This window comes from Coptis chinensis, chromosome 5 (assembly GCF_015680905.1).
Source record: "Coptis chinensis isolate HL-2020 chromosome 5, ASM1568090v1, whole genome shotgun sequence".
NCBI lineage: Eukaryota > Viridiplantae > Streptophyta > Magnoliopsida > Ranunculales > Ranunculaceae > Coptis > Coptis chinensis.
In genome coordinates this window covers 48,620,435-48,764,613 of record NC_141460.1, presented here as the reverse complement: position 1 = coordinate 48,764,613, position 144,179 = coordinate 48,620,435, and the positions used below count along the sequence as shown (strand labels likewise).

Here is a 144,179-nt window from a genome sequence, read left to right as displayed (position 1 = left end):
CAATAGTTTTTGCACCTTTTCATGAATGGCATGCATCAACATTTGATTGTATATAGCAGTGAGTTTTCGAGACCAAGGTTAGAATAGTTAAGTTCCATATCCTGTGAGAATCTAGTCAAAAGCTTCATCTGAATGATTATTAAGTGATGACACAAGGATGTCCGGATAGAAAGATAACACATCCACTTGCTTGATCACCACGCCATATCCTAGGATAGAATTTAGGCCCTTTTTGGATCGATATAGCCAAATAAACGTTAAAAACCCAAAAAGATGGTTTTTCTCTAGTTACCCCTTTAAGCTTTCACCAATTTCTAAAAGCTTTTTTATTTCTTCATCATCAATCCCTGAATTATTACTACACACACAATAAAAAGTGTACCCAGCTGATGAGTTAAGAATTAGATGAAATGTAAAAAAGAGAAGAGAAGGCCTTGTACAAAAACAGAATAGTTAGAAGCTTCAAAAGAGATAAGAAAGAAAAAGAAAGAAAAGATTCAAAGATCAAAATCTCCAAAAAGTTCAAAATAAAAAAGAGACGATTTCAAAAGAAACAAAAGCAAAGTTAGAACTCCCAAAATTCAAAATCCTATGGAGTCACAAAACCAAAGGGCTAAATAATGAATCACAAATTCGGAAGCAAATAACAAAATGAGGTTCTTTTCTAGTTACAAATATCGTGAAGACCCAATTTCTCAACTTATCAGAGTTTGTTTTCCCTTCCCTTTATTTCTAAACCACTACCTTAGCCCCGTAATTCCTAATATAAGACTTCTAGCTCAACTAGGAATAGGATGGTGTGATAGTAAGTGGATATTGTGATCAATTGACCCCGATTTCTTTGGACGTCATTCGAGTATGTGAGGAATATAAGTGCCCTCTATACTTGAGAAAACAAAACTTGAGTGAATCTACCAGAGAGTTGTGATTACAACACACCCCTGTGAGAACCCAACTTAAAGACGCTATCCAAAAGTTTCGAAAACGACTCTGCTTTTGCATTTCACCGCTCATGTTTTGCATGTTTATCTTTAGATAATTAAAATACTGTATATATGTTATTCTGAGTTCAAATGAGCTTTTCTTTATTCCCTCGCTAATGAGATGTATAAACCTCTAAGAATAAATAAGGAAATAAGACCCTTTGTACTAGATAAAGGAAGTTTGTGAGTACCTTCTCTGGAAAACTCTCACGAGGCTTAAGCGCATCCACTAGGGAAGTGCTAGTGGTTTAAGGCCTTGTTGCATATGGTCAATGCAATCGCACTCCGCAAAACAAGACTAGTATAATAAATCACGCATTTGTTATCTTAGTTTTTTCTCTCTCATATTTTCCTTGAGGACAAGCAAAATGTTGTTTGGCGGTAGTTGATCAGTCCCCAAATGTGCATTTTATTACCTTTACAATGCTTCAAATATGCTCTTCTTATGCTTAATGAACAGACAACTAATAGCTTTTTCTACCATTTGTAGGATACATGCCATTTAGGACGCACATTCCTAATAAGTTCATTTTACCACAAAAAGGATGGCTATTTATGCTGCTTGGGAAGATTCTAGCTTAGGAGCAAAATTACCAAAAAGTCAAAGTCAAAAGTCAAGTCAACTGTCAAAGTCAAAGACTCAAGGACTCAAGGCTGAAAGCTACAGACTCAAGAACCTAAAGCCAAAATCAAAACTTCTATTATATGGGCTTAGGTCAAAAGCCCACAAGATTGTTTCTAGAAGGAATGGCATAATTGTAAATGGTGTCCTATATAAACCTAAGAGATGTAGAGAATTAATCATCCAATGTTTTAGGGTCCAAACCATTTGGTTTGTTAGGAGTAGTGTAACCTAGCTAAAATTACATTAAAGTCTTTTTATTTTCTTTTATTTACTTTATTTGCATTTTCCATTGTTGTCTTCAAGTTCTTCAATCAAAGTTTTAATCAGGTTCTCTTTCACTACAAATTCTTTCATTAAAGTCCTTATTTGCTTTCTTTACTTCATGTTCTTCAAAGTATAGTGACACTACACCATTAGAAAGTTTAGAGAGTTTAGTGAGAGTTCTTTCAATCCATCAAATCATTCCTTCAAACAAAAGGATCTAAGATGAACAACAAACCCAACTCCCACTTTCTCAACTTGTCACTACCCAAAACAGATTGGTTATAAAAAAAGGTATTAAACCTATCTAAGTGTTGCCAACTGCAATCTTCGATAAAAACGCTCTTATATCTGGGCTTTTGTTTTCGATTACTTATTTTCTTAAGTCCGAGGTCCACAAATCCAAAGTCCAAAGTCTAAAGTCCAAAGTCCAAAGTCCAACGTCCGTGATAGTCGTGCGTTTTAGTCAAGTTACCTTACTCACGTGGGTTTGGTAGGATAGGTCGAGTAAGGGGATCGCCCAAACCTTAGGGATCGGAAAAGGTTCACAACCGAATTACAACTTTTGGTGAGTAGGATTTTAGGTTTTTTTAGTTGGTTTTAATTAAATTAACGGTAATGCAAATAATGTAAATTACTACGGTGATTATATGTAGGTAAACAAAAATAGAGAAACAGGGAGAGAGTTAATCATACTCATGCAAGAATCATTTTTAACAGTTTATATTACCACATCACTACATCTCTAATTCGTCTCGTGTTCGGAGACGACGTCGAGTATTGATCCCTAGCGCATGCCCACATCTCTGAGCCGCATCACACTAGCATAAGGAGTTGACTAATATTTCATCTCGGGAATATCATTTCAGCTCCTGGCTCGATTCCACATCAGTTGGACAAATTGGAGAGCTGTCTGACACCAAAGAGTCGCGAGCGAGACATTTTGGGTCGCGCCCGAGACTGTTCTGGAGCATCAACACTCCAAATTTGTACAGTCTCAGTCATTTTGGGACCGGATGTCTAATCTATGCCTAATTCCTAAGTAGTGATTCTAGAATATTATCGAGTCAATCCGGATTCTCACACGAGCAGCATAACCCTCCCCACGGGGATTAGCTTATGGTCATTGAAGGAATAATAAAACTTGTTGTAGACATTAAGTAAATAAATGCAGGACAAGAATTAAACTAGAAAAGAAATGACTGTTATTAAGGGTAAAATGACTTACAGTATTTAAGCTACTGGAATGAAAATGACGGAATGTAAGTGCTGAATTAAAACTAACTATTGCTAAGCGGAAACTAGAGCATAAAATGCTGAAGGAAAATATATGAAGGCCACCCCCTCATATATATAGGCTGATATATGAAGGCTATCTGTGAATGATTTAATTGAGTTTTGGCCTTATGCTAATTGAAACATTCAAAACTTTGAGAATCAAAGTTTTGTTTTTATCCGTTTTAATTTTGTCTTTTACCTTATTAAGGTTTCGTCCTTTAGCTAATTTCAATTCAAACCACCTGGTTTGAATTGGTACTTGCCTTCTATATTGCGAGGTGGCACCAAATTAAAACCATCACTTGCTACCTGCCTATGCTGACTCGTCATGCCTTTTGGGCCCGCAGAGTGGGTCCACTTAGTATGTCCAGTGGTGGCGTCGATTTTGGCGTTTTTATAACTTTCTGTCTTTGCGTAGAGTTTGTCGCCCTGGTCGCTCTGGCAGTTCACTAGCCAACGTCAGCACCCCGATTTATCCGATTTCAGCTTCGGAAGTTTGCTGCTTCTTTATATGTGGACCCGTTCTGCACTGGTTCTGTTCTTTTGAAAACTTCGACTCTAGTCAGGCTCTGTTGGGCTTCACTAGGGTTGAGTGGGAAACTTCAAATATTTTAGTATTCCCGTACTTCGATGCATGTTTTATCATTATATTTATTTTAAATGCGGAAACCTGCAAAAGTACAAAAATATAATTATTACATGATTATTAAACACATAATCGACCAAAATGCTATGTCTCTCGGGGTTTAATATTACAGTTTTGGGTGCTTATCACACCACCCCCAAACAGCATTTTGCTTGTCCTCAAGCAAAGAAGAGACATCAAAATGATAAGTGGTCAAAAATGTGTTGTCCTAAGCTAAATCTCATTTCGCAGAGTGCGGTTGCATTGACCGTATGCAACAAGGCCTTGAACCACTAGGAATTCCCTAGTGGACGAGTTATAGCCTCGTGAGAGTTTTCCAGAGAAGATACTCACAAACTTCATTTATACTACAACGAATCATTAACAAAGGCTTGTTTCCTTAATTAATCTCAGGTATCTAGACATCTCACTAGCAGGGGAAAAAAGGATTTTATTCTTTCGAAATTCAAGTTAATATACATACATTAATCGAAACATCTACGTATGAGCATGCATGCAGTGATCTAATATTAAAATGTACGAGCAGGCCCGTTTCTAGATCCTTTGGATAGCGTCCTTAAGTAGGTTCTCACAGGTATGTGTCGAAACACAATTTCTCCCTTATTTTTTCACTCAAGCTTTGCTATCTCCAGTGTGTAGTGGTCACATGTTTCCTCACATACTCAATGACAGTAAGAGGAGCCGAGGTCGAGAAGTCACAACTACTACTTATTATCACACTATCCTATTCCTAATTGAGCTAGAGGTCTTTATTAGGTGTTATGGGGCTTAGGTGGTAGTGTAGAAAAAAAATGGAATGGAAAATTCAAAAATGATAAGTATGAGAGAATAAGGTCTTCGAGATATTTATACTAGAGAATCCTTATTTTCTTTCCTGCTTCTAACATGGGTTTCCATACTTGGATTTTTCAAGCTTTTGTATTCCCTTTTGATTTGATTTTTTGGGGGAATTCTAACCTTGATATTTCTTTTGATTTTTGGAAACATATTTCTATTTTTTTCTTTTTCTTTTCTTCTGAAATAGGTAACTGATTTTGATTTGTGACAAGGTTTTTCTCTTATTTTTCTGCACTTCATCCTATTTCTCATACTCATCATCTAGGTAGGCTTATTTATTTGTGGTTAATAGATGGGTAATGATTTTTTTGGTGAAGTAGAAAGGATTAATGAAAGGTTCAGTGGAGCGATTAGCGGTAATTTTTTTTTTTTTTTTACAGGTGTGAATTTTTAGCTATATCGATCCAAAGAAGGCCTAAATTCTCGCCTAGGATTTGGGTAGTGATCAAGTAAGTAGACGTGTGAACTTCTCTATTCGAAGAACTACTCCTCCGTCATCATTACTCATATATCACACATTTTGAGGCTTTTGGTTAGATTCTTACAGGATATGGAAACTAAGTTGTCTAACCGTGGGTCCCGAAAACTTCATCAGCGTGTACATTTAATGATAGTCGGTGCATGAATGCTCATAAAAGATGTAAAAACTATTGCATACGTATTAAATTAAGTTTCTAAGAACAAGTCATAATTCTGATGATAGGGTGAGATTTCTAAATATTTTTCATCATATAAGGGAAACGAGAATTTGTCACTAAATACGTTTATTTAGACATTAAGTAAACTATATACAACTATGCATGCCTATTTATTTTTTTTTATTTTTTTTTTTTGCAAAAGGTTCTCACCACCCCCAAACAATGACATTTGTGTCCTTAAAGTGTTAAGAGGAAGAAAGAGTATACGAGGGCTTTGAGCAAAATCTAGTGACATCTTCCACGTAAATTTATTGTAACACACTATATATTATACATCATAAAAGTAGAAGCACATTGTTAGAGTAGCACACTGTTAGGTTATTTATTTATTTCACATCAAAGCGTAAAACAAATATGTACATGCATCAACTCACATTGCCCCAACCTTGAACTGGGGGATAGTCCATCCTTGCCTCGTCCCTATAGAAATGCCATTCCCTTGCATCCCGCCAATCTATCATAGCTTTCCAGACTTCACTTCACTTCCTCTTTTTTGCATTATCTAGATGAGCTATCATTTTATCATCATCAGGGAAAGAACGAACTTTCTTTAGATACCTTGCAGGGCGTCGCCATGTCCTAAATCGCAAATAACGAATTATCTTGTTTGTTGGACACATAGAGTCGACCCCCACCCGATCTGAAGGTGGCCATAAACCGTGGAAGTATCGTCCTCATTATCCCCGCATCTTTAATCGGCGAGGGGTGATATAGTGCTACCAAAAAGACCGAGCCTTCTTAAGATTCTCAATTACTAGGTCTATAATGTCAAAGGCGGTATGTTGTTGGGCCAATGCATGGAATGTCTTACACGCTGACTTTGATGCAGTGGAAAAATGTCAATCCCCCATGATGTTCAGAAGAATAAATAACATGGCAGTTCCAACATTCATGGTCATACTGGCTAGTGGAATAGTGAAGTCTGGCCATCGGCCAGCTTCGGCACGTTCTCTGACGTGGGTGATAAGAGCCCAAAACTGTAGTTTTAACCCCTTAACAATCGTACTTTTAGACCAATTATGTGAATAATAAGTAAGAGTTAATATTGATTACGTGTTTTTATGCATTCCGGGCTTCAAAGTCCATTATGTGCGTAAAATGTGCCACTTTAGCGAGATAAAGGAGCAAAGGTCGGTTGCTAAGGAGTTCTGTGATTAAAGGCCAATTTTCAAGAAGACAAAGCCTTTGTAAAGCCCGGTCCAAAAGCTGAAAAGTCAAAGTCCACGCGGGCGTAAAAGGCACACAAAGTCGTGAGAACTTCCGAAGACCATATCTTTGGACTCAGACCTCGGAATTAGGCCTACCTTATGTCAAAACGACCGGCTCAAAAAGAGTTTTCCAATGGTTCAAGCCTTGGCCCAATCAGAGGAGCAGAAGTAGACAAAACATCTGTCGAAAGCAACTACAGCTGAAGAGCCCATTTTGGACTAAAGAAATTGGGTTTTGGGCCCGATTTTCCGGCCCAAAACATGGCTCCAAGCCCACGCATGATTTTTGGATCTGAAAGTATAAAAACAAAAGCTTGACTCTTTGTTACTGATAGTTAGGTTAGGAAGCTAATGTTAATGGAGTTTAGGGTTAGAAAAAGATAGATCTAGATTAGTTTTTAGATCTAGATCTAGTTTTTTTACATTCATTCAATTAGTTAGTTTAGAATCATATTTAGTTTTTAGAATAAAGTATTAGATTTTCATTTCAATTTAGATAATTGTTTAAATTCTTATTTAGATTTAGTTGTCTTAAATTCATAATTAGTTATTCACAATCTTAGTTCTAAATTAGTTTAATTTCAGTTTAATTTAATTATGTCTTATTATTATTATTGTTCTTGTGTTGAGAATGGTAGTATAGAAATTTCACATCAAATCATTACTCTCACCATTGTTCCTTTTGGGTTTGATTAGTTGAATTCGATTTAAGTCTAGAGAGTTAAGAGTGGACGAATCCTTACTCATTATATTGCATGATTATGTTTTGAGAGTAAGAAGAATTGATTTAAACGTAAGAACGGTAGGATTACGTATTAGTGTTGTTAACATTAATATTTAGGATTCTATTATTTTTACGGATATCAAATGGCGCCGCTGCCATCTTAATCTCATTCTAGACAAGAATTCAATTGCTTGAATCCAAGGGGCAATCCCCCATTCTCTACCCACCCACCCTTTTAATTTTTCATTCTTATTTCTTGAATTTTCGGAACTATTCACTGTTTCAGGCATAGGGGCTGCGGATTCACAGAGAAAAACACTGCGGTGAAGGTATTTCGAAAATTTCGAAAATTCTGAAAATTTTCATACATAATATTAAATGTGTTGTTGATTTACTGGAATATTTTCAGATTTTTCAAAGTTGGTTTACCTTGTGAAAAAAATACGATCTTTACAGTGCTGCATTTCAGTTTTCACACCGTATGTTCTTGAAAAACAGACGAGTAAGGTTACTTAGGGAGTTCTAAAAATTCTATAATTTTTACAGGAGTATCTATCCTAAGTCAGGAGTTTGTAGTAAAAATTTGACGATTTTTTTATTTGTTTTGACCACCTAAATAGTAGAGTGTTTCCAGTGTGTTTCTGCAGTGTTGCAAACACTTAATATCTGGAACACCAGCCGATAAGGAGAGGTTGTAGAACTCCAATTGCTCTAAAAATTTTACAGGAACAAGTAGTATCTGTCAGGAGTCTCCAGTAAATTTGGCTTTGTTTTGATGGGTTAACCATTCGGTTGTTTGTATTGTGTCCGAAAACTGTTTCACAAACTTTGCAGGGCAGTAGAGGGACTTTCATAGCTCCGACTGATCTGAAATTTTACAGTCTACTTGATAGATGTCTTAGCAAATTACTGTCAAAATTTCAAATTTTTGGGAGTACGATAAAAAGCCTAAAACTCGAAAACCCTGAGGCTCGACCCGCGCTAAAACACTGGACATCTGAAATTCTGGGCGCACTCAGCTTCATACCGAAGCGACCAGCTAAAACACCGACATTCGAAAACCTTGAGCGCGACCCGCGCCCTAAGCAAGTGCACCTGCGCTCAAAACACTGGAACTCGAATTTGCACTGAAGCGACTCGCTTCTTCAGTGAAGCGCACCTCAGCGCCACCGGTGATTTTGCCGATTTCCACAGTTTGATTCAAATTTTCAATTTTCAAGTTTTTCAGTGTTCTAACTTGTTATATACACTGAACACACGTGAACAAGACGCTATTCATAAGCGAAGCAAGGACGTAATCAAGTATTCCTTTCTTCCACACCTCGCATCTCCAGTTAGAGATTTCTACTAGTATATCAGAATTTTTTGGAGTGTTGCATGTTTAGTTAAGTTCGACTTAGTCTTGCATGAGATTAAGGTCTGGTCAAAGAAAAACAACTAACGTAATTACACGGCAACGTCGACAAACACGTCTATCTAGTATACCACCCATTACACCTCTAGCTACTATTCCACACACACCACCTGATATAATGGCTGAAGAAAGAGAGACTCCTCTCTCTGACTTCTACAAAGCCTTGAGCGATAGCCCCAAATCTTGCATCGTTCTAGCAGACCCAATGGGGGATTTTAGAATCCCCCCAAATATTTTTAATTTGTTACCCGTTTTTCATGGTTTAGACCATGGAAAACCTTATCAGCACATGCATAAGATTGAACAAGTCCTAACAACATTCCACCATCCCACGGTTGGTGCGGAACAAATTAAACTGAGGGTATTCCCTTTCACCTTAGCCGATAAGGCGGCGTCTTGGTTAAATTCCCAAACGCCAAACTCTGTGGACTCATGGGCTCAACTTGTTCAATTGTTCATGGAACAATTTTACCCACCACTAAAGATAAATGAAATGCTTCAAAAGATTCATTTCTTCTGCCAAAATCCTCATGAATCCTTTTCAGAGGCCTGGAATCATTTCACTGATCTTCTCATTGAATGCCCGCATCATAATCTTGCGAAAGACACGCTTGTTTCGTGCCTTCTTCAAGGGGCTTTTACATCGTCATAAGGAGGTTCTAGATATCATGGCTGGGGGTAGTTTTCTTAGTAAAGGAGCCTTGGAGGCTTATAAATTCTTAGAAGATCAATCTAAGAAGAACAACAATTGGGGAGGTAATGATTCCTCCCGCTCCTCTCCTTCTTCTCTTGAGGTTAAATATGATCCCGAGTTTAAAACTCTTATCGATGCCCTCACTAAAAAGGTAGATGACATCTCTGTTCAACAACAACCCACTCCAGTCATGAACATTAACTCTACTCGTTGTAATGTCTGTTATAGTCTTGAGCATTCTGACTTCTATTGTCCTCTTGTCTATGCACAAACACCACCACAACCATCACACTTCAACCAGTTAACTCAACATCAAGGACAAGAGAACTTAGGTGACCAGAATAGAGGTTTAGTACCCATAACCCAGAACTATCAACATCAAGACATGAACGCTCAACAAGCTTTAATTCTAATCTGACCAACCATCTACACAAAGTAGTAGTGACCTTGTTGGAGAAACAAAATCAAATTATGCAACAAAACTCCAACTTGATGAAAGATCAGCATGATCAAAACTCTAATATGATGAAACAAACGATGCAAATGATGCAATCTTTGTGCCAAAAGGTTATTGACATGTCTTCTAACCAAAATAATAACCAAACCGGCATGTTTCCAAGTCAAGTAGTGCCAAATCCTAAGTCAACAAACACCCCCTTTGAAATAAACAGTATTTACTGTAATGATAATATAAACCAAGGGGACCTACAGGCAGTTACTACCCTTCGTTCAGGGCGAGTAGTTGATAACCAAGTGACTATGCCTAAAGATTACCCGCAAACTAAAAATGATACCATACCAAATACTATAATAGAAACTGAAGACCCTACAACTGTAGAAGTACCAGTTAAACCACAACCAAAAGGGAAAACATTGCAAGACCCAATAATAGAAAGTGAAGACCCTACACCTGTAGAGGTTCCAATATGGACACCTAGATGGAAAACGGATAGAGATAAAGCAAAGACTAATAAAACTTTTATCCCTTCTGCTAAAAATAGCGATAAAGCACCATATCCCCAAAGACTAGTTGTGTTTAAAAAGGACGAGAATTTTGATGAGGTTAGGGAAGTGTTTAAAAATTTGACTATAAACCTACCTTTTCTAGAAGCTATAAAAAGTCTACCTGAACACGCTAAGTTTCTAAAAGAGTTGTGCACCAAGAAGAGGAAAACCAACATACCACACGAAGCATTCTTAATCAAACAATATCCCTCTTTATCCTAACATAACGGAATTGTTAAGTACAAGGACCACGGTTAGATCCCTATCAGATAATGCACCTTAGGTGATACCTTCATAACAACTGCTTTATTAGACCTAGGGCAGTGTTAACTTACTCCCTTTTTATTTATATAAACAACTAGGTCTAACAAAACTTCAACCAAACAAAATGACTTTGCAGTTTAAATTTATCGTTCTATTAAGTATCCCAAGGGTGTAGTTGAAAATATTCCCGTTAAAGTTCGTGGATTTTTACTATCCAAATGACTTTGTTATTCTTGACACGAAGTTGCTCATGATTCCATTCCCATCATCTTAGAAGGCCCTTTCTTGGCAACCGCCAATGCCCAAATCAATTGTCGGGATGGCTCAATGACTCTTTCTTTTGGAAATCTTTCTGTAGAAGTTAACATGTTTAGACAAAAACAGGGACAACTAGATTTGCATGTAGAAGGGGAAGTGAAGTCCATTGAGAGTTTTGTACCTCACATTAGCGCGGCTGACACTTTAGTCCCCACACTAGTAGATACCCCTCTTATGGAAGAAAACAAGGATCACAATTTCTACTCCCTAGACGTAGATAACATCAAGGAGGATTTCCTTCAACTCTTTTGCAATCCTTCTTTGCCGCCTCGCGAGTTCTCTCCTATTGACATCCATTCATCTCTTCACGCCATGACGGAAGAAGAATTTTTCGCCCTCTATCCCAGTGATTCTTCTTACCCACCTATTGAGGAATGTCTTACATATCTCAAGGCCTCTGATGATATAGACCTAAGAACACTAGTTGAACACCATTCACCCACCTCACATCCTCATGTCACTCATTCACCTTCCATCACGAATGTTCCTCGCCCTCTACCTTCTCAAAGAACCATTGAGTTTGTACTTGACCTTGGCGTTTCTCCTATGCTTCATAACTATCTAAAACCAACCGGTGAAGAAGTAACACCCAAGGACAAGTCACCCCGACACTTTTTCATTTTTTTCCATTTTTTCCTTCTCAAAATTATCCACATCCTACGTTATCTTCCACAACCATCAATTTTCTCATGCTCATTTACTTGGCATCCCTTCGTAGGAGGACAAAGAAGAAACTATATGCTCGATTAGGTTTTAGATCTATAAGGCTTTGCTCTCATTCCACTAAGCTACGCCATAGGAAATCTTGGTGCTTAATTCTGTTTGATGGTGCATTCCATGTTAATTATTTGTGGAAAGACCCACAACTTTTTCGATTGTTGATATATGGTAAACTGCATTTTAATACATATATATTAGTAAGTCTAGGAATCGACTTTAAAAGACCCAAGTTTTCGTGAATACCAACTTTTACGATTATAGGCCAAACAAAATTTTCAAACTTAAAAAGAGTTTTCCAATTTTGTTTGGGGGTGGCGATTTTGGTATTCATTTTAAATCATGTTGCCACCCTAAGCCCTGTCATGTTTACTTCAAGAGAGTTTGTGTTAGTTAGTGCGCACCCGGTTTAATTGTGCTTCATATTATCATATCATCTTTACAATATTTCATTCACAGTGCGCCCAATTTTTGCCACGCTTTTATGGTTAATTCTTTCCATATCTCTTTACACTTTGAGGACAAAACGTTCGATTGTTTGGGGGTGGGATAGAAACATTTGCAAAAATTAGACACTTTTAGGGTGTAAATTATGCACTTTTATTTATAAAATGTTAAAAATTATAAAAATTAGTTAGTTACATAATTTAATTGTGCTATTGAATTGTTTCATGAACCCCCTTCTACCAAATTGTTTGGGGGTGGTATAGAAACACGATGTAAATGTTAAGCACATATTAGGTTGTATATTATGTATTATTTGTCTTAAAAATAATAAAAATAAAAATAAAAATAAAAAGTTTATGCTATACACTTAGGAATATTGGTATTGTTTCTTTCTCTATGCTCTTAATAATCTAGAAGTCTCACGTAGCTTTTGCATTAGAATAGTTTTTAGAAACTTAGGTTAATATGTAGGTAATAATCTTTGCATCTATCTATAAATATATTACATGAGTATCTATGATTGTTTGACAGTAAGTTTCTGAAATCTAGGCTAGAGTACTTATTCTACAAATCCTGTGAGAATATAGCCTAAAGCCTTATATGAGTGAAACATTTGAGAAATGACACAAGGGAAAAGTATATTCCGAATAGAGAAATCACACGTCCACTTGCTTGACCACTATACCATGTCCTAAGAGAGAATTTAGGCCCTTTTTGGATCGATATAGCTAGAAATTCCGACCTAAGTATATTTTCCGCTAGTCACCCTTAATCGAGCCTTTCATTAGCCCTTTCATAAACCACAAATCCTTTACCCTGTTACAAAACAAAACAAAATAAAAAAATCAACCTACCCAATTTAGATAAGTCTAAGAATAGAATAAGGAAGAAAGAAAGAAGAGAAAAACCCTCGTAAAACAAAAGTTAGTTAATTACTTGAGAAAAATAAAGAAAAGAAGTTTCCATCCAAAGAAAAGAAAAATAAAAATAAAAATAAAATAAAAACTCCAAAAAAAAATAGAATAAAAGGAGTCAAAAGCCAAAGAAAAAGAAAAAAAAAATGGCTAAGGATGGAAACAAAGTGTAGAAGCAAAAGTAAATAACAAGGTTTTCTCTAGTTACATAATATGAAGACTCTATTATCTCAGACTTGTCCCTTTTGAATATCCATTTTCTTCCTTCTTAAACCATCTCCTAATCCCCGCAACACCTAATAAAGACCTCTAACTCAATTAGGAATAGGTTAGTGGGATAGTAAGTGGCAGATGTGTTTGATCAACTTCGGCTTCCTTGTGTGTCATTGAGATTGTAAGGTAAAGTATGCCCACTCGCATTAATTTGGAGTAGCAAAACTTGAGTGGAAAAATCGTGAGTGATTTTTGTCTTGACTTTTATGTGAGAACCTACTTAAGGACGCTATTCCAAAGTTTCAGAAACGGACCTGTTACTGCATTTCATAGCATTACTCATTGTATATATGTTTATTCGTAGATGATTGATTATTATGCATATATTAGCTTAGGTTTCAACATGATTATTCTGTATTCATTGCTAGTAAGATGTATAGATAATTGAGACATAAATAAGGAAACAATAGTTTTATTTCTTAGTCGTTGTAGTATAGATGAAGTTTGTGAGTACCTTCACTGGAAAACTCTCACGAGGCTATAACTCATCCACTAGAGAATTCCTAGTGGTTTAAGGCCTTGTTGCATATGGTCAATGCAATCGCACTCAGCGAAACGAGAGTAGATAGAACTCCATTTTTGGTCACTTATTCTAATTTCTCATCTTTGCTTGAGGACAAGCAAAATGCTGTTTGGGGGTGGTTTGATAAGAGCCCAAAACTATAGTTTTAACCCCTTAACAATCGTACTTTTAGACCAATTATGTGAATAATAAGTAAGAGTTAATATTGATTACGTGTTTTTATGCATTCCAGGCTTCAAAGTCCATTATGTGTAGAAATGTGCCACTTTAGCGAGATAAATGAGCAAAGGTCGGTTGCTAAGGAGTTCTATGATTAAAGGCCAATTTTCAAGAAGACAAAGCCTTTGTAAAGCCCGGTCAAAAGCTGAAAAGTTAAAGTCCACGCAGGCATAAACAGTGCACAAAGTCAGTAGAACTTCCGAAGACCATATCTTTGGACTCAGACCTCGGAATTGGGCCTACCTTATGTCAAAACGACCAGCTCGAAAAGAGCTTTCCAATGGTCCAAGCCTTGGACCAATCAGAGGATCAGAAGTAGATAAAACATCTGTCGAAGCCAACTATAACTGAAGAGCCCATTTTAGACTAAAGAAATTGGGTTTTGGGCCCGATTTTCCAGCCCAAAACATGGCTCCAAGCCCATGCACGATTTTTGGATCTGAAAATATAAAAACAAAAGCTTGACTCTTTGTTAATGACAGTTAGGTTAGGAAGCTAATGTTAATGGAGTTTAGGGTTAGAAAAAGATAGATCTAGATTAGTTTTTAGATCTAGATCTGGTTTTTTTACATTCATTCAATTAGTTAGTTTAGAATCATATTTAGTTTTTAGAATAAAGTATTAGTTTTTCATTTCAATTTAGATTATTGTTTAAATTCTTATTTAGATTTAGTTGTCTTAAATTCATAATTAGTTATTCACAATCTTAGTTCTAAATTAGTTTAATTTCAGTTTAATTTAATTATGTCTTATTGTTATTATTGTTCTTGTGTTGGGAATGGTAGTATAGAAATTTCACATCAAATCATTACTCTCACCATTGTTCCTTTTGGGTTTGATTAGTTGAATTCGATTTAAGTCTAGAGAGTTAAAAGTGGACGAATCCTTACTCATTATATTGCATGATTATGTTTTTAGAGTAAGAAGAATTGATTTAAACGTAAGAATGGTAGGATTACGTATTAGTGTTGTTAACATTAATATTTTGGATTCTATTATTTTTACGGATATCAGTGGGCAATGCCATCGCCATACCGGGCAGCAAAATCTTCCCTAGAATAGTCATTAAAGTCATTCTCTATCATGTATTGAATTGGGAGGTCTGGCTGAAGAGGAGGAAAATCTAGGGCCATAGCAACAGTTGGCTCGTAAAAAGAGTGTCTGGTGTTACCAATACGTAGTGTAAAATCATTCAAAGGGAAACCCTGGATAGCTGGTAGATCTTCCATGTGATCATAAAAATAAGTTGCCAAACTTGGGGAGTATGTCTGCTCCTGGTGTAGAATAAGAGAGTTCCAACCAACTTGAGTGATGTAGTCTCTGAAAAGATGTCCATATGCCGGGAGAATTCAAAGAACGAATGGAAAGATTGTTCGAATCATCTTTGGAGCTTCCATTGTAGAAGATTTGAAAAAAATGTGACCTGTTTAGACAAGGATAAACAAATATTAGAGTATGATGAGAATAATTAAGTAAAAACAAATTACCATTAAAAACTAAAAAGAAAATGACAAATAATATAAAATAGCTAAATTTAAATGGTTTCATTGGCCCAAGGGTAACGGCGAGGATCCTTTTGTGGGAGGGATCCATTTATAAAACTTTCTATGCCAATCAATCCGTTACAGCCCGCCGTTGCAACATTTCGCTCTCTGTCTGGTAAATCTCGGCGTGGTTCTCCATTATGAGAGTGTGATTTGCCAAGAACTGGTTGTGGATGTCCAAGAATTGTGCTTGTTCCTCCTCGTTTATTGTCCGCAGGTCCTGAAATTCAAGAAGACTGTTGATGATAATGTTCTGACGTTTGAATAATGTCATCAGTCCTTGTTGCATTAAATGAAGCCCTTCCATGGGATTAAATACATTGCATAATGCATTTTCAGTGAAGATGTTGTCAGCGGAACAATCTTTGTCAGTTTCTGCACCGACATGGTTCTTTGCACCGCCGGGGCTCTATAATCCGTTCCTATATACTGAGTGAATGGTAAGAATGTTAGCTGTTCGAAGAGGTGTATGAGGAGAAGTACTATAAAAACCCCAACATATCATGATAAGTGTCACAATGGTTGGTAAAGGAGCTGCCTTTTTCCTGGCACGTGCGATCGCGTTCCAGAGAAATTTAATAATGCAAAAATCATTGCAGTTACTCTGTAAGACCCAGAGTAGATAGAGTAGGGGTTTGGTTATTTCGGAAGTCTTAGACGTGCCGAGCACATTATGAGCTACCCATTGGATCACAGATAATTGGTTCTTTTGCAAAGATCGCTGATAAACAATACGGTTTTTCCGGTTGTATTCGCCGTGAAGGATAGTTGCAAACATCAAATGTCTGATATTGTCGAAAGGTGAATCCTGAAGGTGTACTCCTTGGTTTGTAATAGGAATTTGAAGTACCTCAGAGATGATTTCCATAGTCAATTCACGCTCGCATCCATTAGCACGGACAAAGAATTGCCCGTTTTGGAAATAACCGCTTTTATAGAACAACAAGACCAATTCTTTGGAATAAAATGCTTGCTTATGATGTAAAAGAGGGTGCCATCCTCGACGTGGTATTTCTATGTCAAAAAAGGGATGAAAAAGACCATTTTGGAAATTTTCCATAAAATTTTGCTCGGGCACGAAACTTCGAGTGAGGGCCATTAAAGATGGAGTGGTGAAGAAAAATATTTTTGGGAAAAGGGAAGTTAGATTTTTGAGGTGTCTATCCTTGTTATAAATAGGCACCAATCCGAAATTGTAAAAGATACGGATCGAGGTGTCATAGGGTAGTTAGACCACGTGTATCTTCTAAGATATGTGCAAAAGTGGATTTAGTGTGGATGAGAAGAATGGGGCATGTGACAAGGAGTGCCCCTTTTTTTTTTAATATAGCGTAAGAATAAGGACAAGGAAAATGTAGATATACTATCACAATAAGATGTAAGAACGTACAACGGTATGGAAACACAACATAATGATACGGGAATTGAAATACAAACCTAAATATTAGATAGAACTATATGCCACATTAACAACATTACTATAATGAAACAAACAAGCATGAAGACTTGATTAGCATATTCAATTTGCCGCTGCTCAAACTTTTCTAGTGCATCCATGAAGCTTGAAATTTGGAGCGGACTAAAAAGGATTTTTTAGAATAAGAAGTGTAGAGGGAAGAATATGAAATGAGTGAATGTGGAGGAAGTGTTAAACTTATTTATAGAAAGAACTTTGCCATTTTCTGACCGTTTTCTGACCGTTTAAGAAAACGTTTTCATGACCGTTTTTTGTGCTTTTTCATGACCGTTTTTTGTGCGTTTTCATGACCGTTTAATAAAACGTTAGATTACGGTAAATTTTGCTATTAAGTGTGACATCTAAAATATATATGTATATATAATTATATATATGTATATAAATTATTATTACTAATATTATTATATATGTTTCTACCTATATAATATAGTATTAGACATAACTAATATATCCAGGTAAAAAAAATTTAGGAAATAACCTACTATTAAGCTGGAAATGCAAACACGTAAATCAAATATCTGACATAAATATTATACAAGACTGGAAAAATAAACTAGCTAATCGATGATCCTCGGGGTCAGAGCGTAATCCTCGAGGGTCGCAGAAGAAGAACCGAGTCCCGCGACGCCGCGGCAATCTGAAGCCCCGTGGATGCTAACTGCCCTGGATACCACCAAGAGTATCCATCACCGAGCTCGAAACCGATCTTTGGCTCGCCATGAACATTCGCTAGAACTGGTTCCGCGCGAGTAAGCATATTGTCCCGAAATGCGTCATGGAAGCTCTCATTTCCTCTCTTTGGAATTCGCCCATCTTGTCATGTCATCATCGACTCGTGGCGAGTGGTCATATCTGTCCTTAACTCGCCCAAGGTACGTCTCATCGATACCTGGTAAGTGTATACCTGGTGAGTGTACATGTCTCTCAAACCACTGTTCACAACACGTAAGGCCTCTATGGGGTGGGTGATCTTACTCATGGCAGTCTCATCAAAGTAGGGTGGGTGAGAGGAGCCTACGCTAGCGTGCTCGGCAGCCCTAGGTGCTGTGGGTTCCCAAGGGTCCTGTATGCATTTCTTGAAGACAAGCATATTCTCATATTGTGGTATAGGGAGTAGCGGGGTGGAGGACAGAAAACCCAAGGTAATCATAACTTGTGTTACTAGAACAGCAAGAGGGGCAGATCTAAGAGTGGCATGTGTAATAATATCAAAAAGAAAGGTAACGATACAGAAGTTACCCTTTCGCTCCTGCAGGATCCAGAGAAGGTGGAGGAAGGTCTTGTTGATATCTAGAGGGCTTTGAGGTGCCGATGACGTTCAGTCCCAGCCATTGAGTCACAGCCAGCTGGTTCCGTCGCACCGAGCGCTGATACGTGCATTTCCCGTCTATGTTGTACTCTCCCTCGATTAGCGTGTCAAGCATTAGGTCGTAAGTCCGTGGGTACACGGACTGCTGCTGAGTCAGCACTTGGTCGACCAGAGGAATGCTCGTGATCTCGGATAGCAAAACAGGTGTGACTTCGTGGCGCACACCCTCGACGTTTACCCAAAAAAGGTCGCCATTATAGCTCCCATTATCGTAGAATTTCATCACCAAATCTTTGGAATAAAGCCCTCCATTAGCATATAACAAGTACTCCCATCCTCTAGAGTGAATTTCATTATCAAAGAATGGAGCAAACATCCCGTTTTCAAATAAATTTCCAACAATTTTCTCCACACAAATACGCCTGTTACCTGCCATTACTAGTCTTAGGGAGAGGCTGGATATGGATTAATGATGAGGGGAAGAAATGGGACTTGCTGACGGAAGGGAATTGTGGTCGGAGCTGTAACAGTCTCGCGCGAGACCTGTATTTAGTGTGGGCCAGTCTCGTGCGAGACTTAAACAAGAGGGGGCAAGATCCGGAATTTAGGGAAGAAGAAATGAGTGATGGTGACGCGTGTGGTCGGGTTATCTGGGTTTAAAGGGCTCGATATTTCGATATTTTGGTTGGGCCAAAAAATTTCCCAAGCCCAAATCAAGCCAAAAGCCCGATTTAAGCCTAAAAAAAATCTAAACGCTTACCCACGACTCGTTTGGACTCCGAATTGGATGAATGAGATATCAAAATGATCGGCACAAAAAATGCTATCCAATTGTATGAGTCATCCTCAAAGGTCATAAGAGTTTTTTAAAAGAAAGAGAGTGTTTTATTTATAAACAAAGGTTTTATTTATATACAAAGGAGATATACGTGAAAAATACTGAATGTCCAGAAGAGTCACCATCTTAAATCATAGACAACTATCATGTCAGCTCTGGAGCGAACCCAATCTAGCCAGACTGTGGCTTTACCTCTATGTATTATGGGGTTAGGGGCAGGACGATACCATCCTGGACCGTGCGCGCTACGGTCTAATAAAATTGCCCTTATTACATACGGCTATCCTCAAACCGCCCCAAGGGAACTCAAAGTAACCAATTCTAGGGTTGGTCTGGTGGAATCCATTGCCCGTTTGTGTTCCAATGCGACATCCGAGGTTGGACACGAATCTCACGTGTAAAACTTAATGCAAAGGGAAAAGGCAACAATATAAACATATCTACAAGGTGAGTCTTTTAACGTCGGATCCTCAAGACGAATCCCAACCTGTGGGAGGAACGGCGCGGCGACGAAGATTATCCTGCGCAGCTGGTGTCAGACAAAAGTATACCTTAAACTGGCTAGTATCAGATAGGAAGTCAGGGCCTAGGCAGAAGGGTGTTTGACAATGCATACACCAGCCCATCCTTCGTGCACGTCGTTTACGAGCAAAAGTGCTACGACCATTCCCTATTCGTGATGAGTGAGACTTACACCAAATGATTAGCTGAAGTTCGCGAGGTAGAGAGTATAAAAGGGAAGAGAAGGAAGGAGGTGAAATTTTAGGTACCCATCGTTTACCGAAAAGCCCGTTTGCTCGTGTTGCAGAAGACATTTATACTCAGTTCTGAAATAGAGTTTTTGTGGACTAAGGTTCCGGCGCTTGCAACCACATACTTCAAAGAACTATGGAGATCATAAGATAGAAGATGGCCCGGCTACCAAAATGGCGTACCCTTTATAGAAACAAGATTGAGTGCATGAAAACGAAAACATCTAGTTTGTGTAGACCGGATCCCCGAAGAAGAGTCTGTTCAACATCTGGTGAGCGTAATTCGTGGTAATGTTTTAGGCGTTGTCCATTGACTTGAAATTCGCTATTATCTTGTGGATTAAGCAAAGAGATTGCCCCATAATGTTTCACAGCTGACACAATGAAAAGACCAGACCATCGTGTTTTCAATTTACCAAGAAAAATGTGTAATCTGGAGTTGTACAGTAAAACTTTTTGGCCAATTTTAAAATCCTTAAGCAAAATGTGCTTGTCGTGCACTCTTTTCATGTTAGCTTTGTAGAATTTTGAGAGATCATAAGCATCACTCCGAATCTCCTCAAGCTCATTTCATTGCAGTTTTCGCTTCTCGCCTACCTCGATGATATTGTAATTGAGGCTTTTGATGGCCCAAAGGGCACGATGCTCAAGTTCAACTAGCAGATGACAAGGTTTTCCAAAAACAATGCGGTAAGGAGACATCCCTATAGGCGTCTTAAATGTTGTTCGATAGGCCCACAAGGCATCCGATAAGCAGAGAGACCAGTCCTTTCTCGATGGGTTGACAGTTTTCTCCATAATAGACTTTATCTCTCTGTTGGAGACTTCCACTTGGCCACTCGTTTGTAGGTGATATGGAGTAGCAACCTTGTGAGTAACTCCATATTTCTTCATTAAAAACCCAAAAATTTTATTACAAAAATGTGTACCCCCATCACTGATGATAGCTTTGGGGACACCAAAACGAGAGAAAATGTTTTCTTTAACAAATTTCACGACAGTCTTATGGTCATTGGAGCGACATGCGAGTGCCTCAATCTATTTGGACACATAATCTACAGCGACTAAAATGTATAGAAAACCTTGAGAAATAGGGAAAGGTCCCACAAAATCAATGCCCCAAACATCAAAAATTTCCACAATCAAGATAGGATTTAGGGGCATCATATTTCGTTTGGTAATTCGACCTAGGTGTTGACAACGAATGCAAGCTAAGCAATGTTCGTGTACATTGGGAAAAAGGATAGGCCAGTAAAAACCACATTGTAATACCTTGGCCGCAGTTTTCTTTCCACAAAAATGACCTCCGCAAGATTGTTCATGGCAAAAGGATAATACGTCGGTGTGCTCCCAAATGAGAATGCAAATGATGAATGAGTTGGTCAGAACAATACTTAAAGAGGTAGGGGTCATCCCAAAAATAATATTTTATAGTGGATAAGAACTTTTTATGGTCAGGACGTGACCAAGAGGAAGGAACTTCCTCAGTAACTAGGTAGTTAACAATATCTGTGTACCATGGAGATGAGAAAATAGAGTACAAACATTCGTCTGGGAAGGAATCACAGATGGCTTCAGAATCACTATCAATGTCACCAACCAGCCTTGATAAATGGTCGGCCACAACATTTTCAGTTCCTTTCTTGTCTTTGATTTCCAGGGTGAATTCTTACAAGAGAAGGATCCAGCGGAACAATCGTTGTTTTGCGTCCTTTTTCGCGAGTAAGTAACGAAGTGCGGCATGGTCAGTATATACGATAGTGGATGTTCCAACTAGGTAAGGGCGAAACTTATCCAAGGCATAGACAACAGCTAGGAACTCTTTCTCAATTGTTGTGTAATTACGTTGAGCGTTATTAAGAGTTTTACTATCGTAGTAAATGACAACGGGTTTGTCATCACGTCGTTGGCCTAGTTTGACGCCAATAGCAAAGTCGCTAGCGTCACACATTAGTTCAAATGGTTGAGACCAATCAGGGGGTTGAATAATAGGAGCGGTAGTCAAAGCGGTTTTTAGAGTATCAAAAGCTTGTTCGCAATTGAAATTGAAGTCGAATACTGCATCCTTAAACAGGAGATTGGTTAAAGGTCGAGCAACTTTAGAAAAATCCTGAATGAATCTCCTATAAAACCCAGCATGGCCTAAAAAGGCACGGATATCACGAATTGTATGTGGGAAAGGTAGCGAAGAAATTTTAACAATTTTAGCTTTATCAACCTCTATCCCGTCTTCCGAAACAATATGACCTAGAACAAGTCCTTTGGTAACCATGAAATAACACTTCTCCCAATTGAGTACCAGATTTTTCTCTTCGCAACGCGTTAATACTTTAGAAAGGTTGGATAGGCAGTCATCAAAGGAATTTCCGTAGATGGAAAAATCATCCATGAAGACTTCCATATAACGTTCCACCATATCACTGAAAATGTGAAGCATGCAGCGTTGGAAGGTGCCTGGGGCATTACAAAGACCAAAAGACATTCATCTATATGCAAAGGTTCCAAAGGGACATGTGAAAGTTGTCTTTTCTTGATTGGCGGGATCGATGACAATTTGGAAGTATCCGGAATAGCCATCAAGAAAATAGTAGTAAGCATGATCGGCTAAACGTTCTAGCATCTGGTTAATGAATGGGAGAGGGAAGTGATCTTTACGTGTTCTGGCATTAAGTTTGCGATAGTCAATGCAAATTCTCCATTTTAATGGAATGCGAGTGGAGATGCACTCACCATTTTCATTTTGTACAACTTGAATGCCGGACTTTTTGGGAACAACGTGGACAGGACTAACCCAATCACTATCAGAGATAGGGTATATGATACCCGCATCAAGTAAACGTAAAACTTCCTCTCTCACCACTTCCTTCATGGCGGGATTAAGGCGGCGTTGTGGTTCTCGCGATGTCTTTGTGCCGTCATCGAGATGTATGCGATGCGTGCATATGCTAGGATCTATTCCCTTGATATCATCTAAGGACCATCCAATAGCGGAGCAGTGTTCAGGAATGACATGAATCAAACGTGCCTCTTCGTCGGTAGTCAAGTGAGCATAAATTATTATAGAGTGACTACCATCGAGATCAAGATGCACGTACTTCAAATCAGATGGTAGAGGTTTTAAATCCGGAGTTGGAGGATTGGGGATCAAGGATTCGTGATGGATCATCTCTTCAATGGAACAGAGCGAATCCGGTTCTTCTAAATCAGTTTGCAACGCAGTAGTAGGATCAAATAGTGGTACCGACTCTAATAAAGCGTGGACATCCCTTAAGTACGAGTCATCGTCAAACTCAGGATTATCAAAAGAAAGAAATTGGTGTATCTCGTCTGGGGGAAAAGAGTTTGTGAAATAATCATATTCCAGTCTATCAACCAAACTAATCTCGCCCTCCATTATAGGATCGGGAAATTGTTTCATTAATTTGAATACGTTGAGTTCGATGAGAAAAGGTTCCCGAAAGACAATGTCATTGAACCGTCCGACAATTTATGAGAGCGTTAGCAGTTGCAAAGAAAAGGACGTCCCAAGATGATAGGAATGGAGTCACAAGCCACTTCAGTATCTAAAATGACAAAATCAACCGGGTAGTAAAAATCTTGGACCTTGACTATGACGTTCTCTACTATGCCCTTTGGGTACTTGATGGAGCGATCCGCGAGTTGCAGAGTCATATTGGTAGGTTTTAATTCATGAAGACCTAACTGCTTAAATAAGTAGTAGGGAAGTAGGTTAACACTGCACCTAGGTCTAAAAGTGCGGTAGCGGTATACTTGTCATGGCGTGCATGGTACGGTTAATTGACACGGGTCCTATACTTTACCACACCATTGGTAGTGGTAATCAAGGAAACCGCTTTCGATGAGGAACGCTTGTTGAGGAACATTCGTACGTCGTTTGGTGGTGCACATGTCCTTCAAAAACTTTGCATGCTTGGGTAAATGCTTAAGCGCATCTAGGAAAGGTAAGTTTATGGTCAAATTTTTGAAGGTTTCACGGATCTCATCGAAATGTTCGTCACGTTTGTTCATTACCAAACAGACAGGGAACGGAGCTTTTGGGCGGAATCGCGCATAAGGATCAGTGGCGTCTTTCTCTAGGGACGTGGGTGTAGAATTAGAAGGTACAACTTCGTCCGTTATAGGTTTCGAAATAGGAGTTAGAAGGACGTCAGCCGTGGTTTTTGTCGATTCCTCGTCTGGCATACGTATTTTATTGTTGATGGTTTGGCCAGAACGAAGAGTGGTAATGGCATTTACCTCACTCTAGCTTGGATTACTAGGTCCTGGTGCATTGTTGAGTTCAAAGGCAGTGTTTGTAGGCTTAGGGTTTGGAACCGCTTGGCGGGGAACACGCCTTTGACTTTTATCCCGAGCTAACAAACCAGAGAGACCATTGGATAGAAGTTAGGATTTGATTCTGTTGATTCATGTATGTCGAAAAGTTTCAATTTGTTTTATCGGTATGGATTATACCAATGAACAAAAGGAACTAGTTCACGCATTATTATTTACTGGGTTGATTTTGGTAGCCATATCCTTGATTAAGCGGGAACAAGGTTCGCGGTTGTTTTGGTACCCTATATTGTTGGGAAAATTACTTTGCCCTTTGTTGGAATTGTGGAGGATTTCCTTGATGATAGAAATTGTAGTTCATGGGTGGTGACAGAACATTGTTGACACGGGAGGAGCTTGTTGTTGGGCGGGGGGTGCCACGCTAAATTCGGATGTTGTCGCCAAGGTGCATTAGGGATGTTGAAAGCACAAGCCTCTTCTTATAGGTTGGGGAGGGCACTTTCGTATACCAAAGGACAATAAGAATCCAGCGTGCTTTCGGGACTTAAGCAAAGAGGACATGGGGAAGCGTTGGCGACCATGACTGTTTGGGTTTTGATCATTTACTTGTACCGAAGAGCATCGACCTTTTGTTTAGGGACTCGATTAGAGTTTTAATTCGGATCGGGTTTGACCTCGAACATAGATGTAACTTTGGTAGGAGTGTCTTTAGAAGATCTAGAAGAATCAGTGTTTCCCCAATGGGTGCTTCGTGAAGCCTGTTTCTCAAGAAACGTGTATGCTTCAGTAGCGCCCTTGTCCATGAAACAACCGCCATTCATGATATCTAAGGTTTCCTTTTGATGGTCAGAGAGGCCATTAAAGAATGAACGGACTAATACAGTGGTGTCGAGTTGATGATGGGGACATTTGAGAAGCAGATCAGTAAATCTGCTCCATGCTTCTGAAAAGGATTCTTGGGGGTGCTGGCGAAAGAATTGAATCTTTTGAAGCATTTCTGTAGTTTTCTTCTTAGTATAGAACTTTATCATCAATGCTTGTATGAGTTTGGCCCATGTGTCAATGGATTGCGGCGCTTCGCCTGTGAGCCAAACTGAAGCTTTATCAGCTAAGGTGAAGGGAAACAACCTAAGCAAGACTTGTTCGTTGGTAACGGTCGGATGGCGTAAAGTGGTGACTACTTGTTGCATCCGGCGAAGGTGATTGTCACGGTTTTTCATGGTCTAGACCATGGTAAACAGAGTAACAAACCCGAAATGTTTGGCGAATTCAAAAATCACCTACAATAGCATCGAAGTTTAATGCGAGGCGTGTCCTTCTTGTAAAGGGCAAGATAGAAATCGAAAGGGGTTTCTCGACTATGGGATTTTCCTGGGCCATAATTACGGGAGATGACGGCAACAGAGATGTTTGACGAGGTTGGTTTACGGAGGAGGAACTATGTCTAGGAGATAGCATAAGCAGTTGTTTATTGTATCTCTGACGCCAATATGTAAGTTCTAATTCCTTATGTTTACCAGACCGTAGTCTCATACAAATATAAATTTTAATTTAAGGCTCATAAGGAACGAATTATGACTGGAGATTTTAGAATTAAAGAAAGAGATAGGTGAAGCACGTCTTCCTGAGCTATTGCTAACTTGAGCAGGTAAGCTAGGATAACATGTGAATATTCTAGCAGCCAGGTCACCTGAGAGAATTGAGGGAGGTTGTTCGTGCTAGCATGTTCCTTAATTAGGCAACCTCAATTTTTTTCAAGTTTCCTAGGCACTGATGGAATAGGATGATGATTTATGATGGTGTATTATGCGGGGTGTTATTAAGATGATTAAGATGAAATTTTAATTATTAGGATTTTTTTTTTTTTTTACATAATTAATGTATTATGGATACGTGATTACGAAATATGCAATTAAAAACGATAGATGCCAAAATAGAAACTAACTAACATATACTAGTTTACGCAGAAAGTCTACACATGCAAATCTATATTATTTATACGTGCAACTATATGTAAGTTATATGTGAGCTAGGGGAATGTCGAGAACGAACTCATACAAATGAATACCGCGTACGTGAATTGATGTAACATACACATACAAAAATATTCTAAGTAGGTGGTTTGAAACTACACATACATCCAAATATATTCGAATCATATTGATCATGTTAACGTGAATATGTAATGACGAACCACATTTATATGCAAAGAGTTCTTATGCCACACACAAACATGCAAGGTAAAACAGGTTATAGTAACAACCAAATAATATCCTCCACAAAGTTTGAGGAGTTTAAGGATTTGAAACCTGGTGTCCCGCGATTCATCGTACACGATTGAACTAACTCCCGGGCTTGTGAACTTACTTGCTAAACTGGACAAGAGAGTCCAAAAGAGTACTGAAAAGGAAATTGGCCTGTACCTGAAAATCGGAGTGTTGATACTCCAAGTTAGTCTCTCGCGCTACTAATTTAGTCTCGTCCGAGACTCTTTTGTCAGTTCAGTACTTCAAGTTCCTACGGAATACTTAAACTGTGCTAATAAAAATAAACATAACTTGGTTCACAGATATTTGTTAGTAGAAAAAGTTAAGGCAAACAGTTACGTAACACGTTAGTATCGTAAAAGAAATGGAAATTTAAAAAAAATGAAGAGGTAGGGGAGGGGGTTTATGTTTGATGTATTCCAGTTATTATGTTAAGTCCAGAGTCCTACGGCGTGCAGCGGCGCCATTTGATAAAACGCTCTTTATACAGCGTTTATTGTTTTCAATTACTTATTTTCTTAAGTCCGAGGTCCACAGTCCAAAGTTCGAAGTCCAAAGTCCAAAGTCCAACGTCCGTATAGTCATACATTTTAGTCAAGTTACCTTACTCACGTGGGTTTGGTAGGATAGGTCGAGTAAGGGATCGTCCAAACCTTAGGGCTCGGAAAAGGTTCACAACTGGAATTACAACTTTTGGTGAGTAGGATTTTAGGTTTTTTTAGTTGGTTTTAATTAAATTAACGGTAATGCAAATAATGTAAATTACTACGGTGATTATATGTAGGTAAACAAAAATAGAGAAACAGGGAGAGAGTTAATCATACTCATGCAAGAATCATTTTTAACAGTTTATATTACCACATCACTACATCTCTAATTCGTCTCGTGTTGGGAGGAGATCGGCGTCCGAAGTATTGATCCCTAAGCGATGCCCACATCTCTCGAGCAGCATCACACTAGCATAAGGAGTTGACTAATATTTCATCTCTGGAATATCATTTCAGCTCCTGGCTCGATTCCACATCAGCTGGACAAATTGGAGAGATGTCTGACACCATAGAGTCGCACGCGAGACATTTTGGAATCGCTACGAGAGATCGCTGATGGAGCATCGGCACTCCAAATTTGTACAGTCTCGATCATTTTGGGACCGGATGTCTAATCTATCCCTAATTCCTAAGTAGTGATTCTAGAATATTAACGAAGTCAATCCCGTTCTCACGAAGCGGCATAACCCTCCCCGAGGGGATTAGCTCATGGTCATTGAAGGAATAATAAAACTTCTTTGTAGACATTAAGTAAATAAATGCGGGCCGGAATTAAACTAGAAAAGAAATGACTGTTATTAAGGGTAAAATGACTTACAGTATTTAAGCTGCTGGAATGGAAATGACGGAATGTAAGTGCTGAATTAAAACTAACTACTGCTAAGCGGAAACTAGAGCATAAAATGCTGAAGGAAAATATATGAAGGCCACCCCCTCATATATATAGGCTGATATATGAAGGCTACTCGTGAATGATTTAATTGAGTTTTGGCCTTATGCTAATTGAAACATTCAAAACTTTGAGAATCAAAGTTTTGTTTTTATCCGTTTTAATTTTGTCTTTTACCTTATTAAGGTTTCGTCCTTTAGCTAATTTCAATTCAAACCACCTGGTTTGAATTGGTACGTGTCTTCTATATTGCGAGGTGGCACCAAATTAAAACCATCACTTGCCACCTGCCTATGCTGACTGGTCATACCTTCTGGGCCCGCAGAGTGGGTCCACTTAGTATGTCTAGTGGTGGCGCCGATTTTGGCGTTTTTACAACTTTCTGTCTTTGCATAGAGTTTGTCGCCCTGGTCGCTCTGGCAGTTCACTAGCCAACGTCGGCACCCCGATTTATCCGATTTAAGCTTCGGAAGTTTGCTGCTTCTTTATACGTGGACCCATTCTGCACTGGTTCTGTTCTTTTGGAAACTTCGGCTCTAGTTAGGCTCTGTTGGGCTTCACTAGGGTTGAGTGGGAAACTTCAAATATTCCAGTATTCCCGTACTTCGATGCACGTTTTATCATTATATTTATTTTAAATGCAGAAACCTACAAAAGTACGAAAATATAATTATTACATGATTATTAAACACATAATCGACCAAAATGCTATGTCTCTCGGGGTTTAATATTACAGTTTTGGGTGCTCTTATCAAATGCCCAGGATGAAAGCTCATCCCACCTCTTCTTTGACTGTCAATTTTCGAAGCAAGTTTGGTCTTACATCTATCAACTAACAAAGCATTATTGGGCCTGTCAGGTATGGTTAACAACTATCATGATGAGTGGTATAGCCTAATGAGAATGTACAGAATAATGAAATTATTAGATCTTTAGTTTGTGCTACAGTACGTGCATTCAACTTGATATGAAAGGAACTGCCATATAAAAAGACGTAGGTGATGAATGGTTGCTAGTGAAGTATGTAAGTACATACGAAGGTTCTCAATGATATGATATGAAAATCTATTTAGAGAAATCCTTAGATATGGTCTAGGACAGTGCATATCTGAGACTGATGTTGCAAAGGCAATTATGGGCAGAATCAAGCAGAAAGAAGATCATTGGGTCAAATGGTTATATCCTTATAATGGTGTAACTATTTTGAATTCACATGGTTCTCTCAAGCATGCATGGTAAAGCTGGATATGGTGGACTGGTAAGAAATAGTGAAGGTGTGTTATTGCTTGCCTTCAATGGATGTTCAAAACATTTGTCTATGCTCTATCAAGAATTATTAGAAGCTCTCAAAGGACTTGAAGGAGCTCATATATAGGTCTTGTTCATTCATACTCTAGGAGAGCTGATAAGAGCCCAAAATTGTAGTTTTAACCCCTTAATAATCATACTGTTAGACCAATTATGTGAATAATAAGTAAGAGTTAATACTGATTACGTGTTTTTATGCATTTCAGGCTTCAAAGTCCATTATGTGCAGAACTGTGCCACTTTAGCGAGATAAAGGAGCAGCGGTCGTGGAACTTCCGAATGCCATATCTTTGGACTCAGACCTCGGAATTGGGCCTACCTTATGTCAAAACGACCGGCTCGGAAAGAGCTTTCCAATGGTCCAAGCGTTGACCCAATCAGAGGAGCAGAAGTGGACGAAAAGTCTGTTGAAGCGAACTACAGCTGAAGAGGCCTTTTTGGACCGAAAGAATTGGGTTTTGGGCCTGATTCTCTGGCCCAAAACATGGCTCCAAGCCCATGCACGATTTTTAGATCTGGATGTATAAAAACAAAAGCTTAGCTCTTTGTTAATGGTAGCTAGTTAGACCTAAATTAATATATAGAATTCTAGATCTAGTTTTATTAATTAAATTAAGTTTTAGTTCTATTTCAATTCTTGTTTTAGATTAAATCTTTGAATCATTGTTCTTGATTGATTAGATAAATAAAATAGTTAGTTGTCCATTTCAATTTTGTCATTTCCATTCTAGATCTAATTTAAATTCTTGTCCTTAATTCATTCCAGTCATTAAATTAGATTCATTATTGTTTAAGTAAGTAAACCTCAAATTCTAACATTATGTTTAGTTTAGATTCAATGGGAAATGTTAGTTTGATGAATCAAGGCTAAAACCTCCATTAGAGGGGTTGATGAAGCCTTGATGAAAACTTAGTGGTTAGTATAGAATTGGTTGTAGAATCTATTCCACTCTAGAAGGTCGTGTTTAAGCCATGAGAATGGGTGGGCGACCTCACATGCTAGTTAGTATCCGTAGAAATGCCATGAACCCTAGGGATTAGACTTCGAAATTCTTGCCGTGAAAACGTAAGAATCGAGATACGACAATCTATACTAGGTTGTTAAGTTGGATTCGAGGTGGATTCAATTCCCTCTAATTCTTTATCTAGATTCAAGAACATTAGTATTTCCATATAGTTCGTAGTGACATTCAACATATTGCTTTTCATATTGCATCGTGTATAATCACCCCTCGTAAAAACTCTCATTGACTTAAGACTGATTTCTTAGACTTAGAGAACAATCCGTGCTAGAGAACTAGGAGTGGAACGAACTTCCTACTCCACTTAGTGCAATTAGCGATCGAGAGTAGAATCTTTGATAATAGACTTCGTAAAAGTTTAGTTTTAGTTTACTTACGTTTTGAATTCATAGTTCATTTCAGTAGGTAAACTACTCATTTTATCATTATCAAATGGCTTTAAGACCCATCTTAGTTACACTTTAGCATTGTTTTCATAGTAGAAGTAGTCATTTTTTAAGTCCCATTAAACCCACCCACCCTTGTTTGTTTCATCTTGTGGTTCCCGTTCAAGTGACAAATTCAGCGAAAAATACCGCGCCAGCGCCAGAGGAAGAGCGACCAGCCACAGCTAAGTTCTTGGAATTTTGTTTACCCCCGGAAGCGCCAGCCATACCAAGCCGACCAGCTCAAACACTGGAACTTCGACTTCCCACGAGCGTGACCAGCCCATTTGGAGCGCGACCATAAAAAACAACTGTAAACTGAAAATTACTTTCGGGCCTGGCCCTGGCGGTCCGTAAAATTTCGGTTTCCACGGTTTTGATTCAAACTTTGATCTTTCATATTTTTCAGTGTTCTAATATCTTATATACCTGCGAACACGCGTACACAAGGCGCTATTCATAAAGCGAAGCAAGGGCGCTATCAGGTATTCCTTTCTTCCATACCTCGCATTTCCGGTTAGAGGTTTTCTACTAGTACATCAAAATTGTTTGGAGTGTTGCATGTTTAGTTAAGCTCAACTTAGTCTTGCATGAGATTAAGGTCCGGGTCGAACAAAACAACAAACGTAATTACACGGCAACAAACAAGTCTATCTAGTACACCACCCACGACACCTCTAACTACTATCACACACACCATACGACATAATGGTGAAGAAAGAGAGACTCCTCTCCGACTTTTACAAAGCCTTGGCGATAGCCTAAATCGTGCATCATTCTAGCGGACCCGATGGGGGATTTTGAATCCCCAAACATATTTAATTTGTTACCCGTTTTCATGGGTTAGACCATGAAAAACCTTATCGGCATCATCGTAGGATTGAACAAGTCCTTATTTACATTCCACCATCCTACGGTTGGTGCGAACAAATTAAACCGAGGGTATTCCCTTTCACCCTAGCCGATAAAGGCGGCTTGGTTAACTGCCCAAAGCCTAATTACGTGGACTCGTGGGCTAAACTTGTTCAAATTTGTTTATGGAACATTTTACCCTTTAAAGACGGATGAGATGCTTTCAAAGATTCATTTTTCCGATAGAATCCTCATGAATCATTTTAGAGGCATGGAATCGTTCACCGATCTCCTTATAGAGTGTCCACATCATAACTTAGCTAAAGACCGTTAGTTAGTGCCTTTTCAAAGGTCTTCTACACCACCATAAAGAAGTCCTTGACATAATGAATGGGGTAGTTTCCTAAGTAAAGGAGCCTCGGGAGGCTTACAAATTTTTAGAAGACCAAACTAAATGAATAATAATTGGGGGTAGTGATGATATCCCCGGCTCAATAGTTCTTCTTCAACGGTAAAGGCGCGGTATGTTTGAGAAGAAAACCGATCGAACTTAAAAATCTAATCGAATCTCTAACTAAAAAGTAGAGGCTATTTCTGCTCAACAAAGCCTATCCCGTCATGAATGTAAACTCCAACCCATGTAATTTCTGTTTGAGTCGAGCACCACGGCGATTATTGTCCTCTAGCTTATGAACAACAACCACGGAACAAGATAATGTTTACTCTATTAATAACTATCCTATTCCTAAGCCCTTGGAGACAACACCCCAACTTCAGTTGGAGAAATAATCAACAAGTAATACCTCCAGGGTACAATAATCAAAACGTTAGGCAAACAAACAATTTTAACCAAGCTCCACCTAGACAAGGACAAGGTCAAGGGAATTATAATAATTATAACAACCAAGCGCAACCACGACAAGGTCAAGCACAAGGTCAGAATAATTATAATAATTATAATACCAATAGAGGTATCGTTCCGGTTAATAATAATAACTATCACAACCCACTCATAAATAATCAACGAGAGATAGTTCCAGTCACACCACCCGTGACTACTACACCTACACAACCGGATCGTATCGATGCCTTTATACAAGTTACCCAACAACTTTTCCGGACAATGACTTCGATCAAACCAACAGATTTTACAATCCATAAATTAGGGGCATACAACGGTTAGCCCAAGCGAAAAGCCAACCAAAGGCGTGTTTCGGGACAAGCAATACCAAACCCTAAAACAAACAAACCCTTTTGAGGTAAACGGTAATTCTAGTGCGGAAACTACAATGCGTAGGTGACCTAAATGCCATCACCACTCTCCGCTCTGGAAGAGTGGTTGATAACAAAAGTAACTATGCCTATAGTTACCCCATCATACTCCCTACACGGATATCGAACTAGATACGAAATAGAAACTGAAGAACCTACCACCGTAGAGGTCCCAGTTAAACCACAACCTAAAAACGAGAAAGCCAAGGTTACACTTCAAATTCGAGCCATACACTAAATATAGAAGCGAAACCACCATTCCCTCAAAAATTAGCCATGCTAACCCGGGGATACAAACTTTGAGGAGATTAGGAACGTTTTCAAGAATCTAACGATAAACCTTCCTTTTCACCGAAGCTATTAAAAAGCTACCTAACCACGCTAAGTTTCTTAAAGAGTTGTGCACTACTAAGCGTAAGACCAACATACCTAAAGGCGCCTTTTTAGCTGAACGGTTCCCAACTTTATCCGAAAATAATGGAATTGTTAAGTACAAGGACCACCGGTAGATCCCTCTTGTAAAATGCACCTTAGGAGATTCCCACCGCGGCGACGCGCCTTTATTAGACACGGGGCGTGTTAACTTACTCCCGTATTACTTGTATAAACAAATAGGTCTACGAGGAAATGCAACCTACAAAAATAACGTTGCAATTAGCGGACATGTCAATTAAATATCCTAAAGGTGTAGTGGAAAAGTGCTTGTTAAGGTTCGAGGATTTCTACTATCCTGGCGATTTTGTTATCCTCGATCTGAAAGTAAGCTAATGACTCTGTACCATCATTTTAGGGCGCCCCTTCTTGGCAACCGCCAATGCGCTTATAAATTGTCGCGATGGAAAGATGTCCTTATCTTTTGGCCATCTCATCTGTCGAGGTAAATGTTTTAAAATGATGAAACAGATTACCGGATTCGTCGTGCGTAGATGGGGAGGTTAGCATGATCGAGAGTTTAGCTCAAGATTATTTTAACAACACGTTTCCTGAAAATAATATGTACAAATTCCTTTCTTTTGGACCTTCTGATTTTGTAAATGACTCCTACTTAGAGGAAGTCAACACCATCTGGAGTCCACACCAATTGTAGACCCGTCGGTTGCTCCATATCTCGATTACGAAGACTTGCTACCTAAGCAAGTCTTCATTCTATGAATAAGGACACTTATGAAACATCAATGGACATTCCGTCCGCACGGTCTTAAACCTCTTCCCCGGGTTAAAATATATTCAACTTGATCCGGATGGTAGTCACCCGATAATTATATCTTCTCTGTTAACTAAGGATGAAGAGACATGTTTAATAAGGGTGATTAGGGGAACATCGGTCTGCGATTGGTTGGTCCCTAGCGATATTAAGGAATTGACCCTAATGTTTGCACTCATCGTTATCCATTTGGAGGATAACGCGAAGACTTCTCGCGAACCTCGGCGTCGCTTGAACCCTTCCATGAAAGAGGTGGTTAGGGAAGAAGTCTTGCAATTACTCGATCGGGTATTATATACCCAATCTCCGATAGCGAATGGGTAAGTCCCATTCATGTAGTTCCTAAGAAATCGGGAGTTACCATGGTATGTAGCGGGAAGGGTGACTATGTTGTCACTCGAGGTCCTATGAAATGGAGAATCTGTATTGATTCTGAGGCGTTTAAATGCTATGACACGAAAGGATCACTTTCCGCACCATTTTATAGATCGGATGCTAGAATGTCTAGCTGGTCATGCCTTTTATTGTTTTACGGATGGCTACTCGGCTATTTTCAGATTATTATTGATATTGATGACCAAGAAAAGACAACCTTCACATGTCCCCGGAACATATGCCTATAAGCGAATGCCTTTTGGCCTTTGTAATGCCCACGGTACCTTCCAGCGATGTATGCTTCATATATTTAGTGACATGGTAGAGCGCTTTATGGAAGTATTCATGGATGATTTTTCTATCTATGGAGACTCCTTTACAGAATGTTTGTCTAACCTGTCTAAGGTCTTGACACGGTGTGAAGAAAAGAGCCTCGTTTTAAATTGGGAAAAGTGTCATTTCATGGTCAAAAAGGGCATAGTGCTAGGTCATATTGTATCTAGTGATGGCATCGAAGTAGATAAAGCCAAACTAGATAAGATAGCGACCCTACCTAAACCACGGACTGTCCGGTGAGATTAGAACCTTTCTAGGCCATCTTGCGGGGGTTTTATAGGCGTTTCATTAAAGATTTTTCGAAAATAGCTAGGCCTTTAACTAACCTGCTTTTGAAGGATGCAATCTTTGATTTTAATTTTAACTGTAAACAGGCTTTTGAAACCTTAAAAGCCGCCCTAACCACTGCACCTATTATACCCTCGATTGGTCTAAACCTTTTCGAACTCATGTGTGATGCTAGTGACTATCGCAGTTGGTCTTTGTCTTGGGACGAAAACTAGATAATAAGTCCACTTTTATTTATTATGCTAGTAAAACATTAAACGATGCTCAACGGAATTATTCAACTACTGAAAAAGAATTCTTAGCTGTCATTTATGCTTTAGATAAGTTTCGTCCTTATTTGGTTGGTTCTAAAACTTTAGTTTACACGGACCATGCAGCCCTTAGGTACCTTCTTGCAAAGAAGGATGCTAAAAGCAGATTAATCCGATGGATTCTTCTCACGCAAGAGTTCACATTAGAAATAAAGGACAAAAAGAGGGGTCAAAACGTGGTTGCCGACCACTTATCTAGACTTACAAATGGCGATAGTAGTGATTACGAGTCCATACAGGATTCTTTTCACGATGAGCATCGTATGCTATTTTTTCATCACCATGGTATCGCGGACATAAATGTAAACTATTTAGCGGCTGATGTTATGCCTTATAATTGGACAAAGAAATGAGCGTAAGAAGTTCTTGGCCGAGTCAAGATATACTCTTGGGATGAGCCTACCTTTTTAAGTATTGTGCGGATCAGATTATTAAATGATTTGCATTCCCGGTGGGAATATAATGAAGTTCTATCGTTACGCCATGACAAAGAGTGTGGTGGCCACTTTAAGCGGAATGAAAACAGCCGCTAAAGTTCTTCAATGGATTTTATTGGCCTACCCTTTTTAAGGATGCCCAAGTGCATTGCAAGGCGTGTATTAGATTTGCCAACAACTTGGGCGAATCCTGGCGTAATATGATGCCATTAAATCCAATCTTGATAGTAGAAATTTTTGATGTTTGGGGTATTGATTTCATGGGCCCTTTCCCTGTTTCCCACGGTTATATTTATATTCTAGTTGCCGTGGACTACGTGTCTAAATGGATAGAGGCCCTAGCTTGCCGTAGCAATGACCATAAGACCGTGGTATTTTTTTATTAAAGAATACATTTTCTGTAGGTTTGGCATTCCTAAAGCCATCATTAGTGATGGGGGAACACATTTTTGCAACAGAGTTGTTGCATCCCTAGTGAAAAAGTATGGAGTTACACACAAAGTAGCAACTCCTTATCATCCACAAACTAGCGGACAAGTAGAAGTTTCTAATAGGGAAATCAAAAGATTTTAGAAACAACGGTAAAACCACGATAGGAAAGACTGGTCGTCGTCTATCGGATGCCTTATGGGCATATAGAACTGCTTTCAAAACTCCTATGGGTATGTCTCCCTTTAGACTTGTATTTGGGAAACCATGTCATTTGCCCGATTGAATTAGAGCACCGTGCTCGTGGGCTATAAAAGCCTTAACTACAATATTGATGAAGCGGGTGTCAAGCGCAAGTTACAATTAAATGAGCTTGAAGAAATCCGTGGCGATTCTTACGATCTCGTGAAGGATTATAAAGCTAACATGAAACGTGTTCATGATAAGCATATCTTCGCAAAAGAGTTTGTGGTCGGACAAAAGGTTTTGCTTTACAACTCCGTCTACATATTTTTTCCGGGGAAACTAAAACCCGTTGGTGCGGTCCTTTTCTGGTTCTTGAAGTCACCCCTTACGGGGCAATTACCTTGGTAAATCCCAAGGACAACAGTACCTTTCAAGTTAGCGGTCAACGGTTAAAATATTTTTTCACGAACTTACGTCCCCTCGATATAGAGGAAGTCCTTTTACAGGACCACTATATATGAGGAATGACCCTTGTCATTGGTGTACTTCCTTTCACTTCCATTTAATGGTAAGTGCACCATTCAGGTAACGGGCCCTCCCTATGGAGTGTGTGGTACGTAAGCACGGATCCTAAGTCCACGATTCACATAATTCCGCGTTTTCCACTTTCGCATGTTTTCTCCGATTTTTTGAGTCATGTTCCTCTATGGAGTGAATTATGTATTTATTGTTTTTCGTGTTTCTTAACAAATAAAAATAAAATTAAAATTCTTAAAAATCATAGACATAGCAATCCAACAAGTCTTGGGAATCGACTTTAAACGACCAGCGTTGTAAACAAATTTTGTGTTTAAAAATTTGTTTGGGGGTGGCAAGCGATCGATCCTTGCATCGGATTGCTTTCGAAACTTCCTTTTCGTTGCTTAGGTCCATTAGTATAGTTCATTGGGTTTGGCGTCATCTAATTTAGTGTTCATTCGTTAAGCATAACTTCGTCACACACGCGCTTCGAGGCGTCCTTCCACCCTCTCATACGTCACCCATGGTTGGAATCGAGTGTTTTATGGATCATTGGATTGGAAATTCTTTCCTGGTCATTTCCATATCTCATTCGCAAAAATCGGACTGATAACGAAGCGGGAAATTTAGTTTGAAGTTGCGCTAAAAATCGACGGAAGTCGAAAAATCAAATTGGGCTTGGGCCGAACTCGCGCTCACCTACAGCGCGCCCGCGCCCCCCTTTCCAAAAATAAATCGCGACTTCATCTTCTCCAACCGCTTGACACACTTTTAAATTCAAACCCTAGCAACCCAAATAAAAAAATAAAAAATAAAAAAAAAATAGAATACATCAAAATAGAAAGACCACCCAACCCCATTGTGAAACACCAACACAACCTCCAACCGTTTCCACCAAGAAAACGCACACCAATCCAAGTTTTTCAAACCTGCCGTCGTACCTACCATAACCACCACCGTTGTGTTTAGTTAGTTTTCATCAAACTCGCATCCACCACCATCTACAAACCCCAAATCAGTCAAAACTTCAATGGCGCTTTCGACGTAGAATTCTGCGGGAAAAAGCAGCGTTTGCTCTCGACGGTTTAAGCCATTTTATATGCGCAAATGTTTAAGAGACATTGGAGCGGACTGTGGTATTCGACAGAGGGATTTCTATCACTATGATTTGGTAGAACAGTTTTATAAGAAACGAGAATCGGAGGAAATAGGATTTTCATTAGGATAGCGAGAAGCGGAGGGAAGTTACGAGGCGGTTGTTGGTGAGCTATTAGGAATCACGCAGTAACCAACCTAGATCGACCATTCGGGAACCCGGTATCTTTGCGGTTCTGTTTTGATGAAAGATCTGGTCATAGAGGGTGAATACAATCGATATCTCATTGCGTTAAGCGGGGCGACCACGAGAACCAATCAACTGGCTGTAGCTCAGTGGATTGGTAAGAACGTCCTCGGGAAAGACAAAGTCAGCGACATCGGACTTCAGTGTCTGCACGTTCTCTGGATTTTGCAAACGAATGAGTGTAATTTCTGCATCCTTGATTTAATTTTGAATGTGATTAGAGGAGTGGGAAAGAGCCTGGCGCCTCTTCCCGTATTGATCACTAAGGTTATGCTCTCATTTAGAGCCGTCGCTAAATCTGCTCCTATTAAGATCAAATTGCATTCTAATGCAAGTATTTATAAGGAATGCATCCAAAAGACTTGGCGTTGTCGTAGAGAATACAGGTTAAGAGTCGAATAATGAAGGCGAAGATATGACATGGTTGGTTGAGGATAATTTCGATAGTCATACTTCTAATTTAGAGCGAATGATAATCTTTTAAAAGCCCGGGTTGCGATGCGGTTATCGTATCTGTGAAGATATCCGACATAGACAAATTGTAATTGAAATAAGCAAAGCGAACTTTCGGGACGAGTTGAAATGCTCAAAAGGGGTCGAGGAAGATATCTTGTCTAACTTGGAGATTATCCACGGAATCACCAAGCCGGATTATCACGATACTCAAAGGCTGAGATGGAAGCCGGCGGCTTGTTCGGGATAGAGATTCTCGGACGTATGCCACTTTCGTGGATGAGTCCGTCTCGGTGAGTCGAGAGGCATGGCGTCGTCGCCCGCCCAGGCCGGATGGCTCAAAACCATTCTTCGCCCACGAGAACCGATCTCCATCTCGGGGACCATCTTCTTCACTGCGCTAGGTGTTCACCATCGGTTGTGTCTGTTATTTCATTGTTTTATTGTTTTGTTAGTGGAATTTTATTTCAGTAGTTAGATTTAAATATTAAGTTGTTTGTTTTAGATTGCTTGGATTTCATATTATTTTAATATAATTTATTTTGATCATCTTTCGTAAGGTTGTCTTGGAGTAAAAGTTGAAAATAGTGGTAGCATGATATGTAGGAGAGTTTAGATACCAGGGTTGTTAGGAAATCAAAACTATGGTTAGTTTCGGTTTTGGGTTTGGCGGTTTTCTATTTCGAAATTGCCTTAAAACAATTTGGCAACTTGCCGATTCGTTTTGGAAACCGAACCTATTTAAAACTTCCATCATTACTACTCCACAACCCACAATCATCTCTCACCTTTCACTCCAACCTTTTCCTCTTGTTTTTCTTGTAAACTTCGATTTCTTACAAACTCTTACCTACTAACAACTGTCCAATCTAAAAATCTTAAAGAGCGCCCGCGAAGACTTCACTTGCCTTACAACAATCCAATCTAAAATCTTAAGAGGCGCCCAGCGCTTAAGGCGCGACCACCAAACAAACTGGAAATCGAAAAATCCTCGCGAAGGCGCCAGCAAAGCGAGCGACCAGCCAAAAACACTATAATTCCAAAACCTCTGGCGCGACTTCGCGCTATCTGGCAACAGCGCCAGCTCCCTCCTCCCGTAAGCACAGGAAATTCAAATTTTTCTGAGGTTTCTTCCAGTTTTCGCTTTGTTCTACTGAGTAGTTTTAAGATGACACCTCTATAGTGATTCCTGAATAGTCATTTGAAGACTTGATGGGAACCGATACCTATGGAGCATCGTTCATGGCGGATCGTCGCGATTAGGATGGCGGCATCTTACGGTGAAAGTGATGGCGACTCTTTTTCACCTAAAGCTAACTGAATTCTTCTATAATAATATTACTTTCTTTTGTACCCAAGAAGGAGAACAAAAATTTTCCCTTGCTTTTGATGGTACGACTATGGAATTCAGATAAGCACTTGATAGCTTTGGTTTGGGATTGCCATTACGACCACTATACACCGTGGGGATATATGACAGATAACTTCATACCTATATGAATATGCCTATTTCCATGAGTATTATGGGGGAGGGTGTTTTATATCATGGACCAAGACCAATATAACATCGCCCGAGTAGCCTATCGCTGAATGTAGGCACAACCATGTTGTTCATCATGATGAACATTCTAGAGAACGGTTTATTATACGCCAATAATATCGGTGGTGGCGTTTTCCTTGCTTTTAGGTGAGGGACATCGTCGGTATGACATTCCCCGAGTTTTAGTTGCTACTCGCGAGCGAGGCCATTCCTTGAGGCATAAGTACCTTCTTATGCCTGTCTTGGTTTGCCGCCTTATCTTGCGGCTTGCCTACCGTATTCTGTACCGCGATTACCGCAGTTGGGAAAGGGTCGAAATCATGAGACCCACCAATCGTAATGGTAAGATCATTCGAGCCATGACTTGGCGGGATGGCAGGTCAACCACATTTGGTTGCCCCTTACACCCCATCGGACCAAATAACACTAGAAAGGTTAGCACTAGTTGATGATACCGGCCGAAAAAGCGTGGCAAGTTGTTATGGCATGGCAAGATCTTGAAAAAGAACCTCATATAGAAGAGGAGGATGGCGAGTAAATCTTTGGGGTGCGGGTAAGTTTTTAGTTAAGTTAGTGTAATGCGCTTATGTCCCAAAGCAATTTTATTCGTTAACCCCATAATGGGTGGAACTCTTATAGAGTTGCGTCGATATTTTATTACTATATTTGTATGTTTTAACTTTGTTTTGCAGATGTTCCTGAATTTCACGCGCTTCAATGGTATTTTTCCTACCCTCTTTATTTAAATGCTTTGAGGACAAAGCATGCTTCTTGTTTGGGGGGCATAGAAACACGTGTAATTAAGACATCTGTTAGGATATAGATATGTATAATATGCACTTGTTTTCTAGTTAAAATTTCAAAAATTCAAAAATATAAATAAAAAAAAAAAAAAAAAAAGTATGCTATACACTTAGGAATATTGGTATTGTTTTCTTTCTCCATGCTCTTAACAATCTAGAAGTCTCACGTAGCTTTTGCATCAGAATAATAGTTAGAAACTTAAGTTAATATGTAGGTAATAATCTTTGCATCTATCTATAAATATATTACATGAGTATCTATGATTGTTTGGCAATAAAGTTTACGAAATCTAGGCTAGAGTACTTATTCTACAAATCCTGTGAGAATATAGCCTAAAGCCTTATATGAGTGAAACATTTGAGAAATGACACAAGGAGAAGTAAAAATCCGGATAGAGAAATCACACGCGTCCACTTGCTTGATCACTAAACCATATCCTAAGCGAGAATTTAGGCCCTCTTTGGATCGATATAGCCGCCAAATTCAAACCTATGAATTATTTTCCGCTAGTAAGCCCCTCTAAGCCTTTCATTAGCCCTTCCATAAACCACAATTCCTTTACCCTGTTACAAAAACAAAACAAAATAAAAAATAATAATAATAATAATAATAATGATAAATCAACCTACCCAATTTAGAATAAGTCCGAGAATAGAATGATGAAGAAAGAAGAAGAAAAACCATGTAAACAAAAAAATTAGTTAGTTGCTTCCGAAATAAAGAAAGAAGTTTCCATCCAAAGAAAAAGAAAAAAAATAGAAATAAATCAAAAATCCAAAAATAGAATAAAAAAGGTCAAAAGCCAAAAGAAAAAAAAAAAAAATATGGCTAAGGATGGAAACAAAGTGTAGAAGCAAAAGTAAATAACAAGGTTTCTCTAGTTACATAATATGAAGACTCTATTATCTCAGACTTGTCCTTTTTGAATATCCACTTCCTTCCTTCTTAAACCATCTCCTAATCCCCAATGACACCTAATAAAGACCTCTAGCTCAATTAGGAATAGGTTAATGTGATAGTAAGTGGCGGATGTGTTTGATCGACTCCGCTTCCTTGTTGTCATTGAGATTGTAAGGTAAAGTGTGCCCACCGCATTGGAGTAGCTTAAAACTTGAGTGGAAAAATCAGAGTGGTTTTTTGTCTTGACATTTATGTGAGGACCTACTTAAGGACGCTTAATCCGAAGTTTTAAACGGACTCTGCTATTACATTTCATAGTATTACTCATTGTTATATGTTTATTTTAGATGATTGATTATTATGCATATATTAGCTTAGGGTTCTGACCGGGGTTATTCTTATGTATTTGCTAGTGAGATGTATAGATAGTTGAGACATGAATGAGAAAACAATAGTTTTATTTCTTAGTCGTTGTAGTATAGATTGAAGTTTGTGAGTACCTTCATCGGAAAACTCTCAACGAGGCTATAACTCGGTCCACTAGGGAATTCCTAGTGGTTTAAGGCCTTGTTGCATATGGTCAATGCAATGCACTCAAATAAACGAGAGTAGTTAGAACTCCATCTTTGGTCACTTATTCTAATTTCTCATCTTTGCTTGAGGACAAGCAAAATCTTTGTTTGGGGTGGTTTGATAAGAGCCAAAACTGTAGTTTTAACCCCTTAATAATCATCTTTGTTAGACCAATTATGTGAATAATAAGTAAGAGTTAATACTGATTACGTGTTTTATGCATTTCAGGCTTCAAAGTCCATTATGTGCGTAACTGTGCCACTTTTAGCGAGATAAAGGAGCAAATCAGTGAACTTCGAATGCCATATCTTTGGACTCGGACCTCCGAATTGGGCCTACCTTATGTCAAAACGACCGGCTCGGAAAGAGCTTTCCAATGGTCCGAGCCTTGACACAATCAGAGGAGCAGAATTGGACGAAAAGTCTGTTGAAGCGAACTGCAGCTGAAGAGGCCTTTTGGACCGAAAAGAATTGGGTTTTGGGCCTGATTCTCTGGCCCAAAACATGGCTCCAAGCCCATGCACGATTTTTAGATCTGGATGTATAAAAACAAAAGCTTAGCTCTTTGTTAATGGTAGCTAGTTAGACCTAAATTAATATATAGAATTCTAGATCTAGTTTTATTAATTAAATTAAGTTTTAGTTCTATTTCAATTCTTGTTTTAGATTAAATCTTTGAATCATTGTTCTTGATTGATTAGATAAATAAAATAGTTAGTTGTCCATTTCGAATTTTGTCATTTCCATTCTAGATCTAATTTAAATTCTTGTCCTTAATTCATTCCAGTCATTAAATTAGATTCATTATTGTTTAAGTAAGTAAACCTCAAATTCTAACATTATGTTTAGTTTAGATTCAATGGGAAATGTTAGTTTGATGAATCAAGGCTAAAACCTCCATTAGAGGGGTTGATGAAGCCTTGATGGGGGTTGATGAAGCCTTGATGAAAACTTAGTGGTTAGTATAGAATTGGTTGTAGAATCTATTCCACTCTAGAAGGTCGTGTTTTAAGCCATGAGAATGGGTGGGCGACCTCACATGCTAGTTAGTATCCGGTAGAAATGCCATGAACCCTAGGGATTAGACTCGAAATTCTTGCCGCGGAAAACGTAAGAATCGAGATACGACAATCTATACTAGGTTGTTAAGTTGGATTCGAGGTGGATTCAATTCCCTCTAATTCTTTATCTAGATTCAAGAACATTAGTATTTCCATATAGTTCGTTAGTGACATTCAACATATTGCTTTTCATATTGCATCGTAGTATAATCACCCCTCGTAAAACTCTCATTGACTTAAGACTGATTTCTTAGACTTAGAGAACAATCCGTGCTAGAGAACTAGGAGTGGAACGAACTTCCTACTCCACTTAGTGCAATTCGCATCGAGAGTAGAATCTTTGATAATAGACTCGTAAAAGTTTAGTTTTAGTTTACTTACGTTTTGAATTCATAGTTCATTTCGTAGGTAAACTACTCATTTTATCATTATCAAGAGCTGTAAGCGTCTTGAACTTCAAGGAGGACCCCCTTTGGATTGAACCTCGCGTATCACCTCCAAAATTGAAGAAGTTACTTTTGAGTATGTGTTTAGGGAAGGGAACCAAGCTGCTGATAAACCTTTCAAAGCCTTGTAATACAAATGTAGACAGCTTCATGTATTTTACTTCACCACTTGATAAAAAATTATTGCATACGTACTTTTTATCAAAGATGACTTGGAAAGAAAGATCTATTTGAGATTATGAAAAAATAAAGGCCTTTAGCTTTAGGTCCTCATAATAATATGGTTATTTGTGTTGGATCCAAAGTTTTTCATTTATTAGCTTTAGGTCCCCCCTACCATTAGTTGACAGCATTGACTGTCATTGACCAAGTTTGACCATCTATTGTGGTGTGTCTGGTGTCGTGCACTTTCAAAATGCCTTAACTACCCCTAACATTTTGCACGTGCCCACACCATAAAACTAAAAATCCAAATTTCAATTTACCCAACACGTGTCGTAATCGTGGCTCCTAATCCAACAACTGTTGTTAAAACAAAGGGATTCAAAAAGAAATATAATACAAAATATTTGCATATAGTCCTTCCATATACACTTTTTTTTTTTGCTTAAGATCCTTTTACGGCCATTAATGGACATACTATGAAATCTTAAGAAACAAGAACACCTTTGGTAGTGCAACAACGATAAGAGCTTGACTTCCACCCATATTGATGCTCAAAATGAAGAAATCTAACAAAACTTATATGTATAAATGGAGAAATCGAGTACATTCTTATAGAAGTATCATATGACCGTTGGGGATGGAGTGCTCAACAACTATTTTACAGCAGTAGTTGGATTGAGGAGCCACGATTACGACACGTGTTGGGTAAATTGCAATTTGGATGTTAAGTTTTTGGTGTGGGCACGTGCAAAGTGTGTGGAGGATAGTTAAGACATTTTGAAAGTGCACGATGACACCAGACACACCACAACAGACAATCAAACCTGGTCAATGACAATCAACGCGGTCAACTAACGGTAAGGGGGACCTAAAGCTAATAAATGAAAAACTTTAGATCCAATGCAAATACCCCTATTATTGGGAGGACCTAAAGCTAAATAAACTAAAAATAAAGATTGGGGTCACTTTATCCCATAGCTTTTTCAAAAAAAAAAAAAAAAAAACCAAGATATGATATGGCTAAGTTACTTAAGATAACTATGAGAAAATATAATAGAGAATGTGTATACTGATACATAGTCACAGTCACGTGCATTTTAATGCAAAAAAAAAAGTATCCCATGAAATTCTTAAAATAGAGTTTGAATTAATATAGAAAAAATTATTGACATGTATACTGAACTATAGTAGATTTTACATTATGGGTATTGTATATTTCAAATATTGTTAATATGGGTACTCGTTATGTACGCTGTTAAATATTTATACGTATTTGATGATTTGGCAAATGGAGTCAACTAATTTCAAATTTTGACCATTGTACAATTATGAAGCAAACAAATTTTGGACCGTTGCAAAATTAGTTGACTCTGTTTGTCAAAGCATCAAATACGTATAAATACTTAACATCGTACATAACGAGTACCCATATTAGCAATATTGAAATATATGGTACCCTATTTTGCAAAAAAAACATAGTACCCATAATGTAAAATCCACTATAGTTCAATACCCATGTCAATAATTTTTTCATTAATATAAGAGCTCAGATTCATGGTAGGAAAAAGAAAATATCAAATTGGAAGAACAAGACTCTGACACATACAAGAAGACTCCAATTGATCCAATCAGTTCTTTCTTCTCTTCATCTCTATTGGGCTAGAACCTTCATCCTACCCAATAGAACTTTGAAGGAAATAACAAAGATTTGCAATAGATTTCTCTGGTCAGGTCCAGACATGAACGCCAAAATGCATCATGCAAGCCACTCTACTCTTAGACTTAGGAAAGATCATGGTGGATTGGGCATTATGGATCCGAAGACATGGAATAAGGCTACCTACTGTGGCCTGGTATTCAAAATTGCAAGCTATGAAGATTTATTATGGGTTAAATAGTCAGTTGAACACCATGTCAGAAGCCAACACTTTTGGACTACTTTTGGACTATGAAAATTCCAGTTGATGTTTCGTGGGTTTGGAGAAATGTCTTAAAACACATAGAAGCAACACAAAAGTTTCTAAGGCACCAGATAGCAAAGGGAGAGCAGACCTATGTTTGGCATGATCCTTGGTGCCATGACTTTCCGTTAATACAATGGGCAGAAGCAGTACAACTCCTACATGTACCTAATAATGCCCTTGTGAGTGATCTCATTCCTGATGGGAGATGGAATCAGATTATTAACAGGTTACTCGACAGTGAGCTAAAGAAGAAAATTGAGGGTACTGAGCTAAACCCTCTACTTCCACAAGACCAGGTCATTTGGACTCCAACAATATTAGGTAGATTTATTGTCCAATTAGCTTTGCTCTTAAGCATATCCGAAATAAAATGTAGTGGTATAGGTTGATATGGGGCAAGATAGTGCTTCCAAAACATTTGTTTATAGGGTGGCAGCTCTTTGCAAATTGCTTACCTACCCAGGATAGATTGGTCAAGAGGAAGGTTTTAACTAAATCAACTTGTTGGTTTTGCAACTCTTCAAGAGAGCACTCAAAACATTTTTTTTTATTGTCACTTTACAAAAGGAGTTTGAGCTAAAGTGAAAAGGTGGATGGGCTTGAACAACCAGGTTCAAGCATCAACATCAGAATGGTACAACCTTTTGAGGCTATGTCGTTCCTCTTCTATGGAATCTGAAATTATAAAGGCAATAGTTTGTGCTACTATATATGCCATATGGATAGAAAGGAACTAACTCGAGGAGATTCCAGCAGAAACAACACACCGAGGACCAAGTTTATAACAAAGTTAAGGAGATGAAGCTCTACTTGCAAACTGTGCTGAAGGAAGTTCCTAAGTCGGTGGCAGCGAGAGTGCTGATTGACAAGATTGGTATTTAAGTTTCCTTTATGCACAAGGATCTCAACTGGTGCTCTTGGCTCAGGCCTAAACCAAGTGAGCTTATGGTTAACACTGATGGCTCTGTCACTGATGAATCGAATGGTTTTGGAGGGTGTATTAGGGATGAAACAGGGGTAGTTAAGTTGGCCATCACAAGAAGCTAACTAACATATGAGCTCTTAGCCATTGAAGTAGGTATGTAGGGTGCACTAAGCATTGCAGCTAAGAAGGTAACCATTGTGTCTGACTCTATATGTGTTGTTCGGGCTATCACAGACAAGGAGGAGCCCCCTTGGTACTGCCTCAATATTGTTGCTGCCACAAACTCTTTGAAAACTCAGTTTGAACTGGTTAAGTTCAAACATGTGTATAGGGAAACCAACCGGGTAGCTGACTACTTGTCAAAACTATGTAATGCACTACATGACTCTAGTTTGTTTTTCCTTCCTCCAATTGATGGTGCCCTTGCTAAGCTTGTAAGGAGGATGCACAAGTAAAAATGTTTCTAAGATTATAATTAATATAGGTTGGGGTCTGCCTAACCCCTAGCTTCTTCAAATATATATATATATATATATATATATATATAAAATTTCCATGCACTCAAACAAAATGTGGAACAGCTCACAACACCACAAAATAAATGAAAAATGCTTACAGTGATTTTCACATTGAATAGTGTATATATATAAACCATAACGAATGATGTGAAGCATCCTTGTGACATCATAATGCATAGGTAGAGCTTCCAATTAGGATCCGCAACAGTGTTGACTTTGGCTACGAAGAATATGAACTTTACAAGGAGACCATCCACAATATTGTACATATCAAAAACCCTACAAATTTGTGTTAATGTAGAAATTAAACATTCTTACAAATCAAGTATTCTTCTACATTTGTAAAAACAATTGTGTTTGCATCCAAGTCATTACCATATATATTGGTAATTAAACAAGCGAAAAAGATGCCTTAAAGCAAAACGAAAAAATGAGTAGAAATGGTGCATAAATGAACATGCAAGGTGCCAATCGTGTAAAGTTAGAAGCCGAGAGTTACTGACATTTAGGGGTGGCAACGGGTCAGGTTTTGGCTGGTTACGTGTCAGGGGAGTGAACCCAAACCCGATCCAATTACTTATCATGTCGAGTTTATCAAAGCCAAATCCACTTGTTTACATGACGGGGTACAACATATCAATTTCTGATCGGATTCAACATATAACCCTCACAAAAAAATTCTAGTACAATATTTCACAATTATCTTGCACAAAAATAGATAAGTCTAAAAAAACATTTAATGAATCTCGAAAACCATCCATAACTTGATATATAACAATGAAAATTGAATAACATTATTGTTTCCCAAACCTGAAGGTATATACTTTTGAGCTCTCATTTATCTTGTGCCTATAACTTTTTATTTTAATATTATTATATTTTAATGATAATAATAATAATAATAATAAATAATAAATAATAATAATAATAATAATAATAATAATAATAATAATAATACAAACTCTAAGACAATATAATGCCAGAATAACAAACGAATTAATGAAAAAAAAAATTGGAATTAAGATCTAAATAATTAATAATACAACTAAACAAGTTACATGGGTAGCCGGGTTGATGACATGACCTGCCTAACCCAGCAATTAACTGGGTTATAATTGTGGGTTAGTCGGGTTAATTTCTTGAACCTACACTAGTTATAATTAATTAACTTGAGAAATTATACCCCTTTCGGGGAAAAATAGAGAGAGCTAATTATAATAACCCATTTATAGAACGGGTCTGAATTCAGTTATGGCCAACCAAAACCCGTTATTGTCGTCATGTTGGATTCGTGTCAAGTTAGCGAGTCGTGTCCAAAACTGTCACCCTTATTGACATTGGCCTAGATCTTACTACCTTTTGGCTTAGAAATTGATTAGCTCCTAAATGTGCGTTTTATTACCCGTATATTGCTGCATTGCAATCTCTCTTACGCTTAATGAAAGGACAACTCATAGCTTTTACTACCTTTTTCAGGTTAAGAAGTATTTCAGACCACTTATCATAAAAGCTACATCTTAGCACCAAAAGGAGCCTTAATCACGCTTATTATGAAAACCAATAGTTGCTATGGAAAAGTAGTGAAAAAGTCAAAGTCAACCGGTCAAAGTCAACAGTCAAAGGACTCAAATCAGAAGACCAAAGATGAAGGCCCTTATTTCAAATTATGAAGACTTATCCCTAAACTTACCTTGGTCAAGAAGGCACCAAAAAGCAAAAGCAAAAGCAAAAGTGAAAGGGGTGAGGTTTCTAGTTTATAATGGAGAAGGCAAATCTATAAATGGCAAAAGTAGAGGTATATAAACAAAAAGCAAGGGATAGAGAACTCATCCATTGTCTTAGGATCCAAACCATTTAGTTTGTTTATTTTCTTGTCTTGTTTTTAATCTTGTTTTTAATTTCTTGTTGTTTTATTTTATTTCAATCAACTTGTTATTTTTTCCTTTTCTTTATTTCAATCAAACTTATTACTTATTCTTTGTTTTAATCATCAATCTTGTTTGTGACTTTCATTTCAATGTTTTAATCAATTTTCCTTTCATGTTTTCCAGTCATTTTAATCAAACAATCAAGCCTTCAAGTTCATTAGTTTAAAACCATTCTAATACTATAAGAGTCTACATTTCTTCTTCATATCTCTCTCACTCAATCTCTAAACAATTTAGGATGAACCTCAACTCTTAATCTAAATCTTTTGAAGTATACTCACTATAATATTAAAGCTTCAAATGGCGCCACCATCATGGATTGAGAGAGTGAGAGTAATTGGTTGAGAATCTAAGAAGGTTGCAGAACAACGAAACTGGAAAGGTGCTGAAGACAAACATAAAAAACCGTTGGCCATTCACCGGTGATCGGCAAGCGACCATGCGCGCGTGGCGAAGGCGACCGCCCGACCACCTCAATAGAAGTGTGTGCGATTTTTTTGAAGTCCAGCTCATTTGTGAAGAGCAGTTGTACTCCGAGCCCAGATTTTGTAATAGAGTTGGAGAAAACATTGGAACTTGTTAGCAATAGTTAGTGATAAAAAGAAAAATAGAAAAAAAAAACAAAAACAAAAACAAAAACAAAGCAAAAACTTGGTTTTTTATTGATTTCTTATGATGAACAAAAGTTAAACTTGGTTTAAGTTTAATACTTACCATGGGATTAGAGTTTTAATTGCCTTGGGAAGTTCAAGTGTGTGAGGCAAGTTGTGGATCATAGCTCACACACTTTGAATCAACTTGGTAATCAACACTCTAAGTCTAATTGACTCTAGGTAATCTAGGAGATTAATCTAAAACTAGTTAATTAGATTAGTATAGTCTTAGTTTAGTTTTAAGTTTGACCCCTTGAACGCAAAGTTGTATAAATTTTCAAAAACTGTAACTTAAAATAGGGTAAAGCTCAAAAGGTTGGGCCTGATTCTCAGATCAAGCGCTAATTGACGTCGTCTTCTCCTCAAGCAGCATGTAAGCACAGCTTGAGAGGTAAATTCTAGACCTCCTCGAAGCCCAAGTAAGAGGATACTTGTGTGTTCAAGCATGCTTACGTGATTGTCTGAAATTTATTTTCCGCACTGCAATTTACATTCGCGCATAAGGCTGAACCCGAGCAATAACAACCATTGGGAAGTCATTACCCAATGTAGGTAAATTAGACGTTGCTTGATTCTTGAATGCCCTAGACCAAAAAATTTAATTAAAATCAATTAACTAGATCCCAAGTAGTCACGCTCCTCCAAAAAAGGACAAAAATATAGCCACGAGGATTTAGAGTAATCAGTTACCAGATTCCGGTAGACCAACTACCTTCCTCACTTTCCTCCCCCAGATTCATCGTGAGTGAGATTCTTGGTAGCACACCACTTGGTGAAGTGACTGCCTACTCTTCTGAGATGTGTAGTAGAGCCATCCTAGTTTCGTGCCCAACTGTTCCTCTGAACAGGGCATAGTAAAATATAGACCAAAAGCAAAGTTTTCAAAACTCCATACTTGTAAAAACGAATTTCAATTGTTTGAGCATACATTGCACCGTTTGCGGATGTTAGGATAGTTTTGGGGTCTTGCTAAAAGTGTATGATACTGCGTTCAAGCACTTCTAGTATTAACAAGAATAAAACTTACTCACGTAAGAGAGTTCGTCGACCTAGACAATCTCCTGTTTGTAGTCCTCAATCTCTTAAGATGGCGGACGAAGTAGTGCAAGCTAAAATGCCTCTCTCTAACTTCTACACACCGTTGCAAAATGGACCTCCATCTTGTATACAACTGACACCACTTACGAGCGATTTAAGGATTCCACCGAACGTGTTCAATCTTCTACCCATCTTCCACGAGTTGGAACATGAGTTACCGTACGAGCATCTACACCAAATACATGAAATATGTAATACCTTTCATCATCTGGGCGTCACTGATGATCAGGTTAAGCTACGAGTGTTTCCTTTCACTCTAGCTGGTAAGAGTCACGTTTGGCTTCTCTCACAGAGGGCCGACTCTTTTGATACATGGGAAAAGGTTATGTTCTCCTTCATGAAGAAGTACTTTCCGCCGAAGAAAACAAAAGAAATAAGAAGCAAGATACAGTTCTTCAGACAGAGTCCGAGTAAGACATTTTCCAAAGCATGGGATAGATTCTCTGACCTACTCCATTCATGTCCTCACCATAAACTAGAAAAATCTACTCTTGTCCAATGTTTCTTCAAAGGCTTTCTCCCATAACACAAAGTAACCCTCGACATCATGAGTAATGGTAATTTCTTGGATAGAGGTGCAACTAAAGCTTTAACCTTTCTTGGAAACCAAACTAAAAAGAGTACTCATTGGGGTGACATAAACAATTCTAGAACAGCCCAACCCAATACATATATTTTTAAGGTGAAATCAGATCTAGAAATCAAAACCCTAATAGAAACCCTCATAAGAAAGCTAGATGCCCTCACAACCAAACAAAAAGACCAAACCCCTTATCCTGTCATGAACGTAAATACCTTACCATGCAATTTCTGTCTAAACTTAAATCATATAGATGCCACCTATTCCTTGATCACAAACCTATTATTACTTCAGCCATAAGAAGTATGTGATTTCAATGTACCAAATACACCATGGAGACAATATCCAAACTTCGCATGGACCAACATTCCACAAAACCAAACACCACCAGGTTTCAACAAACCAACAAATACCTTCAGACAAGGACAAGGACAAGGTACCTATAACAATCAGAACAGAGCATTGGTTCCATCCTAGTTTAACCAGTATCAAAACCAACCTGTCAACAACCAAAGAGACCTAGTTCCCATTACACTATCAACTAGTGTCCAAACAGATAATCCCACCGAAATAATGATATCTGTCATGCAACAGCAAACCCAAATCCTAGCATCCATGCAACAATCTCTGAACTTGTTAGCCCAAGATAAAACCAAGAAAGGTGTGTTCCCAGGTCAATCTATCCCTAATCCCAAACCAACAAACATAGCCTTTGAAGCAACAAGTCACGTGAACGAATCTGGAGTACTAAAAACTCTTTCTTAAAGATCCCATCTACGAGGATTGACTCCTCTTGTTCCGATGTATTCCTTTCCCATTCCATTCCATCTTTTGCTTTAAAAGGGGATACATCAATAAGATAACCAGACCTCTCCACTTTGAGGGTGTGGTTATAAGTGTCGGAGCCTTAGTCCACAGTATATCTCGCATATTCTTTGTAAAATACTTTTTACTCGTTGTTGGAGTAAGTGTGAACCTGTGGAGCGAGTATACAATTTTTCTTTTCTTTCTTTTACACTTCTTTTTCAAAAATATTTGATTTCTTTGTGCTATTAATGATAGATTCTCGATACATCAATAGTTAAGTGATTTTTCAAAACGGGCAATGGATTTTACACATACCAACCCCTAGAATTACACAATCTAGGGGCGGTTTGAGATCAGCTTTGCTTACTAAGGGTCGCCTATATCACCGAGCTATTCACCCGGATCAGGACATTCCATATCTTGCGCAGTAAATCCCCGAACTTGCATAGCTGAAGCTCTGTCTATCTAAATTAGGTTCGCCACAGAGCCGACATGGAAGTTACCTAAGAACATCTGTTATAATTTGTTTTAAAGTAGCAACATGTAGAATCATTGCATTTGAGTACAAGTTTCTTAAAATATCTCTCCATAGTTTTCAAAACCAGAAGATATAAAAAATAAAAGTTATACGTTCGGAGTAACCAAAATGATACCGGATTAACGTATAATTTTATCTTCTTGGCAAATCCTCTATATGGATAGAGATATATTTTGAATGAGAAAACAAACCCAAAAAAAAAACTAGGCGTCTCCAAATGAGAATTAAACAAATATAGCAACCCAAAGTGATACTATTCTCTGTTTAATTCTATCTTTTTGCCTCCACATCTCTATTTTGTCTCGAGAATATGATGTTAAAAGACTCCAAAATTTTCAAAATTTTAAATATTTCCTTTCTTAAAAATCTTTCCCCTCTCGTTTAAATCTTTTCCCTTTCTAAATCTCTCTCGTTTATGAAAAACTTTTCAAAAATGTCTTCTGTAGCAAACAAAAACCCTCCACTTAGTAAGACTAGATGGATCAGTTTTAATGATCGTGTGCAAGCACTTCCTAGAGAAATGCAGCTTAAGATATGGACACATATATCGAAAATCATTCCTGGTTTAGGTAAGAGTTCATACGCATATAAGAGACGAGCTAAGAAAGAAGGCTAGTGCTTGAATTGTCAATCACCAACTTGCCCCGGTCTTCAACCTCATAATAATTCTGTTTACAAGGTCTACATGTGTTATCCCCCAGTGCATTACGCTCGGTCTAAAAGAGTAATCCAGCCGTCTAGTTAGGATTGACTCAAGTTTTCAAAAACTTCCAAGTCTTGGGGATCTGACTTTAAACGACCCATCTTTTTAAAATTTCTGTCAAATTTATTCAAAACCCAAAAAAATTAATTAAAATTTTCATTCTGTTATCTGTACATATTTTCCCTACAGTTCCTGTACAGTTCTTTCCATCATCTGTTTCTTATCTACCGTTAGATATGAGTGTATATTATACCATTATGTTGCATTTTTTATGCTGATCATTTTGGTACCTCATTGGTCAAGACCGGATGAGTAACGAAGCATGGATTGGCTCTTAAAGTTGGAAAGGCACTAAGGACAAGATCGGAATATCCTGATTCATTTGGGCTTGGGCCAAAAATTTCAAACTCTTAAAAGAGGCACGTGTGAGGCACGTGCCATCAACCCTTTTAGCCTACGCAATCACCCCTTCCCTTCTTCTCCATCCCAAAAATTCCCAACCCTAGCCGCCCCACTTAGCTCGCACTCGCCCCCTCTTAGCTCACGACCGCCCGTACACCTCAACACACCACCACTCCAAAATTTTACAACCTTCCCCATTTTCAACCCCTATTCCAACTCAAAACCCCAATTTTTAAAATCCCTACTCTAAATTGCTCGAATTCTTAAAATCGTGCAGGAGCAAAATTTTCAAGACCTCTTCTATTCCGATCTATTTGAAGTCACTTCAGGGCTGAGATCAGAAGAAGAGGATGGGAACCCATGGTTTTGTTGGAAGATGCAGTTTATTCTCCCTCTCTTACTCTTTCATTTTATAATTGCATGATTAGAGGAGAGGATGACCGCATTACGGTTGTTAAGGATGGCCGCTCGCTGGAGTTCACCAAAGAGGTGGTAAGTGGTGTTCTTAGGATTCCTCTGAAAGCCTATGTTCAAACGAAATAGTCCCCATATGGTAAGACCATCAATGTGATGATGGTAGAGACGCTTCTCGAGGGGTTAAAACCCCAAGTCTCACTACGCTTATCAAAGTTCGCTACAAAGGAACCAACTAGTAGTATCTCAGTGGATAGCCTACAACCTGCTAGACTTGGCCAAACCTTCGAATATAGGTAAGGCGATGCTTCATCTTTTATGGATTCTTCAAGAGCAGAAGAACAACTTCTGCATTGTCTCCTTTATCTTTGAGCAACTCTATAAACCGAAGAAGACGTCTGCCCCTCTACCAGTGCTGGTCACCAAGATCATGCAGCACTGGGGGTTCCAAGCCAGAGACGCCCTAGTCGAGGTCAAGGATGCTACCACAGGTACTATCTATTCCCACTGCATCCAGAAGTCATGGCTTCCACCTGAAGCCAGAGCCGCTGAACAAGCACACCCAACGGAGAAGGTGGATTACCTCGTTGAAGATGTCACTCGATAATTCACTCAGCCTATGGATGGAATTCACTTCGTCCATGGAGGCCAGAGGATTCTGCACTCATATCTCGACCAGCTCAAGGAAACTCAGGGTAACATCATAACGGAACAACGGAATATCAGAGCGGAACAACATACCCTTAGAAAGGAGCATCTGACCTTCAAGCAGGAGCAGCAACGTTTTCAGCACAGTGTCACTAGAACACTGCAGAGCATCAGAGACGCGCTCCCGCGTAGTGATAAACATGCCAGGCCTCGACGTCAACAAAGAGAATGATCTTCTAGATGTCGAGACGAGTAACGCATGGATTCTGACTAGGATTCCTAGTGTCTGTATAGTTGGATCTATTTATTTTTCTATGTATGACGTAGTATAAGTTTAATTTTATGCTTAATATTATCTACTTATTTTATTTTGTTTTCTTGTGGAAATTGGTTTATGAGTAGAAGGTAAAACAGATACATCATGCCAAAATTTTCCATTTTTTCATGCATGCTTTCAAAAAATACAAAAACCCAAAAAGATTTTATAGTAGAATAAATATCCTTAGTATAATAAACCATATACTTCTCGTTCTATATCAAACAACCCATGCCCCAAACTTATTTGGGGGTGGTGTATTTTCATCATGAAGAACAAATTACATGTGTATCGCCGTTTTTGCTCATGTTTTATGGTAATCTCTTCATTATATCTTCATACTTTGAGGACAAGCATAGTTCTATCATAAAGTTGGTATAGTAACATTTTGCAAAAACTAGGTATTTTCTATATAGTATATATAATAGTATATTTCTTCTTTTCTAAAAAATTTCGAAAAAAGTACAAAAATATTTTTCCGTTTAATATTAAAAAGTCTTGTTTCCTTTTTCTATGATGAATAAAAAGTTTAGAAGTCTCATTATAGCAATAGAGTAAGGACTTGTTCTTCGTACTTAGACTAATATACGTACAGTAGTTTCTACATCTTTTCATAAATGGCATGCATCAGCATTTGTTTGTATATAGCAGTGAGTTTTCGAAGCCAAAGTTAGAATAATTTAGTTCCATATCCTATGATAATCTAGCCAAAATCCTCATTTGAATGATTATTGAGTGATGACACAAAGGATGTCCAAATAGAAAGACCACACGTCCACTTGCTTGATCACCACGCCATATCCTATGAGGGAATTTAGACCCTTTTTGGATCGATATAGCCAAATAAACGTTAAAAATCCAAAAAAATAGTTTTCCTCTAGTCACCCCTTTTTGAGCCTTCACCTTTTCTAAAAGCCTTTTTTTTCCTCACCAATAATTCCTAACCCATCATAACACACAATTAAAAGCTTACCCAGCTGATGAGTTGAAAACCGGATGGTTATCAGAAAAAGACAAGAGAAGACCTTGTACAAAAACAAAACAGTTATTTGCTTCAAAAAGAAAAAGAAAAGAAAGACCCATCCAAAACCAAAACTCCAAAAATCCAAAGGAGTAAAAAATCGAATCTCCCAAAACTTCAAAATCAAAAAGAGACGATATCAGAAACAAAAAGAATCAAAAGCAAAGTTAGAACTAACTCCCAAAAGTCAAAATCATATGGAGTCACAAAGCCAAAGGGCTAAAAGAATGTATCACAATTCGAAAGAAAAAAAACAAAATGAGGTTCTTCTATGGTTACAAGTATCTTGTAGACACAGTTTCTCATCTTACCAGATTTTGTTTTTCCCTTCCTTTTTCTTTCTAAACTATCACCCTAGCTCCGTAACTCTTAATAAAAGACATCTAGCTCGATTAGGAATAGGTTGTTGTGATAGTAAGTGGCAAGTGTGATCAATCAACCCTTTCTTTGGACATCATTTGAGTACGAGGAATATAAGTCCCTCGCTGCACTTGAGAGAATGAACCTTGAGTGAAGATATCAGAGAGTTGTGATTGTAGCACACCCCTGTGAGAACCCATCTTAAGGAAGCTCTCCAAAAGCCTCAGAAACAACTCTACTTTTGCATTTCATTGCTCATGTTTTTGTACAATTATCTTTAGATGTTTAAATTACCAAACATATGTTATTCTGAGTTCAAAGGAGCTTGTCCTTATTCACCGCTAATGAGATGTATGAACTACTAAGAATAAATAAGGAAAAAAGACCATTTGTGCTAAATAGAAGAAGTTTGTGAGTACCTTCACTGGAAAACTCTCACAAGGTTTAAAGCTCATCGACTAGGGAATTCCTAGTGGTTTAAGGCCTTGTTGCATATGGTCAATGCAATCGCACTCTGCGAAATGAGATTAGTAGAACGTATAATAAATCACTCATTTGTGATCTTAGTTTTTTCTCTCATCCTTGCTTGTGGACAAGCAAGATGCTATTTGGGGGTAGTGATCAGCTCCCAAATGTGCATTTTATTACCTATATATTGCTACATTACAGTCATTCTTACGCTTAATGAAAATATAACTCATAGCTTTTACTGCCTTTTTCAGGTTCAGGAGTATTTCAGACCACTTATCATAAGTCTTAACACCAGAAGGAGCCTTAATCACGCTTATTATGAAGACTAGTAGCTACTGTGGAAAAATGCTGAAAAAGTCATAGTCAACCGGTCAAAGTCAACAGTTAAAGGATTCAAATCAGAATACCAAAGATGGAGGCCCTTATTTCAAATTATGAAGACTTATCCCTAAACCTACCTTGGTCAAGAAGGCACCAAAAAGCAAAAGTGAAAGGGGTGAGGTGTCTAGTTTATAATGGAGAACGGCAAATCTATAAATGGCAAAAGTAGGGGTATATAAACAAAAAGAAATGGAAAGAGAACTCATCCATTGTCTTAGGATCCAAACCATTTGGTTTGTTTATTTTCTTGTCTTGTTTTTCAATTCATGTTTTAAATTTCTTGTTATTTTATTTTATTTCAATCAACTTGTTATTTTCTTTTCTTTATTTCAATCAAACTTGTTACTTGTTCTTTGTTTTAATCTTCAATCTTGTTTGTTACTTTCATTTCAATGTTTTAATCAATCTTCTTTTCATGTTTTCAAGTCATTTTAATCAAACAATCAAGCTTTCAAGTTCATTAGATTAGAACCATTCTAATACTATAAGAGTCTACCTTTCTTCTTCATATCTCCCTCACTCAAACTCTAAACAATTTAGGATGAACCTCAACTCTTAATCTAACTCTTGAAGTATACTCACTACAATATTAAAGCTTCAGCAATGAGATGAAAGGCATCTAGTTTTCAACTTCTAAAAAATGGTAATGGTGATTAGGTGGATATTTGGAGGGATAATTAGTTTTGCCAAAAGTCCTTTCAATATATGTTGGACTTAATTGATATGATGAAGTCATTCAACACTTCACCTCCAAAGTGTGCAGTTTGATACAAGTAAATGAGTGGAGAATTCTTATAGGTGTTACAGGTTTTGTGGGATAGTCATGACATTAATAGTAGGAAAAAAAATTGCTCAATCTTCAATACAATATGTGGAACTTTAAATCAGGTGTTTCTAGGTGGCCATATCGGAGTAAGTCGCTCGATAGTTTTTTTCATATACATATATATACTTCATTTTGCAAGGAGAACTAAAAAGAAACATTTACACATGCAGTATTTGCAGTTTTGTAGAGTCACTCAACAAATTTTGGTATGTGCAACTTTGAATCAAATCATGCCACATATCGTCAAGTCTGCATCATCTTAACTACTATAGTTTGTGCACTAGAGGGGTATTTGGAGTTACCAAAAGTGTGTCCCCACCATAAATATTCATTTGAGCTTATCTTTCATGCTAAACTAAATTAAGACCATGTCTTAAATTCTCGTATTTATAATAGTGACCACATTCTGAAAGTTGATTTAGTTTTTGTTAAATATGTTGGATTTTATTGAATACCTAAAGATGTCCCACATGATGGACACATGTCATGTATAGTTGATGGTTTACAAAACATGGGCTTATATGATAAAGTATCTAAATCCATATGAATATTTTGGCAATTAGAAGTTGTTTCCAATTATATTATAATTTTTATGGGAAATTAGAATCATTATCTAATTAAGGAAACTATTCTCTCCCCCCTTTCTCTATATATATGCATACCTCATAGTTGTGGATTATGTCATGTCAAGAAGACACATTAGGGTTAGGAAAAAGGCTTAGGGTGAGAAACAAATTCTCCTTTTCCATTCTACATGTTTCATTCATTAAAGCTATGGATTAAGGTATGTTTATTTACGTTTAATCATTGATTTATGATTATTATGATATTGGTGAGTTCATGCGATTCAAGATCCTTGATTTAAATTTAAGAATATGTTTACACGTGGTCTTAGTCGCCTTGTTGTGAATCGTATGTTTCTCTCATTAAAAACATGATCTTTGGAAAAATATTGTCGGATTATTAGGGCGTAATAACGTGGTCTTGTATCTATTTTTTACATTAAAGTGGGTGTACAACATACTCGTTCCTGTTTATTATTTGGGTCTAATTGCTTATATTATGCGATTGCTTTAACTGTCAGATCTATTAGTCCAAAGAGTGAGGTTTAATATTCTCGTGTATGCTATGCCATTGTTGGATTTTTTTTTTTTTTTAACATTACTGTATTGCTTACAATGGTGGTCTATAAGATATATGAAACATATATTATTGTTTAAATTGTTTCTTGCAATGAGTTTGGATTAGCATGGTAATCATTGAGTTTCGATTGTCGTAATGTGAAAATTTTTAATGCTTTGAAAACCGTGAAACTATGTTTTCCGTATTATAAATTTAATCCTTTTATGTTGCTAATATTGTGTCGGTTCAATCTGCATAAAGTGATCATAAGGTTTGATCACCGATCGGCATATTATGATTTCAATGTTGTTTAATGAGGGATTAATTTGGATTGCTCGATCACGATCGATCTATTATTACGAACGTACTGACTTTGTCGTCGTTTATATTCTAGTAGACATGAGATAGAAACTATAAAATGGAATTACGGTTTCAATCACATATATATGGTATTTGGCATTTTTAAAGAATTGATTTGTGTAGAGACCATAAAGTTTTGGTCTTTAATGAAGGCTTTTGACTACAGTTAATAAAATGAGGTTTTAAATCCCACAAGGTCTGTTCGTCGAAGAAGATGATAATGTCGTCTGACATCATAATTTCCTTTTGGGCCTAAAAGAATCTAAGTCTAAAGCCCATATAATGCAAAACTTGATTATGCACCCATATGGTCATTTGTGGCCCATAATGAACTTTCTAGCCCATCAATAGCTCTCGGGTGTGGATCTGACCCCTAATGATCGGGTCAAGTCTAACCCATAATGACTGGGTCAAATCTGAAGCATAATGGACAAGACAGATTTTGATTGCACCATTGGCTTTTTTTTTTTTAATTTGTTTTTAGGCCATCAACCTTAATTTAGACGGTTTTTGACGTATGAATAGCCATTACGAAACCATTTTCAAGCCCTACGTATTGAACAGCCTTGAAAGTGGTTTTGAAAATTTAAGAATTCTGATATTAAAGTTGAACGTATATATAATCTTAATGGTTTGCGAAGTTGGGTTTTGACTTATGAACTTGGGTTCATTATTTGTTCTATTACGTTCAACGCATGCAATATGATAGAATGAATATTTCTTTGGTTTATTAATATTATTGATGTCTATTAATTTCCACTATAAAGATTATTGCATAGTGAACTTTTTGATCTTGTACATTATGAAAGTACACACGTTATTCCGGCTGCATGTTTAGTTCTCACTATGATTATGTTAATCAATGTCATTTAACGATTTGGTACTCACAAATTTAAGTTGTATTGGTAGCTGCCACAGTGGCCCAATATTAAAATATTGTGAATACTTCATCGTATCATTGTTAGTGACATTGTATAATGTTATTTATGATGATGATTAAGGAACCATTTGGGATTATAATGAAGTTAAAATAATTGATCTGATATAAAGCTGATCATTTGCTAGTCACCACAGTGACCCAACATTGAGAAGTTGTAAATATCATAAATGTTACAGTTCTAATTAATTTAGGGTGATAATGTGTACTAAAGAGTTAGATATGGAATTGACTGCCTATAGGTAACAGGCCTATCTAAGTTTGACATATTTAATGACTTAGCCTTAAATGTAAGTGAACTTTGTGTATGCTGTGATACACGCCCACATGTGGTTTCACAATTATAATATACATTCATCATCATAATATTATGGAGTGAACACCTTGTGTGTTGTAGTACTCACCCACAGGTGGTATTGCAATGACACTATTATTTTCATCTTTAGATTTTAATATAAATTATAGTTATTTGTGTTAATAATCAAAGATTTTAATATAGTGAGCGTTATTTTGTTTATTAAAGTCTCGATTCATATACCATAAAGTTTTACTTGTCGAAACCTAAGGTGTCGAATATTCATATTACGTATAAGTTGGTGTTCACCACAGTAATTCCAACTTTGTCCATGAATATTGACTTAAAACATTCACTTTATGTATAGTTTGGTATTCACCACAGTGAACCAACTATATTTTTGAATGTTATAATAGTGACAATAATTGTTGTTTGTTTATTTGATTGTTGTGAGTTACCCACAGGTAGACCTAACATGTAAGGGGTTTTTTTTTTTTTTTTTTTTTTGAAACAACTAGCAGTTAAGGAGACCCCAACCTTTATTAATTCAAATACGCAAGTACAACTTACCTTCTTTATCCCCTTTGATCACCTCACTAAGTTTTTATCCATAGGGGAGATGAAGTACATACATTGATTACAACAAGCATTTCTATGAGTGCTACAGTAAGGTTGAATAAACATTAAGGGGTAATTTGCATTCTTTGGTTAAATAAGTATAGGATATCCACAGATACCATACTTGTTTGATTATCGAATAGAGACTTTATTATTATGCATCTTAAAGTTAGAGTTGAACGTAGCTAAAGGACTGTCATGTCTTCTTAGTTGTGGCATGAATAATGTATAAATCTTCAGAGAAAAAGTTTATAGAAAGATTAGCATATGATGTGATTCATTTGAATCTAAATTTGTTAATCTCATATGTGTGTGGAATGTATTATAGAAAACAAGCCAACACACAAGAAATGAAAGCCACAATGAGTATCGACATTTATATACTTTTTGCCACTTTGTATTTCGTTGTGAGATACTTCTCACATGAAGATGACAATTCACATTAAGATTATGTTCCTACCTTACATAATGAATATTTACCAGTGTGAGTCGTTAAGATTTACATTATTGAGATTGTAATCAACTAAATAGACTGGTGAAGATTGTCAAATCAAATTGAAGTGGTGAAAATTAAGATGAAGGTCAATGTCCTAGACTAAGAATTGTTGAAGTTTTAGAAAAGCATTGTATTTGTGATAAATACACAATACTTAGAACACCACAGTATAATGATATTGCTAAAAGGCGTAATCGTACTTTATAGGACATGGTTAGGATTAGGTTAAGTTAGTCTAATTACCCTAGTTGTTGTGAATATTTAAATATATAAAGACGTATTGTTGTGTATAAATTGAACTCACTTTCCAGTAAGATAGTTCTAAAGACTCTTTTGAGTAGTTATGGAATCAAAGGAAACCTAGTTCAAGTTACCTGCCAATTTTGGGGATACCAACAGAGTTTGAGCTTATAAATTATTCACATAAAAGGATATTGGATTTTAGAAAAGTTATTGGTAACATTATTAAGGTTATCTTGAAAAATCCAAAGAGTATATAGATTTGACTTATCTAACCATAGTACGAGAACAGTAGAAACCGGTAACGTTAGATCCTTATTCAATGGTGAAATTAGTGGGAGTGACATATCATGATACGTGTCAATTAAATAAAAACAATGACATAATCATGAAATGTGGAAAGTAAAGAAGCTTTAACGTAAGTCTAGATACTTGTAGCTTCTACAATAATTGTTGTTTCTCATGATATTGATTTATTCAATATGAATGAACAATTGTTGTAAGATCAAACACTCCATAATGGGATTCTCATCAATGAAGCGTTCGTAGAAAAACCACAAGGAATGGTATTTGGAAAATCTTCCATAACACAAAGATCTATAATTTCGAATGACATTGTGGCATATCTACAAGAATTCGATTATGATCTAGGGTCTGTGAAGACTTGGTTTCATTTCTATGAGCCAAGATAGGTATTGATTCTACTAATTATATTGACACCATAAAAGAAAGTTCAAATCAATGGAACATAATAGAGTTAAGGATATTGTCACATTGCCTAAAGGATACAAGAAAGTCAGCTATATATGTGTCTTACAGACAGAGTGTGACTATAAAGACAATAATAAAAGACATGGCCAGACTTGTTCCAAAGATTCCACCGTCAAAGGTGTTAGCAATATAATGTGATACATTATCTTGTGTCCTAGTAAATGTCACTTAGAGTCATTATGGCTTTTGTGACTCATTATGATTTGGAGCTTCACTAAATGTCAAAATCGCTTTTCTGCATGTAATTTCATAATGAAATGAACACATAGTTTGCAAACTTAAGAGTCATATTATGGACTTAAACAAGCTTTCCAATTATGATATTTTAAGTTAAACAATATCATTAGTCTCTTCAGCTTTAAGGGAAGCACTGTTGATTAGTGTGTATACCTGAAGGTCACGTGGGAGAATATTTTTTATCATATATGTTATGACGTTTTGTTAGCTAGTAGTGATCTTGGTTTAATTGCATAAATATATATAATTTTTCTCTTGAAGAACTTTGAAATGAAAGATATTGACGGAGCAACATATGTGATTGAAATTGAAATTTTTGGAGATCAATGGCAATAACTGTTAGCGTTGTTTCATGAAACACATCTTAATAAAGTTCTAGATATATTATCTATATTAAGTTTTTCAGCTACTGATGCATCTTAAAGTAATATTGTTTATTAGCTCACATTTATTATGATGAATCACTTGATCGTGATTGAATGTTCAAACTCAGATTATGTTGATTCCCTTTTATAATAAATTTGAGTTTTGTTACTATATTTATGAATGGGCAAGTTTGTGGAATAATGTGAAGCAAATTACCTTGCTACTTCCACTAATAAAGCTGAGTTTGTGGTTTGCTTTGAGGCCACAATTTACGATGTATAATGTGCATATTATCTTAGAATTTGGAGTTGTTAATAACTTTATTTCCAAATTGCTGAGAACTTAAGTTGCACCTATTTCTCCAAGAATGATACACCATTATTGAGGTGATAAACTAGTGAACTTGGAGAGAACTTATGGAATGCAAAAACAATAAATGTCTATGGATCATATAATAGCGCCAACTTATGAACTACCGTGTCCTTAACCATTTGGTTACTATCAAAGACGATTATGGATTATGTCGACAATACAAGTCTTTGAAACAACCAATGATGTTATGGTTATACGGATGCATTCATGATTTATGCTTCTTCTATTAGACACCTTAAGAGCTCAATTTTGTGTTTTTGCCAACTCTATTTCATTAGTGGGAGTTTGTGCATCTTATGAATGAAACGGATTACTGCTGGACATTTTAGGCAATTATACATTAACCTAAACTTCTTAATTATGTGTTATATTAAACAAGTTACTATTAACATAGTACATGGAAAGGATGGTGTCATACACATGCATAATGACACATGACCACTATGATTCACATTAGTAGATTGTTTGATAATGACATTATGATAGCCAAATTAATGGGAAAATTGGATTGGATATATTTTCTAAAAATCGCGTGCGCATGTCAGTTATTTTAAGTTAAACACATGATGAGTCTGTTTACAAAACTATTATAAAGTATATAATTTCGATAACACTTGTCATATGGGCCAAGGGATTTTATTGAATCCCTAAAGATGTCCCACATGATGGACACATGTCATGTATAATTTATGGTTTATAAAATATGGGCTTATATGATGAAGTATCCAAATCCATATGAATATTTTGGCAATTAGAAGTTGTTTCCAATTATAGTCTAATTTTTATGGGAAATTATAATTATTGTATGAATATTTTGGCAATTAGAAGTTGTTTCCAATTATAGTCTAATTTTTATGGGAAATTAGAATCATTGTTCAATTAAGAAAACTGTCCTAAAGAAATATGTTAGATTTTATTGAATACCTAAAGATGTCCCACATAATGGACACATGTCATGTATAGTTGATGGTTTACAAAACAAAACATAGTTGATATTTATGGGCTAAATAAAAAGTCTAAATCCATATGAATATTTTGGCAATTAGAAGTTGTTTCCAATTATAGTCTAATTTTTATGGGAAATTAGACTCATTATCTAATTAAGGAAACTACTCTCTCTCTCTCTCTCTCTCTCTCTCTCTCTCTCTCTATGCGTACCTCATAGTTGTGTATTATGTCATGTCAAGAAAACACATTAGGGTTAGGGAAAAGGCTTAGGGTGAGAAACAAGTTCTCATTTTCCGTTCTACACGTTTCATTCAATAAATCTATGGATTAAGGTATGTTTATTTACGTTTAATCTTTGATTTATTATTATTATGATATTGGTGAGTTCACGCGATTCAAGATCTTTGGTTTGAGTTTATGAATAGATTTATAAAATAATCTCAAAATTAAATATCAAAATACCTGTTCCTCCTGCATCAATTAATGACATCTTTTGGCGAATGGATGCACTAAAAACTGCACATTAAACAACAACACCAAATGGTAATGATTGTGCTACAAGGAAAAGATGTACATAATGTTTTTATACTAGATAATTAACTTTCCGATATCGAAAGGCGGACTCAAGGGAGAAGGGGGTTTAACTTTAACCTGGGCTCTAGATTTCTAAATTTAATTATTGAGATAGCACGCGTATCCCACAAAGTGTTTGTCGTTTGTTTGTTTGTTTGTTTGTTTGTTTGTTGTTGTTTTTTTTATTAATAAGTATCGCAGTAAGTCACTAAATGAAGGCAATGATGAAGCCAGAGCCAGAGTTAGTGAGCTGATTTCTTATGGATGGTAAGTGGAATGATACTATCCCATCTTTCCCAAAGTGTGATTTGAAGACAAACTTATTGGATACTGACATATATAATCTCGTGGAAAAGGATCAAGTAATGTGATCATTAATTTGGAATATTTCAATCCAAGATCTGCTTATAGCTATAAAGAAGATCAAGAACGTAACAAGCTCAGATGGTTAAAGCTTGTTTGGGGGTGTGTACATATTTCTGCAAAGTGAAGTAGACGTGGGTCAACATTTCTGTAATAATCAAACAATGTGTAAGTATGGGTAAGAAGTACCACAACATACTTTGAGCGCACTTCCAGATAAAATCACTTCCTAAGGAATCGAAATGAAACTACAAGAGGAGTTGCTAGATCTTTGGAAGTGACTAGTATTGCAGGACTAGAACTTCACTTCCTAGTCAAGAATTTCAAGTTCATAACTCCATTTCCTTGATGGGAGGTCTAAGTTCGGAACTCCACTTCCCACTATCTAGTGGGAAGTCCAAGCATGCAGTCAGGAGCTTCACTCCCTAGCAAGTCGGGAGCTTCACTTCCTAGCCATTTGGGAAGTCCAATTGGAACTCTACTTCATAGTTTGTCAAGAACTCCATAGCTATTCAGGAAGTCTAACTCCGAAAGACTACATCCTATTAGTAAGGAACTTCAAGTTCGGAAGTCCACTTCCTAGCCAGGAAATGCAATTCCAGAAGATCATTTCCTAGTTTGAAATTGTAACTCCGGATCTGATTTAAAGAATATTTTCTTGATATTTAAGTCAACGTAGGGGTGTTTACACAAAAGGAAACATATTGACTTGGGGAACATGTTTCTAGAAAGGCTTAGATAAGATTTAGGAAAAGATGGTTTCCTAGTTAAACATTTATTATGTAGCTTATCACAAGTAATTTTGGAAAACATAATCTATTCTTATAAATAGAATCCTTGGACTACATTTTGAGTTTGATTCATCTCAACAAATATGGAGGCAACCATTAAAGAACGTGTTTCAACTCATTCATAATCTTCTTCTTCTCCTATTGTTCCAGTATTTCTCTTTGCTCTTAAATCAACAACAACTTTTTTGTGTATGTAAATTAAGGAAAATCATCACACATTAGGCAAACTTGTGATCCCATAGCACTATTTCTGCACATGACAACACTTTTATGGTAGCCTTTCCACTTTGGACAAATTATTGAACAAAAGGATCATAAATCATTCTAAATGTAGCTTGTGTGGTGCTGCTAAAGAGAACTTCGGCCGAGCATTTGTTCTTTGATTTCCACTATACAAAGGGAGTGTGGTCAGGTGTCAAAACAAAGCTAGCAGCGGGATTTGGAGTTGCAGACTCATACTTAGAGTGGCAGGACATCTTACAAAGTTGCAGGAAAAGCTCCATGGAAGCTGAGATTAGAAGAGCATATATCCGTGCAACTATAAGTGCTATATAGATATTGGATAGAGAGAAATATTAGAATCGTTAAGAAGTATACATGTCTTTAGTTGGTGCTGGTAAAATTCCTAAAATATATGGAGCTCTATGTGCAAAGGATTTGCCTTACACAACTCAAGTTAGAGTCTTGCTTCACAATCTTGATGTTAAGGCCATCTTCTTCTAGCTCCAAAGATCCCACCCATTGTAAATGACATAGCCGTGACACTAACTTCATAAAGTCAAACACAGATGGGCTCTTCCCGGCCTTCTCAGAGTTATGGTAATGTTGCAAGGATGGAGATGATAAGTGTTGTTTGCCTACATTAGTTTTAGCTCTAAGAGGTCCATCCTCTACTAGGAACTGTTGGCGATAGATGATGGGCTTGATGGGTGCTTGAAGCATGGCTTTTCCAAAGTATTGGTGTGTTATGATTCTATGATTGTTGTTGAAATAGTAAATGGACTAGTTGATACCCATTAGTACTATCAGAACGTAACATTATCAATCGAGGAGAAGAGAGAAAATTTGAATAATAGTGAAGCATATTGCTACAATCCCCTACAAGGAGACATACACAACTGCAGATTACATAGGCAAACTTGAAAAGTGTAACTAACTCGGTCGAGTCACTTTTGTATTTTGTACTCTGTCTAGATGAGCACCTGTCTAAGTTCATTGAGGAGGATGCAAATGGTACTCTCAATCAATGTTCTAAAAAACACTGGCGATAGGAGAACGTCTAGTGCATAAACCTGTGGGTTTTTTTTTTCCCTAATAAATATAGGGTTTTCATAAAGGCACCACTAATTTTACCGAGGGTTGCCCACACCTAAAACAAAACCAATCGGAACCTAAGACCAAATAGGCACTACTAGAAAATTGAATACGCACTGCTTAAGATTTTTATTTTTTATAAAAAAAATTGTTTAATTTTGATTAGTTTGGTTTTATCTTACATTCCATTCCATTGAATCAATGTGCGCTTTCAATGCTGACAAAAATCAAAATTTTAATCATCTTTCATAAAATTGAATGAACGGACATATTCAAATGCGCGATTGAATAATTTCATTAAAAGTTTTGCTTTGATTTCAATTGTAATAATGTGGGAAAAAATTATAGATTTGATTCGTAAATTATATGAGACTTATTTGTTTTAATGTTGGGTTTCCTCCAAATTTTGATAAATTTTATAATTCAATAATTTTTTTTTTGAAAAATAAAATAAATAATCAATGAGTATCTTCAATTAGTGGTCAATTTTATAAATCTTTCTTGTTTGATTTTAAATACTGTAAAATTTTGTAAAAGAAAATAAACTATTTTAAAAGATTATTATTCTTTACAATCCTAATTCTAGGACCCGTCCCGTTTGTTTTGTGGTTAGTGTGTAGTGCAGTCGTACACAACTACACACCCACCCTACAAGAAATGAAGAAATCAAACATTTACCGTTATCCAAAAATAAATATAAACCAAAGTATTTAATACAAAAAAGGCATAATAGTTTAAGAAGATGACAAATAATTTGTTCAAGTTGAATACCGAGACCGAAGAGTGACTTCATATAAAAGCACATTCTCTTTCTTATAGTGGAATATAATATACATTGGGTTTTGATCTTTTAGATATTCAAATCTAAAGCCTTCAGGAGCTTTTTATTTTATTTTTGACATTTAATCATTAAAAAAAATGAGGTAGACTACCGCCTAGAGGCTTAGTCCGACTAGCCCGCCTAGACCCACCTAATCGGTCTACCGCTTTTTGAAACGATTTAGGCCTAGGCGAATCGGTTGTGCACCACCTAGCGCCTAGGCAGCTTTTTGGAGCACTGCACTCCATGTAAGAATTTATTTCTTCAATGCAGTAGGGGCCTGCCTAACCCAAAATCATGCATCTTTCAAAAAAATAAAGAAAAAAAATCACTAAATGCAGCATAATAGTGTGAATGACTGAGTGTACTTACAGTGTGCTATGACATACATCAGTACAGATGCACAGTCTGAAAGGATGTGTTTTAAAATAAAGTTGCACAAGACGTTTAAACGACTGCAATTTTCTTTTGGTAAGCAAAAGCTGATTGGGTAATTAACTTAAAAACAAGGACTAAAAATCAATTCCTTCCACTCTGTTAAATGGAGCAAGTGAATAGTGTTTAGCCAAATTTTGTGTCAATTTAGTTTCATAGAATGTTGTTACAGAGAAATGTGAAATAGAAGGGCTTGAAGCAGTACCTGTATCACAGTTTGTAGTTGAATTCCATCCATCACATAAACACAAATCTCGAACAGCCAAAGCGTCATATCCACACGAGCCACCGGTAGCCTCACACGCTCGACAAAACGAGTAATCACCCGGAACCGAATATGTAACCCGTATTCCATAAGACCATTCGTGAGGGCCCGATACCCGCAATGGTGCAAGACTGTAAGCACTGCTATAACCTTCACACTCAAGCTTAGAAAGGTTGATAGACCGTATGACATCGTAAGAAACTGAACAGCACTCAGGTGGGCTTAATCCATACACTTTGCTCGAGCGAGTAGGGCCTGGACCCCATGCAGGGCAGCTATAGTAGTCCTCACACCCCATCCCTGATACGTTACGACATGGCAAGTGTTTCTCAGGGAAGCCTTGGAAGAGTGGAGATCGAGCTGTGCATCCAATAAGCATGAAGATGTTGTCAGGTGCTGGATTGAGGTAAGGAGCTCTCCAAAACTCCACGACGAAACCATTTCCTTTACCTCCACGAATAATTGAGTTGCATGTTGACATGTCTGGGTCTTGGATGGTAAGCGCTTTATATGCATAGTCAATTTCAAGAACACGATATGACCCTGAACTAATATGGAGCATAAGCACATTGTTAATGCAAAATAAAAGATCCCGAAAACCATGATGACCACATCCAGATCTGGTAGTGAATGGAAAATCGACGGTCAAATTTCCACAATATGACCTGCATTTGTTAACATTGCCATTGCCGGAAACTGATCCCACTAAGCTCAAGAATGAAACGAACACAGCGATACAAGGAAGTAAAGTCATGGTTAAGCGGAGCTGTAGTGGAGATGGCTGAAACTGGCAGTGTTGTGGTTTAAGAAAGGATTATCATATCTTGGACAAGAAAAGGGGACTGAGGAATAGATATTCCTTACTTACATAGTTAGGGAATTATTGCTTTTGGACTTTATTCACATGTAAATTTGTAATGCTGAGGTTCACATTTGACGCTATATTCGCTTTATAAATTTGAATGGTCGTGGGCTTCCAAAAAACTATTTTATATGCTCGGTTGCTTTACTTTCAAGCAACCTTAAAGTTAAAGACAGATTTGTCGCCTAATCTAAACAAAATGGATCATTTCTACTTTTTGTATATTGCACATAATCAATTGGCTACTCACATATTGACATATTTATGTGCCACTAGTTTGGGACCTTTGTTTCCCAGAACGTTTTAGCTTACAGTCACTGTAAGTAATCTTCATCCATGGTACATATGAAGCGGAATAATGTCAGAAATGTGTTCAGTGCTCGAAATCTGAATGACCACAAATATTTCTAGCTTATTTAGCCACTGCTCACTGAGAGACTTATGCTAAACGGGAAAATGCTGCCTGGATGCATGATGGTTGGAGGTAGGGGTGCACTTCTTTCTGAAAATCCGGTTTTTCCGAATTCCGATATAATATTTTTCCGAATTTAGCAATGATATTTGTGTTCTGAAATCCGATTTTTCCGAAAAATAATTGGATTGGAATTGGATACTTTCAAAATCCGATCAGATTCGATTTCTGATTAATTTCAGAATTTTTAACATATAGCCGTCTATTTCATATAGTTATTAAATTAAAACTACACATAATTTACAAACCAAACTAAAACCCTATAGAAATATAACATTGTCTCTCTCACAACTTTAATAAATCAATATTGTCATTCTAATACATATCTCTCTTTCTCCCAATTGAATTAATGCATTAACATGAAGAAAAAACTTGTTGAATGAATGTGTTAAAAGGTCTAAGTTGTTTACTGAATTAATACAATTCAAAATAATTACTAAATAAATGTATTAATTGGATAAAAAATTGTTATCTTAAAAGAAAATCTGATTATATAATTCAAATTTCTGATTTATTTTCGAATTTTGCCAATTTCAAAATTTCCAAAAAAAAACCAATTTTCTGAACTTTCCATATTCGGAAAAGAAATTGCCATCCGAAAAATAATTAGATCGGATTTCGAAAAGGATATTGCCATCCCAAAAAAAATGAAATTTTTTCCCCCTTTATCCGATCCAAAATCACCCCTAGTTGGAGGGGAAAAGAAAACTTGTATTCATTTTTTAAGTTTCCACGATAGTGGAATGCATAGTACAAAATATGGATATGGCAAAATATCGATCCCTGATTTATGAATATATATCATGGATATATCCCTCTCTTTGGAGATATTTGGCATTGTTTCATATGCAAATATATCTAAAATATCTAAAATATCATAGATATTGTAGATATTTCTTGATATATCATGATATATAATTTATATTTATTTCAAATATAATGGTAAATATTAAATAAAATTGTTACATACACAAAATATCACTAAATATCCACAAATATCACAATATATCCTAAAATATCAATAATATCATCAAAATATCACTGATATTTACAATTGTAAATATCTCTAAACATATCGCAATATTTATTTATCCTTTGCTGAAATCTCAATATATATCACGATATTTTGTACTATGGTGGGATGAACCGCAAAACAGACCATTTCCATTCACCTCTATGGTCATTCTGTATTCTCAACCTAGAAGAACTGGATACACTTTTAGTCTTTTACAATGATAAATAAAATATGAGACGTGAAGAGTCCTATTTGAAACCTACAAAGGAATAAGCAGCATTCACTGCACATGCAAGCCAATGATTGGTGGCGTTTATGTTATTTGGATGCTTAGATTAATATAACAATCTCACTCGTCGTTCACCATAGATATTCTAGAACGATCAGAGTTTTGCACCAATGCCAATCACAATCACTTCAGACTCCAGCAGAACGAGCTCTCTGGTCTAAAGGATTGTGTTCACAAATGGACTGAGCCATATGTGGTAATAGCTTTGGCTTGTATATGTTGATTCAAAAGGGAAACCCAAAAATTGGGACTTCAAACAGGCGAACATGTATGTAACACATCCTTTGACATACCAACTCTGTATTTGGTACAATCCTCACCCCCTAGGGTAGAATACCAGGGGCAATGAATATATGCTTGTTTCATCAGGTAATCATATTTCTCATATCTGAAATACAAGCTTGTACAATAATTCAGCCAAAAATATATTTTCCTTCTTTTTTTTTTCATTTTAAAACCTCTTTTTACCTTTTCTGTGTCGTTATGGAGCCTCTTCTTGTAGGTTAGGATAGCTGGTGCTTGATTGCAATAAGGAGCCCAAATTAACACAGTTCATGCAACACTTTGACCATGAATGGCATTGGGCGAGTGATGCGCATTTACTTCAAAAGTTGATAAGAATGAGGGGAACATTGTGACAAAAAGTACCCTTTAATCTTTACGAGTAGATAATAGAATCCATAGCACGGAAAATGCATCAAAGCTACCATCAAGTACCTGCAAAATCCATGAGACGAAAATGATGAATTTTATTATTGGTTTCCCTTGGTGGTAGCCTGGAAACTAAAGAATTTTGTAATAAATGTACATGAATAACATGTACAGTAAACAAAGTTTGGGACACCAACACAAGAACCCGAACACAGTAACACACCCACGCATGCACAAGAACAGTGAGGAGATATGAACTATGAGAACAGTTAGGAAAGTGGTTACAGACATTGACAACTGCAAATATCTATCCATAAATAAACATATGCATGGGTTGACGACGCAACAGAATCACCAGAGTATCTACTTTCTAGGGTTCCACAGTTTACCTGTCGAAGGTGCTGCAAACATGGTCCGACAAACTTCACATTAACAGTACTCATTGACAAAATTTACTAGAACAGTGTAAGTAATCACTGAGTTCAGTCAAAGTGATTTTGTTAAGAGAAAAGATCTGATGCTTGTGCGCTAGCAGTAAATTTGAAGGAAATCTTTTGCATAATTTTGTTAAAATGCATTATGTAGAGTATCAAGAAGTCCTAAAAATGTTTATATAAACATAATATTTGAATGCATTTGGGATGTGGCATTCAAATGTTCTGTTGACCTGAACATGGATGTTAAATTGCTTTTGGTTACATGTTGGGATCTTAGGGTGAACTTTGGAGCCTCTTAAGCATTCAAATACTATCCCAATCATTCGAAGAAAGAGAGAAGTTCCTATTTCCTGACATCTATCATCGCCAAGAACTTGATTCTCTAGGATCCGGAATCGATGTAATAGGCATCCTTAGTAGAACTTTTAGTTATTTATTTTTTATTAGCCATGTTGGCCTATAAAATAAAGCCCGGCTAGAGTGGTTTTACAGTTTTTAGTTTCTTAGGGTTAAGGAAGTAGTATTATTATATCTAAGTTTTGTAGCCTCCTTTGTCATTTAGAGAAAGAATGTTATATAGAGTTGAAACCCTAGTTATTGATATGCTTCTATATTATTCCGCTGTGTATTCGCCTGTGCAGTTAAATCGCTACTCGGTCGCTACTCGCTTGAAGAGCGAATAGCGAGTAGGTGTAATCGGTTAGGGATTAATCGGGATTAATCGGACGATTTTTCATAACACTATATTTCTTTACAAATAATTATTAAATATATTTAACTTTGAAATACCAACATAATGAAGCCAATTAAGAACCCAATCAATCAATAAACAATTAAAACACTCAATCAACTAAAATAAATATGATTAAAGTGTAGAACTTTACATAATCGAGGGTTGGTCGAATCGGTGAAATGTCGAGTTCAATGTTTAACATTGAAATAGTTGAAATAGTGAACACAATTACTCGGCTAATTGGGCCTTCAGCCTAATTGTGATTTTGAGGATTAAATTGTTAAATTGTTAGTCGGGTCGGCTAAGCAGCGAGTACTCAACGATTTAATAGCCCAGGTATTCGCATCATATTTCTCATAGATATCTCTTTTATAGCGCAATACAACATTTTTCCGTTTTTTCCACTTTAGTCTGGATGATGAACAAAAAAAAAATGCAGGCTTTCAGGCACTCTACAAATAAAAGATACAGAACCCAAATGTATCCTCAGTATTAGTTAAATGACCAATACAGAATTTAAATCATTTCCACAGTTGGACAGCCAAATAGAAACATCTAATAGTTTTGCATCATTACAAGCTGCTCTTCTGTGTGGTGTGGTGGGTTTGTAAGTGTATGTGTATTTTAGGAGGGGGGGGGGGGGGTTGTGTTAGACAGTCTCCTAGTTTGTATGTTCATAATAAAAGTAAAACATATGATGCATATAGATTTGTTTAGCACAAATTGTGAGGATATGAAGGCCTTTTAGACGTACCATACTGGAGCAAACGGGGATGACAAATCAAGAATTGGGTAAGGCCACCTACAATAAAAAATGACTGTCATTACAAACAAGACAGAGTGGCATGTCCCAAAATGCAGAAAGCAGAAGGAAGTAGAGATATACCAAATCGAAACACAAGCATGGACGACCCATTGGAAAATAACAAAAGCAGCTGTCCATAAGGTAAAGTAGGCAATCCGAAACCATGGAAAACGCTGAAAAGAAAGATTGTTTAAACATAACCTCATGATACTGGCACAACAGCAAGCTGTGCAAATAAAAAGAGTGATGAATCTTACCAAGGAATTTAAAGCTGTATCTCCCAGGAGAAAAACAGCATTAATTGAATGTGTAACAATCTTCAACTGCCACAAAAGACACGAATACAATGAACAACGTCTTCAGCAAACTGTTGAACCTTTTATAATAAAACACCTCAAAGATGAAGGAATACACATCACTAGAATATATTTGTTAAATTGCTCAACCTATTGGCATCTAGGAGAACACACGACAGATCTGCATTCTGCACAACCACAGTCCACAGGGCACAGACTACCATGAACTGCAACATGAATACTCACTAGATCGTGTTCCTCAGAGGGGATGGGTATTTCATGACTATTGTTCATTTCCAATTTATTCTGTCCATTTATTATGAATACTGCTTATCAGCAATCAAAGATTGCATATACAAATATGTCTTAGTTAATTCTGGAATCCTACCAAAAACCAAGGCCGCAGAAAATCATGGGTCAAATAAGAAGCTCTAGTCGAAACCAAACATGCTTGCGTAGAGTTCTGTACAAGATAAGTCATGTATAGGCTGGCAAGCATCTTGATATGAATCAACAAGGGTATTAGGTGCACCAAACACGGCCTAAATAATGCTACTTTTAATATTTACTAGCGTCATTGAAAATCTTTATCATCATTTGGATGACAACACAAGTTATACAACGTAGGAGCAGTTGTGCTAATTCTACAGGACACACCACGTTGATAATTGTGCATCAGTAGTGAAATTTTTTTTAAGCTCCAAAAAAATATCCTTCATTTATGTACCAAGACTGCCATGAAGTCAGGCCAAACTACAACCTTAATATACTATGTAAGACCAGATAAAATCATACAAGATCATGAATGCACTTAATACTTTACTGAGGCTAGGCTTGCATATCAATCCCCAGTTACCCATAACCTGGAAAATTAGGGAATGCATGACATTGAGTTCTCGAGCTAGAATAATTTATAGTAAGTAGAAACCTCATTCTTCCCCCTTCAACAATGGTAATTTTCAAGTGTCTTGTTATAAATGAGAACCACGTGAAATCAAAATTATAATTGGTGTGTATTCCATAAATGAATTTGACCAAGTTAACAGCCATCTTGGCTAATCGAGGTTAGAGCAAATTGCATACCATTAAATGCATTTTGTGATGCACAATGAATACAAATCTCAAAGTTGATATAGTTGTCTAGTTATTTTGAATGTGAATGCACAATCACTGGCGTGCAGTTAGCTTTAACCTACATAGGCAAAATTGGTTGTGATGCCTAGCACTACCCTATTATATACATTGACCTTACATCAGAAGTTTGAGAAAAGAGAAGAAAAACAAAAAACCAGTTCAGTCTTAATTTTAAGAGAGTGAAACTTACAACAGTCAGACTGTGGTCACTGGCAGTAAGGAACGGGTATATGATGAACCAGAACACGCAATCAGTGAGTATCACAGCTCCTGCATTCATCTGCTCAGGGACCAAAAACTTTATAAGAAAACTTTTGAGAAATATAGTAAATAAACTACATATAGTATAACAACCACTCTGAAAGCATTTTCTTCGGTTAAAAGAGTAAAGGAGTGATTAGATTAATATCTCATCCAGTATATACTGTGAAATAGAATATTTATCAGCTTCATAGTTGTATAAGAAAAAATTTTTCGGGGTAAAAAGTGGTGTGGACATTGTAAGTATCGTCTAGCACAAGCCCAAGATAGGAGTCCCCATTGTTTTTTTTTTTCTTAATTTTGTTTATTTAGTTAGCTGTATTAACACAAGGCACATTTTAATTGGTTTTCCTTGCTAGCAAGGTAAAACCCTACTTACTAATAAGACCTTAGTAATCATATATTTATGGAGAGTTGATGTCATTGAAAAGAATAGAAATAAAGGATAAACTTTTAGTCCAAGTCAACTGAGGCTGACTGTTATCTTTTTGGTCACGACAGATAAAAACACTTCAATGCTCTTTCCTATGTATAATTACATAAAAACCCGTGACTTTGATAAAGACCAACTTAAAATTCAAACCCACTTTCTTATGAAATCACATCCCGAATCAATTGTTTATCCGCATCATTGGGTATTGGAGCATGAATCGTTCCTTGGGAAAGTAGAAGAAAAAATCGGCTTTTTTTAGAATTAGTTAATCACAAAGCAACTCGAGGACGTCATCCCTCAACGGATTGCATGGATCGTGTAGAAAAACAATTGGAGAACAACACGCAAATGGTAAAAAACCTTACGAGTAACAATTCCAACCAAAAACAGAGGTGCAACTAGGGCTGTCAATGGATTGGTTTGGGTCGGGCTCTGGAAAATCCGAAACCGATAAGATAAGATAATTGGGTACCCAAAACCGAACCGAACCGAACTGATAAATATTATATTTTATCCGAAGCTAAACCGAACCGAACCGATAAGATATATTGCAAACCGAACCCAAACCGAAAACTATAAAATCAATTAAATCTTAAATCAAATTGATTAATTTTAGCCACACAATTGATAAAACCTATAATTACTAAAATGCCATCCTATCGGTTTACATCGGTTCAGTGGAGGGAAAACCCGAAACCAAACCAATATCTTATCGGTTCGGTTCAGTAGAGGACAAATCAAATTACCAAAACCCAAACCGTTTTTTATCAATTTGGTTCAAGTCGGTTATTGGGTTATCAAAACCCATTGATAGCCCTAGGCGCAACCACTGGTTCCACCTCCATCACAAAATAATGGACCAGTTTTGGGTGTTGATGATGCTTCACAGGTTAAATATAGGGCCACCACTGTGCTAATACTCTAGTTCCACTTAAACATGTGATATATTTTGTTCTCAAGAGTTGAGACCATCTTATCACCACTAGTTTTAAATAAGGCTTAATCATTGCTTGAGCCTACTACGACCCATAATTTGGACAGGGAGAACCTCTCTTCGTATCCCTTCTATCAAATGTAACCAGAACAAGAATTAAGACTTTTCTTATCTCTAGTTGTTTCTCACTCCTCTTTCTTTCTATTATTTCCCTTCTACTGTTAGGGTTACCTCATAGAATAATCCGCACCAGCATGTGTTTGTATCATGTCAGTGTGTCGTCGTATTTCTTTCCATATGATAGTCTCAGTGTTACGTATTTTTCAAGAAATCGTAAGCATGACCCATTAAATCAGAGGATCTGCCCTGATATACACTAACTAACTTGTTGTGCGTCCTTTTACAGCCAAAAACGATTACCCCCAACATCCTTTAAATAAAATACCTTTACACATTTTTATTTATTTATTCTTTTTTATTGGCTAAAATACCTTTACACATGCAAGTTACTTAGAGAAAGAGATGGAAAAAAAGTCAAATGGGAGGAAGATTTCCTACAATAAGAGCACAAGAAAACACAAATCGAATTATTTGGTAAAGCTGCATAAACTTTTTGTGTTGTTCTTTTCTTTCATTTTTCTATTTTATTCTGTTTCTAGGGATTGGGTATTGTCAAGAATTGGGTTAAACGCACAAACCAATTGAGAAACACACCGTATTCTCCTTACACAGTACTAATTATCAGACATATTTACCTGGAAAAGAACTTGAAAGATAAAATCCCAGTTGCCTGCGTTTGGGTGAACAGGATATTGTTGGATATTTCGCATGCATATGTTTTTGTCTATGTCACATGTGTTTCCATTCCCCTCATATGTAGGAGCCACATAAGACCCTTGCTCCGCATCAAAGGATAAATGATTACCACCCACTTTGTTGTTACATTGGAAGCATCCATAAATGGAAAGCAGGGAACCAAGCTACAGATGGAAGTAACGATATCAGCACCTAAAAAATGCAAATTTGGCACAAAACCACGAATCAAATTGCATCTAAGATATGCTTCCCAGTACAGAAAGCAAAACCCAGCAATGATTTCTTCAAGGAGATCAAAACCAAATGTTTCTTTACGAAGATTATAAAATCATACCCCAAAATAAATGGTAACCAACGCAAAAGTCCACCTGTGCAACACCGAAAGAACCACAATAACAAGGTTAATACATAAGATAAGACATAAGACAGTTCAAAACAGAAAATCTAGGAAACGCCTAATAGAGTAGTATTTATATCAGATGACCTTCATGAAAACACATGGTTGATGATCTGGAAGGCATCCAACAAGAGAAATAGTAAGTTTTACAGAAACCTTTTAGGGTCATTGCCATAGTCATTTCAAAATACATACTTCCAATATTTTGGAGGATCCAGGCAAATGCTTTCCATAAATACCAAAATTATTAAAGCCTTGTGGGTTAAAAGTTATGCATTTTCAAACTTAGAGAGAAAGAGAGAAAACCAATCTATATGTTCAGACTCTCGCTTGGCACATGTGCATATGGCATTTTTCATTTAGCACTTACCTTGACAAATATTGTGTATAAACATATCAACATACCCATGTCATTACAGGACGAGTGAGCAAACCGCACAACTTCATGATGGGTGATCTCTATAGATAACCAAGAAATAGATCTCAGTTCTTCATGGTGACTGGGACTAATTCAACTTTCAATGCTTGCTCTCAGGTAGTTTTTCCTTCCGAATCCGGTTGCCTTCTAAACTTTCTATTTTATTCTATACTAGTATTTGTTTTGTTCTATAGATCTCGACAGTTTTCAGAAGTGCTGGGTTTATATAAATTTCTTGAGGTCTACGAAATTTTAAGATTCAGAATAGATAAAAAGCAGAAACTTATTCTATCTGCTACATGTACATTATCTTTCTCCAACACAGATGAATGTGCTTTTCGGTGTTTGTTTTTCTTATGCCTTGGTATTTTGCAAGTTAAGCCAATGACTAAGAGCTTGCCTCTAATGTAGGGTCACTCTTCATCTACACATTATTCAAGCAAATCGTGCATAGACTATGCAAAGATATATATCCTTTCCATTTAATATCAGCCGTAGAGTATCTGTCCACAAAATTTTATTTTTCCCTCCCAGATGTCATATTCTCATGTTCTATTATCCACATAATATATTACGTGCACACACACCCACACCCACATGTTGATAAAGTTTAGTTTTGATATAGTTATTGTCACAACTTATACTTCATACAATATACAGCCTAAAGGCTGGTAATGATTATGAAGCAAACCCCTTGAAACACCCACTCCAAGCCTAATTCCCTTTCTCATTAAAGACATTACAGCAGCAAGATTGAAGTTTTGACCTTATTTACTATTTAGTTGTAGTGTTATGCTAATCTGTTGCAAAAATATTACAATAATATGCTGAATAGAATGCATTCAAACACCTATTTCTGTTTAACAACTGTCTCAATTTCTATATGTTGACGTTCTAACAATCTACCATCATATTGGCATTTACAAACCCAAATTATAAGCAGACTTTATCATTAGTGTGCCTAAGCACCAGCAAGCAGAACACTCGCACTGCAGCTGTGAAGTCACCTTTGACTTACATAGAACGCACTACTAATTTTCGTAAACGATGTAAAATGAACCAGATGAAATGGATGACTTACTGAGTACAGAAATAAAATATGCCTAATGCATATTGATGTACTTCTAATTACAATAATAGTAGCCTGTTATATTAGTAGAGTTTCCTATTTGTTTTAGATCTAGATTATTTAATAAGGTTTCTATTTTGGTTTCTAATTAGAATTAGGAACAAGGTTTATTATATAAAGCTAAGTTACATTGACACGGATATGTGTCCGAAAGCTAAGTCTCTGACACGGACAAAAATTCAGGCATATCACGGACACGTAGATCGGTTATTTTCAAAACTAGTTTTGAGCACGCGCGACTCGTGATACATTCGTTTGTTTTACTCATTTTTTTCCCAAAAATTTAAGACTTTTTGCCCCTAAAATATACCAATTATTAGCTTGATATCTAAATATTTATGTTGTAATTTAAGATGGCAAATAACATAATAGTCTAAAGGGATTATCTTGATTGAGACAACTCAATTAATACATTTGCCCACGCCAATCATCTGTCAGCCTTCATATTTACTTTTTAGCCCTTGCAATCTATTTAATATTACAATAATATTTAACGGTCTCTATTGTAATTTTAGATGAAAACTGGGACAAAACTGTCCAAATAATATAAATGAAATTGTCTCTTTGTGCGATTATTTTCAAATAGATATGGTGTGTCCATGTAACGTAAATACATATAAAGGCATCTAGGCCTTCATTGTTAGATGATTTTTATTGGATATTAATTCTAAGAGAATTGTTTTTGTTTGAAGGTTTAAAATCCTAATTTTAAGTGCTTATTTCATTAAACTTAATTGATGTTCAACCATTGTTGTATACTCCGCCAACAAGTTATACCAATGCCAAAGCCATCAAGAATGAAATCAGCCATGATCAACAACGGGAGCATTACAAATGTAAAGAATTGTAAATCTAGTAACCTAGAAGGATGAATTCCTTTCAGACATGGCATCCGTGCTTCCCATTGGCACAAAAAGACCATCTTGTTTTCTCTTGGCTAATGGTATCTTCAGTTTTCACTCGCTAAATTGTTTTCTCTTGGGATGATATCATCCAAGATGTTTAACCACTGTTGTATTTTTGCTTTTCCTTGTTGTTGTATTTTGTTTTTCGGTTCTTAGGATATCTCATCCTATATTGTAATTATCGCTTTTATATAGTTTATATATATATTGATCGTTTACCTCTTCAAAAAAATAATAATAATAAAAAAAAAATTATATATGTGGCTGTGATGGTAACTATTGGACATGGTTTCTATAGAACCGGTTATGGCTCCATGGCTAATTACCCTTTATGTTTGGTTATGTTAGCCTTCAGTCCAGAAGGACGGTGGGTTGGCTGCTTTGTCTTGATAGAGATGGCTCTTATGCGATGTGGAGGCCATGGAACTGCTCAGGTGGCTACGACATGCCATGTTCCATTTTTTAAGACCTAGTTGCTTGGATTTTAAGAGCAATAACTGCTATTTATGAAGAGGTTTTAATAAAAACAAAATGTGTTATATATATCACGAATACAAGAAGACACAAGATTCATTAGTAATTTACTTATCAATGCTTGACAATGTCATATAATTATATGTTATGGGCATAAATTATACTCCATTACAGTATAAATCCTATGGGCAGTAATGATTAGGAACCACACCCTTGAACCACCCACTCCACTCTGTCCCTTTCTTCAAATGACATTACAGACACAAGGTTATAATCTTGAGTCTATTTAAGTACACAGTTGCAATGGTACACTCAATTCTTGTAAGAATACGGTTGTGAATAGTGTATGGTACCACCTATTCACTATAACTTATGGACAACTGTATCAATGTCTACACGTTGGCTTTCTACAATCACTGTGACATATACAAACCCCAAGTCGTAAGCAGACTTATTACTTGGGAGAAAAAAACATACAAAAGTCATGATTGAGTAAAATGAGAAAATATGATTTCACTAGATGCACCATGAGTGTGGTATGCCTAAGCACACACAAGCAGGAACTCGCCTTTGACTTACAGAGCAAGCAGTAGTAACTCTCCTAACAATAAAGATAAACCAAAATTAAATAGCTGACTTACTGAGTGTAATAGAAAAATACTCCAAAGCCATCAAGAACAACATCAGTAACGATCAATGACAGGAGCATAAGAAACGCAAAGACTCGATAAGCCAGTAACCAAGCAGGATGAATTCCTTTCACACATGGCATCCAAGCTTCTTCAGCACATAAAGACCATCTTGTCGTCTCCTGTTGTCTAGGGGAAGCATCTTCGGGTTTTGAACGTTCATATCTCCATATAAGAAAAGATGCTAGAATCGTACACGATAAAACCCAAATAAAACATAACAAAAATCTCCAGTTTAACCAATAATCCAAGGTAGTCGTATCTGTATCAGCCATATTGACCATATTATGCCAAGATAGCCTTTTAGATCCTGTCCCAAATTCACTGAATTACTACTTGTTTCATAATGCAGTAAAAAAAAGATTCAGTTTAAAGTTTAGCAGAGAGATACACTTACAGGGAAAAAGAGCTGGAGAGAGTGTGGAAGGGCGGTAAACGTGTCGACACGGAAGAAAAAGAGAGAGAGAAAATGGGTTGTTGAAATTGATCTGTTCTCTTTTTTTCTTCTTTATTTTTTATGTGTATTTATGTTTGCTGTCCAGATGGATCGATGAATCTAACTGAATAAGTGGTCTCAAATAAACTTCTTATATATATCCACGTCACCACTTTCAGCAGTCTCTGTTCAAGATTCCGAACTTTCTATAGTGATCTATGCAGTGACTCGTGATAGAAGGGGAACAGACAAAACGAGATTCATGCAATAATTCCAGCTTTCATATGTGGCCATGTGGGACTTATTTTACGTGAGAAAAGTCCAACGCACCATCGAAAGCATGTGCTACTTCAATTGGCCTATTGGAGTATAGGACTGACTGCTAGGCTGCTAGCTAGCTCTAGTAAAACCGACGATGTTACCAGACATTTGGAGTTCAACCACACCAGCATTACCGAATTAGTGATTAGTGATTAGTGATTAGTGAAAAGGCCAACTTAAAAAATCGGACCGAGTTAACAAACATACCAAAATCTACAATCAACGTCGGACTCACTTTTGGGCCCACATAGATTCTCATATTTAGCCTTTACTGATTATAAATTTGGCTATGTAGTCTCTTAAATTAAAAACCATTTAACCGATTTAAATTCCCATTTAACCCATTTAAACCATTTAAATTAAAAAATATTCAAAATTAAAGTGATATCACCCATTTAACCTATAAGAATTGAAATTCCCATTGTACCCCTACATGACACCTCACTTCCATGCATTAAATGCATGGGAGAGATTCCCTAGTTTTGACTTCGGATTAATCAACCTAGTATTTGAAAATTCAACCTAGTATCTGGTTTGTTATTCTCAATTACTGTTTGCACACATCCCAAGGGCAACTTATCTTTTTCCTTAAAAGTTTACAAAGTTTTCCTCCAACTAGATCTTTTGGATTCGAAACTTGTTCACAAGGTGTGCTTTAAATTCTAATTCTATTATTCTTTATTCTTTTCTTTTTGTGATTCATAGCCTCATTAATGAGGTAGGGTCATTAATGTGACTCATTAATCTCAAATTATAACTACTTGTCCTCCACTTTACTCATTCTCTCTCTAGCATTATAAGCTTGTGTTAGTCATTCATGGCACAAACTGTGTTAGTCATTCATGGCACGAACTTATACTTAGAAGACACTTTAGTGGTTCCTCTTCAGAGTAACCTACTACTTATTTAATTTTTTGGGTGTTTTAGAAGTAAAGATCCAAACTTTAACTCAAGTTTTCACATTGGAGTTGTTTTAACTTTAAAAATTTACATCAGCTCTATATAACCCTCCGAAGACACTGATGCTCTAGTTCTATACAGATGATGCTCTAGGGCTCAACATTTCTCCTAATGTTGTGCTTGTCATGAGTATTGCACTTAATCAGCAATGGTAGTGAACTGATACTGTGGATTTTCTAAATATCTATTTTAGTTCTGATGTTCTAACAAACAGTAGCATCTGCTTCTGGGGATTGAGATTAGGTAGGAAGGCACATTCAGTTTGGATACAACCATCTCAATGTATACCTAAGTAGATGTTTATGTCCATGCCATTCCACACATCTCCATTGATTTTTGCAGTTCTACTCGGATCTACTATTGGGACTCGTCTCTATATAACAGTTAGACACCACTATACTAGACTTCGAGAAACATTATCTCTGTGTTGAACAATAAGATAAATCATGTTTGATTGGCTTTAGCAGTGACTATAATAGGAGCAGATGAGAAAGGGTTTTTCATATGTAAGTTTGGGGGTAAAGTCAGAACTCTTGAAAGTGGGATTGGAACTTACATAGGTGGATCAACAAAGCTTAGGTGTTGTTGTATGAAGTCAAGTGTTGGAGAATTCATTGGTTTTCTGGAAAAAGTAACGAAGATAAAGCCACTACGATTTAGCTACCTACTCTCTAGACACGTTTGCACAATTGATGAGGAGGAAGATTACAAGGAGATGATGGATGCACACATAATGAAAACTTGTGGAGAAGGTAGTGTCTTGATTTTCAGAAAGGAAAATGAAGATTTGATGGAGGAGGATGTCCCACTATCATGCTCATCACTTGTTTACGATAATAAGTTAAAAGAAGGTAAGCTTGCAATTTCATTGCGCCTTATTAAATGGATAATTTCCAAACTAATATGTCAATTGAGTAAATCACTTTGCAGATATTCTCGAACTATCTGAACTATCTCAAGTGTCAAACACTGATTTAGGTGAATCATCCCACTTCCCCGTTACGAAAGAAGTTAATGGTAAGTGGGCTTTGGTTGTTATTGGCACTGAAGTATATCTTAATGAGCTCCCAGGCCTTCTCTTAAACGGATTATCCGTTAACGGACATGGTGTATTTGACAGCTTATTTAGTGTCAGTAACAGCTTATATAGTGTTTTAAACAACTTTTTCATTTACACTTATTATATAGTCGTGAGCAAGACACTAAATAATCTGTTCACGACCTTAAATAGCTGCGTCAAGACACTATGTAACAAGTCCGTAAACGGATAATCCGTTTAAGAGAATTAACAAGTCTGTCAAGACACTAAATAGTTTGGGGTATACTATTGACACGTTTAGGAAACTAACTTGTGCAATGCCTAAGTTGTTGTGTAGTTAGCTTTATGGGAGATGATAGGCTTCAAACTCAGTTTAGAGAAGCGCCCCGTGTACCAGATACATATGGGGGTAAGTGCGTTACTGTGACTATAAAAAAGTATGTAAAACAGCAATAAACTCGTTGATTGTGATGCTCCTAGATGTTACTGAAGTTTCTAGAGCCCAAACCTTCCTTGCAGAAGTCACCCAGTACGTGGCTGACAATTGTACTGGAGTAGACGTTGAACCTTCTCCGCACGTGGACGAAACCTACAAATCTAAACTTCCCAGAAGGTGTCATACAACGATGTCGAGAAGTTATGGCTATGGTGGTAAGTGCGTTATTCTGGTTTCTGGCAGTTTTTTTAACCTGTAGAAGAGGAGACTAGAGAGGCACTTTAAAGAATGGCAGGACAGTTGTTTCGACCAAGTATGATCAAAACACTAAATAGTGACGAAAGAGATGAATAACATAGCAAAGTAGCGAGAAAAGTGATGGTGATTGAGTGAATGATGAGACTGTATATTTCGGTTGCCTACGTATCCAAATTATCGATGGGATCAAATCTCAAGAAAGTAGTTCTTTATGAAAAATAGGTTTGTATTTATATGTATAGAATAGAGACTTATTGTAGCTCAAGTATTCTTGTAATTGAATATAACTCTCAACTGATAATTATCTCTTTGATAAGAAACGAATTTGGAGGTAAATTAATGTACGTTAGTGGCAAGCCATGTGGCTAAGGTTCAACCTTAGACACATGAGTTAATGAGCTTGTACATTGATCCATGGTATTGTAAAGTGGGCTTTAGCCCTGTCGATTAAACGAATAAAAATGGAGACCCCTACTAATGGGCGTTTGCCACGTAGGTATGGGTCGAAACACAGCCCCCTCTTTGGCATGCGAACAAAGTTCATATGGCAAAGAAGAGAAAAAAAAGTCAATAAAAAAATGGAAAAAGAAAAGAGTGAGCGGAATGTATAACCAAGTATGAATCTGAATATGGAGATCTAATTGAAGTAGAGCCAATGAATTGGAATTGAATCAGCAAACCGAATTAGCCTTCAATATTACAAGTTTATATTCAGGAATTCTGCTTTAGTTATATCTGAAGGACAAAAACAAAGAAATTCAAACAAGTACCTGAACTTCGTTTCCTTTATTCATTCATCTATGTCAGCCACATGATTTTTCAGTTTGTGTACTTTTTTCAATTCTTTAGTTTAATACTTAAATTGGTATCTCTAGCCAATTTTTCGAGCCGATGTTATTGCGAGATTTATTTTCACTAGATAAACTTGATGAACAACCCTCTTTTGTTAGCATGACCTTAGAAAATTTCGATTGTTTTACTACCAGATCTAATACCTTGTTACACAGACGTCAAAAACGGTACTAACCTTTTCTTCATCTTCTCGCACTCGTTTCCCTCCTCGTAACGCAAACTGGTTCGAACACTGTATTATCGTTCCTCGCGGATCATGATTTGTCGTGTCTTCGCGATCTTTACCGTTCTATGCCCATCTCTTAAATTTTATCCTTGGCATATCTCTATACTTAGTTTCTTTTATGTACTATCAAATTGTTGCTTTCTACTATTTTACTCTTGTTTGGCTATAAGTACAAGTTGTAAAAGTTGTCTTGTGAACAAAGGGTCTGAATTCACATCAGTTTTAATTTTGTTATACACTCATATTCGAAGTGTTAGTCAATTAGTATTTGTATTTGGCATAGTTTTGTTTGAGCACGAAATCGAATCTTTGACGTAGTCAACCTAGGGGTGATAATTCGGCCCTCAACCCGGCCCTAAAAAATGCTTGCAAAAGACTTCAAAAGCTGGCCCTCATAGATTTGAGGGGCGGGCCGGCCCGGCCCTCATGCATATTAGGGGCGGACTAGGGCTTAGGTTCTGGAACATGAGCCCGACCCTCATTAGGCCCTCACCAGCCCTCACTTGGCCCTCATAATTTTTGTTGTTGTTTTACATTGCATATATGTTTTCTAATTTAATTATCTAGGTTATATCAACTTTTTTTTTGCTACAATTAGTATTCAATAAGGAGTAGATTAGAACATAACATATACATTTTTTATAATTAAATGAAAGAGAGATATATACGTTATATAAAGACAAAGTTAACATGCAATTCTAACGTAGTAACATAGTTCAATATTGGAAATGTAAGGCTCTCATCTCTTCCACCATCTCTATATATCATTTTCTAAATATATGAAAATAAGTGTTATATCCTTAATTGAAATTGATATACGTAGTCAAAAGTATAATAAAAAAAAAAAATTAAAACTACTAAAAAAAATTAAGTAAATTAGTAGTGTATAATTTGATTGGGCCCGGCCCGACCCTCATTTGGCCCTCAAAATTGAGGATCGAGGGGCGGGTAAGGACTTGCCTATTTATGTCCTGACCCTACTCGACCCGGCCCTCAACACATATTAGGGGTAGGCTGACCCGGTCCTCAGTCACGAGGGCTTTTATGGTTTGAGGACCGGGCTAGCCCGACCCGGCCCTTTTAACACCCCTAAGTCAGCTTACATCTCGTTCCTGTTTTGTCATCATGCAAACACATTATATCCAGCTCATCATGCGAACCCATTAAACCCGGCTCGGGCAGTTCTATGTTCAACCTATCAAACCCGGATATTTGCTCACCAACTAGTGGATCTGCCACTACAACCAAACAACTTTCTTGAATAGATTTTTTTTTTTTTTGCATACTTCTATTAATGCTAAGGTCGGCAAATCCTGATTAAAAATTGGTTTTCTTTATCAATTTTTTGTGTCACCTATTTTAATTCTCGCTTCACCCTCTATCAATTAATTACATTGCATCATCATATAAATTAGTTTATAATTATTTAATACACAATATTTCATGCATTTTTTTCGACATTCCATTTTCATATCGTTTGCATTCACACGACACTTGGTCATACATTCCGCTCACTCTTTTTTCTTTTCCATTTTTTCATTGATTTTTTTTTTCTTTACCATATGAACTTTGTTCACATGCCAAAGAGGGGGCGATGTTTCTACCCCACTTACGTGGCAAACGTCCATTAGTAAGGGTCTCTATTTTTATTCGTTTAATTGACAGGGCTAAATCCCACTTTGCAATACCATGGATCAATGTACAGGCCCATTAGCTTATGTGTCTAAGGCTGAACCTTAGCCACATGGCTTGCCACTAACGTACATTAATTTACCTCCAAATTCGTTTCTTATCAAAGAGATAATTATCAGTTGAGAGTTATATTCAATTATAAGAATACTTAAGCTACAAGAAGTCTATATTCTATACATATAATACAAAACTATTTTTTATAAAGAACTACATTCTTGAGACTTGATCCCATCGATAATTTGGGTACGTAGGCAACTGAAAGGTACAGTCTCATCATTCACTCAATCACCATCACTTTTCTCACTACTTTGCTATGTTATTCATCTCTTTCGTCACTATTTAGTGTTTTGATCATATTTGGTCGAAACATAATTGGCGTCAAAACCCAAATGTAGAGACCTCTCAATTATGTCGTCATTCAGCTTCAAGATGACATAACCAAGACCGGATCCAGACTTATTATGCGAACCTTTGGTGTAAATCCAACCATCAGTTGATATAGCCAATAAGTAATGACAATCATTGCCCTCGGTAGGTAATGACAATTAGGTATCGATGTTTACCTCATCGAGTAATACGTTCGACATAGAAATATCATCAATAAGAAAATGAACCATTAGCGAAACCAAAGTTTGTCTCTGTTTAACTGTATAAGTGTCAGAAACAATGTTGTAAGCGCTAAGGTAACTTTTCCATTCTGCGACTTGATTCGTAGACATTACGAAAAAACTTGCGCAACAGATATTGAGTATAAACTTCGACTATTCCTTCCTAGAAATAAGCTTAAGACGTCTAGCAGCATGAAACAAGGCCAATGTAATTTTCTCAATGCAAGAATGTCTCGATTCAGCTGATATAAGAGTCTTGCTAATAAAGAATAGGAAACGACTATCGGCACTATGAAATGACAATGGATAAATATGAATTGGATATGTTTCGTTGAGATTCGTGAAAAGTAACCATTGTGAATTCTGTATGTATCGTCTTGAACTTGAGGGTAACCATTGTGAACAGCGAGAATCTAATCACCACCACGTAAACGATCACACATGTAACTATGTTGTTAGCGTGTGTTACGTTGTGGTGTGACAGATACAACACCATTTTCGATAACTCATGGATGACCATATGTTGTGAACAACAGGAATCTCATCCTCACCACGTAAACGATCCCATATGCTATGATGTCATTGGCGTATATTATATTGTAGTGCGATAGATTTCACATCATCTTCAAGAGGAATGGTTCGTTTTAGATGACGCTTGTAGTAATTATTTTGTTTCCGTACACACTTGAACTATCGAAGAAGTGCTTCACGAGACATTGGACTGACATTATCCGCATCAAATGATGGAGAATCGTCAGAGGCAATAACTTCTCGCTGAATAATTTGGTGTATCAGTGGAACGGTAGTAGGGCCACGTGCAACCTGTTGTTGAAAAGGAGTAGGAAGGATTAGTCCATTATTGCCAACTTGACCTTGAACATCATGTATGTGATGATCGACAGTAATTGTATCGAGAACTTAAGCTCTTCTAGTATTCGTCATAATTTTTGTAGAATGTGATAAAGGGGTGTTGAATAAGAACCGCAGACGGCGCCAATTATATTTTGACCAAATATGATTAAAACACTAATAGTGACGAAAGAGATGAATAACGTAGTAAAGTAGTAAGAAAAGTGATGGTGATTGAGTAAATGATGAGACTGTACCTTTCGGTTGCCTACGTACTCAAATTATCGATGGGATCAAGTCTCAAGAACATAGTTCTTTATGAAAAATAGTTTTGTATTTATATGTATAGAATAGAGACTTCTTGTAGCTCAAGTATTCTTGTAATTGAATATAACTCTCAATTGATAATTATCTCTTTGATAAGAAACGAATCTGGAGGTAAATTAATGTATGTTAGTGGCAAGCCATATGGCTAAGGTTCAGCTTTAGACACATGAGTTAATGGGCATGTACATTGATCCATGGTATTGCAAAGTGGGCTTTAGCCCTGTCGATTAAACGAATAAAAATGGAGACCCCTACTAATGGACGTTTGCCACATAGGTGGGGTCGAAACAACAATATCTTAGGTTTCCTGAATCAGTATACATGTTATGTCAGAAGTACAATATAAGCGTTACAAGACACTATGTAAGAGTTATTAAACACTAGTTTACAGTACACTATTGACACGTTTAGGAACTAACTTGTGCAATGAATAAATTATTGTGCAGTTAGCATTGTTGGAGATGAGAAGCTTCAAACTCAGTTTGGAGAAGCATCCTGTGTAGCAGATACTTATAGGGGTAAGTGAGTTATTGAGGATTGCGGCATTGTTTTGACTGTAAAAGAGGTGTGTAAAACGACACTAAACTCGCTGATTGTGATGTTTCCAGATGGTATTGAAGTTTCAAGAGTCCCCAAAACGTTCCTTGCAGAGTCTACCCAGTACGGGCCTGACAATTGTACTGGAGTAGATGTTGAACCTTCTCAGCACGTGCCTGAAATAAACTTATTTGAACTTCCCAAACGATGTCATACAACGACCTTCACACCTGACCAAGTCCCGAGTAGTCTAAGGCTAATTATCCCTGATATCCCAACAAATAGAGTTACTATAACTAGTTTCTGTAGCTAGTGTGCTCCCTTAGAACTGCATAGTGAGTCTGAAGAGGAAAGTCATGTGTCGGGAGGTCTAGGAGAAAGGAGAACGACTCGTGTCAACTTTACTTCCCTTTTGGAGGAAGTGGTGAGTTGTAGGGATAGAGATCTGGGTGGAAGTACATCGAATTGGAATGATACAAATTGGGATGATATTATTGACACGTCTAGTATGCGTGAAGACACTACTCCTTTGTTTTGGGGTGATAGTCCAAGTGATGACCCAATTGATGAGTCTGGTGGGGCTGACCTTGAAAATTATGTTCAAATGACAGATGGAGATGGAAGTGGAGTTACTGGTGGCGCGGCGGGTGCACAAAATAGTAGTCATGGTGCTGTGAGATGTTTGTACAATTACGGTGGAATATTGTACCAACACGACCTCAGAACTCTACACACCAGTCCTAGAATGTGCCCATTCGTTCCAATATTTGGTCCACTATCAAGACAAAATTATAATAGTGGAGGTAATACTTACAATGACATATCTGACAGATCAGGTGGTGTTTTACCAGCATCCGGAAGTGGTGGTGGTGGTGACAGGGAAGACAACAGGGGACATAGTCAGCAAGGCTCCCTCTTAAATGAAAGAAGAGAGAACTCCCAACGGTACAAAAAGCTTGCCGTCGAGGACGGGCGTGTTGGTGATGATGGTCCAAGTGATGATGAGTTTAGAGATATTGATGATGAGTTTAGTGATAGTGATGACCTAATTGATGAGTCAGGTGATTTTGCCCTTAATAATAGGTCTGTTGATAATAATGTTCAAATGGCAGGTGGTTTTGACCTTAATAATAGGTCTATTGATAATAATGTTCAAATGGCAGGTGGAGATGGCAGCGGAGTACCTAGTGACGCGACGGGTGCAGAAAATAGTGGTCATCGGGCAGCGAGATGTTCAACAAATTACGGTACAATATTATACGAACACGACCTCGGAACTCCGCATACCGGTCCTGGAATGTGCCCGTTTCTTCCAGTATTTCCTCTACTCCGTGGGCAGCATTATAATGTCGACTGTAATACTGAAAATCACTCCCTTGATGCACCAACTGGTGTTACACCAACATCCGAAAGTGCAGCTGCTAAGAGGGTAGGATCCCAATTCACGCAAGACAACGGGAGAAATATTGAACGACTTTCCCTCTTAAAAGAAAGAAGAGAGAAATCCCAATGCTACAAAAAGTCTGTGGTAGAGGATGGGCTTCTTGAAGATGCGATTCTAATAGAATTGGAGGCTCCCAAAATAAATACACTCACTATGGGGATGGTGTTTACTGAAAGGTGGTTGTTTACATTTCACATGAAGACTTACGCCATTAAAAACAACTTTGAACTAGCAAAAATAAGGACGGACTATGAAAGGGTACAATATGGATGCAAGGGGTCTGAATTGAGGAGTTAGGGTCCAATTGTCCGTTTCACGTGTATTGCAGCATTGATGGTTCGTATATGTGGATTGTGAAAACTGTTTACAACGTTCACACATGTGGCTGCCGAACAGCTGGAGAGTTTAACCGTGTGGTGTCAAGTGGTTATATCGCCTTATGCTACAAACAAATTTTGCGGGATGACAAAACCTTGAAGGCAAGTCATCTGTTGGCGATGGTGAAAGAGTGGACTTCAGTAGATATCAAGTACAAAACTGTGTGGTGGGGAAGGGAAAAGGCTCTAGAAGAGGTCCATTAATTTATATATACAACTATATATGTCCAACATGCCTTCTCTTAAATGGATTATCCGTTAATGGACATGGTGTCTTTGACAGCTTCTATAATGTCTTCACTACTAAAAAAAAAGGTTTTTATCTCGGTTCTAAAATTAGCCTTATTTCGGTTCTGCTGATAAGAGAGATAATATGTCCTGTAAATGAGATAATATGTCCTGTAATTTAGGTGCTAACTCTGAGTATAAATCTGTTATCTCGCTTCTTACTTAACCGAGATAAAATATATGGATTTTACCACTGGTGGATAAGAACTGATATAATAGGAAATTTCATTTATCTCACCATTGTGGAACGGATATAATAGGAAATTTCATTTATCTCACCATTGTGGAACGGATATAATAGGAAATTTCATTTATCTCACCATTCTAAAACTGATATAATAGGAAATTTAATTTATCTCACATTGAACTGATATAATTGATATTAAACCAAATATCTCGGCACTAAAATGATATAATAGATATTATATCAAATATCTCGGCACTAAAATGATATAATAGCTATTATACCAAATATCTCGGAATAAATTAAAGAAAACAGAAATCCCAAAAAAAAATAGAAGTCCAAAAAAAATTGAACTCCCGCTCTACAGTACTCTCTATCTCGATCAGGAATATCATTCACGAACTCACAATAATGGCAACTACCATTCTAATCCCAAGTATCTCTCTCTCTGCTATCTCTTCGTTTATTTTTAATCCCAACTATCTCGCTAAAGATCTCGCTCGATCTCCACTATATATCTCTTCGTGTATTTTTAATCCAGCTATCTCGCTCTCCACTATCCGTGTATTTTTCCCTCTTCACCTTCGCACCAACGACTCAGAAACAATTCAAGTTCCACTACCCATTTCAACTCCACAAACATTTTAACAACTCTTCCGGTTTTCGTGTACTAAAATTATCTTAGATTAAGCTAGGAGATTATATAGTGTTCAAAACTAGTCGATTTTTGAAAATTCATGTATAAATAAGTTAGTGCCTAACCTTTATAAACCGATTTGCAGTTTTTCCATCAGCTATTCATTCCTTGTTAAAACAAATTGGATCCGAGGAGGTTCCGGGTCCGATCCCGCCTCAACTTGATTTGCTTTTGTTAAAAAAAGAAGAAGAAGATGGCGCTAAATTCCCTCACCACTTCATCCATCCTCTAATTCCCAACTCGGGGAAGCCTTAGTAATAGGACAAATCGAGGCGTATTCAATTGTAGACCATTTATTTGCGAGAAAAGCAACCAGGTTTGTTATGCGTGCAAATGCTAAGGAAATTGCTTTTGGTTAGGCTTCAAGGACAGCTCTTCAGTTGGAATTGATAAGCTTGCTGATGCCGTTGGTGTTACCCTTGGTCCTAGAGGTATATCATTTATATCCGATTGTTCCTTTTGTGATAGATATATGCTTAAGAGGTATATAATGAGAACAGGGACCTTATAGAAAATGTTTTAGTTTGGTTTACCTATGTCCACTCAGTTCTATCTGGATATACAACTTCTTTTAGTAATACCATTCATTGGTCTCAAAATTCTTGTTTCTCGCTATCTTTCTTGTATATTTTGAAGGAAGGAATGTTGTGTTGGATGAATATGGTAGCCCAAAAGTGGTGAATGATTCGGTAACAATTGCTCGTGCAATTGAACTTGCAGATCCTATGGAAAATGCTTTGGTGCAAAATTCATAAGGGAGGTAGGATATTCTTTCTTTAGATGCTCGTTTGTTGGCATCATGATTTGTTATGTCTAAATCACCCTCTCGATTTTCTAGTTGTCTTGTTAAAATCTTCTCTCCTATATTTCCCCTTTTCCCAAAAACGCATACACATAATTATTTTGTTTCAAAGATCGCTTAGTGGTTGTTATTAGTGCATATATTTTGGCCCTTCTCCTTTCTTTTGATTTTTTTTTTTTGAGTTTTATGCAGGAGGCATTGATGTGTGTAATCAAATTTGTAGAGAAATTATATAGTGTTTCTGCTTTGGGCAAATGATTTCATCAAAGATACCACCCTTCGTTTTTATGAACGTAAAACCATCTTACGTTGATTATGCTCTCCTCTTAACTGAAACTTGAAATCATTAGCCATCATTAATATTCTATCCGAAAGTAGAAATGGCTCTTTTCACATTTAAAAGTTGAAGAAAATGCTTGTTTTGCGCTGCTTGGTTTAAGAGTCGAAAGTGTTTTTGCAGATATAGGATTAAGAGAAAAAACATATAGGTCCGTTTCGAGATTTTACTATGAATAGTAACTGAAATTATAATTCCGGACTTTTTTCTTTGTTTTTGTTGAGGAATTGAGATTAAAACTAATATTTAATGAGTTTTACAATTTGGAATTATTGAAAAGTTCCACGTAATTCCAATTTTATGAACTTACTTTGATGGAGTTAGAATTTCTGTGGGAGAGAGAGACTCACTGTAACATTTGTATTTTCCATCTTACGGGTTGTCACCGTCACCCTCTATTTAGGGTGAGCACTTGTCATCATAACGATTCACATTTTTTCCAGTATACTTGTTGGGCATCTCGGATATATACCAACTTTTGCTCCTGCAGTCCCCCTGCTACTTCGTGTGTTGCCCTTTTTTAACTTTTCTACTCATTATAGTTTATGATCATGAAAGCAAAGAATGATGATCACCGAACACTATATATTTTCTGAACTAATGTTCGTGTTTCTCACTATAGTAGGATGAGCCGATGAGGCATAAGCGATTATGAGCATAATAATGATTTGACCGCTTGGTGTTTGGCTTGTCTGTGATGATCGAACTTTAAAATTTAGTTATTGTGTTCAACATGTATGCTATATGTATTATTGGTAGTTTTTTTTTAGCATTGTATGTAACACAACTACTCCTTCGACAAAAGGTTGCAAGTAAAACAAATGACTCACCGGTGATGGGACAATGACAACATCCGTTCTTGCGAGAAATCATTAAATTAGGGTTGTTGAGTGTTACATCTGGTGCAAATCCCGTCTCGATTAAGAAAGGAATTGATAAGATTATACAGGGTCTAGTGGCAGAGCTAGAGAAGAAAGCAAGGTCCATCGAGGTCGCGGATGACGTAAAAGTCTGCCGCCACTATCTCTTTGAAATGATGAGGATATTGGTATCATGATTGCCGATGCTATTGATAAGGTTAGGGCTGATGGTGTTTTGTCTATTGAGTCTTCATCATCCTTTGAGACAACAGTTGATGTCGAAGAAGGAATGGAGATTGACAGAGGGTATATCTCCCCACAATTTGTGACAAATCCAGAGAAGTTGATTGCTGAGTTTGAAAATGCAAAGGTTTTGGTGACAGATCAAAAGATTTCATCGATAAAAGATATAATTCCTTTGTTGGAGAAGACAACCCAATTGCGATCTCCACTACTTATTATTGCTGAAGATGTCACCGGGAGGCTTTGGCTACCCTTGTTGTGAACAAGCTTCGAGGTATCATCAATGTAGCTGCAATAAAAGCACCAGGTTTTGGTGAGAGGCGAAAGGCTCTTCTTCAAGATATTGCCATTATAACAGGAGCTGAGTTCCAAGCCAGTGATTTGGGCTTGATGATAGAAAATACTGAAGTTGAGCAACTTGGAATTGCGAGAAAGGTGACCATCGCCAGGATTCAACCACAATAATTGCAGATGATGCGTCAAAAGATGAGATCCACGCTAGAATAGCTCGGATAAAAAGGAGTTGTCCGAGACGATTCTCGTGGTATGATTCTCGAAAGCCGGCCAAGAGAATTGCCAAGTTGTCAAAGTGGAGTTGTAGTTATAAAGGTGGGTGCTGCTACTGGAACCGAGCTTGATGATCGTGAAGTCGGATTGAGGATGCAAAGAATTCAACTTTTGCCGCCATAGTGGAAGGGATCGTTCACGGTGGTGGTGCTGCATTGGTTCACCTATCAATGTTTGTTCCTCGTAATTAAGGAAAAATTTGATGATGCCGATGAACGGCTAGGTGCGCACATTGTGCAAAAGGCACTTGTAGCTCCCGCATCTTTAATAGCCCACAATGCCGCGTTGAAGGAGAGGTAGTTGTTGAAAAATAAAAGCGAGGAGAATGGGAGATTGGATATAATGCAATGACGGATAAGTCACGAACTTAATTCAGTCGGGGTAATTGACCCAAAGAAAGGTGACAAGGTGTGCTTTGCGCATGCGGCTTCTGTGGCGAGGGATGGTTCTCGACTACACAAGCCATTGTGGTTGAGAAGCCCAAGCTAAAGGCATCTGCAGCAGCAGACCCACAAGGGCTTACAATATGATTCGTGTTTCTTGAAGTGAAGTTACCACCGAGATTCTTATGTGTTTTCGCCAAAGAGGTACCGGTGGTCGCCATCGGGAAAACTGCAGTTGAGATGACTTGCACCTGCACTTACAGATCATATTACATTGTAGCAAGAGAACTTCATACGAAAATTATGGCCTGGGTCATCAAATTTTGTCCACCAAATTAAAATGATCTTTGTTGTTCAAAGATTTTGTAAAAAAAAATATTTAATGACAAAAGATATGCAGCTTTGAGAACACTTGGAGAAAAAAAGCAAGCGTTTAATGAGGTAAGCCTTCACAATGATGGTTCTTCATTTTCTTTTTCTTCTACGCTTCTCTTTGTTTCTCATCATCAGTGATATCGTAATTACTTGTACTTTTTGTATTTTAGTACTTGGGTCAAAGGAAAAAACAGGAAGCCGAGGAAAGACGCATTAAACAAAAAGAGTCTCGAGAAGAATTCACGAAAATGCTAGAAGTAAGACGGATAGTACTCCCAAATCTATTATTTTCAACAATAAGATGGGAAACTAATTGATACTTTTGCTTGATAGGAATCCAAAGAACTAACATCGTCTACAAGATGGAGGTTTGTCTTCTCTCTTAAGTAGCACTGATTTTTCGTGTTGATAGTAAAGTTTGCTATAAAATTGAAACCTTTCAACGTATTTCATGTCAAGTATTAAGATTTTGAGACGGTATAAGCAGAGTACTATTTAAATGTAATGTCACTTCTAACGCTCTATATGAATTGTTTCATTATTATATAGCAAAGCAATATCCATATTTGAGGATGACGAGCGATTCAAGGCTATTGAACATCCTAGAGATCACGAGGATCTTTTTGAAAACTATTTGTCGGAACTTGAGAAAAAGGCAAGTTTTACTTGTTATCAAATTTCTCTATGTTTGAATGATGTGATTTCTCCTCATGTGGTCTTTAATTCAGTATATTCCACCTATCTAAGTTTTACTTTACAAGACATCTTCCACCGTTCCAGTCTATTGAAGGTCATATGTTGTGTTAAGTTGCATGTTTTCAAATTTTCGCAACCCATCTTATATTGTGTTCTAGTCTTTACCTTACTTTCTTTATTTACTCAAGTCATTTGGTATTCCTTGCTAATTTTGAGTCACAAGACATGCTGTTCATCCACTTCAGCTGGGACAATCTTGTTCTAAGAAGGTTGAGAAACAAGTGTGCTCACTTTTATTCTCATTTATAACCGAACAAGAAGCACAAAGCGGGCCTTGTCCGTCGAGTCCAATCATCGGACAAGAGCAAGTTTAAGCTATTGTATTTTGAACCGGAGGATAACGGTGGATTAAGCCCGGCATTGCAGAGGAGAGCGCAAAAATAGGAAAATGTACCTCACCGGGATGTATTTTCTTGGTTTTCCCTGCTTTTACCGGTTGGATCAAGCAAATCAATTCGGTGGCAGCAACAAAGATCCCGATCATCTTTCCTTAAAAATTGGACGGATTTCAGCCATGTGAAATATCCGAGCTAAAAGCAGGCACCCATGTATTTTTGTTTATGGTCGGTTACGCTTTGATTGATCTTTTGGGAAATGCTACTTTTGGATTGAAATTAAAGTATTCTTAGCCTTTCGGCCGTTTTCTTAATCTTTTGGAATGGTATATGAAATCTCGGTCCTTATTATCATGCAGGTGACAACTTCTTTAAAAGTGCAAGCTACGTAATAGAAGTTCTTTGTCTTTGACCTTTTCGAGGAAAGGATAAACTTCGGTCGTGGAAGCTCGAATCTTGACTAAAAGGGTGGAACTATCCAAGTTTGAAACCGGTATAGAGAGGTTAAATTTTTTCACGTGAGGCACTCCTTTCTATCTTGTATAGATAAGTTCATTCTCACATTTGTTCTCGATAGCGGTGTTGGCACAATTCACGAGATGACCGGTAGATATGCACAGAAATGCAAATGCCGTGAGTTTACCTTCACTCTTCGCCTTGGATTTCTTAGTCTTATGAATTGTTCCACATCATTGACTATTGAACCGAGAGCAACTACATTTTTCTTGATCGCCACGTATTTACTTACTTATATAGATTGATGAACTCCTCAAAACAAAGAAACACAATCCATGCCTCCTACTCAACCGCTCCTCCTCCTCAAACGAAGTTCGAGTAGTAGCAAAAGCAGTGATTCCTTCAAAGAATCCAAGAAGGAAGAACGCCAAACCGCATTGCACCGGGTTAACTTCAAACGACGGTGCTTCTGACGAGTTCTTTAACGAAGCATCAGCAGTTGAGCTGAATTTACCCTTCTTACGACCGCGGACATGGGCTTCTCTCTTCGAAGAGACTCATGGCTCTGATGCTAAGCCTAGTACTAGTTGGGAGGAAGCAGGGGCTTCATATGTTGTTTCTAGTTGGGACGAAGAGGAAGCTAGGGCCTTGTTGGATGAACAACCCATATATGGAGGACGAACATTCTCCTATAGCACCTTCGGTATCTGGGTAAGTATAAAAATCTCTGAATTGATTATAGATTGTGCGATTAAGCAATGTGAGGACCCTGCATCTATCCTACCAGAGCTTCATTAGGGTGAGATAGTTTCCAATGACACACATAGTAATGATGTCCTTGAGCAATCAAATAATTCTGTAAAGGTAGGGCCTCCACTAAAGATGCACTTCAAGTTGAGTCCTCGGTTGCCAAAGCGTTCGCTCCAGCGTGAGAGATATTCTTTGGATTCTCAAATTTTTTTAGTAGGAAATTCAGCAGAACCATCCAGAAGAAGGAAATTCAGCAGAACCATTTGTCTCAGTTCTTAACTATATAGAGAAAGGTTAAAAATGTCTTATTATAGTTCAAGAATAGTAGTTGATACAATATTTGAGTTTCTATAAATAAATGACTGATCACTAGTACTCTTTGAAAGTTAAGATCATGTTCGACATTGTTCTTTCTTATCTTAATGAAATAAGTTTTTCAAATAATTTACTTATGTTGGGTTGCTTTTGTTAATTGGTGTTGGTGTTGTTTATGAATATGAAAGGGAATTGTTAATTGGTGTTGATGTTTATGAATAAGAAAGGGAATGTGGTGGTTTGGGATAGGTTTTTATTTTCTGGTTAATTGTCATGAGCAATACCAGCAAAAAATGATAAAAAATGACAAAGGGTGAGATAAAAGGTTGTCCAACAATCTCTTTTTCCAAATGAATTTATCACGGTTATTTTTTGATATTATCTCGGTTTTCATAAAAAAACATCTCAGTTTTCTTCTATACTAATTGGTTTCAATCAACAATTTATCTCGGTTTTATTCTATATTATATCGATTTTATTTAGAAAACCCAGATAATATATTTAAATAAGATGTCAGACTTCTAAGATAATTTTGTAGCTTATTATCTCGGTTTTATAGAACTCTATTACCTCAGTGGATTTTACCTCGGTTGTTTTTTCCTAGAAAACCGAAGTAAAAACTCTAATATCTCACCTTTTAGCTGAGCTTATAAACCATTTTTTTAGTAGTGCTTGCAAAGCTTATGTATTATCTTGAACAACTTTTTCATTTACGCTTATTACATGGTCGTGGGCAAGACATTTAATAAGCTGTTAAAGATACTAAATCGCTACCTCAAGACACTGTATAACATGTCTATAAACGGATAATCCATTTAAGAGAATTCATGTCCAGCTTAGGCCGACATGATATTACATGACCGTAAACGATAGTCGGTTTAAGAGAAAGCTTGCATTTTCCATACTTTTGTACAAAGACTGCACTGACGATTAATATTTGAACTAATATAGAACCCACCCCTACAATCATGCTCTTAAACGGACGTCCATTTACGGACATATTATATAGTGTCTTGTTCAGCTTATATAATGTTTTCACAGCTTATATAGTGTCATATATAAGTACAAATTAAAAACTTAATAAGCGTAAATTAAAAAAGTTTGTCAAGACACTATATAAGCTTCTCACGACACTGTATAAGCTCTTCAAGACATATGTCTGTAAATGGACTAGTCCGTTGAAGACCTAGGCTGCCTAATAGATCCTCGTTAGTAGTGTAATTGAAATTGACATGTTATGACATAGTCTAAGTTTACACGTGTCTGTAGATTCAAGGAAGTTTCGGGCAGGCATACCAGCTACTGAGCCGTTACAATCAACAACTGAGGAAGGTCGATCCCTTCAATTTTACTGAGTTGAGAAGAGTGCAAAATAGTGACCGCTTCAAGTGGTATTTTTGGAGCTATGGGATTACAGTTAGAAGTTTCCGTAACACATGCAGGCTGATAGGGTTATATACTAAAAGCATTACTTTTGTAATAACTCTAATTCTTTATATTTTGAATGAGAATCATATGGGCAAATGTTATGCATATTATATATGTTATTAGTTATATGCATGTGTCTAATACTTTATATTGTAGATGATATGGTGTGTGGTGACACACAGAAGATCATATCATTAGTACCTTATAAAGTATAAGTAAACGTTCACAACCTAGATTGATTTGGACAAACCATTGGTACGGTTGTAGTATAATCTGGTATTAGTTACACTAGTACACTTTGTATGTATTTAATAGGACCAAGTGAGGTTGTTTCTCATTATACTGACTATATAAGAGAACAAACGCCTTTGTTATTATGGATGCTTGTCCTCCTAATCCGGATATAATAATGGGTACTTACGTGCATTGTACATTGCTTTAAATCATCAATGAGTGAGATTTATTTGTGAATTAACAAACTCGATAGATTGGGTAATGACATTGTATGTAGGGTGTGCTGTTGATTATAGAAGGAATCCGTGTCCCGCAAGAAGTCGGGTTGATGATGTCCCTTTGAGGAGCTCATAAGGATTGTCATGTAAACCTTGCAGGTGAATTTGATCCGACATGACAATGAGGTTGAGTGGTACTACTCAAGGACATAAGAAGTTGATTAATGTAGTTGTCAGTAACTTGACTTAATCAACGGGCATTCGATATCTTAAACACGGGGAGATCAACGAGCATATAATATGGAGCCCATAAACGCTGACACGTAATTTGGAATTAGGGCGGTAGTACAACAATGTCCTTGAGTTGAATAAGTTATTTGTTGACAGACTTGGGCTGTGTGTTCTGGGCAAACATAGGAAGCCCAAGCCCGTCAGGAGGCCCAACCCTAATTTCTCCTCATGGTCCTTGTTGTAGCCTATAAAAAGAAACCTCTTTCTCTGGCCGTTTTTTCTCAGACATCACTCAAGCAAAAATAGATCCAAATTTCAGTTATAAGGTTGAGAGAGAGAAAGAGGCCAAGTGAGAAAGAAGAGGTTGGAAGATCGTTGCCCACACAACGTCCACTCTGTGCATAGGAATACAACAGAAGATCAAGAGGTTGCTAATTCTGGATTCTCAGAGTTATCACAGCTGATCTACAGGTATGTTTTCCAATCAAAATCGTGAACCCCATTAATTCCGCTGCACATGGTTTTCACGGTTTGTAGAAATTTACATTATGAAATAATGGTTCCTACAGGCCACACATAGAAATTGATGGAACACATTTGAAGGGTAGATCAAGCGGATGTCTTCTTTCAGCCATTGTCGTTGACGATGACAATCATGTTTTCCCAGTTGCATTTGATATCGTTAGTGGTGAGGACAACGAAAACTATGATTGGTTTCTGCGTTGCCATGGAGACCAACTAGTAAGGTACGAGACGCCCTTGGTTATCATATCTGATAGTCATCCTAGTTTGATTATCAAAGTGGCCAAGGTGTTTCCACGGCGAAACATGTTTTCTACATGAACCATATATGTAAGAACCTACACAATCCATCAGTCAGACTTATGGTGAAGATTAAGACCGCAGCTAAGACTACTAAAGAATGGTATTTCCGTTATGTTATGAGAGATATAGAGAAAATGAGCTCAGCAGCCCACGCTTTGCTTACTGGTGTTCCTTTTCATCAATGGGCATGCCACACATCGGTAGTTAAGAGATACGACATTGCTTACACCAACCATGTTGAGTGTTGGAACAACATGATTAAGGACGACGGGTCTCTTCCGGTTGCTACTTTGGTGGAAACAATCAGGAAGAACATTGGTGACCACTACTTCAAGTACATAAATATGGCGAATGAGTGGGCTTACAGGGTTGAGATGTTAACACCTTGTGCTATTGGGATGCTTAGAACCAACATCGACAAGTCGATGAAATTTACGGAGTCACGGGCTGGGAAATGGGAATATATAGTCAAGACTGACCGTTTACAAGCATACCGTGTAAATCTAGCAACTAGGTAATGCTCGTGTGGGTATTTCCAACACATGGGAATCTCATGTGCGTATGCCTGTAAGGCAATCAGTGTCACCCAGCAAGCTAGTCATATGACATATGTTGATCCGTATTATTTTACTGCTAACTGGCAACAGACGTACTGTGAGGTGTGGGTTGGAATTCCTAGTAATGAGCAGTGGGCCATTGATGAAATGGATGAGCATGTTATGCCCCCAGAAGTGAGGCACAGACCGGGCAGGCCACCAACCGAGAGAATACCGAGAAGACCAGAGCATAAGGGACCAAAGCAGAGAAGAAGTTGCACTTTGTGCAACATGGAAGGGCACAACAGGCATACATGCAAACATTTTGTTGATGATAAAGGAATTGAGCACCGTCTTGTGAACCCCAAAGCTGTCGACAAATGACGCTAACTCTGAGTGGTTGTAATGTGATATTCTCGCCACTGAGGAGGGATATTTAATTTATTTTGTAATTTTGGTTATTATATCGGGTTTCTCTTAAATGGACATGTTTGTTGGGCATCTTAGATAGTGTCCTGAACAGGCTATATACTTTCACATGAATCATGAATGATGAATCTCGAGTTGTTGCTTCAAGATAACAACAACGTTTTGTACAATGTTGAAGGGAAAAGTACCCTCCATGCCAAAAACCATTAAGGGAATTACAGAGTCATAGGAATACTCAGGTAGAGGTCCTATTACATAATTCAGCAAAAAATAAACTTAGAGTTTACAGAGTTAACAAAAGCAGATTTAAACAAAACATAGCTATTAAGAATTGAATCTTTAAACTGCAATCCAGCTCCATCTCCTGTTACCATATTCATTAGATACTTGCTATCTCCTAAAACAAGAACTTGGTGTAGCTTGAGAAACTTTCAGACACCTCCTCAGAAGAGCCATCAGATCCATCACAGCTGTTCCCAGCATCACTTGCAGTTTCTTCAGATTCAGTGCTAGGATTCCCATAGGAGAAGACACTTGGGTTACTAGTTGAGTAGGCTTCAGTAGACTCTCCATCCTGTAGACTTCCACCACCACTTCCACTTGTATTAGATCTGGAGCCATATCCACTACTCAAATCACTATCAGCCTCTACTATTCGACCCTTTTTGTTTGCCTTTGATTCATTTGCATCTTGCTATGAGACCCTCATCCCCTTCCCATTTCTCACCTCCTCTCTCTCTTCATAGCCTTTAATTTTCATCCTCTCTCTCTGCACCACAGTGTTAATCTTTGATTCCTCCTTTTTTATCCAATCCCTCTTCCTAGCGCCTCTGTCTTAGTAACTTTTTTCGCCTGTTTCTTTGGACTTGACAGCAAAGATTTCTTCCACTTCACCATTTTTTTTTTTTTCTCGCTTGATACTTTCTCTCAGTTCCTGCAACTCTGTTTGGTTTATAATCATATCTCTTGAGTACCTGACTCTTCACTTCCGATTTTCTCTTCTTCCCAAAAAATCTCCATTTTTCTTTCATAAAGTTTAGGGTGTAGATAGCGCATGTTGCATGGGAAATTAAAAAAGAAAATCTCAGAAGTGGACCGTTGGATGATAAAGGGATACACATTGAGTGAAGTGGCAAACGTGGGCTTCAATGTCGTATGGGCTCAGGTTGGATTTTTGATGTTGATTTTTGAGGCGTGCTAAAGAAGGTTGGGGCTGAAAGTCGAGACAAAGTTCATGTACAGTGTTGCGAAGTGTAGTTATAATGACATCCTTTATGTAAGTCGATGAACGGTAGACATTAAGACCTTGAGATTGGATGGCTCAGATGAGCCCCTTGGAAATGTTGCTTTTAAGATACTGTAACCCCAAAATTATTGACTCTAGCCGTTCTCAATGTCAAGTTGAATTCACTGTCGTCTCCTTCCCCAAATTCCACTATAAGAAATAGGGTTTTTAGCGACGAAAAAAAATGTTGCTAAAAGTTGGAAAAACGTCGCTAAAGTTTTTTAGCGACGTTTTTTTGAGCGTCCCATAACCGTAGCTAAAGATATAGTCGGCAAATGTTTTTGGCGACGATTTTTGGCTGTCGCTTAATATCATCGAATTAGCCATGATTTTGGTCGTCGCTAATGTTTTATATTCATTGCCAAATTATTTTTGTGTTTTTAATTACAAAGCGTCGCAAATTCCATATATCTTGCGATGATAGCACAATTATCGCCATTTATATCTCATTAGCAACGTTTCTCGCGTCGCTAAAGGTCCAAAATATTTGAAATCTCAGTTGTTATTGCGACATTTAAATCGTTGCCAAAACCTTTTTTGCCACAGAATGTGCAGTATTTGTAACGTTTGATTTCATAGCCTAAGCCCCAAACTAAAGGGAAAATAGCACATTTTACTATGATTTAAAACATCGGCATTGCAATAGGGACAAAAAGTCACCTAATCTTTTCAAATTATATTTGCTTGTACATTAAATATGGCGATGATAAAAATGTGAAGTTGTGCCATTGTTTTTTTTTTTTTTTTTTTTTTTTTTTTTTTTTTTTTCGAATATACACCTGGTCCTTGTTTTTCTAGTTCACATATAACAATTTAACCTAAAAGAAACTTAACGATATCAATAATTATCGGAAAATATATAAGAAAGAGTAAGACAATTCACTTTATGATAATAAAAAGAGTAACATCATTCTCTACAAAATTTCTGAAGAACTCGTGTTACATATTGAAACTATCCAAAATAAAAATACATAATAATAATTTCTCATGACTAAAACCGTCTCAACGAAAATCTAACACGGGACACAAAATTGCACTTAGATTTACATACGACCTCTCGCAACTTCTCTTCTGACGTAAGTTTATCTGCATAAAAAATATACTATTCGTTAGACATCCAAAAGGGTTTTCTCTTTTTTTTTAAAGGAAAAACTAACAAAAGAAAAAGGTAACAACATTATCCCATAAAAATAAAAGTGTAACAGCTGACATTTTCATTAAGTTTAAGAAGTATAAAAAAAGATAGAGTACATCCATTTAAAGAACTAAGTTTAACTAATTGAAAAATCTAAAGAAAGTAACCCAAACCAAAACATTTATTTATTATACCATGAGCACCCCCGTCATCACTAGGAGTATCAAATAGATTGTGTATGACGAGGTCAAGTGGTCAACCCTCAAAGCATGTAGGTATCATGGCAGAGTATTGCCTTTGAGGCAATGCAGATACCAGCGAGGAAGTGTAGCTCAAGGCAAATTACCATAAGAATAGATGGACATGCAGCAAGAATAATACAAGACAAGAAAATCAAAATCCAGACTTACAAGCACACTCAAGTTTAATCACATTACTTACCATTTAGCACTTCTTCTCCTTCATTGAATCAAAGTTTTGAAAACAATATAAGTTATGTGCTTTGTGTGCATGAACACACCTAAAGGTTAGTACCTCCATGTTTTGCTCCATTATTAGATCCTCCTTAGCCCGAGACTGCCACAAACCCACAATATTAAGTAAGATAAAATTCAAAATATAGTGCGGGAATCTTAGAAAAATTATGAAAGTATGTAGAAAACTCAAAACAAGAATACCTCCTAGACCGCTTCACTCTCAATTTTGATTGTTCAACGCTTCTCTCTTTTCCTTTCCAAACGACTTCGCATATGGCCTATTTGCTTTCTTATATAGCCACATAACAAAAATATACTACCATACACTCTCGATTCACTATTACCATAGTCTCATGGTAGCAACATTTCTAGCAACCCAAACACCCATAACCTCTACAAGAATCAAGCAAACTAAAATAAAGTTCTTAAAGACGCGTCATGTCCTCTCACATTCAATTGGGTGGTTCCCGACTCCTAATTGGACAAATTAAGAAACAATGTTATAGTCCAAACAAAATAAGTAGTCAGGTAGGTAACAAAATGAAGGGTAGGAGAGGTCTAGATTGAGTGAAAGTTTGTAAGGCATATTTAACATCATTTTCATAACAATACCACCTTAAACTTTATAAAAACGTAGTGTTTCTACTAGAAATCTAGATTAACTCCTAAAAAAAAAATTAATACAAGTGGCAAGAGTCACCTAGAGTATGCTTAGCATCCAGGAAGAAGAAATGTTAAGAGAAGAAGTTATGAAACGAAATCTATAATGAACTATAGCAAGTCATGTCAATGCAACCAAATCTTATAAAGGGTTGAGAGTACTTGTACAATATATATATGCTTAATTTACAAAATGTTCCAAACTCAACGGCATCTAATTAACTAAATCAGGTCACAACAAAGAATTTGCATGGAAACATCAACCAAGAAAAGGCAATCAACAGCATAACACTCATTTTATTTTCTCCTAGAAACTATCATCTTCAATAAGAAGATATTTACCAGCTGAAAGGACACCAATAAATAAACCAATTGACGGAGTGACAATCTTCATACACTATGCCTTGGTTCCTTATACAACACCCAACTAATTTATAAATCTACAACCCTCAAAAAATTAAATGGAAAATGGGGTTCTTACAAGGACCTAAAATGATAACCTTCAATTGCCCCACATTCCTGCCACAATTGATGAAATCACTAAGTTAATTAGCAAAAGCTGTCATTCTTTGTGAAATATTGCAGAAAATAAACCCTTAAAATTCAAAGAAAGAGTGAACATATACAAGTTAAGAAAACCTCATGTGTCGAAATGAACATCTGAATTGAATGAAAATATACAAGCACTTCAAGTGCCGTCCCTGTTCTGAATTGTATAATTGGTTCCCTTCCTGTTTGATGTTATAGCAATGCCATACAATTGCTCCCAAAGTAAGATTCATTAACAACTAACATTCAGTAAGTATATATGAATCTAATAAGTGAGTGTATAGAAAATGATAAACTGAACGAATTGTTGATATGACTTACCTAGATTGGGTGGAAATATGCTGTCATATACCTAGATTGGGTGGAAATATGCAGATTTAAACAAAACACAGCTATTAAGAATTGAATCTTTAAACTGCAATCCAGCTCCATCTCCTGTTACCATATTCATTAGATACTTGCTATCTCCTAAAACAAGAACTTGGTGTAGCTTGAGAAACTTTCAGACACCTCCTCAGAAGAGCCATCAGATCCATCACAATTTGCTCCCAAAGATCACTTGCGGTTTCTTGATTCGATTCAAGCTAGGATTCCCATAGGAGAAGACACTTGGGTTACTAGTTGAGTAGGCTTCAGAGACTCTCCATCCCGTAGACTTCCACCACCACTTCCACTTGTATTAGATCCGGAGCCATATCCACTACTCAAATCACTATCACCTCTATTATTATTACCCTTTTTGTTTGCCTTTGATTCATTTGCATCTTGCTATGAGACCCTCATCCCCTTCCCATTTCTCACCTCCTCTCTCTCTTCATAGCCTTTAATTTTCATCCTCTCTCTCTGCACCACAGTGTTAATCTTTGATTCCTCCTTTTTTATCCAATCCCTCTTCCTAGCGCCTCTGTCTTAGTAACTTTTTTCGCCTGTTTCTTTGGACTTGACAGCAAAGATTTCTTCCACTTCACCATTTTTTTTTTTTTTTATCTCGCTTGATACTTTCTCTCAGTTCCTGCAACTCTGTTTGGTTTATAATCATATCTCTTGAGTACCTGACTCTTCACTTCCGATTTTCTCTTCTTCCCAAAAAATCTCCATTTTTCTTTCATAAAGTTTAGGGTGTAGATAGCGCATGTTGCATGGGAAATTAAAAAAGAAAATCTCAGAAGTGGACCGTTGGATGATAAAGGGATACACATTGAGTGAAGTGGCAAACGTGGGCTTCAATGTCGTATGGGCTCAGGTTGGATTTTTGATGTTGATTTTTGAGGCGTGCTAAAGAAGGTTGGGGCTGAAAGTCGAGACAAAGTTCATGTACAGTGTTGCGAAGTGTAGTTATAATGACATCCTTTATGTAAGTCGATGAACGGTAGACATTAAGACCTTGAGATTGGATGGCTCAGATGAGCCCCTTGGAAATGTTGCTTTTAAGATACTGTAATCCCAAAATTATTGACTCTAGCCGTTCTCAATGTCAAGTTGAATTCACTGTCGTCTCCTTCCCCAAATTCCACTATAAGAAATAGGGTTTTTAGCGACGAAAAAAATGTTGCTAAAAAAGTTGGAAAAACGTCGCTAAAGTTTTTAGCGACGCTTTTTGAGCCGCCCCATAACCGTAGCTAAAGATATAGTCGGCAAATGTTTTTGGCGACGATTTTTGGCTGTCGCTTAATATCATCGAATTAGCCATGATTTTGGTCGTCGCTAATGTTTTATATTCGTTGCCAAATTATTTTTGTGTTTTTAATTACAAAGCGTCGCAAATTCCATATATCTTGCGATGATAGCACAATTATCGCCATTTATATCTCATTAGCAACGTTTCTCGCGTCGCTAAAGGTCCAAAATATTTGAAATCTCAGTTGTTATTGCGACATTTAAATCGTTGCCAAAACCTTTTTTGCCACAGAATGTGCAGTATTTGTAACGTTTGATTTCATAGCCAAAGCCCCAAACTAAAGGGAAAATAGCACATTTTACTATGATTTAAAACATCGGCATTGCAATAGGGACAAAAAGTCACCTAATCTTTTCAAATTATATTTGCTTGTACATTAAATATGGCGATGATAAAAATGTGAAGTTGTGCCATTGTTTTTTTTTTTTTTTTTTCAATATACACCGGTCCTTGTTTTTCTAGTTCACATATAACAATTTAACCTAAAAGAAACTTAACGATATCAATAATTATCGGAAAATATATAAGAAAGAGTAAGACAATTCACTTTATGATAATAAAAAGAGTAACATCATTCTCTACAAAATTTCTGAAGAACTCGTGTTACATATTGAAACTATCCAAAAATAAAAATACATAATAATAATTTCTCATGACTAAAACCGTCTCAACGAAAATCTAACACGGGACACAAAATTGCACTTAGATTTACATATGACCTCTCGCAACTTCTCTTCTGACGTAAGTTTATCTGCATAAAAAATATACTATTCGTTAGACATCCAAAAGGGTTTTCTCTTTTTTTTTAAAGGAAAAACTAACAAAAGAAAAAGGTAACAACATTATCCCATAAAAATAAAAGTGTAACAGCTGACATTTTCATTAAGTTTAAGAAGTATAAAAAAAGATAGAGTACATCCATTTAAAGAACTAAGTTTAACTAATTGAAAAATCTAAAGAAAGTAACCCAAACCAAAACATTTATTTATTATACCATGAGCACCCCCGTCATCACTAGGAGTATCAAATAGATTGTGTATGACAAGGTCAAGTGGTCAACCCTCAAAGCATGTAGGTATCATGGCAGAGTATTGCCTTTGAGGCAATGCAGATACCCGGCGAGGAAGTGTAGCTCAAGGCAAATTACCATAAGAATAGATGGACATGCAGCAAGAATAATACAAGACAAGAAAATCAAAATCCAGACTTACAAGCACACTCAAGTTTAATCACATTACTTACCATTTAGCACTTCTTCTCCTTCATTGAATCAAAGTTTTGAAAACAATATAAGTTATGTGCTTTGTGTGCATGAACACACCTAAAGGTTAGTACCTCCATGTTTTGCTCCATTATTAGATCCTCCTTAGCCCGAGACTGCCACAAACCCACAATATTAAGTAAGATAAAATTCAAAATATAGTGCAGAATACGAGAAAAATTATGAAAGTATGTAGAAAACTCAAAACAAGAATACCTCCTAGACCGCTTCACTCTCAATTTTGATTGTTCAACGCTCTCTTTCCTTTCCAGCTGACTCGCATATGGCCTATTTGCTTTCTTATATAGCCACATAACAAAAATATACTACCATACACTCTCAGATTCACTATTACCATAGTCTCATGGTAGCAACATTTCTAGCAACCCAAACACCCATAACCTCTACAAGAATCAAGCAAACTAAAATAAAGTTCTTAAAGACGTCATGTCCTCTCACATTCAATTGGGTGGTTCCCGACTCCTAATTGGACAAATTAAGAAACAATGTTATAGTCCAAACAAAATAAGTAGTCGGTAGGTAACAAAATGAAGGGTAGGAGAGGTCTAGATTGAGTGAAAGTTTGTAAGGCATATTTAACATCATTTTCATAACAATACCACCTTAAACTTTATAAAAAACGTAGTGTTTCTACTAGAAATCTAGATTAACTCCTAAAAAAAAAAAAATTAATACAAGTGGCAAGAGTCACCTAGAGTATGCTTAGCATCCGGGAAGAAGAAATGTTAAGAGAAGAAGTTATGAAACGAAATCTATAATGAACTATAGCAAGTCATGTCAATGCAACCAAATCTTATAAAGGGTTGAGAGTACTTGTACAATATATATATGCTTAATTTACAAAATGTTCCAAACTCAACGGCATCTAATTAACTAAATCAGGTCACAACAAAGAATTTGCATGGAAACATCAACCAAGAAAAGGCAATCAACAGCATAACACTCATTTTATTTTCTCCTAGAAACTATCATCTTCAATAAGAAGATATTTACCAGCTGAAAGGACACCAATAAATAAACCAATTAACGGAGTGACAATCTTCATACACTATGCCTTGGTTCCTTATACAACACCCAACTAATTTATAAATCTACAACCCTCAAAAAATTAAATGGAAAATGGGGTTCTTACAAGGACCTAAAATGATAACCTTCAATTGCCCCACATTCCTGCCATAATTGATGAAATCACTAAGTTAATTAGCAAAAGCTGTCATTCTTTGTGAAATATTGCAGAAAATAAACCCTTAAAATTCAAAGAAAGAGTGAACATATACCAGTTAAGAAAACCTCATGTGTCGAAATGAACATCTGAATTGAATGAAAATATACAAGCACTTCAAGTGCCGTCCCTGTTCTGAATTGTATAATTGGTTCCCTTCCTGTTTGATGTTATAGCAATGCCATACAATTGCTCCCAAAGTAAGATTCATTAACAACTAACATTCAGTAAGTATATATGAATCTAATAAGTGAGTGTATAGAAAATGATAAACTGAACGAATTGTTGATATGACTTACCTAGATTGGGTGGAAATATGCTGTCATATACCTAGATTGGGTGGAAATATGCAGATTTAAACAAAACACAGCTATTAAGAATTGAATCTTTAAACTGCAATCCAGCTCCATCTCCTGTTACCATATTCATTAGATACTTGCTATCTCCTAAAACAAGAACTTGGTGTAGCTTGAGAAACTTTCAGACACCTCCTCAGAAGAGCCATCAGATCCATCACAGCTGTTCCCAGCATCACTTGCAGTTTCTTCAGATTCAGTGCTAGGATTCCCATAGGAGAAGACACTTGGGTTACTAGTTGAGTAGGCTTCAGTAGACTCTCCATCCTGTAGACTTCCACCACCACTTCCACTTGTATTAGATCTGGAGCCATATCCACTACTCAAATCACTATCGGCCCTCTACTATTCGAATTTTTTTTGTTTGCCTTTGATTCATTTGCATCTTGCTATGAGACCCTCATCCCCTTCCCATTTCTCACCTCCTCTCTCTCTTCATAGCCTTTAATTTTCATCCTCTCTCTCTGCACCACAGTGTTAATCTTTGATTCCTCCTTTTTTATCCAATCCCTCTTCCTAGCGCCTCTGTCTTAGTAACTTTTTTTTTTTTTGTTTCTTTGGACTTGACAAAGAAAGATTTCTTCCACTTCACCATTTTTTTTTTTTTTTTTTTCTCGCTTGATACTTTCTCTCGGTTCGCAACTCGTTTGGTTTATAATCATATCTCTTGAGTACGACTCTTCACTTCCGATTTTCTCTTCTTCCCAAAAAATCTCCATTTTTCTTTCATAAAGTTTAGGGTGTAGATAGCGCATGTTGCATGGGAAATTAAAAAAGAAAATCTCAGAAGTGGACCGTTGGATGATAAAGGGATACACATTGAGTGAAGTGGCAAACGGGGCTTCAATGTCGTATGGGCTCAGGTTGGATTTTTGATGTTGATTTTGAGGCGCTAAAGAAGGTTGGGGCTGAAAGTCGAGACAAAGTTCATGTACAGTGTTGCGAAGTGTAGTTATAATGACATCCTTTATGTAAGTCGATGAACGGTAGACATTAAGACCTTGAGATTGGATGGCTCGGATGAGCCCCTTTGGAAATGTTGCTTTTAAGATAATCAGAACCCCAAAATTATTGACTCTAGCCGTTCTCAATGTCAAGTTGAATGTCGTCTCCTTCCCCAAATTCCACTATAAGAAATAGGGTTTTTAGCGACGAAAAAAAATGTTGCTAAAAGTTGGAAAAACGTCGCTAAAGTTTTTTAGCGACGCTTTTTGAGCCGCCCCATAACCGTAGCTAAAGATATAGTCGGCAAATGTTTTTGGCGACAATTTTGGTCGCCGCTTAATATCATCGAATTAGCCATGATTTTGGTCGCCGCTAATGTTTTATATTAGTTGCCAAATTATTTTTGTGTTTTTAATTACAAAGCGTCGCGAAATTCCATATATCTTGCGATGATAGCACAATTATCGCCATTTATATCTCATTAGCAACGCGTTTCGCGGCCGCTAAAGGTCCAAAATATTTGAAATCTCAGTTGTTATTATGACATTTAAATCGTTGCCAAAACCTTTTTTGCCACGAGATGTGCGATTTGTAACGCTTTGATTTCATAGCCAAAGCCCCAAACTAAAGGGAAAATAGCACATTTTACTATGATTTAAAACATCGGCATTGCAATAGGGACAAAAAGTCACCTAATCTTTTCAAATTATATTTGCTTGTACATTAAATATGGCGATGATAAAAATGTGAAGTTGTGCCATTGTTTTTTTTTTTTTTTTTTTTTTTTTTTCGAATATACACCTGGTCCTTGTTTTTCTAGTTCACATATAACAATTTAACCTAAAAGAAACTTAACGATATCAATAATTATCGGAAAATATATAAGAAAGAGTAAGACAATTCACTTTATGATAATAAAAAAGAGTAACATCATTCTCTACAAAATTTCTGAAGAACTCGTGTTACATATTGAAACTATCCAAAAATAAAAATACATAATAATAATTTCTCATGACTAAAACCGTCTCAACGAAAATCTAACACGGGACACAAAATTGCACTTAGATTTACATAATGACCTCTCTCGAACTTCTCTTCTGACGTAAGTTTATCTGCATAAAAAATATACTATTCGTTAGACATCCAAAAGGGTTTTCTCTTTTTTTTTAAAGGAAAAACTAACAAAAGAAAAAGGTAACAACATTATCCCATAAAAATAAAAGTGTAACAGCTGACATTTTCATTAAGTTTAAGAAGTATAAAAAAAGATAGAGTACATCCATTTAAAGAACTAAGTTTAACTAATTGAAAAATCTAAAGAAAGTAACCCAAACCAAAACATTTATTTATTATACCATGAGCACCCCCGTCATCACTAGGAGTATCAAATAGATTGTGTATGACAAGGTCAAGTGGTCAACCCTCAAAGCATGTAGGTATTATGGCAGAGTATTGCCTTTGAGGCAATGCAGATACCCGACGAGGAAGTGTAGCTCAAGGCAAATTACCATAAGAATAGATGGACATGCAAAGAAGAATAATACAAGACAAGAAAATCAAAATCCAGACTTACAAGCACACTCAAGTTTAATCACATTACTTACCATTTAGCACTTCTTCTCCTTCATTGAATCAAAGTTTTGAAAACAATATAAGTTATGTGCTTTGTGTGCATGAACACACCTAAAGGTTAGTACCTCCATGTTTTGCTCCATTATTAGATCCTCCTTAGCCCGAGACTGCCACAAACCCACAATATTAAGTAAGATAAAATTCAAAATATAGTGCAGAATACGAGAAAAATTATGAAAGTATGTAGAAAACTCAAAACAAGAATACCTCCTAGACCGCTTCACTCTCAATTTTGATTGTTCAACGCTCTCTTTCCTTTCCAGCTGACTCGCATATGGCCTATTTGCTTTCTTATATAGCCACATAACAAAAATATACTACCATACACTCTCAGATTCACTATTACCATAGTCTCATGGTAGCAACATTTCTAGCAACCCAAACACCCATAACCTCTACAAGAATCAAGCAAACTAAAATAAAGTTCTTAAAGACGTCATGTCCTCTCACATTCAATTGGGTGGTTCCTGACTCCTAATTGGACAAATTAAGAAACAATGTTATAGTCCAAACAAAATAAGTAGTCAGGTAGGTAACAAAATGAAGGGTAGGAGAGGTCTAGATTGAGTGAAAGTTTGTAAGGCATATTTAACATCATTTTCATAACAATACCACCTTAAACTTTATAAAAACGTAGTGTTTCTACTAGAAATCTAGATTAACTCCTAAAAAAAAAATTAATACAAGTGGCAAGAGTCACCTAGAGTATGCTTAGCATCCAGGAAGAAGAAATGTTAAGAGAAGAAGTTATGAAACGAAATCTATAATGAACTATAGCAAGTCATGTCAATGCAACCAAATCTTATAAAGGGTTGAGAGTACTTGTACAATATATATATGCTTAATTTACAAAATGTTCCAAACTCAACGGCATCTAATTAACTAAATCAGGTCACAACAAAGAATTTGCATGGAAACATCAACCAAGAAAAGGCAATCAACAGCATAATACTCATTTTATTTTCTCCTAGAAACTATCATCTTCTATAAGAAGATATTTACCAGGTGAAAGGACACCAATAAATAAACCAATTGACGGAGTGACAATCTTCATACACTATGCCTTGCTTCCTTATACAACACCCAACTAATTTATAAATCTACAACCCTCAAAAAATTAAATGGAAAATGGGGTTCTTACAAGGACCTAAAATGATAACCTTCAATTGCCCCACATTCCTGCCACAATTGATGAAATCACTAAGTTAATTAGCAAAAGCTGTCATTCTTTGTGAAATATTGCAGAAAATAAACCCTTAAAATTCAAAGAAAGAGTGAACATATACAAGTTAAGAAAACCTCATGTGTCGAAATGAACATCTGAATTGAATGAAAATATACAAGCACTTCAAGTGCCGTCCCTGTTCTGAATTGTATAATTGGTTCCCTTCCTGTTTGATGTTATAGCAATGCCATACAATTGCTCCCAAAGTAAGATTCATTAACAACTAACATTCAGTAAGTATATATGAATCTAATAAGTGAGTGTATAGAAAATGATAAACTGAACGAATTGTTGATATGACTTACCTTACATATGTCAAGTTGAATTCACTGTCGTCTCCTTCCCCAAATTCCACTATAAGAAATAGGGTTTTTAGCGACGAAAAAAAATGTTGCTAAAAGTTGGAAAAACGTCGCTAAAGTTTTTTAGCGACGTTTTTTTGAGCGTCCCATAACCGTAGCTAAAGATATAGTCGGCAAATGTTTTTGGCGACAATTTTTGGCTGTCGCTTAATATCATCGAATTAGCCATGATTTTGGTCGTCGCTAATGTTTTATATTCGTTGCCAAATTATTTTTGTGTTTTTAATTACAAAGCGTCGCAAATTCCATATATCTTGCGATGATAGCACAATTATCGCCATTTATATCTCATTAGCAACGCGTTTCGGCCGCTAAAGGTCCAAAATATTTGAAATCTCAGTTGTTATTGCGACATTTAAATCGTTGCCAAAACCTTTTTTGCCACAGAATGTGCAGTATTTGTAACGTTTGATTTCATAGCCAAAGCCCCAAACTAAAGGGAAAATAGCACATTTTACTATGATTTAAAACATCGGCATTGCAATAGGGACAAAAAGTCACCTAATCTTTTCAAATTATATTTGCTTGTACATTAAATATGGCGATGATAAAAATGTGAAGTTTGTTTGCCATTGTTTTTTTTTTTTTTTTTTTTTTTTCGAATATACACCTGGTCCTTGTTTTTCTAGTTCACATATAACAATTTAACCTAAAAGAAACTTAACGATATCAATAATTATCGGAAAATATATAAGAAAGAGTAAGACAATTCACTTTATGATAATAAAAAGAGTAACATCATTCTCTACAAAATTTCTGAAGAACTCGTGTTACATATTGAAACTATCCAAAAATAAAAATACATAATAATAATTTCTCATGACTAAAACCGTCTCAACGAAAATCTAACACGGGACACAAAATTGCACTTAGATTTACATACGACCTCTCGCAACTTCTCTTCTGACGTAAGTTTATCTGCATAAAAAATATACTATTCGTTAGACATCCAAAAGGGTTTTCTCTTTTTTTTTAAAGGAAAAACTAACAAAAGAAAAAGGTAACAACATTATCCCATAAAAATAAAAGTGTAACAGCTGACATTTTCATTAAGTTTAAGAAGTATAAAAAAGATAGAGTACATCCATTTAAAGAACTAAGTTTAACTAATTGAAAAATCTAAAGAAAGTAACCCAAACCAAAACATTTATTTATTATACCATGAGCACCCCCGTCATCACTAGGAGTATCAAATAGATTGTGTATGACAAGGTCAAGTGGTCAACCCTCAAAGCATGTAGGTATCATGGCAGAGTATTGCCTTTGAGGCAATGCAGATACCAAGGCGAGGAAGTGTAGCTCAAGGCAAATTACCATAAGAATAGATGGACATGCAGCAAGAATAATACAAGACAAGAAAATCAAAATCCAGACTTACAAGCACACTCAAGTTTAATCACATTACTTACCATTTAGCACTTCTTCTCCTTCATTGAATCAAAGTTTTGAAAACAATATAAGTTATGTGCTTTGTGTGCATGAACACACCTAAAGGTTAGTACCTCCATGTTTTGCTCCATTATTAGATCCTCCTTAGCCCGAGACTGCCACAAACCCACAATATTAAGTAAGATAAAATTCAAAATATAGTGCAGAATACGAGAAAAATTATGAAAGTATGTAGAAAACTCAAAACAAGAATACCTCCTAGACCGCTTCACTCTCAATTTTGATTGTTCAACGCTCTCTTTCCTTTCCAGCTGACTCGCATATGGCCTATTTGCTTTCTTATATAGCCACATAACAAAAATATACTACCATACACTCTCAGATTCACTATTACCATAGTCTCATGGTAGCAACATTTCTAGCAACCCAAACACCCATAACCTCTACAAGAATCAAGCAAACTAAAATAAAGTTCTTAAAGACGTCATGTCCTCTCACATTCAATTGGGTGGTTCCTGACTCCTAATTGGACAAATTAAGAAACAATGTTATAGTCCAAACAAAATAAGTAGTCAGGTAGGTAACAAAATGAAGGGTAGGAGAGGTCTAGATTGAGTGAAAGTTTGTAAGGCATATTTAACATCATTTTCATAACAATACCACCTTAAACTTTATAAAAACGTAGTGTTTCTACTAGAAATCTAGATTAACTCCTAAAAAAAAAATTAATACAAGTGGCAAGAGTCACCTAGAGTATGCTTAGCATCCAGGAAGAAGAAATGTTAAGAGAAGAAGTTATGAAACGAAATCTATAATGAACTATAGCAAGTCATGTCAATGCAACCAAATCTTATAAAGGGTTGAGAGTACTTGTACAATATATATATGCTTAATTTACAAAATGTTCCAAACTCAACGGCATCTAATTAACTAAATCAGGTCACAACAAAGAATTTGCATGGAAACATCAACCAAGAAAAGGCAATCAACAGCATAACACTCATTTTATTTTCTCCTAGAAACTATCATCTTCTATAAGAAGATATTTACCAGGTGAAAGGACACCAATAAATAAACCAATTGACGGAGTGACAATCTTCATACACTATGCCTTGGTTCCTTATACAACACCCAACTAATTTATAAATCTACAACCCTCAAAAAATTAAATGGAAAATGGGGTTCTTACAAGGACCTAAAATGATAACCTTCAATTGCCCCACATTCCTGCCACAATTGATGAAATCACTAAGTTAATTAGCAAAAGCTGTCATTCTTTGTGAAATATTGCAGAAAATAAACCCTTAAAATTCAAAGAAAGAGTGAACATATACAAGTTAAGAAAACCTCATGTGTCGAAATGAACATCTGAATTGAATGAAAATATACAAGCACTTCAAGTGCCGTCCCTGTTCTGAATTGTATAATTGGTTCCCTTCCTGTTTGATGTTATAGCAATGCCATACAATTGCTCCCAAAGTAAGATTCATTAACAACTAACATTCAGTAAGTTGTTATGAATCTAATAAGTGAGTGTATAGAAAATGATAAACTGAACGAATTGTTGATATGACTTACCTAGATTGGGTGGAAATATGCTGTCATATACCTTGCCCAAATCCACCCCCCCCCAACCCAAATTCCTGGCTCCATCCCTGGGTGGAATACTGATATCAACGACTAAAACATGAGCAGGATAAGTGGAAGTTCCCTGGAGGTCCCAAAAAGTGAAGGATGAAGGAAAAAAATTAAAAGAAAATTCGGACCTTGCAGTAACACTATAAGAAATTTGCAAAGATACCCATGATGGAAAAGTTAGGAGAAAAAGAAAAATGTGTAGCCAGAAAGCAAGTAAAAAACCTCCAATTTCACTTGCTAATCAAGTTTTGGAACCCCGCCCCGCCAAAATCAAAGTTGAAACCCCAAAAGATAATAAAGAATGATAGAGAGCTCAGATCGCACCTTTAATTGAAACGGTTCTCCGGTCGAGGAAGGTGATTCAGTGGTGGAGGTGATTGGGTGGTTGGTGATGGAGACGAGGAGAAAGGCGGTTCAGAGTGGGAGAGAGTGTGATAGTGCCATAATAGACTAGGTTTTTTTCTTTTATCTTTTTTAGCTTTCTTTATCTTTTTCTTTTTTTATTTTTATTTTCCTTTTCTCTTAATAAAACCTTATCAAGTATAGCCTAGTTGGAATTTTTTTAGAAAATCAAAACAACAGCGACGTTTCTTAAAAGTGTGGTAGAAACACAACATTTTGTGAAACTAGTATCGTCGCCATTTGTGCTTTTTTGCCAACGTTCGGGATACACTATCATCACCAACGTAAAATAAAACGTAGTCATTGGTAAAAAAAGCTTTTCCGATAGTTCTTTCGTCCTTTCATCGCCAAATAATTTTTTGTTATTTCTAAAATTTTTAAAAAAAATTTAATAAGGTTTTACGCAACATAAAAAACGTAGCCAAAAAGTTATTATGAAAAGTAAGACACTAAAGAAGTTGTGGCGTTATAAACGTCGCCAAAGATGATTATTAGCCACATTTTTATATCGTCATTAAAAGTTTTGTCGCTAAAAGACCTATTTATTGTAGTGTTCGTTGGTTGACTTACTGAAAGACATACTAACTATGATCAAAAGACTAAAGAAAGATGTGAATCCGTTAGGAAGGAAGGAGTTGGACATTCTCTATGGGAAGATGGATAATTTTATTACGGAAACTGATCTGTTGATGAAAAGGAGGGAAACAAAATTAGAGAGGACAATTTCATCGTTGCGGGTCTCTAGCAGTAACAAGAAGCGTAAGTTGGAAGTCATCCAATCTGTTTTGTCGAATGTGTCCGTTTTTGATTCATCAGATAGTAATTCTTGAGGGACTTTGATTTCATCAAAATCATTCTCGAGGGAGTTGCTTTGATTTCGTTGTAGTCATCTTGGCATGTATTACTTTGTTCTGTTTCTATGAATTTGATGCGTTTGATGAAATGCTTCTATGAATTTGATGTGTTTAAGAAAATGAGCCATTTATTTATTTGTTTGCTCTAAATAATAGGGCATAATAACTGACTACAACTGTTACAATAATAACTGATGCCAAGGTGGTGTGATACAATTTGACTACAAATAAGGTTTTGGCTGTCAAACCAATCCCAAAGATAGTTATAACTTTGTTGGAATTACAAGATTGTAACCCTAAATTGCCACTACTATAAAATGTAATTAGACCTTCTCCTAAACCAACATGTTCTTAGAACGATTACAATAGTTAGTTTTGTTGTTGCGTCAAATTGGGATTGTAAGATACTACAATAAATACGCACCAACATTACAAATAAAAAGAACAAGCCTCCCAAAAAATGGAAGTACTCTCGGTGTATAAAAGCTACAAAACTCAGGTGAACTATTTACCTCAGTTTTTTATATTAGTCTCCATGTCGAGGAACTCGTGTTCAGTAAAACCACATTCTATAAGGTCCTTTGCCACGGTATTTCGGATGCAATCTCCAGGTGTTCCGAAGTCGAGGTGTTCACCTCTGATTAATTGGTCTGCAAATGCCAGTACAAAGGCTCCACAATTCCACCCATCATTTTGTTGAGCACAATCAACACGTTTGATTTTCCATTTACGCTGCAAGAATGCATGCTCTATACAATTTTTGTCATGCAATAGGAGTTCGTACGGGAGCAAAGCACAAAGCTTATTGATAGTCAGCGTAGGGTCAATTACACTGGATTCCAAGGAATTGTAGATATAACATGTCCATAATTTAAAGTTGAAGACAACAAGAATCCAGTGCTGGTTGTTTCCCACATTCAAAGCCATTATCAATCCTTTGGATTTTGTCGCGTGCGGGATGTGACTGTTATCTTGAACCAAATCTTTTAAGGTTATGCTTAGGCCCCACGGTATTACCGAACTAGTTTTTGAAATCTTTTCTTTTGTTGTTAAACTCCAATCATTCAGGGTGTACTCCAGTGTCCCATATAATGCCTCAATGGAAACCTGGATTAGTTAAGACATAAGTAAGTGACACCACAGGAATTCTCTTAAACGGATTATCCGTTTACGAACATGTTATATACTGTCTGAACATAGCTATTTAGTGTCTTGAACATCTTATTTAGTGTCTTGCCCAATAAGCGTAAATGAAAAAGTTTTTCAAGACACTATATAATTGGTTCAAGACATTAAATAAGCTGTCCAAGACACCATGTCCGTTAACGGATAATCCGTTTAAGAGAAAGCCTTTTGCACATGGAAATGTGCTACAAATTACCGCGATGAGTGTGTCAGCGAGGATAGTGTATCTGGCATAAGGTGTTGATTGGAAATCTGGATCCGTAGTTTCATTATTCTACCTGTTCAATAGTTCCATGTACACAGAAACCATCTGTGATAAAAAAGACCAAAAAAAACAAAAAAAGGTGTATGAGTGGGTTAACGGATTCGGATTAGGAAATTGTCTTAATGTGTTTTCAAACTTCATCATTCAGCCATTGTTTGCCACAAAGCAAGTAGAAGCTCCTTAGATTAATGTCTAAGCCTCGGCCATAGCATCTGACTTTTATATTGTGTGCAACAGCTTCCACGTTCGGCTGATCATGCTCCCACCAGTACTGTGCAATGAGATAGGCGGAATTGGTCCATTTTGCAGGATCATAAGCAAAGGGTTTCTAGATTCTATACTGTAGAGTTTCTCCTTATTAACGGATTATTTTGAAAAGTCTGGCGAATCTTGTCATTGCATTTTTTTGCCACTTCTTTTTCTAGTACACTAAATTTCTTCCACTGGCCCTTCTTCAGTGCTTTCCTTTTCTCAACTGGTAGTCAGCTGTATTGAACGAGCATAGTACGTTCGACTACATTTTGATAAGTTTAGTTAAGTTAAGTTCGTCCCATAGTTAGGTTAAGTTATTCAAGACACTAAATAAGCTGTCTAAGACACCATGTCCGTTAATGGATAATCCGTTTAAGAGAAGGCCTGTAGGTAGTATACTAGCTGGCCCACGAACATGTCCATTTAAGAGAAAGCCTGAAGGTTTGAGGTAACATAAAATAGTGCACATACATTTTTGGTGAAATTAAGAGCACCCATAGGATCTTCAATCTTCTCAGCTTCCTGACAAAATATGGCCAGTGTCAATAAAATAGATTCAAAATAAGACATACAGTAAACATAAATATATACACTTCTGACAAAACTATATGATCTGTCCATCTAATAACAAGCAAGCAGCAACACATGTACAAGAATCTATCAAGGCTGACCACGCGCCTTTCCAGTACCGTCCCCATTGTCATTGAAGTCTAGTTCTCGACCACTGGAACTCATAAGAACATACTCTGCAGGCGTAATTCGACAATCCAACAAATCTTTGGCAATTCTTTGTCGGATGTACAGTTTGCGCTTAGGGTAAAAAACTGGTGGCATATTCCTCAGAAGACAGTCAACAATGGCCAACACAAATGTCCCACAACTGTTGTCATCAGTTTGTTTTGCACAATCAACAAACACAAACTTCCACTTTGTAGACAATTTCGACTGATCGATTATGGCTCTGTCGAAAGCCAACACACCGTAAGGCAATATGGATAGCAGCTTCTCCAAAGTCAGTCTCGGGTCAAGCTCGCCCTGCTCAACACTATCAACAATAGAATCAAAAATCTTAACAGACCAGTCTCTGAAGTTGAGTACAACAAGAATCCAGTGCATGTTTGCGACGTTAACAGTCATCATCAACCTCTGGGTCTGGGCTATGTCCTTAACGAACGAAAGGAAAACCCTTGTCATGTTGCCCGCCATCAAGGAGCCTCCCAATAGAGTGTCTTCGACATTTTTTATTTTGTCCTCCAAATTGATTGCTTCATCATTGAGTGTGGCTGCCAAACGGTTGTGACAATTGTAGAAACAATGCGGTAGTAACGATAATTGATTAGTGGAGGACCTCATAATTGGTGAGAGGAAGAAGTACCAAATAATAAAGTTATGTACATTACCGAAAAGAATGACGCAGATACAATGCTGTACTTTGGTTCATGTCCGTCCGAACCATCTTTGTCAGTGTACCAACGACGCAACAATTCCATGTACATATCCACAACCTTCAGACCATCAAACAAAACAATTAAGCAAAAAATTTAGGGAAGATATTAGCAAATAACCAGGTGAAAGATCAGTGAGAGAGACATACGAGATCATTGAGCCACCCATTGATATACAAGGTGTAGAAGGTACTAAGATTTATGTCATCTCGATTGCCGTACTGTCTAATAGTCTGTACAGGGCTCATTTCATCTTGATCATGCAATCTCCAGTAATATGTCCACCCTTTGCGCAGTTGTAGTCAACTTCAAATAGTCATTGGGTAGTTTTTTCCTACTCGCAATCCCAGATTGTCTCTCTAGTAATCCTAAGCCTTGGTTGAAAACCATGAGAATCTTTTATTGGCAAATACCGGTGACATCCTTTTCAAGTTGTGGTATGTTGGATTTGTCAATTGTTCCAGCTGACCTTCTCACCATATCTTCCTGCCCTGTGGAAGCAGACATTGAGTTTCCTCCCACACCCTTATCGTTAGTCAAGTAGCAATCTTCATCTTCCAGTCCAATCACCGTCACCTGAATGACAATATGTTCAATTAAACAACTAAAAAGATAAACAAAGGAAAAACAGTAAAATAATTTTGAACAATTATATACATCCTCAAAGTGATATAGGCCACCTAAATCCTCAGCATCATCTAGCATAATTGTAGAAGATTCAACATCTAGCACAATATCTTTCCCATGAGCAGGCTGGAAAAGAAAAAAAAAACACAAAAAGCATCACTTAAATTGGACCTTCAGATGCTAAAGTTTCAAAGTTCAAATGCTAGAGACATTAAAAAGGCCACCGAAGACATTATATAAGTTAAAACTGGAGATTGACTATTGTAAACAAATTTCACCTTTAGAGAAATTTCTTTTAGAATCCCACTATTTGTATTCCCGGCATCATCATCCACATCAAGCTGAACATCATCCTCTACTATCTTCTGATAAACGTAAAATGAATAGTTCTACTCACGAATAAATGATGAAATTCAAACGGAAGTAAAACTAAAACTATACGCATACAGTGTTTATCAAAGTTTATTCTACTCTCGAATCTATCGAAATAGAGTGGAGTAAAAGATTCGTTCCACTCCTAGTTCTTTAGCATTTAATGTTTTCTAATATTATCGGTCCTATCCAAAGTTAGTAAGAGTAATGGTGTGGAATTATACTACGATGTGAATTCAAATAACAAGCTAATTCAAACTACGGAATTTCTAAATTGACTATATGATAAGGAATTAGGGGGGATTGATTTTACCTTAACTTGACTTAATTTACTAACGAAGAATCATCGTAATCCGAATTGAACTGCTTTCGCATAACAATTGGTTCTTCCTAATCCCTAGTTGTTCTTGGTAATCTCTACCAACTAACATCTAGCATGTGAAACAATCAAACCCATTCTCATGGTGAACTAATCATTTTCTAGAATGGAATGGAAATCACGACTATTCTACGCTAACACAAATCAAGCTTCATCAAGGCTTCTTCAACCCCCTCTAATGGAGGTTTAGCCTAGAATCATTATGCTATCATTTTCATATGGAATTAAACAAGACATGGTATAAAGATTCTAACTTTAGTTGTTTGAATTCAAATGGAAGCTACTCATACAAGATTTGATTGAAACTAATAATGACAAATAAATAAATCTATGAATTGAAATTAAATACTTACTGGCTGGAAAATGAAACTAAATTATGAAGAACAACTAACTTTATTGATCTAATAAATAAATAACAATTGATTCAAATCCTAAATTAAAACAAGATAATAAAAAGCTAATTTATTTAATTGAATCTAAAATCTAGATCTAGAACTATGCTCTAATGGCTACTTGCTACCTAACCTAATTGATGCTTAAGAGTTAAGTCTTGTGTGTGGGAATGGAGGAGACCAGATCCATATTTTCGTGCATGGGTTGAGAAACCATGTTTTGGGTGGGAAAATCGAGCCCAAAGCCCAATTTCTTAAGTCCACATAGCCTTTTTCAGCTAGCTTTGAATTCAACAGACTTTTCATCCACTTATGCTCCTCTGATTTGATGAAGGCTTGGTACATTGGAAATCTCTTTCCGAGCTGGTCGTTTTGACATAAAGTAGGCCCAATTCCGAGGCATGAGTCTAAAGATACGGTCTTCGGAAGTTCTACTGACTTTTGTGTGCTATTTCTGCCCGCGTTGACTTTGACTTTTCACCTTTTGACCGGGCTGTACAAAGGATTTTTCTCCTTGAATCTTGGCCTTTAGTCACAGAACTTCTTAGCAACCGACCCTTGCTCATTTATCTCACCAAAGTGGCACATTTCTGCACATAATTGACTTCAATGCCTGAATTACATAAAAGCACGTAATCAGCATTAACTCTTATTTATTACTCACATAATTGGTCTAAAAGTATTATTGTTAAGGGGTTAAAACTACATTTTTGGGCTCTTATCAAACCACCCCCAAACAGTATTTTGCTTGTCCTTAAGCAAATATGAGAAATTAGAATAAGTGACCAAAAATGGAGTGCTAACTACTCTCGTTTCGCCCAGTGCGATTGCTATGACCATATGCAACAAGGCCTTAAACCACTAGGAATTCCCTAGTGGACGAGTTATAGCCTCGTGAGAGTTTTCCAGTGAAGTTACTCACAAACTTCATCTATACTACAACGACTAAGAAATAAAACTATTGTTTCCTTATTTATGTCTCAATTATCTATCCATCTCACTAGCAATGAATACAGAATAATCAAGTCGAAACCTAAACTAATATATGCATAATAATCAATCTTCTATGAATAAACATATATACAATGAGTAATATTAAGAAATGCACTAGCAGATCCGTTTCTGAAAACTCGGTATAGCGTCCTTAAGTAGGTCCTCACATAAATGTGAAGGCAAAAACCACTCTGATTTTTCTGCTCAAGTTTCGCTATTCCAGTGCGCAGTGGGCACACTTTACCTTATAATCTCAATGACACACAAGGAAAGCCGAGTCGATCAAACACATTTGCCACTTACTATCACACTAATCTATTTCTAATTGAGCTAGAGGTCTTTATTAGGTGTTGCGGGGATTAGGAGATGGTTTAAGAAGGAAGGAAATGGATATTCAAAAAGGACAAGTCTGAGATAATAGGGTCTTCATATTACGTAATTAGAGAAACCCTTGTTATTTTGCTTCTACACTTTGTTTCCATCATTAGCCTTTTTATTTTGGCTTTTTGACTCCCTTTATTCTATTTTTGGAGTTTTTATTTTGTTTCTATTTTTGACTCCCTTTATTTTTATTAGTTAGTTGCTTCCGAAAAGAAAATGAAAAGAAGTTTCTTTGGATGGAAACTTCTTTTCATTTTCTTTTCGGAAGCAACTAACTAATTTTTGTTTACACAGGTTTTTCCTTTCTCTTTTCTTCACTCATCCTATTCTCAGACTCATTCTATAGTGGGTAGGTTGATTTTTTATTTATTTATTTATTTATTATTATTATTTTGTTTTGTTTTTGTAACAGGGTAAAGGATTTGCAGTTTATGAAAGGCTAAAGAAAGGTTTAAAGGGGCGACTAGCGGAAAATAATTTCATAAGGTTTGAATTTCTGGCTATATCGATCCAAAGAAGGCCTAAATTCTCGCTTAGGATATGGTATAGTGATCAAGCAAGTGGACGTGTGATTTCTCTATCCGGATTTTACTTCTCCCTTATGTCATTTTTCAAATATTTCACTCATATAAAGCTTTAGGCTATATTCTCACAGGATTTGTAGAATAAGTACTCTAGCATAGATTTCAGAAACTTATTGCCAACAATCATAGATACTCATGTAATATATTTATAGATAGATGCAAGGATTATTACCTACATATTAACCTAAGTTTCTAAAAATTATTCTAATGCAAAAGCTACATGAGACTTCTAGATTATCAAAAGCATAGAGAAGGAAAACAATACCAATATTCCTAACTGTATAAAATAACTTTTTAATTTTTTTTTTTAATTTTTGATTTTTTACTAGAAAACAAGTGCATACTGTACATATCTATATCCTAACAGATGCCTTAATTACACGTGTTTCTATGCCCCCCAAACAAGAAGCATGCTTTGCCCTCAAAGTATTTAAATAAAAAGGGTAGAAAAATACCATAGAAATGCGTGAAATTCTGAAACATCTGCAAACAAAGGTTAAACATACTAATATAGAAAAATAAAAACAGACGCAACTCTATAATAAGAATCAAATTGCTTGGGACATAAGCAGACACTAACTGAAACTAAAACTTACCTTATCTCCCGCTTTTAAAAGTCATCATCCTCTTCTATATAGAAGTGAGGTTCCTTCGCATCCTGCCACGCCATGATGATTTGCCAGGCAATAACGACTCTAGTTTGCTAAAATGATCACTTCGCGAAACCACGCACCATAGGTGTCACTTTGGAACAAGTCTTCAAAAGAATGTTTCGGTATGATATGAGGGGCTGTCATCACAAAACTACTCTCCAGAACAGCTGCAAATGAGTCTGGAATAACCAACAAAAAATCAGAATTTTTCGTGCCCACAGTCGGTCATGCGCGCTTCAATCAAGAATTTTTCGTGCCCATTGGGGTCAATGCGCCTTTCAACTGAAGCCTTGTATGGTATGCGGTCGCTCAACCTATGCTTGGGTAGGGCTGGATTGCTTTTGGTGAATTTGAGTTCCAGGGCACTTAGCGCGGTAGCACACTTTTGCCCGGATGGGCGCGGGTCGTGCTTAATAGGAAAACTGGAATTACAGTATTTTGGGCGCGGGGCGCGCTTAGATTTGGTCTGGGTAGGGCGTTGGTCGCGTTCAGGTGAATTTCGAGTTACAGGTGGTTCAAGCGCAGGTGGCGCTCAACTGAGGCACAGGCGTGCTATGTGCAGCTTAAGTGCTGAAATGAAGAAGAAAAGAGGAAAAATTGGGAGTGAAAGGTGAGAGATGAAAGTGAGATATGTGGGTTTGTGTGGAGAATGAAAGAAGGTTATATAGGGTTTGAGTTTTCGAAATGAATCGACAAGTTGCCAAAAAGCTTTAAAGTAATTGCCGAAAACAAATTTTTCCAAATCCGAAAACGGAAACAACCCATATTCTTTAATCCAAAACAAACCTAATATCTTTTAGGTTGAATTTAGGATAGTAACTGCCTAACTCATTGAGGTTTCATCATACCACACTTCTAATCATAGGCATGCCAATATCAGCAATATTCCCAACAATCATCGCAAAATTACATAATAAATTATGGATCATATAAAAACCATGCTAAAAGAAATAATACCACCCCCAAACAATTCGGGAAGGTGGGATTAACACAAGAATCAACGCAAAATTTCAAAAGAACCACATTATATTACAATCGAAATTTAAATACAATTAACTACCGAATACAAATATAACTACTGAATTCCAAATTAACATCCGAACTATTAAAAATAATAAAAACAACCAAAACACAAATTTTCCTAAGCAACTAGCCACGAGATGAAGATGGTTGAGCAATCAAAGATGGAAATACCAACACCCCACCCCCAAACAAATTTAATAGAACAGAGTTTAGAAAAATTGTTTTAAACGTGGGTCTTTTAAAGTCAGATTCCCAAGACTTCCTAAATTACTATTTTTATGGTTTTAATATATTTCTTTTTTCTTTTTATGAATACGGATTAATATAAGGAAAAACAAAAAGCAGTAAGCACATAATTCACACCATAGAGGAACATGACTCCAAAACCGAGAAAACATGCAAGAGTGGAAAACGTGAATTACGTTAACTGTAGACTTAGGATTCGGTACTTATAGCCACACACTCCATAGGGAGGGCCCGGTTACCTGAATGGTGCATTTATCAATATATGGAAGTGAAATGTAGCACACCGAAGAATAAAATGAGTCTTTTATAGTCAGATACTCAAGACTTTATCTAACACCTATGTATATAATGAAGATGTAGTTTACCATATATCAATAACCTAAAGAGTTGTGGGTTATTGATATATAAATAACATCGAATGCACCCCCAAACAGAATCAAGCACCAAGATTTGCGACGACGCAACTTAGTGAAATAAAAGCGAAGTCTGATAGATCTAGAACGTAACCGAACATGCACCTTCTTTTTCCTCCAACGAATAGGTGGCCAAGTGAATAGTGTGAAAAAATGGATGGTTATGGAAGATATGGTGGATATGGATGAATTTTAGAAGTAAGAAATTGAAAAAATGAGAATGTGGGTTTAGCATAAAACTTATTTGTGGCATGGGTTGGTATTATCACAGAACTGAAAATGAAAGTGTCAGGTGGCTCTTTAGGTAGTCTTTTCTTAATAGGAGAGTTTAGAAAATCATGAAGCACAGGAGAAACAAGAGGATCAAGTGCAAACTCTAATTTCCTTTGAAAGGGTGGAAGGAGGGGAATCGAGGCTGATGGTGCGCAAGGTAGTTCTTGATAGGGTGAATCATCACCTGCTCTAAGAAACACGTCAAATTCCTCATCTAGCTTGGTCACATCCATATTACTATGGTATTCCTCTGTATCTTTGAGAAAGGCATCAATCTCGTCCTCATCCATAAGATGGGTATCGACTAGTGTAGGGACAAAAACGCTGGAGTTTGAACTTCCAAAGGAAAGAAATTTGGCATCTGATTATCAGGAAATGTGTTGTCGAAATAATCTCGAGCGAAGCTCTCGATCATGATAACCTCTCCATCGACAGTCGTATCTGGGTACTGTTAAATCGTCTTAAAAATATTTACCTCAATAGAAAGATGGCCAAAAGATAAAGACATCGAATCATCGCGGCAGTTTATGAGTGCGTTGGCAGTAGCCAAGAAGGGAAGCCCTAAAATGATAGGAATAGAGTTGTTAGCGACTTCTGTGTCAAGGATAACGAAGTCGGCTGGGTAGTAAAAATTTTGAACTTTAACTAGTTTTAGGATACTTAATAGAACGATCCGCTAATTGCAACGTAATTTTTGTTGGTTGCATCTCTTGTAGGACCGATTTGTTTATATAAATAATAAGGGAGTAAGTTAACACTAGCCCTTAGGTCTAATAAAGCAGTGGTCGTGTGATTATCCCCCAAGGTGCATTGTACAGTAGGACGACCAGGGTCCTTGTACTTAATGATTCCATTATTTTCCGATAGAGTTGGGAACTGTTCAGTTAAAAAGGTGTCTTTAGGAATATTTGTCTTGCGCCTAGTAGTGCACAACTCTTTAAGAAACTTAGCATGGTGAGGTGACTTTTTTATCTCCACAAGAAAAGGAATGTTTATCGTTAGATTTTTGAAAACTTCCCTAATCTCATCGAAATTCGTATTCTTGGTTAACATTGCTAATCTCTGGGGAAACGGTGGTTTCTCTCTATATTTAGCATAAGGGTCAACATGATGTTTAACCTTAGCTTTTTGCTTCTTAGGTTGTTGTTTAACTGGTACCTCTACAAGGGTATGATCTTCAGTTTCCAGTTCGGTATCTAGTAGAATATCAGTGTAGGGACCACTGGTGGGGTAACCACAGGCATACTTACGGCGTTATCAACCAATCTACCAGAACGGAGAGTGGTGATGGCATTTAACTCACCTACATTTCTATTTTCATTACTAGTATTACCGATTACCTCAAAGGCTATGTTTGGTATTTTAGGATTAGGTAACACTTGACCTGGAAACACGCCTTTTGGTTGAGCTTTCTCTTGGGCTAACTGTTAGGTTAAATGATTAATGGATTGTAAAACCTGTTGGTTAGCTAGATTGAGCCATGGATTGGAAAAGTTGTTGGTTAAATTGAGCCATGGTTTGGAAAAGTTGTTGGCTAACCTGTATGAAGGCATCAAGACGATCCAGTTGTGTAGGTATAGTGGTCACAGGTGGTGTGACTAGAACTATCTCACATTGATTATTAACAGGTGGGTTGTGATAGTTATTATTGTAGGAACCATTATTTCATAATGCAAATTTCTACAAACCGCGAAAACCCACGCACAGCGAAATTAATAGGGTTCATGATTTTGGATAGAAAAACATACCTTTGAGAATCGGCTAAGATGTAATCTTTGAGAATCTAAGCTTTATGAAATCCAAAATCAACCCCTTGATCTTATGTTGTATTCCTTTAGAATAGATTGGATGTTGTGTGGACAACGATCTACCAACCCCTTCTTTCTCACAAAGTTAGATCCAATTTTGGATCTATCTTTACTTGCCTTTTTTTCTAATCCAGATGAATAGTGATTTCGGCCAAGAGAAAAAAAATTCTATTTATAGGCTACAACAGGGACCATGAGGAGAAATTAGGGTTAGGCCTCCTGATAGGCTTGGGCTTCCCATGTTCGCCTAGAACACACTACCCAAGTCCATCAACAAATGGCTTATTCCACTAAAGGCCATTGTTGCACTACCGCCCTAATCCCAAATTACGTGTCAGTGTTTATGGGCTCCATATTATATGCTTGTGGATCTCCCCGTGTTTAAGATATCGAATGTCCATTGATTAAGTCAAGTTACTGACATTTACATTAATCAACTTCTTATATCCTTGAGTAGTACCACTCAACCTCATTGTCATGTCAGAATAAATCCACCTACAGGGTTTACATGACAATCTTTTTGAGCTCCTCAAGGGAACATCATCAACCCGACTTCCTGCGGGTCACATATTCCTTTTATAATCAACAGCACACCTTACATACAATGTCATTACCCAATCCATCGAGTTTGTTGATTCACAAATGAATCTCACTCATTGATGATTTAAAGCAATGTACAATGCACGTAAGTGCTCGTTATTATATTCGGATTAAGAGGACAAGCATCCATAATAACAGTGGCGTTTGTTCTCTTATATAGTCAGTATAAAGAGAAACAACCTCACTTGGTCCTGTTCAATACACACAAAGTGTACTAGTGTAATCCTATAACCAAGATAAACTAATACAAGATTATACTACAACCGAACCAATAGTTTGTCTAAATCCATCTAAGTTGTGAACGATTACTTATACTTTATAAGGTACTGATGATATGATCTTCTGTGTGTTCACACCATATCATCTACAACATAAAGTATTAGACACATGCATATAACGTATAATATTTGTGATATGCATAATATTTGCCCATATGATTCTCATTCAAAATATGAAGAATTAGAGTTAATACAAAAGTAATGCTTTTAGTATATAACCCTATCAATTATTAACCGGAACGATACCTCTATTAACATTATAATTATTATTGTTATAATTATTATAATTACCTTGTCCTTGCCCTCTCTGGGGAGCTTTGTTGTAATTGGGTGCTGGCCTAACATTTTGATTATTATACCCTGGAGGTGTAACTTGTTGATTAATTCGCCAATCGAAATTGGGATTTTGTCTCCAAGGTGCGTTAGGTTCACTATTAATGGAAGAAACATTGTCTAGCTGTGCGGATTGATGTTCATAGACTAGAGGACAATAGGAGTCGGGATGCCCAAGACTCAAACAGAAATTACAGGGAATAAAGTTGACATTCATGGCAGGGGTATGCTTTTATTGAACAACAATAGCCTCTACCTTTTTAGTGAGAGATTCGATTAAGTTTTTAAGCTCAGGATCGGGTTTCATCTCAAACATCCCGGCGGCCTTAACTGTTGAAGAAGAACTAGCAGAATGGGGGATATCGTCACTACCCCCCTAGTTATTATTATGCTTTGTTTGATCTTCTAGAAATTTATAAGCCTTTGAGGCTCCTTTACTGAGGAAACTACCCCTGTTTATTATGTCAAGCACCGCTTTGTGGTGGTGTAACAATCTCTTGAAAAAGGCACGAACTAACATGTCTTTCGCGAGGTTATGGTGTGGACACTTTATAAGAAGATCAGTGAAACGATTCCAAGCCGCTGAAAATGATTCATGAGATTCTGTCGAAAGAAATGAATCTTGGAAAGAATTTCATCTGTCTTCAGTGGTGGGTAAAAATGTTCCATAAATAGTTGAACAAGTTTGGCCCATGAGTCCATAGAATTAGGCGCTTGGGCAGTTAACCAAGACATCGCCTTATCAGCTAAAGTGAAAGGAAACACCCTTAGTTTAATTTGTTCAACACCAACCGTAGGATGGTGGAATATAGTAAGAACTTGGTCAATTCTACGCATGTGCTGATAAGGTTTTTCATGATCTAACCCATGAAAAATGGGTAACAAATTAAATATATTTGGGGGGATTCGGAAATCCCCCACTGGGTCTGACAGAATGATGCAAGATTTAGGGCTATCGTTCAAGGCTTTGTAAAAGTCAGGGAGAGGAAACTCTCTTTCTTCAGCCATTATTTCAGGTGGTGTGTGTGGTATATTAGCTAGAGGTGTAGTTAGTGGTATACTAGAAAGGCGTGTTTGTTGACGTTGCGGTTGATTACGTTAGGTGTTTTTCTTCGACCTGACCTTAATCTCATGCAAGGCTAAAACCAATCTTAACTAAACATGACAACACTACAAACAATCCTGATATACTAGTATAAACCTCTAACTGGAGATGCGAGGTGTGGAAGAAAGGAGTACCTGAATGCCTCATTTCTTCGCTTATAAATAGCCTCTTGTTTACGCAAGCTCAGTGTATATAACAAATTAGAACACTGAAAACCTTGAAGAAATGGAAGTTTGAAACAAACCTGTGGAAATCGGTCAGTTTCAGCAGGGCGCGGGTTCCGCTCAGGTCACACTGGAGTTCAGGCGTTTGGGCGCGTGGCGCGCTTAGTTTATGCCTTGGGAGGGTGCGGGGCGCGCTCAGGTCAAACTAGAGTTCCAGGCATTTGGGCGCGTGGCGCGCTCAGTTTATGCCTGCCTAGGGCGCGGGTCACGCTCCGCGTAATTTTGCGAGGAAAATTTCAGTGCTGAAACGGACAACCACAGTTAGAATCAAACAAGGGTGGGTGGGTTATGGGACTTTGGAAGACTAACAATTCTAAAGAAAACAATACTAAAGGGAACTAAGATGGCAGCGACGCCATTTGATAAACGTAAAATGAATAGTTCTACTCAAGAATAAATGATGAAATTCAAACGGAAGTAAAACTAAAACTATACGCAGACAGTGTTTATCAAAGTTTATTCTACTATCAAATCTATCGAAATAGGGTGGAGTAAAAGATTCGTTCCACTCCTAGTTCTTTAGCATTCAATGTTTTTTAACATTATCGGTCCTATCCAAAGTTAGTGAGAGTAATGGTGTGGAATTATACTACGATGTGAATTCAAATAACAAGATACGCTAATTCAAACTACGGAATTTCTAAATTGACTATATGAGAAGGAATTAGGGGGGGGGGGGGGATTGATTCCACCTTAACTCGACTTAATTTACTAACGAATAATCGTCATAATCTGAATTGAACTGCTTTCGGATAACAATTGGTTCTTCCTAATCCCTAGTTGTTCATGGTAATCTCTACCAACTAACATCTAGCATGTGAAACAATCAAACCCATTCTCATGGTGAACTAATCGTTTTCTAGAATGGAATGGAAATCATGACTATTCTACGCTAACACAAATCAAGCTTCATCAAGGCTTCTTCAACCCTTTCTAATGGAGGTTTAGCCTAGAATCATTATGCTATCATTTCCACATGAAATTAAACAAGACATGGTATAAAGATTCTAACTTTACTTGTTTGAATTCAAATGGAAGCTACTCATACAAGATTTGATTGAAACTAATAATGACAAATAACTAAATCTATGAATTGAAATTAAATACTTAATGGAAAATGAAACTAAATTATGAAGAACAACTAACTTTATTGATCTAACAAATAAATAACAATTGATTCAAATCCTAAATTAAAACAAGATAATAAAAAGCTAATTAATTTAATTGAATCTAAAATCTAGATCTAGAACTATGCTCTAATGGCTACTTGCTACCTAACCTAATTGATGCTTAAGAGTTAAGTCTTGTGTGTGGAAATGGAGGAGACCAGATCCACATTTTCGTGCATGGGCTGAGGAGCCATGTTTTGGGCGGGAAAATCGAGCCCAAAACCCAATTTCTTCACTCTACAGAGCCCTTTTCAGCTGGCTTTGACTTCAACATATATTTCATCCACTTATGCTCCTCTGATTGGATCAAGGCTTGGTCCATTGGAAAGCTCTTTCTGAGCCAGTTGTTTTGACATAAGGTAGGCCCAATTATGAGGCCTGAGTCCAAAGGTACGGTCTTCGGAAGTTCTGCTGACTTTTGTGTGCTGTTTCTGCCCGCGTTGACTTTGACTCTTCAGCTTTTGACCGAGCTTTACAAAAGAGTTTTCTCCTTGAATCTTGGCCTTTAATCACATAACTTCTTAGCAACCGACCCTTGCTCCTTTATCTCACCAAAGTAGCATATTTCTGCATATAATTGACTTCAATGCCTGTAATACATAAAAGCACGTAATCAGCATTAACTCTTATTTATTACTCACATAATTGGTCTAAAAGTATTATTGTTAAGGGGTTAAAACTACAGTTTTGGGCTCTTATCATCTTCCCTACATCATCATCCATTGGCTTCCCTGCATCCTCATTAACAGAATGCCGAACCACATCATCCTCAACCATCTTGTCTCGTTCTCCACTCACCATCACCTTTGGAGAAATTTCTTTCAGAATTGCATTATTTATATTCTCGACATCATCATCCACATCAAGCTGAATGTTATCATCCATTGGCTTCCCTGCATCCTCATTAACAGAATGCCGAACCACGTCATCCTCAACCATCTCGTCTCGTTCTCCACTTACCGTCACTTGTATAACAATATGTTAAAAGTTCATAGTTCAAATGCTAGAGACATTAAAAAGGCCACAGAAGACATTCTATAAGTTTAAGTACCATGCTTGGAATGTTCGAAAAATCTTTACTAGTAATGTCCATGCCCTTAAAAGCTTCATTTTCTTTTGCTTCCCTCTGTCTAGAGTGGTTTTTTTTCAAGAAGTCCTTGCGCATGTGACTACTAGATATGCCTTTGGTTAAGTGATCACCTGCTCTTCTCTATAGCTCGGGTTGACTCTGATTGATATGTGATAGTTAATAAATTGATTCTTAATTATCTATAGATGAATATAAACAACTAATGATCAACTACCTTATCAATATTATTCATACTCTCAATTCATTATGTAATATAAAGAATACGAATTCGTTCCACTCCTAAACTACCAAGACATAAAGAAATTCAATTAATCAAACACAAGAAATAATGGTAAAAGTAATATTATGTTGATAATTTATACCACAAGATAATACTATCAATTGATCTTATACTAATATTTACTAAAGTAATTATTTATAGGTGAATCAAATATGGAGAAAACTAGAGAGAGATTGAAATCCACTTGTAATCCTCTTAACATGCTAGCATAGATTTGTATAGAAAACCCTAGTCTAGATATTCTTACACAAGGCTAAAATATAAAGATTAGACCTTTAATGATCCCTAATTATTTTATACTATCTCTAGTCATAAACTAATTAGCATGAGAGAAAGCTTGTTCCCATTCTCATGACAAACTCACTATTCTCTCGTTTAGGTTAAACTCTTCTCATCTCTAAGTTAAGAACAATCTAAACTTGAAACCCTAAACAACAAATCTATACTAACAAATGAAGTCCTCTCAAAGCTTCATTCAAACTCCCTCTAATAGGAGTTTAACTTCAATTTATGGGACTATCATGAACTAAATAATAAATAGAAGAAGACATCTGATAAGAGCCCAAAACTGTAGTTTTAACCCCTTAATAATCATACTGTTAGACCAATTATGTGAATAATAAGTAAGAGTTAATACTGATTACGTGTTTTTATGCATTTCAGGCTTCAAAGTCCATTATGTGCAGAAATGTGCCACTTTAGCGAGATAAAGGAGCAAAAAGTCGTGAGAACTTCGAATGCCATATCTTTGGACTCAGACCTCGGATTGAGGCCTACCTTATGTCAAAACGACCGGCTCGGAAAGAGCTTTGCAATGGTCCAAGCCTTGACCCAATAAGAGGAGCAGAAGTGGACGAAAAGTCTGTGGAAGCCAACTGCAGCTGAAGAGGCCTTTTGGATCGAAAAGAATTGGGTTTTGGGCCCGATTCTCGACCCAAAACATGGCTCCAAGCCCATGCACGATTTTTGGATCTGGATGTATAAAAACAAAAGCTTGACTCAGTGTTAATGGCAGTCAAGGGGGCAGTTAGGTTAGGTAGATAGGTTAGAATAGAAAGTAGCCATTAAAATAGCTTATAGATCTAGATTTAATTGTTTTATTTAATTAGTTTCAAATCCTTTATTAGATTAAACCTTTGAATCTTGTTCTTCATTTAATTAGATCAATAAAGTAGTATTTTTTATCAATTTCGATTTTGTCATTTCCATTTCTAGATCTAATTTCAATTCTTGTTCTTATTTCATTTTAGTCATTAATTTAGATTTCATTATTGTTTAAATTAGTAAATTTCAATGCTTTATATTATGTTTAGTTTTAATCTAAATGGGAATGATTATGAATGATTCAAGGCTAAACTCCATTAGAGGGGGTGAGAAGCCTTGATGAAAGCTTGATCCCGTTTATCGTAGAGTCGCCGTAATTTCTATTCCACGAAATAATTAGTTCACCATGAGAATGGGTTTAATTGTTCACATGCTAGTTATAAATTGGTAGAAATGCCATGTGTAATTAGGGATTAGGAAGAACCGATTGTTCAGTATAGCAGTTCAATTCGGATTACTGACGACTTCGTCGTTAGTGGATTAAGTTGAGTTAAGGTGGAATCAATCCCCCTCTAACTCCTTATCATCGAATCAACGTAGCATTCCCTTAGTTGTCGATAATCGACTAGTTGCATTTAGGTGGGTAGTTGCATCGTAGTCTAGTTAAGTAATTAAGAAATCTCTCATTGACTTAAGACTGATTTCTTAGACTTAGAAAACAATTCATGCTAGGGAACTAGGAGTGGAGCGAACTTCCTACTCCACTTAGTGCAATTAAGATGACGATCGAGTAGAAGCTTTGATAATTGAGACTAGTAAAAGTCCAGTTTTAGTTTACTTACGTTGTGAATTCATCGCTTCATTTCGTAGGTAGACTATACATTTTACTTTTATCAAATGGCCATTTTGCCATCTTAGTTACACTTTAGCATTGTTTTCCTTGTAGAAGTAGTCATTTTAAGTCCCATTAAACCCACCCACCCTTGTTTGTTTCATACCGTGGTTTGCCCAGTTCGGCGTTGACAAATTCGAAAAAAATACGGGCCAGCCAGCGCCAGGAAGCGACCAGCTAAGTTACCGGAATTTCGTTACACCAAAGAGATGGCCACGCTTCATACCAAAGCGACCGCCAAACACTGAACTTCGACTTCACACCGAAAAGCACGGCCCGCCCATTTTTGGAGCGAAAAAAACACTAATATGAAAATTACTTTGAGGCCGAAGGCTTCTATGGCGGCGCCATGCCAAAGGTTAAAATTTCCGGATTTCCACAGTTTTGATTCAAACTTTGATCTTTCATATTTTTCAGTGTTCTAACCTGCTATATACACTGAACAAGCATAAACAAGACGCTATTCATAAGCGAAGCAAGGACGCTATCAGGTATTCCTTTCTTCCATACCTCGCATCTCCAGTTAGAGGTTTATACTAGTATATCAGAATTGTTTGGAGTGTTGCATGTTAGTTAAGTTCGACTTAGTCTTGCATGAGATTAAGGTCCGGCCGAACAAAAACACCGAATGTAAATACACAACAACATCAACAATCAAATCTATCTAGTATACCACCCACTACACCTCTAACTACTATTTCACACACACCCACTTGATATAATGGGGAAGAAAGAGAGACTCCTCTCTCGGACTTCTACAAAGCCTTGAGCGATAGCCCCAAATCTTGCATCGTTCTAGCAGACCCAAATGGGGGGATTTCAAATCCCTCCAAATATTTTAATTTGTTACCCGCTTTTCATGGTTTAGACCATGAAAACCTTATCGGCATCGTAGGATTGATTGAACAAGTCCTAACAACATTCCACCATCCTACGGTTGAGTACGGAACAAATTAAATTAAGGGTATTCCCTTTCACCTTAGCCGATAAAGCGGCGTCTTGGTTAACTGCCAAAGCTTAATTACGTGGACTCGTGGGCTAAACTTGTTCAAATTGTTTATGGAACATTTTACCCACCCCTAAAAGACGGATGAGATGCTTTCCAAGATTCATTTCTTTTCGACAAAATCCTCATGAATCATTTTCGAGGCTTGGAATTGTTTCACCGATCTGCTTATAGAGTGTCCACACCATAACCTAGCAAAAGACACGTTAGTTCGTGCCTTTTCAAAGGACTTCAACATCACCATAAAGAAGTCCTTGACATAATGAATGGGGTAGTTTCTTAAGCAAAGGAGCCTCGGAGGCTTATAAATTTTTAGAAGACCAAACTAAAGCGCGAAATAATAATTGGGGTAGTGACGATACTCCGCTCCGCTAGTTCTACTAATACAGTTAAGGCTGCGGTATGTTTGAAATTAAACACGATTCGAAGCTTAAAACTCTAATCAATCACTCACTAAAAGGTTGAAGCCATTCTTGTACAACAAAAGCCTATCCCCGTCATGAATGTAAATTCAAACCCATGTAGTTTCATTGAGTCCCGAAGGCCCCGAGCATCCCGACTCCCACTGTCCTATAGCCTATGAACAGGCTTGTTCCATTAATAGTGAACCTAACGCCCCTTGGAGACAAAATCCCAACTACGGTTGGAGAAATAACCAACAAGTCACACCTCAAGGGTACAATAATCAATATGTTAGGCCAACGCACAGCTTTAACCAAGCTCCACTACGACAAGGGCGACAGGTCGGGTAATTTTAATAATTATAACAACCAAGTGCAACCTCGACAAGGTCAAGCACAAGGTCAAGGTAATTATAATAATTATAATGCTAATAGAGGTATCGTTCCGGTCAATAATAATTATCAGAATCCACCAATAAATAATTCACGTGAAATAGTTCCAGTCACACCACCTGTGACTACTACACCCACACAACCGGATCGCCTTGACACCTTCATACAAGTGAGCCAAAAACTTTTCCAAACCATGGCTCAATCTAACCAACAGCTTCTACAATCCGTTAATAATTTAACCCAACAGTTGGCTCAAGATAAAGCCCAAACCAAAGGTGTGTTGCCAGTCACGCAATACCTAATCCTAAAACAACAAACACAAAACCGAGGTAACCGATAATACTAGTAATGAATATGAAAATGTAGGGGAGATAAATGCCATCACCACTTCCATCCGCAGGCAGTGGTTGATAACAAAGTAACTATGCCTATAGTTACCCCACCGAGTCCCCTAACCTATTTTTACTAGATACCGAAATAGAAACTGAAGAGCCTACCACCGTAGAGGTACCGCCACAACACAACCTAAGAAACAAAAAGCCACCGTTAAACATCCAAGTGATACCATTGCTAAATATAGACGAAACCACCGCTTCCACAAAAATTAGCCATGTTAACTAGGGATACAAATTACGAGGAGATTAGGGGACGTTTTAAGAATCTAACTATAAACCTTCCCTTCCTCGAAGCTATTAAAAAGCTACCACATCATGCTAAGTTTCTTAAGGAATTGTGTACTACTAGGCGTAAGACAAATATACCAAAAGACGCCTTTTTAACAGAACAATTCCCAACATTATCTGAAAATAATGGAATTGTTAAGTACAAGGATCCTGGTCGTCCTACTGTACAATGCACCTTAGGAGATTCCTATATGACGACCGCGTTATTAGACTTGGGGGCTAGTGTCAACTTACTCCCATTTTATTTGTATAGACAAATAGGTCTAGGCGAGATGCAACCCACTAAAATGACGCTGCAATTAGTCGATCGGTCTATTAAGTATCCTAAGGGTGTAGTCGAAAATGTCTTTGGTAAAAGTTCGAGATTTCTACTATCCGGCTGATTTTGTAGTCCTCGATACAGAAGTCGCTAACGACTCTGTCCCGATTATTTTAGGGCGTCCTTTCTTGGCAACTGCCAATGCGCTCATTAATTGCCGTGATGGTTCAATGTCCATGTCTTTTTTGGCCATCTTGTCATTTGAAGTCAATGTTTTTAAAACAAGGACACAGCGTTACCCGATTAGCCTATGGATGGAGAGGTAAGCATGATCGAGAGCTTCGGCCGAGATTATTTCAACAACACGCTCCCCGATAGTCATATGCCCAAAATTCTTTCCTTTGGAAAGTCAGACTCCAACATTTTCATCCCTACACTAGTCGATACACATATTATTGATGAGGACGGGATAGATGACTTTCTCAAAGATGTAGAGGACTACCATAGTAATGTGGATATGACCAATCTAGATGAGGAATTCGATGAGTTTTTCGGTAGGTGACAATTCACCCTATCAAGAACTAACTTGCACAACATCCACCTCGATTCCCCTCCTTCCACCCTTTCAAAGGAATATCGAGTTTGCACTCGATCCTTTTGTTTCTCCTGTGCTTCATAATTTTTTAAATCCTCCTAGCAAACAGATACTTCAGAAGGACAAACTATTTGACACCTTCATTTTCAGAATTGAGACAGAACCTACACACACAATGAATGAGTTCGGTGCTAAAACCACATCCTCATTGTGTACAGGCTGTTTTTCTACAACTTATCCATATCCACCATATTCTCCACAACCATTCACCTTTCCACACTTATTTACTAGAACACCCACTCATTCAAAAATGAAAAAGAAGGTGCATGATAGGTTACACAATAGGGTTATCCGACTTCGCTTTCATTCCACTAGGCTGCGTCGTAGAAAATCTTGGTGCTTGATTGTGTTTGGATATGTTTTCTGTGATATTTATTTATGGAATGATCCACAACTATTTCGGTTGTTGATATATGATCAACTGCATATTCATACATATGTTTTAGATAAAGTCTCGAGTATCTGACTATAAACGACTCAATTTCTGTGTTTGGTGCACTTCCTTTCACTTTAATATATTGGTGAGTGCACCATTA

The 144,179-nt window shown here is 36.9% G+C and overlaps 2 protein-coding genes and 1 pseudogene across 6 annotated transcripts; 1 reads left to right on the top strand and 2 right to left on the bottom strand.

The window, feature by feature from the left end:
- Positions 1 to 47,677: 47,677 nt before the first annotated feature.
- LOC147497754 (uncharacterized) lies at positions 47,678 to 70,993 on the bottom strand. 4 transcript variants are annotated; one of them, XR_015195231.1, is made up of 4 exons: positions 70,030 to 70,993; positions 65,991 to 66,044; positions 49,830 to 50,079; positions 47,678 to 47,899 (listed from the first exon to the last, which is right to left on the bottom strand). XR_015195231.1 is itself a non-coding variant. In XM_086560078.1 (3 exons), exons 1-3 carry the CDS (start codon positions 70,841 to 70,843, stop codon positions 47,859 to 47,861), a joined length of 909 nt encoding a protein of 302 aa, XP_086416204.1. In that variant the 5' UTR covers positions 70,844 to 70,988; the 3' UTR covers positions 47,678 to 47,858. The 4 variants fall into 4 exon arrangements, 3 of the variants coding, with proteins under 3 accessions (XP_086416204.1, XP_086416207.1, XP_086416205.1); XM_086560078.1 differs by lacking the exon at positions 49,830 to 50,079 and having other exon boundaries at positions 70,030 to 70,988; XM_086560079.1 differs by lacking the exons at positions 47,678 to 47,899; positions 49,830 to 50,079 and adding an exon at positions 59,410 to 63,840 and having other exon boundaries at positions 70,030 to 70,989.
- Positions 70,994 to 72,994: 2,001 nt separating this feature from the next.
- LOC147497753 (uncharacterized) lies at positions 72,995 to 83,805 on the bottom strand. Of its 2 annotated transcripts, none has more exons than XM_086560076.1 (9): positions 83,637 to 83,805; positions 83,192 to 83,549; positions 79,562 to 79,595; positions 79,167 to 79,391; positions 76,974 to 77,063; positions 75,611 to 75,676; positions 75,435 to 75,526; positions 75,303 to 75,350; positions 72,995 to 73,444 (listed from the first exon to the last, which is right to left on the bottom strand). In XM_086560076.1, exons 2-9 carry the CDS (start codon positions 83,521 to 83,523, stop codon positions 73,327 to 73,329), a joined length of 1,005 nt encoding a protein of 334 aa, XP_086416202.1. In that variant the 5' UTR covers positions 83,524 to 83,549; positions 83,637 to 83,805; the 3' UTR covers positions 72,995 to 73,326. The 2 variants fall into 2 exon arrangements, with proteins under 2 accessions (XP_086416202.1, XP_086416203.1); XM_086560077.1 differs by having other exon boundaries at positions 83,192 to 83,539; positions 83,637 to 83,760.
- Positions 83,806 to 94,963: 11,158 nt separating this feature from the next.
- LOC147497752 (ruBisCO large subunit-binding protein subunit alpha-like) lies at positions 94,964 to 98,109 on the top strand (annotated as a pseudogene).
- Positions 98,110 to 144,179: the final 46,070 nt, after the last annotated feature.

What these genes read in the sequence shown, in the direction of transcription:
- LOC147497754 (XM_086560078.1), bottom strand. Translation starts at nt 70,843, where the DNA reads ATGACTTTACTTCCTTGTATCGCTGTGTTCGTTTCATTCTTGAGCTTA. An exon ending in AACTACAAACTGTGATACAG is followed by an intron (nt 66,045 to 70,029) that starts GTACTGCTTCAA and finishes TTTAATGTGCAG; the next exon opens with TTTTTAGTGCATCCATTCGC. An exon ending in AATTGATGCAGGAGGAACAG is followed by an intron (nt 47,900 to 65,990) that starts GTATTTTGATAT and finishes ACAAATTTGTAG; the next exon opens with GGTTTTTGATATGTACAATA.
- LOC147497753 (XM_086560076.1), bottom strand. Translation starts at nt 83,523, where the DNA reads ATGGTCAATATGGCTGATACAGATACGACTACCTTGGATTATTGGTTA. An exon ending in GTGACCACAGTCTGACTGTT is followed by an intron (nt 75,677 to 76,973) that starts GTAAGTTTCACT and finishes CTTTTGTGGCAG; the next exon opens with TTGAAGATTGTTACACATTC. An exon ending in ATACAGCTTTAAATTCCTTG is followed by an intron (nt 75,527 to 75,610) that starts GTAAGATTCATC and finishes CTTTCTTTTCAG; the next exon opens with CGTTTTCCATGGTTTCGGAT.